The sequence below is a fragment of the Rattus norvegicus genome, chromosome 5 (assembly GCF_036323735.1).
Source record: "Rattus norvegicus strain BN/NHsdMcwi chromosome 5, GRCr8, whole genome shotgun sequence".
Taxonomy (NCBI): domain Eukaryota; kingdom Metazoa; phylum Chordata; class Mammalia; order Rodentia; family Muridae; genus Rattus; species Rattus norvegicus.
In genome coordinates this window covers 164,318,300-164,457,660 of record NC_086023.1, presented here as the reverse complement: position 1 = coordinate 164,457,660, position 139,361 = coordinate 164,318,300, and the positions used below count along the sequence as shown (strand labels likewise).

The 139,361-nt window shown below is 49.5% G+C and overlaps 3 protein-coding genes, 1 non-coding gene and 1 pseudogene across 31 annotated transcripts; 3 read left to right on the top strand and 2 right to left on the bottom strand.

The window, feature by feature from the left end:
- Positions 1-63,902: 63,902 nt before the first annotated feature.
- On the bottom strand, positions 63,903-99,328 carry C5h1orf127 (similar to human chromosome 1 open reading frame 127). Its single transcript, XM_039111358.2, is given in 13 exon segments — positions 63,903-64,828; positions 64,831-65,797; positions 66,270-66,457; positions 72,044-72,167; positions 72,398-72,594; positions 73,649-73,733; positions 74,229-74,366; positions 75,867-75,905; positions 81,580-81,723; positions 82,943-83,067; positions 86,260-86,358; positions 88,771-88,871; positions 99,172-99,328. Coding segments are annotated over 13 exon segments (2,367 nt in total). The 5' UTR covers positions 99,198-99,328; the 3' UTR covers positions 63,903-64,694.
- Positions 90,371-91,159, top strand: Rpl14-ps2 (ribosomal protein L14, pseudogene 2; annotated as a pseudogene).
- Positions 99,329-109,225: 9,897 nt separating the features above from the next.
- On the top strand, positions 109,226-127,209 carry Tardbp (TAR DNA binding protein). 25 transcript variants are annotated; one of them, XR_354412.5, is made up of 8 exons: positions 109,226-112,569; positions 113,732-113,983; positions 117,224-117,387; positions 118,466-118,606; positions 120,088-120,258; positions 120,667-120,793; positions 121,752-121,891; positions 122,618-122,736. XR_354412.5 is itself a non-coding variant. In XM_008764236.4 (7 exons), the coding sequence occupies exons 2-7, from the start codon at positions 113,746-113,748 to the stop codon at positions 121,655-121,657; spliced, it is 867 nt and encodes a 288-aa protein (XP_008762458.1). In that variant the 5' UTR covers positions 109,226-112,569; positions 113,732-113,745; the 3' UTR covers positions 121,658-122,597. The 25 variants fall into 25 exon arrangements, 11 of the variants coding, with proteins under 11 accessions (XP_008762458.1, XP_006239447.1, XP_006239446.1 ...); XR_010066366.1 differs by lacking the exon at positions 122,618-122,736 and adding an exon at positions 123,638-127,209 and having other exon boundaries at positions 112,300-112,569; positions 120,667-120,811; XR_354413.5 differs by having other exon boundaries at positions 112,300-112,569; positions 120,667-120,784.
- On the top strand, positions 115,847-115,982 carry Snora21 (small nucleolar RNA, H/ACA box 21). The gene has a single exon (XR_005505358.1). It is a non-coding gene; the product is annotated as a small nucleolar RNA SNORA21 (small nucleolar RNA).
- Positions 124,975-138,644, bottom strand: Masp2 (MBL associated serine protease 2). Of its 4 annotated transcripts, NM_172043.1 has the most exons (11): positions 138,581-138,622; positions 138,275-138,503; positions 137,989-138,166; positions 137,302-137,433; positions 135,498-135,694; positions 135,099-135,246; positions 132,608-132,726; positions 129,413-129,491; positions 127,430-127,561; positions 126,872-126,946; positions 124,975-125,738 (listed from the first exon to the last, which is right to left on the bottom strand). In NM_172043.1, the coding sequence occupies exons 1-11, from the start codon at positions 138,583-138,585 to the stop codon at positions 124,975-124,977; spliced, it is 2,058 nt and encodes a 685-aa protein (NP_742040.1). In that variant the 5' UTR covers positions 138,586-138,622. The 4 variants fall into 4 exon arrangements, with proteins under 4 accessions (NP_742040.1, XP_063144421.1, XP_006239462.1 ...); XM_063288351.1 differs by lacking the exon at positions 124,975-125,738 and having other exon boundaries at positions 126,069-126,946; positions 138,581-138,644; XM_006239400.5 differs by lacking the exons at positions 124,975-125,738; positions 126,872-126,946; positions 127,430-127,561; positions 129,413-129,491; positions 132,608-132,726 and adding an exon at positions 132,738-134,177 and having other exon boundaries at positions 138,581-138,644.
- Positions 138,645-139,361: the final 717 nt, after the last annotated feature.

The window sequence follows — 139,361 nt, the reverse complement described above, 5'->3', positions numbered from 1 at the left end:
TTCCTAGGTAGGTGCTCCTATCAAGTGAGCTACATCCTTAACCCTCCCACCACCAGCTTCCGGATTTTTTAAAACAAGTACCTGAGCCTCCCTCCTCATTCAGCCAGTGCCTAGGATCCCTCCCCTGTGCTAAGCTAGTGGCCAGGTGGTCATGAGGTCACGCTAAAGACATTCTGCGGCTCTAAGCGCCGCCGGAGGCAACTCTGCCATTGAGCTTCCCTGCAGGGTCCCTCCTTAAATCTTCCCTCCCACCTGAATCCCAGGGAGCAAGAGCGAGGGAAGGGGAGACTGGCTCTCCCGGGGACCAAGCTCCAGGAGCTGCACTCTGAGATCCTGAGAGGAAGAGCATGAGGGTTCCCCCGAGTGCCAACCCGATCTGTGACCTCCCATTCATTCATATGCATGGATCAAATTTGGGAAGTGCAATTAATTACCTGTTGTTGTGTCTGCTTTAATTATTATCATGTTTCCTATGCACTTTACACAACAGAATAAACAGTTGGGGAAGCAAGTTCATGGTGGGAACCAGGGCTCAGAAGAAACTGTCCTGTGGCTAGCCCCTTGTCCTTGGCATTCATACTCACACCCATTCATTCTTTCCCTTCTTTGTTCATTCATTCATTTGTCCAGTCAGTCATTGATTCATTCATTTGCCCCCCCCCACATTCATCCTGATATCCATTCATTCATTCACTCTCTCAACCGGGGAATGTCTATTAGCATACGAATGTGACAGTCTCCAGGACAGGTGCCAGGAAGCTGCAGTAAACAAAACAACAGGTCTCTATCCATGAAGAGCTGATAGTCTGGTAGGGTGGGGAACAAACAGTATGAGGAACAGGTTACAAACAAAGCCGGGATAGTCAGGGCGGGCTGCTTGTAGGAGGTGGCATATAAGCCTACTCCCTGATTTCTTTGTTTAGCCGGGCAGAACAGGATTTGTTCCTTGAACACACAGGAAATTAAAGGCTCTGTCTTAAGAAGCTAAGAGGCAGAGGCAGAGACGCCCAAGAGCCAAAGGAGGGAAGACACAGAGGCTAGGGAATCAGCCAGGCAGGATCTTCCAGGATATAAAAAAACTGAGAAATCTGAGTCTCGGTGGGACAGGGTCAGGACCCTCTGACAGTTTCTTTGAAGAGTCCAAGAAGTACCTGAGCAATGGTAGTGTTGGGACAAGGAGAGTTAGAGCTGGTGACAAAGATCTCACAGTCCCCACCTCCCACCCCACCCCACATCCCATAGCTGACTCTAATTCTTACTTGGAGTCACAGGGGACTTGGTAAGGCTAGGCCTTGGGGAAGAAGCAGAAGTTTATCAACCAAAACCGACACTCCAAGATGAGCTATACATTCGCAAGGGCCTCGAGGCGGAGGGGCGCTGACATGCTAGGGAGCCTTGAGAAGCCTGGTGGGAGAAGAGAGGTAACACCAGAGGTGGTCATAGGAGCAGAGTCGAGGAGGAGCCAAGTGGGATCTTTTTACCGCTGTTACCGCTTCATTTATTTATTGAGGGTATGTGTGTGCACACACATGCACAAGAGCCACGGCACAACGTGTAGAGGTCAGAGGGCAGCCTGTGGGACTCCTCCTGCCGTGTGGATCCCAGGGACTGAAATCAGGTCACCAAGCTTGGGAGAAAGAGAATGCGTTTATCCGCTTAGCCATCTCCATGGCCCTTAGAGCGATTGGGAGCCGTGGGTGGTTGGTGAGGCGGAGAGACAGCTGCGGGTACCACACATCCTGTGTTTGCCCGAATGTGCGTGAGGGACATAGCAATAAAACCATCCATGGCTGCTGCCATGCCAAGCCAGGAACCCCAAGCGAGAAGCAGAACGTGGCAGGAACCAAATTAGGTCATCAGTTTGACCGCCCTGGGTGACTACTCCAGGGTGATCAATCCGGGAACCTAGGATAGCAAGGTAGGCCAGGGAAAGACTTGAAAGACAATCGCACCCAGAGTTCATCGGACCCTTCCTCCTCGTCAGGTGAGCCCCATTCGCTACCCCATTAATAACAGCTGACGTAGGAGTGGCGGCCTAATAAGGAACACTTGTTTTGTGCCAGCTTCTTTCTGCCCCGAGTGCTTTTAGACTCATTAATCCCTCGAATCTCGGCTACGGCCCTATGAGAGGAGGGTGTTATTATCATTGTCCCGACTTGACAGGGAAGGACGTGGGGCACCAAAGCTAAGTGGTTTCTTCACAGAGGAATTGGCCAAAGCAGGACGTGAATCCAGACCCTGTGGACTCCATAGCGGATGGTGGCTTCCTTCCACTTTGCACACAACGTGAATAGGTGCTCGAGGGGCAGGAGATGGGAGGACATGGGACACCTGTGATGGCCATGACTGGGCACAGCCCACCCTCCCCACACTCCCCTCTCAAACAGCCCGAGCTGCGGCTTTCTCCTTCTGCTAACCGAGACTGGTGTTTTATGAACCCCGAACCGCAGCAAGATTCTCCTATTAATTTATTGGTATTGCTAATTAAACATCATATTCGCAAATGTAAATTTCCTAATGGCCTCCCTTCCATTTCCGAAGTTTCCTAGAAGAGCCTGCTTGTAATGCTGTCAGTTACGTCTCAGCGGTCATGGGCAGGCAGAGGCTGGCACCAGGCTTACTGGGTGTGGAGGGGGTCGGAGGCCTCGCACACAGGAGAAGGGGGACCATTGCTATATTGGGGAGATGGTACAGCCCCAAGATCCTGAGGCAGCTGTCTGTCTCTCGTCAGAGGGGCATTGTCCTCTTGCCCTTGAGGTGGCTGCTAGGAATGTCTGAGCTGATGGCAGAGCTGTGTCATAGAAGTCAGCACTGGGAGGAGGAGGAGAAAGAGGAGGGAGAGGAAGAGGAGGAAGAGAAGACCTGAAAGCGGATGGCTGCCAGTGTTCAGTCGTCCATTCTCTACCCTCACTTGAAAATGGAGAAACTAACCCCACGGCCTTTAACCCCAGTCGTTGGAAGGCAGAGGCAGGCAGATCTCTGAGTTCAAGGCTGGCCTGGTCTACAAAGCTAGTTCCAAGATAGCAAAGGCCACACAGAGAAACCCTGTCCCGAAAAAGAAGAGGAGGAGAAGGAGGAAGAGGAGGAAGAAGGAAAAAAATGAAGAGAAAGAAGGGAAGGAAGAAAATGGGGGAAGGTGCTTGCCACCAACCTTGAGGAGCTGATTTGATGCCAGGACCAACGATGGAAGAAGACACCCCAAGAGATGTCCTCTGACCTTCCTACGTGTGCCATGGTGGGTGTGCATGCACAGAGAGACAGACAGACAGACAGACAGACACACACACACACACACACACACACACTAAAAGCACTTTTAATTAAATAAGCTAAAAACGAAAATGGAGAAAGTGAGTCACAGGGTGTAGGCAGTGACTGGCTGGAGACCCAAAGCAGAGGTCTGCTGCTGAGAACTGAGAAAGGCACATGGGTCCTGTTGCCTCAGCCCAAAGAAATCATTGCAAAGACCCTGCCATGGGTTCCGGAACCATCCTGACCCCTTAGTTCACCCCTTTCAGAGTGTTGAGAAGCAACAGCTCTACAACCAGAAAGTGAACGGCTGCTGAGGGGTCTGTCAGATCAAGCATGATGCCAGGGAGGCCCGGGTGGGCAGAGCCAAGCCTACTTCTAACTTGGAAGACCCAGGGAGGTCACACGGCCTGCACCCTTGTCCTGTCAGCCTCTGCTTCACTGACCTGAGGTGTCTGCCACATCTCCATAGACCTCTCCAACCTCAAGGTACCTCTCACGGCCTCCTTTGCAGGGGAAACTGAGGCCTCCCTCATCTTGAGGCTAGTGACTTTTTGGCTTGACCTTCTCCAGGGGACAGTCTCCGAAGGGACAGGGTTTGAGTTGGTGACTGCCCAGCCTTCGTCAGGCATCACACAAGATGAAAGAAAAGAGAGACAGAGTGGCTTTGAGGGATTCAAGTTCCCGATGGCCACGCCTCTACTTGGAACTCTTGAGTCTTCCTCCATTGCAATCTCGGCCCCTCTGAGACATGTCAGCATGGATTGAAGACTTCTGCTGGCTTATCCACGACACTAGGATGACTCCAACTAGTGTCCCTTCCTGTGTCCCTGAGTATAGGGGTTGGAGTGAGGAGAAACTGAGTCAAGGGGCTGAAGTATTGGCAAGAACCCTCCCTGTCTCTTGTTCCCGGTGCCTTTGGGCTGAGGAATGGAGTTAGAGGCGGAAGGCAGTGAGCATCCACCCGCCCTGTGGCCCATCCTGCTTTTGCGTCAGTATCTTTAGGGGACCAGTGGGCAATCTAAGTACTTTGTTACTGCTTGGGAATCTCTCTTAGGAAAGTTTTAAAAATACCCTACATTGTTTATTATTCATGGTAATGACACAGAGTGAGCTGCCTCACAGCTCCCAGGTCCCGGGCTTCCGAGCTCCTGTGGTGAGCAGAGCATCCCACCAGAGCTGTAGCTATGCTCTCAGCGAGCCCCTGAGCCCCAAGGTGTTCCAACTCTTAAAACATCGCTTCTATTGTGGCAAAATGCACTTGCGTGGCCAAACCGAGGAGCTGAGAGGCGCTAAGCATGTGGTGGGGTTGTACGGACCTCTTCCAGAAGTTTTTCATGGCCTCAGAAGGAAATCGTGGACCCATTAGGCAACCACTCCTCATCCCCACGCCCCGCCCACAGTCCCAGTACCTGGCAGCCTTCCATCCCTGCAGAGCTTTGTCTGCGCGGGTCCGTGGGTCGCTTGAAGTGTTTCCTCCATCCAGCCTCTTTAACCAAGCATTTCCCAGTCCCTGAAGCCCATGTAGCCGTGGCACGTGTCCACACTCCAGTCCTTTTCACGGCTGAAGAGTTCTTTTGTTTCATCTGTGAGTGGATGTCTGTGTTGCTCCGGTCTCTGGACTCTAGTGCACAGTGCTGCTACCACGGGGCAGGGCGGGGCGGGGGCCCACGTTTTGAACCCAGGAAGGGATGGAACTGAATTCTGGTGAAAAGCTGCCACGCAGCATGTAATGAAGATGTCTCTACGTGCTGGGCAGACGTCACCCAGCTCAGAGGCCCAGAAGACCCCTGAGTGCTCTCCTCAGGCAGATGGGCTCCTCTAGGCTCTTCTTGGGGGATCCGATCTCCAGCCCAGGAGCTGCAGGTCCTCGAGCTTGGAGAGAAGAGAATACAGATCGTGCTTAGACATACAGCCCTACCCTGAGGTTCGGACTAGGCCCACTTCTCACCTCCGGCATGTGTAGAACCTCTACTCTGTACGCCACCAGAGGGCATGTGGCCTTGCCGTTGTCCTGTGTTAAGTGTCCCACCCAGGAGCGTTCTAGAGATAGGGAAACTGAGGCCAGAGAAGAGAAGCGACGGTAAGTGTCACTACCACCAGCACCTCCACGGCTGTCCCTGAGTCACTCCGCACATGACCGGACGGGTGCTCGGCATTAACTCCTGACGTTGTATTACTGAGGGTAATCTTGTCATTCCCACGTCACCAATAGAAACATGAAGACTCAGAAGAGAACCCCCCGTGGGTGGTTAGGAGACGGGGGTGAAATTTATTAGGTGTCCCCACAAGGAACCAGAAGTTTGTCAGATCTTCTAAAGATTTATTTTATTATTTACTTGCGTGTATAACCCAAGTGTCTGGATTATCTTTTACGTAATGGTAGGAAGATCTTGGTCCCAGTAAGGGCCCTGTCTCAAAAAAGGAAGTGGAGGCTTGGGGCTGGTGAGGCGGCACAGTAGGCTTAAAGTGCGTGTTGCTCTTACAGAGGGCCCTGTTGGGTTTCCAGGCCCAATGGGGCAACTTAGTCACTTGCCACTCCAGCCCTAGGAGATCCGATAGTCTCTACTGGCATCTACGGGCACACATGTGACATGCACCCACACGAGTGCACACATGTACATAAACAAAAATTAAAAAATAAAGTGAAGGGGTTGGGGATTTAGCTCAGTGGTAGAGCGCTTGCCTAGCAAGCACAAGGCCCTGGGTTCGGTCCCCAGCTCCAAAAAAAAAAATAAAAAAAAATAAAAAAAAATAAAGTGAAGGGGTTGGGGATTTAGCTCAGTGGTAGAGCGCTTGCCTAGCAAGCACAAGGCCCTGGGTTCGGTCCCCAGCTCCAAAAAAATAAATAAATAAAAATAAAAAAAAATAAAGTGAAGGGGGCTGGAGAGACAGCTCAGCAGCAAAGAACACTGGCTGCTCTTCCAGGGGACCGGGGTTCAGTTCCCAGCAACCACGTGTCCGTAACTTCCAGTTCCAGGGCTTCTGACACCCTTACACAGGCACACAGGCAGGCCGAACACCAATGAACGGAAAATGAAATTGATTGATTAATTAATTAATTAAAAACTAAAGGTGAAGAAAACCTGAACAACAACTACGAGGTTGACCTCTGAGGCACAAACATGCACACATCTGTGCATCTGCACACACACACACACACACACACACACCAATAAGAAAAAAAAGAGGGGCCCCATCCACACGCTGATGTGCACTACAGGGGACTGTGTGGAGAGAGAATGACTTGATGCAGGTCGACTGCTAGGCTGAGACAGAGTTGGAAGCCGGGCAGATGCTCCAGAAACACAGTGCAGACACTTCCACACCCCCAAACCCACACACATGTTCCTGTCAGATGAGCTGGGTCACCCTCTGGCCAGGAGAACAGCATTCCTGGGTCACCCCTCGGCCGGGTGACAGGCACACGGGGCACTGCCCCGTTCTGTAGATGAGATGGTTCTGCAGACACCACATCCCTGGTTAATGGGAGGCGACACCACCTTAATTCCACCTCCGTCAGACCTCCGCCAGAAGACACGACCCTTTCACCTCATCAATATTCAAGAGCTTAACAAAAAAAGCTATAACTGGGGAAGTCAGAAATAATGGAATGTGGTATTGATTATTTTATGGCGCGATTAGGGGTAATTACATCTCTCAAATTTTATTTTAATGTTACTTTCTACTACTTTTAGCCTTTTAAAATTATCCCAAACATCCCCGTTTAATGGAACACACATGCCTTCAATTTCAATGTGAAATACTTTTTTTCTGTTAAAGTGTGACCTCGATATATTTGAAAACATAAATTACACTATGTATAAACCATAAAAAGTGAATGATGAATTTAATTCTAGTGAAGCATGAGGAGATGAGGAGGCAGGCGGGCGGAGGTGCTGTTTATCCAGGGCGGAGGGGATAGCAGGGGCCAGGAAGTGTGCCCACGCTTCAGGGACACAGAGAGCAGAACTCAGAGCTCTGGAGGACGCAGGGCAAGGGGTCCTGTGGCTGTCCCTGCCCCTGGTAACCTCCCTCTCCCCAGGGGAGCCACATCTAGTATCCTTGCACACTCTCCCTACACAGCCTGTATAGCCCAAGCTCCAGCAGACACACTGCTAAACTCTATCTGGTGGCTTATACACCTTGGTCACTAATTGTACAGTGGTTGCCATTTTGTTGGTTCCATTTAACAGAGGAGCAAACTGAGGCTGAAGAGGACACCTGCAGCTCAGCCTCTGGGTGCTTGCTATACTGGGTGGAACACGGTCTCTGGGGCCCAACAGCTTCCATCCATCGAAAAGAGGAGCCCGGTGTACCTACCCTCTTCCTCACAGGCATAGAGCAGGGAGCTGGGTAGGAAGTACAAACTCCAGGGCTGGAAAGATACCTGTGCTACTGCTTAGGGGCCCAAGCTCAGATCCCCAAAGCCCTCAATTTTAAAAATTATTATTTTATTTTATGTGCCCTGTGTGCATAGCTTCGTATCGCGTGCATGCAGTGCCTGTGGAGGCCAGAAGAAAGCATCAGATTCCTCTGGAGGCTAGAGTTACAGGTGTTGGTGAGCGGTCCTTGGGTGCCAGGAATCAAACCGCAGTCCTCCGCAAGAGCAGCCAGAGCTCTCCAACCTCATAACCCACATTAAAAGAAAAGAAAGAAAAACAAAATGAAGCACCTGGCATGGAGGCTCCTGTCTACAGTCCCAGGACACTGGAGTGTAGGGATGGGGGATGAGGGTGAGGGGTGGGGACAGCGGACGGGGGGGGGGGGATGGGGGATGGGGGGGAACACAGGCAGATCCCTCAACCTCATTAACCAATCCCAGCCTCAATGAGTTGATGCGCTTCAAATCCTGTAAGAGACCCTGTCTCCAAAAATAAAAGTATAGAGGCTGGAGAAATGGTTCAGTGGTTCAGACTGCTGCCTGCTCCTCCAGACATTGCTCAGTTCCCAGCATCCATGGCTCACTGTAACTCCAGTTCCAGGGGACCTGACGCCCTCTTCTGACCCCGCAGGTACCAACTATGTACATGGTGCACTTAAATACATGCAGGCAGAACACCAGTACACATAAAGAAAAGTAGGGAAAGAGATGGGGGAAAGATATCCATTGTCTCTCTGTCTCTCTGTCTCTCTCTCTGTCTCTGTCTGTCTGTCTGTCTGTCTCTCTCTCTCTCTCTCTCTCTCTGGCCCACATTACACACACATACACCCCTACATTAACAAGTGCAAACACAGCAGACACACACTAGCAAGTGGATATACTACACACACACACTCAACACACACACACACACTTACATTAACAAGTGCAAACAGAACAGACACACATGCCCACCACTAGCAAATGGATATACTACACGCACACACACACACACACACACACACACACACACACACACACACACACACACTGATTCATTGATTAAATGAAAGAACAGACTCCAGAAGAACCCATTCTCTCTTCCTCCCTCTCTCCTTTCCCTCCCTGAGCTGGGAGTTGAACTTGTTCACTGGCAGACAACTGTCTACCAGTGCACCTTGCTCTCGCCACTCAAAGCCTTCCTGACTCTGTTCTTTCTGCTTCTCCCCTGCCTGCTGCCTGAGGGTGGACTAGGGGTAGGGTCTAGGGACATGGGTTTCTTTTATTTTTTTGGTTCTTTTTTTCGGAGCTGGGGACCGAACCCAGGGCCTTGCGCTTCCTAGGCAAGTGCTCTACCACTGAGCTAAATCCCCAGCCCCGGGACATGGGTTTCTAATGGGAGCAGGGCTACTCATGAGCCCTCAGAGCCGGGCTCCAACCTGGAGTACATCTAAGTTCCCATGCTTCCTGCTGTCCTCTGCCCCACCCCACCCTGTGATTGGACTCGGCTTCCCATCGCATCGTGAGGTACGTAGGAGGTCACGTCTCTATGGCGTTGTTATATATTTAATGTAGGAACTCCGGGATGTCCCCTATATACAGCCCCCTCTTCAGCTGTGACTCAGACATGATAATTTAACCTCTTTTTTTTCTTTTTTTTTTTTTTTTTTGCTTCATTTAGGAGTTTGTTCTATTTTGGTTGTGTTTTCTGTTTGTTGGCTGATTGGCTAGTTTCTTACGATACGAGGTCTTAGATGACCCAAGATGGCTTCTAACTCACTCTGTAGCCAAGGTTGACCCTAAACTCTTGATCCTCCTGCCTCCGCCTTCCAAGTGCTGAGATTATAGGGGTGTGCCACAGCCGCAGAACTGCTCATTTCAACAGCCAACTTCTAACCCCCCAACCCCACCAGCCTTTCACGGGGTGGCCACACCCCCTCCCCAAAGCCCTCTCTACCCGGGCTTCCTGGACAACTAGATTCTCCTCTGCCCTCCCCTCATCCTGTGATTCCTTCTCCCCTCCTCTACTGAGAGGGTTGGCCCTGGGGTCTCTCCTCAGCTCATTTCCAGGGTGATTTCATTGACTTACAGCTTGAGTAACCATTTACAAACCTGCTGTCCAAAACAGAAAATGACTCAGGCAGCCGAGTCTAACACTCGATATTTCTATGCGTCTATATGATGTGTATGACGTGTGCGTACATACGTATCTGGGTGTGCTTATTCACGCATGCGTAAGTAGATATATGTGGGCACAGATGGTCACACGCTATAGCAGATGTGGTGGTCGGAGGACCGTGCAGGTGCTGGTGTTTGCCCTCCACCTTGTTTGAGGCAGGGGTCTCTTGTCTCCTGAAGCACGTGCCTGACTAGCTGGCCCACAGGATTCCGGGATCCTCCTGTCTCTTCTTCCGCTCTCACCACGGGTATGCCGTGGTGCCAAGAGCCATCTCCCCGGCCCCAGTTAAAATGTTCCTGATCGTCGTATTTTGAACGTGAAATGACTTGAATACTCTCTAAACAAATGCACCCAACATTTTATCACCCCAACTTAATGACCGGCACGGAAACTGTTAACGAGCTAGCATGTCATCCCCCAGTCCCCATCTTATACCTTTGGAACCCAAAGCGTTTTATCTTATGCTCGACAACCCATCCGGTCCCCTCAGTTACATTGCCAGTACTCAGAAGCCACATGTGACTTGAGGCTGCTGAGTCGGGGAATGAGCCACGTATGTAACTCTAACTGTCCCCGAAACACGCCTCCCATCTGTCTCTGCCTCCCCCCACCTCCTGTGGAAGTCGGTCTGCACCTCAAACCCCTCCCTGCCCAGCCAAGTTTCTGCCTGGTCCTCACCACATTGCACATCCAGGCTCTGTCACTGATCCGTCCTCAGATCACATCTGAGGTCTGCCCCGCCTGCCCGAGCCACTCACACTTGGCCCCTGGCCCCACGGTGAGAGCCTTCCTCCCTGACTGACTCCTGGCTCCCTTCTTGCTCTTGACCCTCCCCCTGTTTGCCCTACACTCTAAGGTCCAAAGAAGAACCAACTGTTGTCTTGTCTATCCCTGAGTGTCCTACGGCCCTGTCACAGCTCAAGTTTGTTCTTCTTGTCTCTTTGTGCTCAAACCACTTCCATATCCCAAGCTCTCAGAAGAATCAGTTGACTCTACATTTTAGTCAGTCAGTGGGAAAGGTAACAAGTTCTTTAACTGGGTCCGAGTTATGCCAAAATCAGCAGAGGGCCTGATACTCTGTGGCTGAACAGAGAAGCCTTGGCCTCAACACCCGGGACCTGGTCATCAGGGAAACTGCCTACGCCGGGCCTCTATACCCATCAACCACTCAGCACAGAAGCCTAAGGCTGCCAGCACCCTACAACTTCTGAAGAATGGCCCTCTAGCTTGGTAAACAGTAGCCCGTTCACAGCCCAGAGTGCCGATGTGCACGGTGCCTGGTATATGTTAGACAATCATAAATACTTGGAGGGGCTGAAGATGTAGCCCAGTGTGTAAGACTGCTTATCTTAGCATGCTTTAAGCCCTGAGTTTATCCCTAGCACCCCATAAAACTAGATACAGTGTTGTACATTTGTAACACCAGCACCCAACCATGGAAGCAAGAGGTCAGACGTTCAAGATCAGCTTCATCTATATGGTGAGGTCAAAGCCATCCTGTGGTGGTTTGTATATACTTGGCCCAGGGAGTGGCACTTTGAGAAGGTGTGGCCCTGTTGGAATAGGTGTGGCCTTGGAGTAGGTGTGTCACTGTAGATGTGGGCTTTAAGATCCTCATCCTAGCTGCCTGGAAGCCAGTATTCTGCTAGCAGCCTTCAGATGAAGATGCAGAACTCTCAGCTCCTCCTGCACCATGTCTGCCTGGATGCTGCCATGTTCCCACCTTGATGATAATGGACTGAACCTCTGAACCTGTAAGCCAGCCCCAACTAAATGTTATCCTTTATAAGAGTTGCCTTGATCATGGTGTCCGTTCACAGCAGTAAAACCCTAACTAAGACACAGCCGGAGACATTTGGCATCTTGTCTAAATAAAGTGTGACAGCACATATCTGTACTCCAGCAATTGAAAGAGGGTGACTGCTGAGAGCTGAAGCCAGCCTGGGACACATAGTGAGATGCTGATCACAAGAGGGACAAAGAGGAGAATGGACCAAGGGGTTCGATTTTCAGATTCTTGTGTCTAGAAAGGCTCATTTAAAGAGTGAGTTCATTGCGGGCACGTGCGTGCGGGCGCGTGCGTGCGCGCACACACACACACACACACACACACACACACACACACACACACAATTGAGAGCCTATAGACAGATATCCAAAGCACCGTGTCCAGTGCAGAGAAGCCAATCAGAGCAGTACATGTGGTTAGGATGTCACCTTATAAAAGAAGGTAATACAGGTATGTGGAGGATGGGCCAAGCATTTAAACGAACAGGGCACAAGGAACAACCCAAATACCCATCAGATGAGGAACGGCTGAGGAAATGAGGGATAGCCACACAACGAACCATGATTTAAGGTGTGAAACATGCAATCCTGGAGCTGAGAGATGGCTCAGAGGTAAGAGTGCTTACACGCAGGAATGAACACCTCAGTTCAAGTTCCCAGCATTCATGTGAAAAGTCAGCTGGGTCCCCATGCTGCCTGTAACCCCAATCCCATGGGGAGTAGAGACAAGAGGATCACTGTAGCTTGCTGGCCACCAGCCAAGGCCCGTGTTCATTTAGACCTTGTTTCAAGAGAATAAGATAAAGGCTGGCGAGGCTGGAGAGGTGGCTCAGTGGTTAGAGCACCGACTGCTCTTCCAGAGGTCCTGAGTTCAAATCCCAGCAACCACATGGTGGCTCACAACCATCTGTAATGAGATCTGATGCCCTCTTCTGGTGTATCTGAAGACAGCAACAGTGTACTCATATGTATAAAATAAATGAATCTTTGAAAGAAAGAAAGAAAGAAAGAAAGAGAGAAAAGAGAGGAAGAAAGAAAGAAAGAAAGAAAGAGAGAAAGAGAGGAAGAAAGAAAGAAAGAAAGAAAGAAAGAAAGAAAGAAAGAAAGAGAGAGAGAGAGAGAGACAGAGAAGGAAAGATGAAGGCTGGTAGGGTAGAACAGAAGGTATCCTCCCCCTGGCCTCCTCACCCGTGATACCAGCCATGTGCACCAATACACACAGCTCCCATACACTGCACACACATGCACACATGAAGAAAAAAAAGTGGAATACTGACCTAAGCTATAATATCCATGAACCCTTAGATGCAAGAGACCATGCAAGTGTACATCTCCAGACCAGATAATGCCATGGAGATGGAAATAATATGGTTGCCAAGGTCTGGGGACCCCAGAGAGAATAAGTGTTTGCTTGTGGTTGCAGGGCTTCCGGGAAGGGTAGAGCAAAACACAAAAGCCCATTGGTGATGCCTGCAGGGCTCTGAAGAACATGGACATCACAGGACAGAAAGCCTTCAAAAGGTGACTCATAAGGTTAGCAAATTGTGGCATAAATTGTAAATTGTCACAGGGTTTGTTTGTTTTTTTTTTTTATAAAAAGGAAATTCCGTGGTGCTACAAACTGTTGAGACTGAGACTGGGGATGCTGAGACAGGAGGATGGAGGGCTCCGGGTCAGTGTGAATGATGCCATGTCAAACAAAATAAAACAAAAAATCTGACTCATAAGTTGATGCACAGAGAATGGTGGCCAATGCCTGTAAATCCAGAACTCGGGCTCGGGAGACAGGAGGCATAGCAAGAGTTCAGAGCAAGACCCCACTACACAGCAAGTTCGAGGCCAGCCTGGGCTACTGTAAGGCCCTGTTGTAACAACCACAATTTTAAAAGAGGGAGGGGGCATTGAGGATACAGCGCATGCTAGCACACAGGCGGCCCTGGATTTAACCCTCCCCCTAACAATGTTTTTAAGGTAATTAAGGTGTTGGCATTTCTTCTATTGTCATTACTAGTCCCCAAAGTGAGTCTCAGTGACAACCGGTCCCCCAGTGAGCAATCTGTGATGAACAAAGAATTCAACATTCAAACGAAACAGGATCCAGATTCTCGATATTTTTTTTCCTTTGCCCCAGGCTCCAATATGGCTCTGCTCAACCATTACTGATCTTAGCCTCATTTAAAATTTTGATTCATTTTTGATCGCAGAGGATTTTTTTGCATTAATTTTTCCCTTATTTTTTTTTAAAAGCTTAGTTATCGCATGTGTGTGTGTGTGTGTGTGTGCGCGCGCGTGTGGTGTATGTGCCTGAACGCATGCCTGTGGGCATGTGTGCGGGTGCACGCGCTTGCGTGTGTGCTCCTGTAAGGACTGAGGTGTCTGGTGGTGTCCTCCATCGCGCCCTACCTTTTTTTGTTAATCTTTAAAATTTTTACTTAGTATCATGGCGTGAGATTGGGGGGGGGGGCGGCAAATCTGAACAGACGCCACGGCGCATGTGTAGAAGTCAGGTCTCTCCTCTGGGCGTCCTGTGGGTTCCCTGGATCTACCTCAGGTCCCCAGATTTCCTCTGGTGAGTGACTTCACCCACTGTGCCTCCATGCGGACCCCACACTCCAATTTATTTACCGACACGGGGTGTCTTGGTGAGCCCGGGGCTCCCCCACCCGATCCTGTCTTCCTGGTCTAGCTTGCTCTGAGGATCATCGGTGCCCACCTTGACTAGCAGTGTGCCAGCGTACCTGCCAGCTTCTATGAGGGCTCTGGGGATCCGAACTCTGGAGTTTGTGTTGCAAAGCAAGCATTTGAGCCTTTGAGTTATCTTCTACCAGGCCTTTCCATTTTAACTTGAGGCATGATCTCCCTTATCCTGGGTTGGCCTCAAATTCACTTTGTAGTCTCTGAAAACTGACCTTGAGTTCCGGATCCTCCTGCCTCCACTCCAGAGTGAGCGCTGGGATTACAGGTGTGCAGCACCACATCCAATTTATGTGCTGTTGAGGATCAAGCCCGGGACTTCTGCATGCTAAGTAAGATGTGTCTTGGAGCCACATTCCCAGGCCTTAATTTTACTTATCTTGATTTCTCCTATGCACGGACCACTATCACCCCTGTCGTCTTGCATCGGAGTGTTTCATTTCATCCCCTCCTCGGGGCCCTGCTTTGGGGAACGACTGAGCACGCTTTGGCCCTAAGCCCCCTATCCACTCACCCGGGGATTCCCAGGCTCCAAGGAAGCCAGAGGGCGGAGGCAGATCCGGGGGATCCAACAGGGAGGAAGGGAGCTTGGAGAGAGGGGTGGGGACGGGGCAGCCCGCCGCCTGATGCGTATCGATCTGCGCTCGGGGTCGGCGCGGGGGCACCACTGCTGGCGGGCGGGGCGACCGCACATTAGCGCGGCGGGGACCGCTCCCCGGAACGGCTGCGGGCACATTAGACTCCCCGGCCTGGGACGGGCGACCCCCGCGGGCCGGACGAGCTGGCTCCTGCAAGGCGGGCGCTGTGCTGTGGGGACCCACCCAACTGACCCTGCACAGCCTCACCTCCGGCTCTCCTGCCTCCAGGCCTCTGAGTCCTCTGTCAGGACTGCTCCATTAAGCCAGGCCAGGTCTGGAAATAGACCCCCTCCTACCCCACTACCTCCACCACCAGGGCTGTCCGTTTCTTTTTGCTTCTGTGAGACAGAGGTCAGGCACCCTGAAGCCCAGTCTGGCCTGGAACTTGCAGCAGTCTTCCTGCCTCAGCCTTCTGAGTGCTGGGATGACAAACGTGAGCTACCATATCTGGCCCTGGTTTCCCCCACCCCTACCCCACCTCCACCCTCAAGGCTTCTCTAACCCCTAGCACTTCTCTGACCTCTGATCCCAGGTACTTGGGGTTGCATTTCCACAATCAACCCTTGAACAGCTCTCTTAATGGCATTTTTGCATTCCTGAGAACTACAGTGAGCCAGCCCTTTGGGGAATCATGCCTAACTGGCATCTCATTGGGGGGATTCACGCATTCCCAATGATGGAATGCATACTCTGGCCGACCCAGAGGCCAAATCGACAAGGCCCATCGTCCCTTGGACAGGGAAATCTTGGTCACCTGGGTAGCAGGGCAGTGGGGCAACATCAAGGTTGAATTCTAGTTCTGCTACTTAAAAGCTGTGTGGTTGGGGCTGGGGATTTAGCTCAGTGGTAGAGCGCTTACCTAGGAAGCGCAAGGCCCTGGGTTCGGTCCCCAGCTCCGAAAAAAAGAACCAAAAAAAAAAAAAAAAAAAAAAAAAAAAAAAGCTGTGTGGTCTTGGTCAAGTGAATGAATCTCTCTGGAGGTCTGGGGATGTAGCTCAGTGGTTCAGCATCTGCCCAGCACAATCATAATTTCTGCCCGGCAGGAATCCTGGGAGCCTAATCCTCGGAAAAGGGTCTTACTGCAAAGGACCTGAACTCCCCAAGGTGGCTGGTGGTACACAGCAAGCAGTATATCGTTTGAGGACTACTGTGCTGGTTGGTACTGTGGCCGGATGTTTTCTGCTCTCAGGCTAGCCCCTCCCTCTGGGCTCCACCCCAACTCACCTCCCAGAAAGTAGGAGGCGTCACTTCCGGTATCCTAAAGCTTCCTATCTGCTGGCTCTTGTGCCAGGACCTTGTTTTCCTCAGGCAGGTCCCTTTCTCCTCTATCCACTTCCGCTCCAGCTCCCACCTGCTGCTCCTTGACAGGTAGATGCCTGGGAAGCAGCTTAGCTGGTAGCCTCCTGGTCCCTCTTTTCTTAGCCTCCTATCAGCTCTGTCCACGCCCGCTTCATCCTCGGCACCTATGACAGGCAGCCGCTGCAGGTCTCAGGCTGTTGGAAGTCACTGTCTTCCCTTCTTTCCTCCTCCTTGAAGCAGGGTCTCACTGTGTAGTCCAGGCTAGCCTAGAGCGTTTATTATTCTGCCTCAGCCTCCTGGATACCAAGATCAGGCCTCTTCCACCACTTCTGACACACGTTGGGGCCTTCTGAATCTCCCTGGCGGTCTTCTTCGTCTCCTCTGCCTTCTCATTCTCCACTGTTTGTCTCTTGCAAGACCCGACTCTAGAGCAAAGGCGAGTCTTCCTTGTCGCCACAGGCAAACCCTTAGAGAACCCTCCATTCTTCTCCACATCCCCATCTTCTCTCGACCCCACCCCCAACCCCGAGGACCTCACTTTAACCACCCAGCACAGGCGAGCAATTCCCAGATTTAAATCTGTTGTCCCAACCTCTCTGTGAGCCACACTGTCCATCTGTGTGCCCCACACCTACTCAGCCTCTAGCTCAGAAAGCCCCCTGAAGATTAGGAAGAAGTCGCTTCAGTAAGCCACATGCAGGTGGTGTTGGGAAGTTACGGGGTCTGGGGGGCCGGATGGTTCAGTGGGTAAAATGTCTGCCGCACAAGAGCGGAAGACCTAAGTTCAGATCCCGAGCAAGGCTGTGGTAACTATGATCTGTAATCCCAGCAAGGAAGTGAGGCCAGCCAGCTAGGCCTAATTAGCAACGTTCCAGACTCAATGGGGGGGGGGGGGGCTGTCTACAAAATAAGGTGGCTGTCTGTCAATTCCCGCCCCTCCCCCTACACACATACAGTGTAAAAGAACACATATAAACCTTGAGAGGTACATATTAGCTTTCTAAACTGTTGGCATGCTGGCCAGGAAGAAATGAACGTCAGGCAGTGATGGGAGACGCCAGAACGGCCCTTCTATAAATGGTGTGGCTAATCAGTAGAAGCCACCCCAAATTCATATGTCTTCTTCCTGGGTCTGTGCCTGGAGCCTGTGCGTCCCTCAGAACACACAGAAGTCTGCTGGAGGGTGACTGAGCCCCGGTGTCCACCCCTCAGTGTGGCCTGGCCTAACCTAAGAGCCTACCACTGAGCTAAATCCCCAACCCCCGTTTTTATTTTTAACCTGTTTGTTATTTGTTTTGTTTGAGGCAACGTCTGAATAGTCCAGGCTGGCCTCAAACTCTCTGTGTAGCCAAGGCTGGCTCTTTAACTTCTTGAATTTCTTGCCTCCACCTCCCAAGTGCCAAGAACACAGCCCTGCTCCACCGTGCCTGGTTAGTCACGCCATGCTGGGAATCGAACCCAGGGCCTTGTGCATTGGAGGGTGGGGCTCTACAACTGAAGTGCCTGTGCACCCTTCCTCCCTGCTTCTGTTATCCGGCAGGGAATTGATAGCCCTGGGGACTCTTCCTCAACACAGTAGGAGAGTAAACATCTTTCTCCTCCACACACCCAGCCTCACCCACCCTCATCTCTGCCTCAGTCCACAGTGGCTGTTGTCCGTATGCTAGGTCACATCGTTTCTCTATTGAAAACAGGCATGGCCACCTCCTGCCTCAGCCAAAGACATCAGTAGCCCCGAACCCAGGGACTTGCGCCTCCTTCTCTTGCTGTCTGACCTCCCCGCCCCCATCTCTTCCGGTCCTACTAGCCTCTTTGATCCCTGAGACCGTAACCCCCCTCCTCCCTAGGGCAGGGGAGATGGGGGCTTTGCACTGGCAGATCCCACTGCCTGGAAGTGCTCTACCCTCAGCTCAGGAGAGCATCCTCCCTCACCTCCTTCCTGGCTTGCTTGTCAGTCCGCGTTTCAGCTGGCCTCCCTCCCACCCACTCCCCATCCTGCTCGCCCCGGCTCTGTTTCCTAAGGCGACTCTTTTTGCTGGAGGGCTAACCACCTTCCAACAGCCTAAAGAAGGCTTCCTTCTGCTGTCTAGCGCCTCCGCTGACAGTTTAGCTCCATGCTACAGACCCACCATCTGTAATGGTGCCCGGGCTAGAGCCGGAAACGTTGCGGAATGAATGAACACACCAAAGTGTGGATAAACCCACGCTCTGGGGCCAGACTGCGCGGCTCAGCGTCCAGCTTTGCCCTCCGCCCTCAGCTTGCTCACCTGTGGAGCAGAACTGAGAGCAATGGCTGCTGGCTGCGCCTGGCAAGGAAACTCGCGGTGAGCTGCAGTTACCATAAAGTTTCGACACGGGCCAGCGAGGTGGCTCAGTGGCTAAAGGTGATTGCCCTATGCCTGTCGACCTGAGTCTGATCCCTGGGGTCCACAAGGTAGTGTCTGAGAACCAATTCGCACAAGTTGTTCTTTGACCTCTGTGTGTGTGCTGCGGCACCCGCGTGACCCCCTTTCACCTGAGGAAAATAAATAAATGCAATTTTTTTAAAAAAAAATTGACGTGTGTGTGTGTGTGTGTGTGTGTGTGTGTGCATAGAAGCCTGAGGTAGACTTCAATTATTTCCATTTATCACCCTTCTAAAAAAAAATGAAAACACTTTATTTTAAGTGACTGGCAAACAAAAAACATCACACATAGCTAAAGAAGTCGTTAAACCGCTCGCCTAGTGCAAACTCTATACATTTTGGCAAACTTCTGTACAGTTGTGGGGGTTTTTGGTTTTTCTAGGTTGTTTTTTGTTTTTGTTTTTTGTTTTGTTTGTTTGTTTTGTTTTTTGAGGCAGAGTCTCTCATGGGCCTGAAGCTCATTGCTTGAGCTATACTGACTAGCAAGGCCCTCATGGTATCCAGCTGTCTCTGACCCCAGAGCAGGGGTAACACACACAAACCACTGCACCTGGCTTCACACCTTGTTAGAGATCTGAACTGAGGTCTGCATAGTTGCACAGGAAACAAACACTTCACCCCCTGAACGATCTCCTACACCCAGAACTCCAGCTTGACTTCAATTCTATCTCTGTCTACCTTCTTGTTTTAAAACGTTTGTGTGGGCTGGAGAGGTGGTTAAGAGCACTGGCTGCTCATCCAGAGGTCCTGAGTTCAATTCCCAGAAACCACATGGTAGCTCACAACCATCTGTAATGGGATCTGATGCCCTGTTTTGGCTTGTAGGTACATACAGATAGAGCACTCCCATACAGAAAATAAATACTTAAAAGAAAATAAGGTTTACATTTATTTCATATGTATTAATGTTTCCCTGCATGTTTACATATGACAACATGGGTGGGTGGCACTGGAGGAGGCCTGAGGAGGGCCTCAGATACCCTGAAACAGAAGCTGGAGTTACAGACGAGCGTGAGCCGTTCCCTGGGTGCTGAAATCCAAATTCAGATCCTCTGCTAGAACAGCCAATACTTGTAACCACCGTTCTGTCTCTCTAGCCCCTCTATCTACTTCCAATAAAGAAATCCTGACTGTCCCGATCATGGGCAAAATTTATATTTAATAGTGTTTTTCACCACATCCTTCTAATAGCAAAAAGTTGGGATCAATCTAAATTTCCAAGAAGGTGGGATTTGTTAAATAAAATATAGTCCACTCTTTAAAGGACTACCAGTTACTCAAAGAATTCTTAATAGCATAAGGAAACATCACAGCATAATACTAAATGAAATAGGATACAATTGAGGAAATCAGTGGTGGATACCTGTTTGATTATTACTCTTTAAGTAGTATATATGTTCTTTTATTAGCTATTAACTCATTAGCATGAAGAGAAAGACAGAATGTGAAACTGTGTTCCCAGTTCAGACTTCTAGGTCTGCATTCCCTTTGCTCCGAGTGGGTCAAAGCTAAAAAGACAAAGGTTGTAGCAAGAAGGTCATGACACGTGGCAAGGCCTTGTCTAGAACCTACAGGTGAAGGGTTGGGGTGTGGCTTCTCAAGGGAGCACATGCTGGGCTGGACTGAGAGGCCCTTCATTTGAACCCAGAACAAAGCAGAGAAAAGCAAAATAAATAAACAAAAGGAAGAAAATCTCGAAGTAGACTGAAATGTTAATAGGAGTTCCTTCTGGGCTGAGACACTGAAAGATTAATCTATCACATTTTCTGTATTTTGTACAAGGGATGTAAAACAGCAAGGCTTAGTAAACAGGAAAGTTCAGTGCATGCCCCTGTGTGTGTGTGTGTGTGTGTGTGTGTGTGTGTGTGTGTGTTTGTGTATGTGTGTGTGAGAGAGAAAGAGAGAGCATGCATTCTTTTGTGTGTGTGTATGTGAGTGTGAATATGAGAGAGAGAGCATGCATTCCTGTATGTGTGCTTGTGTGTGTGTGTGTGTGTGTGTGTGTGTCTGTGTGAGAGAGAGAGAGATAGACAGAGAGAGAGAGAGAGAGAGAGAGAGAGAGAGAGAGAGAGAGGAGTATTCCTGTATGCGTGTGAGTAAAAACATGGGTGATAGAGCTGAGGAGATGGCTCAGCAGTTAAGAGTGTTTGCTGCTGACACAAAGAGAGTTTGGTCTGCTGACACCCACATAAAGTGGCTCACAACTACATGTAGCTCCAACTTGAGAGTCTTCTGGTCCGTAGGTCCCTGCACTTGTGTGAACGTACCTACGCATGGACACACACAACTATACACATTTATTTTTAATAAAATTAAAGCAAATTTAATGCATACACATGTATGTGGAGGTCAGAGGCTAACACCGGGGCTACTCCTCAACTTCTGTTTTAAGATAGTGTCTCTTCCTTGACATGTGTATGCCAGGCAAGCTGGCCTACAGGCTTCTGGGGAATGTCCTGTCTGTGCTTTCTGTCTTTCCATACAGGCTCCATAATTACCAACGTGAGTGCTTCTGAACCTGACTTTTCATGGGTTCTGGGTATTTGAACTCACATCCTCAAGCTTGTACAAGTATGTTACCCATTAAAGCATCTCCCCAGCCCAGGAAGGGGTAGCATTTTTCTTTTTAAGGACAAGTGTTTTCCAAATCTTCCTTCCACAGCATGACCGTTGGTGATGAAGCCTTAATTTCAAGAGACTAGGTGGGTCTGATAGTAAACAGGCAGGCACTCACAAGATAATTTTTTTTTTCCTTTTCTTTTTTTCGGAGCTGGGGACCGAACCCAGGGCCTTGCGCTTGCTAGACAAGCGCTCTACCACTGAGCTAAATCCCCAACCCCAATTTTTTAAAATGTAATAAAAAATGTTTAAATCAGGCTGGAGAGATGGCTCAGCGGTTAAGAGCACTGACTGCTCTTCCAGAGGTCCTGAGTTCAAACCCCAGCAACCACATGGTGGCTCACAACCATCTGTCATGGGATCTGATGCCCTCTTCTGGTGCGTCTGAAGACAGCCACAGTGTACTCATATATAATAAATAAATCTTTTTTTAAAAAAATGTTTAAATCAGCGTTGAAATGGAACCATGGGGAGCCGCCCACACCACTGACATCCTAAGTGTTTTAGTGTGCACCATGGCCCAGTCATAGAAGCCAACTACACATAGGTTATACAGGGTGAGAAGGGGAAGCAATTTGCTCCAAACATTTACTGTGGCACCCACAATGCTCCCAAGCAAGCAGGCCCCTTGCTGTTCATTCAAGGAAAAGTCTGGGTGTTATGTAGCACTGGGGTTACCTAGGTCACTTCAGACATCTACACACAGGTTTGGGAGCCTGGATCTGCCTTGTCTTTGGGGTCCCATCTGCTCATCTGAGATGCCTTCCCTATGCACTGCACCCCTTCAGTGCCGGTCCACCCACTCCTGCATGGCCAGGACTTCCTACACATCAGGTAGGGCTGTAGGGTGCTGCCCCCATCTGGCCACAGGCTCTGGTTGAACTTAGATGCTTCTGTGGGAGGTGATTGGTCCTCCCTGCTGCCCTGATACAAGGCCTGCTATAGGGACTTCCTCAGGTCTCAGACAAGGCCTGTAAAATCGCCCTTAGAAAGCCAGCCCCTAACCTTCCGTCCCCCTGAGTCCTGAATAATTCTGGCTGCCCTCTATTCCCAGAAATCACTTCCCTCCCTTCATCCATCCAGGTGCCTTCTCCCTCAAATGCTTTCAGTGCTTCATCACAAATTTCTTTTCTCCCTCTCCTCTCTTCTGATTCTTCTCCCCCTTCACCCCTCCCCTTCCTCTTCCTCTTCCTCCTTCTCTTCCTTCTCCTCCCCCTTCTTCTCACCCTCTTCCTCTCCTCTTTTCTCTTTCGCTCTGAAGACATCCTGCAGGTCAATGGAGTTCCCCCCATCTCCTGCTGTGCATTGCTAGAGAGAGTGGCAGTTCCTCACCTACATCTGTGCTAAGCCCAACAGCTCAGGGACAGGTGTGACAGGTGGGACGACATCCCTGCCTGCTTTCCTGGAGGCCTGCATCCAGGGAGCTTCCCAAGCCAGGTTAGGCAGACTATTGACTCACGGGCCCTGAGTCATGCCCTGCCCTGGGTTTCGGTCTGTCCCATCTCCCAAGGGACCAGGAGTCAAACCCATTTCCGGTCCCTATTGAAGCTACGGGTGTGTGGGAGCCCTCAGATCGGCTGTCACATGTGGAGGCAGTCTCCTGGCCTTCACCCACATGTGACTCATTCACGCCACACGTGATTCTTTATACCTTTTCTTGTATGTGAAGACCTAACTGTAGGTAGATTGTCACTCAAGTGTGTAAGTGCGCGCTCGTGTGTGTGTGTGTGAGTGTGTGAGTGTGAGTGTGTGATTGAGTGTGTGAGTGTGTGAGTGTGGGTGTGTGTGAGTGAGTGTGAGTGTGTGAGTGTGAGTGTATGAGTATGTGTGAGTGTGTGAGTGTGTGAGTGTGTGAGTGTGAGTGAGTGTGAGTGTGTGTGAGTGTGAGTGTGTGAGTATGTGTGAGTGTGTGAGTGAGTGTGAGTGTGTGATTGAGTGTGTGAGTGTGTGAGTGTGGGTGTGTGTGAGTGTGTGAGTATGTGTGAGTGTGTGTGAGTGTGTGAGTGTGGGTGTGTGAGTGTGAGTGTGTGAGTGTGAGTGTGAGTGTGTATGTGTGAGTGTGTGAGTGTGTATGTGTGAGTGTGTGAGTGTGAGTGTGAGTGTGAGTGAGTGTGTGAGTGTGTGTGAGTGTGAGTGAGTGTGTGAGTGTGTGTGAGTGTGTGAGTGTGAGTGGGTGATTGTATGTGTGATTATATGTGTGTGAGTGTGTGTGTATGTGTTTTGAACAACACATGTGTGTGTTTTGAACACACACACCGTGGCTGTTACATAGCTCTGCACTCCCCTTTGTGCCCACATTAGCTCTGAAGACCCCCTAACATAGACAAAGAGGAGGGGACCCAGCCAGACTGGTGGCTGCACATCTTCCCATGACTCCATCCTGACCTGCAACGTTTATACCAATATAGACAGGGCTGGGGCAACCACCTTTACCCCACAACTTTATTCCCTAAAGGAGCTCTTGGCAACAACATATAAGGAAGGGATCTCGAGGGAGGCCAACGGCACAGCAAGGCCAAGCCCCTCCATGCTGCCAGGTACCCTGTGGCTTTGGACTCCCTGTCAGAGACCCAGGAGAACTCCTATATACCTCTCCCCACTCTGGGCAAAATGGAGTGACAGGGAACACCTCACAGGGTGCCCGGCGGGACCCAGCTTTGACTCACAGCCACAAGCAAATGGAGAGAGGATCCCCTGGCGCTCAGGCTCCCCACCCCCACCCTCAGAACTGCGTTTCCCGCAAAATCAATCATCCTGCCACTGGCTTTTCGGGAAGTGGGGGTGGGGGGCGAACAGGAGACTTGTGGGGGCTCATGCTCCCTTTTAGGGTGGCAAGCACATGTGGCTGGTGTGGGTAGACACCAGTCAGAGAGGGCCTGAAGGGCCTCCAGTCAAGCCCTAGGCCTCTCCAGCTGGCCAAGTCAGGCCCAGAGATAAAAGGTGGAATTCCTAGAGTTGGGGAGACTGGATAGTATGGGGGGCTGACTGAAGATGCCTTGGGGAGAGGTGGGCAGAGGCAAGGAGGAAGGGAGCTTGCGACCAGCCTACGTTTTATTAAGTGTCTCCAGGATTAATGTGACACAGGAGTCTGCACTTGTGGTACGTGACCCACTGGTAAGGTGTCAAGGAACAGCCCCTTAGACTTCCTCCCTCTGTTGGCCTTGGCTGCCTGGGTACTGCCATCGGAGAGCGAGAATGTGCTCCGAGGAGGGGACCATCCTCCCCCATTACCTGGAAGAACCCCCATGGTTGGCAGCTGGAAACTCTCAGAGACAACACTCTCCATCCATTGCTGTCAAGAAAGATGTGTGGGCTCGGGGCCAGTTTCACTGTTATAATATTTTCACTTTCCTTTACAAATGAGGAACCAAAGGTCACAGAAAGGGGCAGCGCTGAGCATGTGGCTGGCTGGGAGAGGTATGGCCTGCCCACTGTGCCCCCATGGCAAGAGCGCTAGGCCAGGAATCCCGTCTCCTGCTACAGCCACGGTTTGCTCATGTATCGTCCATTCAGCTGTGTCTCCTCCCTGGGTCTCTACTTCCCCTTCTGTAAAATGGAGTCGCTGATCCCTGCCCTGCCCCCAGGGGATAGTCAGGGAGCAACCGGTGCTACCAGATAGGAGAGGCCTTTAGAAACCTCGCTTGCCTGCTGCCAGGGTGTAGCTGTCAGCGCCAACCTGCTTCCAGCATCACCTCATCTCTCTGTGCCTAAGGGCAGCGACCAGACTGGACAAGGCCTTCTAGATCCATGGTCTGTGATACTAGGAGTCTCCAAGCTAATCATCTCTCCTCCACAGGTAACTGTCCCTAGGTACCTCACTGCTCTCCTCTCTGCCACGAGCTGGTGGGACCTCGGCAGGACTCTGCATGCTGGAGATGACCACCCCCCCCCCCCCGCCAATCCCTGGTCATTGGTAAGGGGGGGGGGCAGGTTGCCAATGTGAATATTAGCTGGTGTGAACTAATTTGATGGTGCTGATAAATGCTGCGGGTGCCTGGGGCCACGGCCCCACCCAGCACCCCCACACACCACACACTCCACCCCCGCTGATAACATCAAGATTGAGCTGTCCTGGCTCCTACTTCTCGGTGATGAAATCCCGGCTCCATCAAGCTGGCTAGCTCGGCTCTTACCAAATCGTTGTAATTGAGATTAATTTGGGGGCGAATTGGGTCAGCCCTCGCAGGCACCCATTAATTAGCAGAGGAGGCTTAGTGCACCAACAGCTGGGCCTTGCACCCAGCGGGGCTGGAACCATCGGATAGGGAGCCCTGAGCGAGAGATGCCCTGTGACATGGTGTGTCCCAGGCACGGGGCAAGCTGGACAAAGGCTCTCCAACTCTCGGCCAGGCCACTCCCCCGCTCCCCTCCGCCCCGGAACCTTTCCCACCGGAGCGCTTTCCTCCCACACTGGGGAGGGAAGGGGGCATCGCGCCTCTGACTCTGGTCTAAAGACCGCTCTAGGTCTCCACGAGTTAAAGGGCTCATTACAAGGGGGGGTGGGGGTGGGGAGGGGTGCTCCGAGGCTCCTTGGACATCAAACAGCTCTTGCAAAACTTTTAGATGAGTTAAGTGCAAATGAATTTGAAACAGACAATGAGGTTCCCTTCAGAGACACCTGGGCAGAGGAAAAAAAAAATGAAGGGAAAAGCGCCCCGAGGAGAAGCTCATTTGGAGATTTTTTTTTCTCCCCCTGAACCCAAAACATACAAGGAAAACAAACCCACCCGTCTACACTGGGTGCCAGAGGCAGACAGACACGCCCTGACTCAGTGCTAGGCTGGCAGGGAGCTGGGCACATCCACGTGAGGCCTGGGCGCACACGTGGGAGTGGAGAGCAGCGAGGGTGTGCAGGGACCGAATCGTGGGGCACACGCATGCGCAGAAGTGGCAGCAGCCCTGGGATGGGGCAGAGCTAGGAGCCAGGAGAATGCAGGCCCTGTAGACACCCCCAGGGGCCTGGAGGTGTGGGAGGCGGGGTCTGTGTCCTGGCAGTGAGAGATACAGTCCAGGCCCCTGGCACCTTCTGGTCATACTCATTCCTGGGCAAGGCCCGGGTAATAGGCAAGCAGGTGAAATGTCAAAGCTGGAGCCAGGAACCTTCCTGCCCTACCCTACTGGTCCAACTTGCTTCACCCTATTGCTCCGGTTTCTTATTTTTCCCTTGTGAATCTCAGAGATACAAATGTGGATTGAGTCACTAGCCACCAGCCATACTTCTGCCCACTCCAAAGCCCTATCCTACCCCAAGGACCCAAAAGGAGGCGGCTGCTGGGGCCTGGCCAAGGATGACATTTGAGGAAGTCTTGCACCCTGGTAAGTCCTTGCGGAGTCTCCATGAATGGCCAGACCCAGGCTGGGCCCTCTCAGAAGACTACAACGGAGCAACCTTCTGGCTGGGTGCATTTGCAATTCATGGCTCTAACAGAGATTGCATTAGGCCCTCCCTGTCACTTATGATGAATACCACTTGTTTTCTAGAAAAAAAATGGCCCTGGATACATGGTGACAGGATAGGGCCTGGGGACCAGGGCACAGCTAGTGTCCTCTGTAACCTAAAACTTGACTCCTCAGAGGCTCTCAGGGCCACATGGTATGAGCTATGAGCACTCCCTCCTGCAGGTTCCATCTAACTAAACCTTCCACAGTCCCTACCCCTGGGGTCCTCCCAAAAAGTCCAACTCAGCGGCCCTCAACCTGTCCCAATCCCTTTGGGGAAGCAACCACCCTTTCACAGGGGTCATGTATCAGATATCCTGGCTATCAGATATTCACACTATAACTCACAGCAGTAGCAACATTACAGTTATGGAGTAGTAATGAAAAGAACTTTATAGTTGGGGGTCATCACAGCTGGAGGAACTGTATCAAAGGGTCGCAGCTTTAGGATGGCTGAGGACCACTGGTCCGGAGGAAGAGAGTCTGCTCACTTCACAGACAAGAAAACACGGGTCTGAGGGAAGACAGAGGCCAGGAGGGGCAGAGCTCCTGAGGGGAAGGCCTGTGAGATTCCTGGAGAGGTAGAGGGAGCCCTTATTGAATACAGTCTCCCTGCTATCCTGGTCTGAGACCTAGGTCTGCTCACACCCTGCCCAGGCTCCCTGGAAACCTCCTCCTCCTTCTCATCACACAGGCCTGAGACTTGGGCTTCGGATGGAGTGTTGGGAGGAGGTCCCTCTCGCCCATGACCCTGCCAGTGGAGCAGAGGATGGGACAGGAATTGGTTGGTGGTTTTAACCAGGACCCTCCCACGTGCCATAGCCCCTCTGCTTCACGTCCCAGATCCTTTGGAAGGAGAAACTGGGAGAGACCTCTTTGGTGACCTTTGAGCAACCTAAGAGCTCCAAGAGGTGCCCATCCTTGTCCCCAACCTCAGACCTTCCAGAAGTATAACCAATGGACCAGCGCAACAGACACAAAAGAATTCTTCCATTTGTGTGTGGCTTGTTGGCCCAATTGTTGGAAAAAACTGTAGCTTGTACACGATGGCTCCTCCTCCTCTTCCTCCTCCTCTTCCTCCTTCTCTTCCTCCTTCCTCCTCCTCTTCCTCCTCCTCTTCCTCTTCCTCCTCCTCTTCCTCCTCCTCTTCCTCCTCCTCTTCCTCCTCCTCTTCCTCCTCCTCTTCCTCCTCCTCTTCCTCTTCCTCCTCCTCTTCCTCCTCCTCTTCCTCCTCCTCTTCCTCCTCCTCTTCCTCCTCCTCTTCCTCTTCCTCCTCTTCCTCCTTCTCTTCCTCCTCTTCATTCTTTTCTTCTTCCTCCTTCTCTTCCTCCTCTTCATTCTTTTCTTCTTCCTCCTACTCTTCCTCCTTCTCTTCCTCCTTCCCTTCCCCCTTCCTCCTCCTCTTCCTCCTCTTCCTCCTCATCTTCCTCTTTCTTCTCCTCTTCCTCCTCCTCTTCCTCCTCCTCTTCCTCTTCCTCCTCCTCTTCCTCCTCCTCTTCCTCCTCCTCTTCCTCCTCCTCTTCCTCCTACTCTTCCTCCTTCTTCCTTTTCCTCCTCCTCCTCTTTTTCCTCTTCCTCTTCCTCCTCATCTTCCTCCTTCTCCTCCTCCTTCTTCCTTTTCCTCCTCCTCCTCTTTTTCCTCTTCCTCTTCCTCCTCATCTTCCTCCTCCTTCTCCTCCTCCTTCTTCCTTCTCTTCCTCCTCTTCCTCCTTCTTTTTCCTTGTGCTTTTCCATCTCTATGACTTCCCACGAAGGGGGCAGAAGTAGATAAAGTAGACAAGGCTATCCCCTCCAATCTCTCCACTCGGAGTAGGCGGAGGACACAGCAGGAGGCAAAGGCTCTGTCCTCCAGCTGAGAGCAGGCCCTGCACTCAGCGCAGGTGTTTTCAGGATGAGCAAATGGGTGAATGAATGAATCCTAATGAACAAGTGAGAGAGGGCGCGGTCTCCAAAGGAGCCCACACAATCTACGGGTTTCAGGAAAGACACACTGATGGTCCCACTTCTGAACACCCGCTTGCCAGGGTCCTGTGTCTGGGCTGTTGCTGGCTATGCCTTGCGGGTCTGCCTTCTGCTTAGCCATGTCGAAGAAGGAGCCTGGCTTCTGCCCAGCCAGAGTCAGCTTCCATAGCACCCACAGAAGGGACAGCGACAGAACAGAGAAAATACCCTGCCCAGGTGTAGACTGGAGCCTGGCCATTCTAAAATCAGTTGTTCTGGGTGTCAGGGGTCATGCAAAGCAGGGACAATAAAGTGACAGGTGCAGGCTTTGTCATCTGCTCACAGGTGGGGATGTGGGGCTCAGGGATGAACAGTGAACTGTCCTGGAACCATTGGTGTACCTAGAGCCTCACGTGGGCTTAGCATTTCCTGTGCTGAGATAGCCTTTCAGGGCCCATCAAACATTACAGGGCCAGTCCTAGTGTGGCCTCCACTTTCCAGATGGAGTTCTTATCCTGCTATTTTTGGTCAGTTTGGTAAGTCTTGCCCAGAAAGCCAGATGTGTATTCCTTACAGCTGCCAACCCCATTTGTTCCCAGGTGGCCTGGGCACTCCTCGGTGTCAGTCCAGCAGATGGGTTTCCCCTGGCAACAAGGCCAGAGCCCAGACCCAGGTCCGTGCCAATGAACCATCATCTCCACAAACAGGCTCCCTGTCCACAGTCCAGATGAGCAGAAAGAAGCCCATTTGCCTCCTAGGATATGAAGAGCTAAGCCACATTCTGGCTAAGTCAGGGGCTAAGGTTCAGCCCCTCACCCCCCAGTCATACCTCTCCAGGAGAAGCCTAGAGCCAGGAGCAAAACACATTGGATCTGAAGCGAGCTGGGTTCATGTCTCTAGTCTCTCATAAGCTGTGTGACCATGGACTTATAGCTTCCCCTCTCCGAGCTTTAACGTCCTCATCTATAAAATGGGCTTGATTATGCTTTGTGTCAGCTCTGAGCTCCAAGCCAAGGAGCATTTCCCACCCCCACCCCCGCCCTCTATCAACTCCCGAGGCGGCCAGCTACCACTGGGGCATCATTTAAATCCTCAGATATCTGCCATGCCCTGTCCTTCCCACAGATACCCCAGGGACTGCCTCCTCCTTGCAGATGCCAAAGTCGTCCTTCAGATCCTCAGAGGAGGGGGCCTCACAGCTCCCCTATCCCCCACCCCACAATACCCCCACCTTCTCCAGGGACTCCTCAGGAAGCTGTAGGGCTCAGGAACCAAGCTGAAAGTCCCTCCACCCCCACTGAATGTGTCGTCCAGCCCCTGCCACCCTCCTTGGGGATCGAGATCCCCACCTCACTCTGCCACAGGCCCGAGACTATTTCATCAGGGCCAAGGATTGCTTTTTAAATAAATCTAAAAACTCCACTTCCTCCTTGGCAAGTTCATTTTAAGTCATTTTATCTCTTTCCCCCCTATATTTTTCCTAAATAATGAGATTAAGTGACTCAGCGCAGGCTGCCTCTGGCAGGCCTGGCTTCTAATTCAGTTTGAGGACGGTCACCTTTGACCCCACTCCACTCTAGCTAAGAGGACACTTAAGCCATATTCTGCTGCTTCCTTCGGAGAGAGAGGCGGGAGGCGGGGGGTGGGGGCAGTGAGGGGTTGGGGGGAGCCGGGGGGTGGATGGGGGGAAGCGAAACAAACTTTCACATAAAATTATGGTATATGGATAATTGAGAAGTTTAAAAACATGAATCTAATTGTACGGTCCCGAGAGAAAGCCATATCGAGCCACCCTATAAGAGGCCTGGAATCTCCCCATGGTGATTTATTGCTAAATCCTAGTATTTTTCAATACATTATAGTTTTTAAATTGTGTTTAAATTGAGTGTAGAGGAGCAGAGGCCATTAGGAGATGCAGAAATGATGATTATATTTAAATATTCATGCACGCAGTACCTTATTATTGAATCTGAACACTAACAAAATCAATATTAAGTGCGGTTTGACATGAATTTATTTATGAATTTCGACTTTCTAAGTACTGTATTTTTTCACTCAAAAATTGTGAGTATAATGTAGTAATGATATCAAAACACAGTGTCAGGGAGCATTAGCTGGGGTGGTTAGAAACCTCTGGATTAGGGGGCCCCAGATTGCCCTCAAAAGTGCTTACTATACAAAACCTTTTCCTTTCTCTCTCTCTCGCTTTTTTTTTTTTCTCCTCTCTCTTGCTGTTTCTGAATCACAGTCCACACACACTCAGGGCGGGTGGTGGTGGGGAGGAAGCTAGCTCAAGAGAGCAGCGGGCGGGCGGGCCGAGGCTGCAGGGCTGAGGGCTTTCAGCTCCTAGGAGGCTGTGGGGGGGGGGCAGCGGATGTGGGGTTCTCTGTTGGATTCTCCCCTCACCCCATGTCCAGCCCTCCCCTAGAGGATCCAAGGTTTAGACGCCCCAGAGGTAAATGCTCACTGGTGGGGAGAATCTGAGGTGTTTTTACTTCCTTAGACGTTCGATTCTGGGGGGGCAGAGTGAATGCTCGAGTTAAAAAAAAGACATGGCAGAAGGACCTAGAAAGAGCCCTGTCTCTCAGAAGGCAGGGCCACTGCCTCACTGTCGCTGGCAACCCTTGCTGCTTAGCCCATCAGGCCCTCCTGCCCATACCCTGGCCCTACAGAGCAGGTCCCCAGGTCCTTGGAGACCGATCCCTTTCTTCTATCTGCAGCTTTTCCTGAATAGGACCGGGATGCTAGGACATGTCCCCAGCCTGCTGTCCTATGTAGCCCTCCCAGGAGGTCCTCTAAAGCTGAAGAGTCACCCAAGAGACCTGATGTCTGCGGCAGCCTGATAGTCTCGAAAGGAAGAACCTCTCCGTGTCCCATTCAGTCAGGCGTGAGACAGACTCACTCACAAAACCCTACTTTTTCATGGAGAAAACTCTGACACTGTAGGCTTGGGACACTCCCCGTGTCCCCACTTCGGAGAAGCAAGCCCCAGAAACCCTGTCTCAGCTAGGCCGTTCCTCGTGGCTCCCACAACCATAAACCCACAAACACCTACTGCCTGGCCCTGGGGCCCCTCGACAGAGTCACGTCCAGGCATAGACTTCAACCCATAGGCGATGGGCACCCAGATGGGTGTGGCCAGGCCAGATGGCAGTGCACCTCCACACCCCAGCAGATACAGATATCCTGGTACAGACAGACACCCCAACTTGGAATGGATACCCCGATGCACAGGCACACCTGAAACACAGATGCAGAAACAAACGCACTCAACACAGAGATGACCCCACTTCACCCACCAAGCCTGACTTCTTGGTCCCAGAAGCAGCAGCAGGCAGGCAGGCAGGCAGGTAGATGCCACCTGGGGTTAAGGGTCAAGTGGCACTTTAGAAGCTTGATTCAAAATACACATCCGCTTTTGACAGGGGAAAGCAGCAACCGCTCCAGGGGAGGGGGAGAAATGCCCTACCCGACCCTCAACTCTTTTCCAGTAAATCGATGTATTTTGCTATAATTTTATTAGGAATATAAAAGGAGCTTTTCAAAAGTGCTTAGGACGCAAAAAAAAAAAGAGGCGGGCGATGGGAACATTAGTCTGTCTGTGTTAGCAATCTCATAGTCACATTTTATTGTTACTGTCAGGATGCAAAGGCTGCGCTTAAAACAAAATAATACATAATGTATTACTGAGGCATAAACATCGGCGAGCCTCGAGCGGCCGGCGTTTTTATTCTAAAAAGAAGATGGGGGAAAAAAGATGAAGGAAGGGACACTAGGGGCGGGGGGTGCGGCCTCTGAGAAAGACGGCAGAGTTGGGACCCTCAGATCTAGAGAGCTGGGGCACCCAGAGCTTCAGACACAATACTGTCCCATTGCTGGCTCCTCCTGGGTGGGGGATCTGTTCTCTGAGGTAATCTTGGGTCCCCGATGTCCAGTCTCCCTTTAGCTCAGGTTTGCTGTCACTTCAAACCTCACGTACGGAGGGAGGGAAGGAACCAGACAACCTTTGACAGGTCGGGTTCAGAGAATGATGGTTAACTTAGTCTGGGTCACACAGAAGTGAGCAGTGTGGCCTGGGCCAGGATCTAGTGCAGAGTCCCAGAGCCCTAGTTTGGTGACACTGAGCTAGCTAGGGACTTGAAGGTCTTCAGGCAGGGACCCTGGGCACTTGGATCCCTTGTTAGTCTCTCTGCTCCATCCCCGGCAACTTCAACTCCTTCTTCCTCACGTGTCATCTTCCAAAATGAGTTTTTCTTCCCCTTTACGCCAACCTCCTAAAGCTGCCCAGTCCTCTCGGAGACAAGCTGTGTTAGCAGGGCTCTCCTCAGCCCGGCCTTGCCCTCACACACTTGGTAGCAGTTCCCGTGACCTTCCGTGTCAGTCCACTGAGTCCGCTCCCGCCTGACAGCTGGAGAGACTCCCCCGTTCCTCTACTGGAAAGTCATGTCGCGCAAAATCTGCTTCCTCCAGGAAGGCTTCCTTGGTCACCTGTCTATACCTGTTTACACCTGTCTTTATTTACTCATTTATTACTTATTTGCCCTAAATAAAGGCGAAAGAAGACAGGGGGCCAGTTGGTCCTGGACACTGTGGTGTCCCCAGCTCCTGGCCCCTGCACAGTCTGTCCACGTGTTCTGTGTGGAGAAGGATTGATGGGCCACATGGCTCCTTGGCTGTCACTACAAGTAGCAGATGGGAGGTATGTGACCCTCGGGAACTTCTGGGTCTGTGGCATACCCTGGCTCCCCAAGGAACCCAGGGCCAGCCCCTCTCCCCATGTTGGGACACTCTACCTCCTCTCTAGAGACCCCATCTCCCTGTATGGGACCAACCCACGAGAGACTGTGTGTGTGTGTGTGAAGGCAGGGCCTCCGCAGCCCTGCGCCATCTGCCCGGCATGGCTTGTAGCATCTGGCGACTTGTTTCTCTCAAGCAGCAGCTCCCAGATGTTTGGTGCCGGGAATTCTCCCCTTCCCTACTCTATTCTGCTCTTCTTGGGCCTCACCTCAGAGGAGGGCCTAGAGGCTTCCACCACACCTCCCACCAGCTTACAGCCCTGGATTCCCCTCCTCTTATGCCACTGAAACCCTCCAATTCAATCTCTCTCCTGAAGGACTTCTCCCAGCACTGTGGACCAGCTTTAGGATTCAAACCCTGGCCTCTGACCCTTTGGAGAGAGCATTCAGGAAACAGAAAGCTTAACATGGAACCCAGGGTCTGAAGCTCTGTGGTTTTCAGATCTACTGTGATACCTGCCTGAACCTCAGTTTCCTGATCTGTAAAATGGGGACAAGGACAACACCTACCTCAAGGTCTGCAAATGTAACAGAGACAGCCTACAGTACTGTACTCTCTATGTCACTCAAGGAAGGTGATATTGGAACAGAGCCACCAGAGAGGGTGCTGGGACCACCCCCTACCCTACCCTAGCCCTCTGGGGCAGCTTACCCTGCAGTTTAAGGGCACTTGGTGCCACCTAGTGGTGGGTGTAGATATGGACTGGCCTGACCAGGTAGGTGGGAACCAGGTCTGGGTCAGGACAGACACTGGAGAAGTAAGGAAGGGCCAAGAGCCTGGCTTTGTCTGAGGCTAGCATGCACCTACGAATTCCTTCCACCCATCTAGAAGCCATCTTGGATATGAAACAGGGCGTGACCGCCTCCAGGATGCTCTGTGCTCAACTCAGAAGCCACCATGTCCTCCCCAGCTTGGACACCAGCAGTCCACTAGAAAGGGAGACCCAGCATGGAGGCCTGAAGGAGAGCTAAGCTTTCCCCACAGCACCCCAGCACCTCTGACAGTTACAACTGTCCCCTCCCTCCTCAGACCGAAGACAGCAGGAGGCTCCATGACCTGTTCCTGGTGTCTCTCCTGGTCCCTCATGTGTGACAGACATGCTATGTACATATGTGCTGCGTGTGTGCTTGTATGCAACTGTGTGTATCTGTACATGTCTTTGTGTATGCGTATATGTGCATGTGTGTGTCCGTGTGTGTTTATGTGTGCATGTGTATATATGTGTGTGTTTATGTGTGTGTGCATGTATGTCTGTGTCTGTGTGTATCTGTATGTGTCTTTGTGTGTGTGTAGGTATGTATGAATGTGTGTGCATCTGTGTGTGTATCTGTGTCTTTGTGTGTATGTGTGCTTGTGTATGTGTTTATAAGTATCTGTCTTTGTGTGTGTGTAGGTGTGTATGAATGTGTGTGCATCTGTGTGTGTATCTGTGTCTTTATGTGTATGTGTGCTTGTGTATGTGTTTATATGTATCTGTCGGTGTATATAAGGATTTGTGTGCATCTGTCTCTGTTTATGTGTGTTTGTGTGTATATGGATGTGTGTGTATCTGTGTCTTTGTGTGTGTGTCTTTCTGTGTGTGTGTCTGTGTGTTTATGTGTGTCTGTGTTTGTGTGTGTATGGATATGTGTACATCTGTCTGTGTGTCTGTGTCTTTATGTGTGTGTGTATGTCTGTGTGTTTATGTGTGTCTGTGTGTCTGTGTGTTTATGTGTTTGTGTGTGTGTGTGTGTATGTGCATGGATGTGTGTGTCAATGGCAAATGGTGGGAGGCAGGTGAGAGAGGAGAGAGCAGAGAAACAACAGGAACGTCAGCGTGTTTAGAGGAGGCCCATGAGAAGGTGCTGAGAGAAGGGGTATGAGGCAGACTGGAAGAGGAGGTTGTGACAGACAGGGTGGAGTGAGCCTGCCCCACAGACGAAGTAAAGTCTAGTGGTACGGCCTCGGGCTGCAAGCTTCTGCCAGCTGCACTTGCCCATTGTGTGACTCTGGTGGGGCAACTAAACCTCTCAGAGCCTGTGTTTTGCCATGGCTAAAATAAAAAGAGCTACTCTCTCCCAGGCTTGTCCCTGGGACTGAGTGAGAACCCAGGGAAGACAGGAGAGGCTTGTTAATAACATCAGCTCCCGGGAGACTCAGTTCCACCGAGGAAGAGAGGGGGCTCCAGACCCCACCAAGCCTTCCTCATTACACACACACAAACACAGAGGGGCCTGTCTCAGGAGCTCGGGATTGGGAAGGGGTACAGTGTCTGGCTCTATAAAGCCATGTGTCTGAGGGTGCTCAACATGACAAGTTGCATTGACACATGTACCTCTGAGCATGGCTCTGTCTTCAGGGCTGGGGGCACGGGATGCCAGGAGTAGGGCGGTGCTCCCATGCCTTCGTGTGGGTGTGCAGGGCCCCAACAAGGGCTGTCACTGCCACCAACAGCTAGGGCTGTCATTTCAGGGGGAAATGTCAGTCACCTACTCCTCTGAGCCCACCCCCCGCCTGGCAGGGTTACTGATTTTCTGCCTGTCAGAGCTGGGGTGAGAGAGCTTTGAGCCTGTGCACAGGGTAGGATCAGGAGTCTTCTGGAGTCACTGAGCACTTTGTGGGTCCACCTCTGAGGCCTGGGGGTCTTTCTGACGTGAAGTATCGAACAGGATGTAGGGACTCTCTCTCTCCTCTCTCTCTCTCTCTCTCTCTCTCTCTCTCTCTCTCTCTCTCTTTGTCTGTCTCTCTGAAAGACTCTTGTCTCCAAAAACAAAATGGACACCTCCTGGAGAATGTACCAGAAGGCGATCTCTGGCATCTATGCACACACACACACACACACCACCACCAACAACAACAACAACAGAAACCACAGTGGACAGCCTGTGACTAGCTCTCTGTCCAAAGCTGTCTGCCGTTGCAGCCCTGGCCCAGGCCTGTGTGTGCCTGCATCTACTGGGTAGGAAGAGGACCTTGGATCAGGCAGACCAGTATTCTGGTCTCCAGCACCATGGCTTCATGGCTATGTAGTCATAAACAAGTCAAATAACTTTTCTGAGTCTCGGCCCTTCCCTGACCAGCAGCCACAGCGCTGATCACTTCTGCAGGGTCCTTGGCCTGTCTCACTTGGCATCTGTGTTGGAGGCCATATTCAGGGAGCATGTTCCGTGCGTCAGGTGTCTGTCCCACGGTGGCTTCTTGATTGCTGTGTCCATTCTTCATGTGAGGGAGGAAGCCATGGAGATGGATTTTGTTGGATGTCACCAACCTCCAGGCAGAGGCACCTGGGAGAAAGGTGGAGTTTCCTTCCATACATGTGTGGTCAGTCTGGGTCGGAAGGTGTCTCACTCCCTCAGATGACCCCTGAACAGATGAGCTGTAGGCTCCCCGGTCACCTCATCATCAGCACTCCCATGGGGAAAAACAGAGTCCAGATCAGGCCGGGAAGTCACAGAAGCCCCTACATTAACAGCAGGAAGATGGCCCCACCCACACTCCAGGTGTGGCTTCTGAGCCCCCAGGCTAGAAGCAAAGAACCTTGGGAGGTCCCCTCAGGGGCTCACCTCCTGGTAGGGAAAGATAACAGGCAAGTTAATAGAATTCAGAGACGGGGTGGGGGCTTTAAAGATGATGGGACGAGAGAGGAAAAAGATCTAAAGCAGACACAGGAGGTCCGGACAGTGTCCTGGGAAAAGGAGAGGTACCTTGCTATTTCCACGGCCTTGAGCTAACTCAGCCTAGGGAATGAAGGACAGGCACTCCCGGCAGGGGACTGTGTGGCCGAAGCAGGAATGTGGGGTTTGTAATAGAATCCTGTACCAGCTAAACTCCACAGGAGGGACAAGTAGGGAAGGAAATCCAGAGGGAATTGTCCCAGTAAGATACTATACCGAGAGCCAGGCCTGGGACCAGGCTTGGCGGAAGAGCCTGTGTGCTCTACCATCCCTGGACCTGGCTGAGGTGGCTCTGGCAGTACAGGAATGGAGCCATCAGGCTGTCCCTTGCAGGTCTGGCCCCACCTAGACTTCTGGCTGAGAACCCAAGCATGCATGGCCTCCCACTGTGGTCGGCCCACAGAGCTGCCTCTGAGGTGAGGCACAGGCTCATGGAGACACAAGTGTGGAAGAATAAGGCAGGAGGGTACGGGCTCAACCATCCAGGCACTGAACTCACGTTACTGTTATTTGCTGGAGCAACCCAGAAAACTCTGTCCGGAAGCTGGGAGAGGAGACACAAGACCACCACCACCACCACCACCACCACCACCACCACCACCACCACCACCACCACCACCTCCACCACCACCACCACCACCCCACACACACACACATACTGGAAAGTGGATAGGCAGAGGTGGAGAGGTTATCTCCGTGGTACCTTGGGACAGAGCAACTGTCTGCCCAGGTCACAAATGACTGAAACACAGACCTGGTGACACTGACCTCCGACCTCTCTTGTAGGTGAGGGAAGAGAACAGAAAGGAAATAGGATCAGAAGACTTGGGACCCAGTCACCAGACTAAGGGGCAGGGGCTGAGGTGAGGATGAGGGCCCTTGACAACCAAATAATGCTCCAAACTCCACCCCTCCCAGCACAAAAACAACTTCCTGAGGCCCAGGGCAAGCCCCGCCCCCCCTGAAGACCCTTTCCTGTGGTTTCCCTTTCTGTGTCTGGCTGTCTCAGTCCTGGTTTTCTCTGGACTAGGCCAGTCCCAGGTGTAGACCAGAAGGGGCAGCCTCAGGCTTGCCCACTGTTAACTGTTTTCTTAGCTTCCATAGTAGGCCTCGTGCCTCCCAGTACATAGCAACACTCACCAAAGGGCCAGCGCTCCCCTCTGGAGCCAAGCACAGGGCTCAGTGTTCAGGAAGGGGAAGGGAAGTGAGACATCCCACCTGGACCCCACCCCCACACTGAGCCTCTCTCCTCTACCGAGGCTGCTTCCGGGCCTTGCTTCCGCCTCTAACTTCACAAGTCCAATACCCAGGAGCCAATGGGCTTCCCTTTCTGCTGCAGACACAGACGCCATCAGCAAAGGGGCAACTAAGACAGAGTTTTGGCCTCCCAGATTCACAGACCCTGTCACTCAGTGTTTGCCGCGGAGCCTGACTCCCCACATCACTGAGAGCGACGGAGACTGTGCCGGAACAGAGCCCAGCACACAGCCGCTAGAATGAACAGATGAAGGAACGTTCTACGTTTTTATTTGACCTGTGACAAGAAATCGATAAGCATTTGGTGAGCGAGTGAATGGATGAATGCCTTGGGTTTTTACTTAGGTTGTTTGTTTGTTTTTATTATTATACAGGGGCTCACCGTGTAGCCTTAGCTGCCCTGGAACTTGCTGCGTAGACCAGGCTAGCCCCGAACTAGAGATCTACCTGCTTCTGTTTCCTTAGTGCTAGGATTAAAGCACTACACAGGCCCACACGTTTTATTTCTTGTGTGTGTGTGTCTGTGCGTAAGAAGATGGTGCTATGTGTACTTGTAGTGTGGGTTTGTAAACACGAGTGCACAGGAGGCCCCTCTTTGACACAGGATCTTTTCCCAGTGCTCCCCATCTTTGTTTCTTGAATCAGGTCTCCCCTCACGCTGACCGGAAGTTCATCAAGTCAGCCAATGAGCTTCTTCAGGGCTCGGCCTGCCTCCACCCTCCTAACGTCATCTCCCCAGCCCACGACCTTGAACTTCTGACTCTCCCACCTCCACCTCCAGAGTGCTGGGATTACAGAAGTGCACCGCCACATCCAGTTTTGGGGTGCGGAGATCAGATTCCGGGCTTCCGCACACTGGCGTTCTCTTTCGCACTTTGCTCCAGATCCCCAGTGTCCCTTAGGCTGGCAAGCAGTCACATTTAAGATTTGTGGAAATAAGGGGTTGGGGATTTAGCTCAGCGGTAGAGCGCTTGCCTAGCGAGCGCAAGGCCCTGGGTTCGGTCCCCAGCTCCGAAAAAAAGAAAAAAAAAAGATTTGTGGAAATAAAACTGCAAAGCGAACCCCTGGAGGGCCTGCTGGGGAGCTCACTTCTTCAACAGAGATTCAGCCATGGATTCCCCCCAAGCCCTGAGGTCCCAGGAAAACCTGGGGTCCCGGTGCACAGGCCGTGCCTTACCCTTCACCATGGTCCAGAGAAGGTGGAATCTCCTTTGCTTTGGCATAGAAAGGGGAAGGATGGAGGCGAGAGGGATGAGGAGGGGCAGATAGCCCGACACAGCGGCCACCAAGCTTCTCCCCTACCCATCAAGCCACTCGGATCCCTGTGACTGTCTCCATGCACGGGACCCTGCCTTCTACCCTCAGAGCCCTCCTAACACTGTGGGGGCAAACAGAGGGGGGAGACCAGATTCTCCCCGGCAGTTTGAAGAGTTTTGGCATTTCCAGGAGGGCGCATGTAATATTTAAATGACTTCCCCCAGCACGCCCGCACGCCTGCCTCGGCTTCCCAGGTGAATTTATAGGCACTGAAATGGTCTAATTTCCCACACAAGCCATGTCAAATATAATTTGGGTGCAAAGTTGGTAATTACACGTAACATCAGTCTGATGTTAAAAACACTGAAAAATTTAGCAAGAAGAGACGGCAGAGGAGACGTGAGTCTGAGGCCCAGCCAGAAAGAGGCAGGCCCAGGCCCCACCGAAGCCAGAGTCTTTAATTAATAATAGCATGTTTTCAGGGACTCAAGGGTGCAGGTCCCCAACTGTCTGAAACTCCTTTGTCTACCAATTACCAGCCTCTGGGGTGAGGGGGAGCCAGGGAAGAAAGGGAGTGCTGATCTTGTTTAAGAAGTGAGCTTTGAGCCAAAGCTGCAACTCACCTGTGGGGCAGACTCCTGCTGGCCAAGTGACCCCACTCTGTTCTTGTGTCCCCCAAGTACCTGTCCTGGGCCAGGGGAAAAAGGCTTCTACCTCCTCTACTCAGGACGAACTGTGAGAGGTGGGGAGGCTTGGCCACGCAGTTCAGAAGGTTTGGTGAGTCCAGAAACTGCTTGGGTAGGGCACAGTCTCCTGACAGCCTCAGTCTTAACTGCTATTTCCTTAGTCCTCATGGAAGGCCTGTCCCTCCTTCCACCATCCCTGTAAACATCTAACGGTTGTCTGTAAAGCTGCACTTCCCTCAGTCCCCGAGAGCCACCTGTCAGAACTGCCGGAAGCCTCGGCCTCACCGCTCAATGGCTGGGACCTCCACTGATGCCCTAAGAAATCTTCAGGACAGACCGAGGACAGTTTAGTAGGGAGAGGGCCTGCCTGGCGCGCACAGTGCCCACATTCACTTACTAGAACTACATAACCGGACATGGTGGCCAATGCCTGTAGGCCCAGCACCTGGGTGATCAGAAGTTCAAGGCCACATTCACGACGTAAAAAGTTCAAGACTAGCCTGGGCTACTGTGAGATCTTGTCTGAAAAAAAAGAGGAGAGAAAGAGGAAGGGAAAGAAGGAGAGACGGGGTGAGTGGGGGAGGGAGGGAGAAGAGAAAGAGAAGACAGAAAGAAAGGGGGAGGCTCATTTCTATTTCCCAGATGAGGAAGCTGCACTCAAAGGAGTGTGTGTACAACATAGGAAGGAAATGCAGGTTTGAGCCCATGCCTTCACGTACTCACCCGTGAAGAGACCAATCCCACCAAATGGCACATTGGCTCCAACGTCAGTGCCAGCTGTGCCCTCTACATAGTGGCCCTCATGCCTCACACTGGATGTACCCAGGAACCTTTATTTAGAACCACACATGCCCAGGTGAGACCGTCTGGGTGCTGCCTGGGTGGAGGGAGCATTTTAAACTTCTAGGTGGCCCTAATGCTGGCTGCTGGGATCAATAAACTTAACCTACTGAAGCTCAGCCCTCTTAAGTGTGATCCACTGGAGAACCACATCCAAGTCACCTGAGGTACACATCAGAGTCACCTGAGGTACACATTCTAGTCACCTGAGGTACACATCCTAGTCACCTGAGGTACACATCCTAGTCACCTGAGGTACACATCCTAATCACCTGAGGTACACACCCTAGTCACCTGAGGTACACACCCTAGTCACCTGAGGTACACATCCTAGTCACCTGAGGTACACATCCTAGTCACCTGAAGTACACACCTAGTCACCTGAAGTACACACCTAGTCACCTGAGGTACACATCCTAATCACCTGAGGCACACACCCTAGTCACCTGAGGTACACATCCTAGTCACCTGAGGTACACATCCTAGTCACCTGAGGTACACATCCTAGTCATCTGAGGTACACATCCTAGTCACCTGAGGTATACATCCTAGTCACCTGAGGTACACATCCTAGTCACCTGAGGTACACACCCTAGTCACCTGAGGTACACATCCTAGTCACCTGAGGTACACATCCTAGTCACCTGAGGTACACACCCTAGTCACCTGAGGTACACATCCTAGTCACCTGAGGTACACATCCTAATCACCTGAGGTACACACCCTAGTCACCTGAGGTACACATCCTAGTCACCTGAGGTACACATCCTAGTCACCTGAGGTTCACACCCTAGTCACCTGAGGTACACACCCTAGTCACCTGAGGTACACATCCTAGTCACCTGAGGTACACACCCTAGTCACCTGAGGTACACACCCTAGTCACCTGAGGTACACACCCTAGTCACCTGAGGTACACATCCTAGTCACCTGAGGTACACACCCTAGTCACCTGAGGCACACACCTAGTCACCTGAAGTACACACCTAGTCACCTGAGGTACACACCTAGTCACCTGAGGTACACATCCTAATCACCTGAGGCACACATCCTAGTCACCTGAGGTACACACCCTAGTCACCTGAGGCACACACCCTAGTCACCTGAGGTACACATCCTTTTTACTTTATTTTTTAATTTGTTTTTTATGTATATATGTGCCTGTGTGAGTTTATTTGTGCAGGTATCCATGAAGGTCAGTGTTCCATCTGATCCCCAGAACCAAAAGTAACAAGCTGTTGTGGACCACCTGATGTGGTTGCTAGGGACCAAACCCAGGTCCTCTATAAGAATGGTAAGCACTCTTACCCATCGAGCCATATCTCTAGCCCTCCCTAAGGATCACAAGACCTAGATTCTGGGCACGAAGCCCTAGGTTCCATCCCCAACACCACATGGTAGTGTTGTAACGCATGCCCGTAGCCTTGGCCTTGGGAAGTAAAGCCGGGAGGATCAGAAGCTCGAGGTTTCAAGTTTGAGCCCATTCTGAAACACATGAGACTGCGCTTCAAAAACAGAAAGGAAAAAGGGAAGGAAGGAAGCAGGCAAGGAAAGAAGGTGGACATCACAGTACATACCTTTAATCCTGGCATTCAGGAGGAAGAGGCAAACATGTCTCTATGAGTTCAAGACCATTCTAGTTTCTAGATCAAGTTCCAGACCAGCCGAGGCCTCAAAGATCTTGTCTCAAAAAAGCAGAGGGGTGGGAGAAAGCTGGAGAGATGGGAAGCACTTTAGAGCACAGGCTGCTCTCTCAGACGAACCAGGTTCGATTCCCAGAGTCCACTCGGTGGCTCACAACCATCTCTAACCCCAGTTTCAGGGGTTCTAACACCCTCTGTGGCTTCCTCAGAAACAAGGCATACATGTAGTACACACAGACATGCAGGCAAAACAAACACATAAAAACAAGTAAATATCATAAAGAATATTTTTAAAAAAGACAGAGAAGAAAGTGCAGGCCCTGACTCTGTGGGTCTGCCTCACACTGTGAGTGTGCACGGGGATCTGTAATCCTAGCTCCATGTCAACTCTGATGTTGTGGTCACAGGATGCCAGGTTTGTCTGAACGTTCCAGACATCAGAGGCATTTGCAAGTGACAAGGTTCCTAGCCCTGAGATGCTGATGGACTTTCAGTTGGAGACCAGTAGTCTTCAGACCTGGGTACCAGAACACTAAAAGTCATGGCAAAATGGCTCAGCAGATAAAGCTGCTTTCTGCCCAAACCTGGCCATCTGAGTCCAATCCCTGGGACTCACGGGAAGGTTAAAGGATAGATCCGACTCTCCAAAATGTTCTCTGACCTCTACATGTGTGCCCTAGCATGGGTGTGCACACACACACTAATAACAACAATAATAATGGTGATGGTGGTGGTAGCGGTGGTGGTGGTGATGGTGGTGGTGATGATGATGGTGATGATGTGAAAGTTAAGTGATGGATTCAACTCTACAAAATGTTCTCTGACCTCCATATGTGTGCCTTAGCATGAGTGTGTGCACGCGTGCGTGCACAGACACACACACACACACTAATAACAATAATAATAATGGTATGATTATGACTATGATGATGGTGGTGGTGATGATGATGGTGGTGGTGATGATGATGGTGGTGGTGGTGATGATGGTGGTGATGATGATGATGGTGGTGATGATGATGATGATGGTGATGATGGTGGTGGTGATGATGATGGTGGTGGTGATGATGGTGGTGATGATGGTGGTGGTGGTGGTGGTGGTGGTGGTGGTGGTGGTGGTGGTGGTGGTTGAATCTGCCAGAATGCTTTGAAAGAATATCAACACTACCGAAACTAAGATACATACATCCCTGGTCAGGTTCTTTTGGGGAGGCCTATGTTTTAAGTACCCAGCTGATTCTAAAAGAAAGAACTGAGAAACCGCTTCCTGTGCCCCCTAAAACCCAGGTTTCATTCCCTTCACCAAGAGATTCAGACACAGCAGATTTGGGGTAGAATCTGATAATTGGCATTCTTTTATTTTTTTAAAAAAAGTATATGAATGTTAAGGGGGGGGGGTTTGAGGGTGGGAGTGCAATCTTTAATCCCAGCAAGCGGGAGGCACAGGCAAGTTGATCTTTGTGAGTTCAAAGCCAGCCTGGTCCACAGAGCTACTAGTTCCAGGGCAGGTAGGACTACATGGAGAAACCCCACTTTGAGAAACCAAAAATAAATACATGAACAGATGAATAGAAGAAAAATTAATGTGTGTATGAGGAGTGTTCACCTGCATGTGTTGATGCACACCACATGTGTGCCTGGCGCCCATGGACACCAGAAGAGGGTGTCAGATCCCCTAGCCCTGGAATTACAGTTGGTTGTGAGCCACCTCATAGAGCTATACCCAGTCCTCTAGAAGGCCAGCCAGCACCTGTAACCATTGAGCCATCTGGCCAGACCCTAGAAGTCAGCATCCTTAAGTTCTGCGGGGGAGGTTGTAGCAGCTGGATCTCATCCTCTGGCTTTCTGGTCCAGAACCTGCATCAGCTCCACCCACCACCCACCCTCCAGCCTGTGGGAAAATAGTCACTGGCTTTGGGGAGCTCCACAAGGGAAAATCACACACCAGAGGCAAAGCTGATGAGGCCCAGACCACAACCTCCAGCTACCTCCTCTGTGTGCAGGCTGAGGGCCACCTGACTAGGGGGACGAGCATGAAAATAGGAGCCCTGGCTTCTGAATAGGGCAGGGTGGAGCAAAGCCTCGGAAACCAGGCAGGAGACTTCCACACAGCCAGTTCCCTCTCTGTGGCTCCCTGGGCTACCCACCTGGGCAAGTCGAGACAGCCCTGGCCCTCTGTGGCTCCATATCCCGATCTCTAAAGCAAAGAAAACCAGCTCACCACACCTCACCTTGTGTGTGTGCGTGTGTGATTGTGTGTGGTTTTTATTTTTAGATTAAAGTCACTGCTCAAGGCAAAGAACTCCAGCAGATCAGAGGCACCCGGGGCGGAAAGTCTCTTTTGGAAATAACTCCATTCATCGTTCTGCGTGTGTGGTTCCAGACATTCGCTTTGCATGTGCAAACAAACGTCTGTGTACATTTTTATAAATGGGCTTGCGTGTCTTGTTGCAAGTTGCTTTTAACATATCACCATGCATCACGCTGTTCTCCCTGGGCCAGCCATAAATGTCCGACTCGTTCTTTTTGAAGTCTGCATAGTATTTCATGATGTGGACACGCCGCCGTTCATCTCGTCATTCTCCTAATGATGAACATTCAGGACATCGATCACCCTTCTCCCCCAACGACAGATGATATAGCAACGAACACCCTTATATGGGATCCTTTAAATACACCTTTGCATGTGCGTGTGTGTGTACACGTGCGTGCATGCGTGTGTGTGCATGTGCGTGTGCGTGTTCCTGCGGATGTGTGCCCATGCGTCTGGTTACTTGTGCCCTTATATGCAGGCAAAAGTCAGAGGTCAGAGGTTGACAACAGATATCTTCTTCAATCGCTCTCCTCCTAACTCCCCCCCACCCCGACCCCCGCCACCGAGGTCTGCTTGAAAGCCTATTAAATTTCTTTTTCTGGGTATTGAACTCAGAGCATCAGGCATGCTAAACACATGCTTCGCTGGGCTACCCCTCTCCTGCCAGGCCACTGGAATTTTGATAGGTGCTGAATTGAATCAATAGATTTGGGGGCGGGGCAGTATTGCTTTCATATGTTTTTGTATGTGCACATGTGCAGGCCAGCGGTCGACATTGGGTGCTGTTCATCTCCATCTTTGCTTTTAACTTCATTCATTCATTCATTCATTCATTCATTCATTCATGTAAGTGTGCACATGACTGTGTCAAGGCACACATGTGGAGGTCAGAGGATAACTGATCAGTTCTCTCCTCCCATCATGTGGGTCCTGGGATTGGACTGGGATCCTCAGGCGTGGTAGCATGGAACCCTACCCGTGAGCCATTTCCATAGGCCTCCATCTTAAATGGATATGACGTCGTCCTCATCCTCATAGACGACCACAGGCTTGACAAGAGAAGAAGAAAACAACGAAGACATCTGTCAGAGCTTCATCCACTCATCTCGGGTGTGAGTGACACTTTGCTGAGACAGATGAGGGTTCTAAGAGCCTGAAAGAGTAGTTCCTCGGTGTGTGTGTGTGTGTGTGTGTGTGTGTGTGTGTGTGTGCTGTGCATGCTCACACACACAGTGAACGGCTGCAGGGGGACACACTTTAAACCTCATCAGCACTGTCCACTGGGTTCTCACATCTAGACAATCAGAAAAGCAATCAATCAAACCCGGTTTTGTGGCACTGCCAGTTTCTTTGGTGTAAATACTTCTACCGTGGCCAGCATCAGCCCTGCCAACACGCAGTCTGAGCCACACTGGAGAAAAGCTGCCTTCCAACACAACTTTCCATGGGGTTCCTGTAGTTACACGTCCAGACCAGTGTGCGAGAATAACATAAATAGGGAAACGTCTCAAAAGAACTCAGACGTGGGGTTGGGGATTTAGCTCAGTGGTAGAGCGCTTGCCTAGCAAACGCAAGGCCCTGGGTTCCTTCCCCAGCCCCGAAAAAAAAAAGAAAAGAAAAGAAAAAAAAAAAAAAACTCAGACATGAGGGACCTGTTGGCTTAACATCCTTCTCACAAAGTTTCCAGAAGCCTTTATTATTGACCCTCGTGCGCTGACGTCGGCTGGCTGGCTCCAGGATAATTCGGGGTGACTGAAAAGTCCTGGAGACTTTGGGGTGCGATGGAATGTTTTACATAGTGATTGTCATAGAGGTTACATGATTGGGTGAGCCTGTCTAGACATATAGAATGTATCTATAAATCTGGTGGTGGTGGTGGTGGTGGTGGTGGTTCTGTAGAGACAAGGTTTCCCTGGGTAGCTCTGACTCTGATGAAACTCATTTTGTAGACCAGCCTTCCCTTAAGCCCACAGAGATGGGTCTGCCTCTGCCTCCCTAGTGCTAGGGTTAAAGCCGTGAGCCACCACGCCCAGCTTTACAAACCTTACTCTACGTAAATATTAACTGAGTAACCCTACAGGAAAAAAAAAGCATAGTGGATGAGGTGATGAGAATAAGTTCCTAACACTCATGTTGGACTGCTAGACTGCTCGTACCTGTCCATAATTCCAGCTCTAGAGGATCTGGAGACCTCTAATAGGCTCCTGAAAACACTCACACCTATGTAGCATACACGCAGAGAAGCATACGTAAATAAAAATAAAATATTTTTAAAAAATTTTCCCAGGCTGGGGATTTAGCTCAGTGGTCGAGCGCTTACCTAGGAAGCGCAAGGCCCTGGGTTCGGTCCCCAGCTCCGAAAAAAAGAACCAAAAAAAAAAAAAGATTATATATTTTCGGGGTTGGGGATTTAGCTCAGTGGTAGAGCGCTTGCCTAGCAAGCACAAGGCCCTGGGTTCGGTCCCCAGCTCCGAAAAAAAGAAAAGAAAAAAAAAAAGATTACATATTTTCAATAACACGGGAATGATGGCAGTCTTGATGTCTCAAAGCCCATCCCTGATGACAGATCTCTCCAACAAGGCCACACACCTCCTAATCCTTCCCAAACAGTTCTGCTAACTGGGGACCAAGTATTCTCATTCAAACTACCACACTCTCCTGACTCGTATGTGGAAGATGGTCAAGCACCCAGGGTTGCTTTGGTGAAGAGACTTCTATTGCTGTAAAATTATTAAAAAGGCTGTCTTTTACCCCCACTAGGTCTGGCACTATAGTGCCCCAAGATATCTGGTAGATATCTTCATCTCAGTCAGCAAAGCCTCTCACCCACTTTTCTCCATCCCATATCACACTGCCGATGGCCTCTCTCTGAGCCTGGCAGCAATCTCTCTACCCATCTAGTTCCCAAGGCAGGTTGTTGCCACCATGCCAGAAATATACATCCCAATTCCATAGCGGCTTAGTGTCTCTGGCTGCCACATACTCTTAAACTTAAGTTGCCACATGAAAGAACACACAACACAATAATCTCTGATTCAATTGATAAGATATAATTGCCCACCTAAACATACAAAGTCCTGTACACATCCATCCCTTAAGAATATTCGTAATAGGGGTTGGGGATTTAGCTCAGTGGTAGAGCGCTTGCCTAGCAAGCACAAGGCCCTGTGTTCGGTCCCCAGCTCCGAAAAAAAGAAAAAAGAAGAAAAAAAAGAATATTCATAATAACCTGTAAATACACAGAGTGGAATCTTAACATCAGCCTCCATGTTCTCTCCACGGCTTCCTCTGCCTTCCCGTTCCAGTCTCCTCCTCTTCTCTCAAACTTTTCTCCCGCCCACCCTTCCTTCTCGTCCAATGACAGGCCTCGTTCTATCTTGTACCTTCCTTCACCTTCGTAATGACATCATCCCACAGACTTCTGCTGCTATCTCTGAGCACAGAAAAAGACAATTTAGTCTACAACAGATGTCGGGGATGCCCCTACCATGACCTCTTCAGCACTGCCTCTGCTGTCTGGTTGTGTCTCTACCATGTTCCTACAGGAGCTCATCAGCACCAAACCAACCCAATGTCTCATGCAAGTAAGATCCTAGGGAGTATCTGATTAATAGAGGTCAGGTCACATGGATCAATCCTAGCTGCAAGGGAAGCTGGAAAGTGAACTTCTGATTTCTGCTTGGAAGAGCATAATTATGTTATGTAAAAGGGACCTCAAATCTAAAAGTATCAGGTGCCACATGATTATGAGACTGTGATTGATGACCACCGGTTTCTATCACTAGCATATCACCGCCAACACTAGGACCAGCGCTACCTCCACAGCATTCAGCAAGCTTGACCTTTGCCCTCCTGTAGGCAAGTGCACCATTATATATACCCTCTCACTCCCACGGGACAGGTTTCAGGGTGGGGTGAACTGGCTCTCAGAGTTGCTTACTGCAAGGACAGGAGGACTGATCACCCTCCCTATGAGGAGTGTGAGGACTCAGCCCCTATCAGAGAGGATCTAGGGTATAAAATGCTGAAGAAACAAAGAAGTGAGAGGTCCCTGGCGTCTGCAGAACAAAGGGGGCCTCTCGGATCATTTGAACAGAGCAGAGAGAGAGAGAGAGAGAGAGAGAGAGAGAGAGAGAGGGAGGGAGGGAGGGAGGGAGGGAGGGAGGGAGAGAGGGGTAGGGAGGGGAGGGGAGAGGAGGGATTGCATGTATGCATACCATGAGAACAGAACTCTTGTATTGGTCGCCACTTTACTGCCTTGGAGTCAAGATCTCTCGCTGAACCGGAATTTACGGCTTCAGCTAGGCCAGCTCGTCAACCAGCTCTCAGGATTCACCTGTCTCTACCACTCGGTGCTGGGCTACAGACCTACGGAGCCATAGTCAGCTTTTTATCGGGAAGCTAGGGATTTGAACTCGGGTCTTTGCACTTGCAGAACAAGTGCTCTTACCCACAGAGCCACCCCTTTACCTCCCCACTTCCAGAGATTTGAAAATTGGAGAAAGATTTAGACAAAGGCAGCAGGTGCACTTTGACAGACAGACGGACCCATGTGGGTCAGGGCTTAGAGACAGAGTGTCATGTCAGGGAACTGAGCTGATGGCAAAATGTAGATGGTGCTTTTCAAAGGTCTTGGGGAAAGGCTCGGAGCCCACAAAGTGCTTGCCTTATAAGCCTGAGGACCCATGAAAAAGTGGTAGCCCTGGTGGTATACATGGCACTAAGGAGTCAGAGACAGGAGCATCCTTGGGGCTCTCTGGCTAGCTAGGCTAGTGCTGTCAGAGAGCTCCAGGTCAACAGGAGAACCTGTCAAAGGAGGTAGACCACAGTCCTGAGCGTGTCACCTGATTTGTCCTCTGGCCTCCACATGCTTATGCATTCACACGTACACACATACCCAGCACATGCATGAACATACACATAAATGTGCACACGAACATCTATGTGCACATATGCACATAATCAAAAAGAGAAATAAGCATTATGTTTGAACAACATACATTCTGTACACGCCTATATAGACATACCAGGATACATACTAAAGACAGCACCGTAGGCACGAGTGACCACACCCAGTCTGTGCAGGGCCAGAATGGAATCCATGGTTTTGTGCGTGTTTGCCGAACACCCTAACAACGAACTGAACTACATTTCCAGTGACTTTTTTTTTCTTTTCTTTTTTTTTTTTCCGGAGCTGGGGACCAAACCCAGGGCCTGCGCTTGCTAGGCAAGTGCTCTACCACTGAGCTAAATCCCCAACCCGACTTTTTTTTTTTTAAGATTTAGAAAGACTTCCTGACACCTGCTACAACACAGGGAGTCTTGGGGATAGTTTCCTAGGTGACATGTTTCAAACACAGAAGCTAGAGAGTGACTCTGTTGTCTTGAAGTGCCCAGGTGGTCAGGTTTCACAAAGACAGAAAGTAAAGCAGGGGCTGGAAGGGGTGACAGGGAGCAAGTTCCGTCCTGAGCAATAAGAGATAAAAACTGTCTGGAGAAGCACCTCGGTGATGAACATCCTTGGTGCCATTGGGCTGTGTTCATAACAGCAATAAAGGGGCAGGTTTACTGTTGGGATTCGACACAGGTGCACTCAGGATTTGAAAAGCCTGCACCAAGCCAAACAGTGGTCGCCATGGTTGGGGAGAGCCTGGGGCAGGGGGGTCAGCGCAGGCAAGGGACCTTTCACATTTGTGTTCCGTGATTCTGTGTTGGTTTTGTTTTTTGAGACAGGGTTTCTCTGTGTAGCCCTGGATGTCCTGGAACTTAACTCTGTAAACCAGGCTGGCCTCAAACTCAGAGATCCTCCTGCCTCTGCCTCCTGGGTGCTGGAAGCAACCACAGGCTGGCAGGTTTGCCTTTTGGTGGTGGTGGGGGGGGGGGAGTCATAAGCATTAACTGGTGAAGGGTTCTGCCTGTCTCTCTGTATGTGTGTGTGTGTGTTTGTGCGTGTGTGTGTGCGTGTGTGTGTATGTGTGTCTGTGTGTTTTAAAGTGACCCCAGAATTAGAGAGAGTTGGAAAGTGGGCATGAGGGAAGACTCGGAGTGTGACTATGGTTTCCGCACATTCAGCCTCAGTGCTGAGAGCAGTGGATGAGGAGGATAGGGATTCTAAGCAGCTCACGGGAAGGAGTTAAAATCCTATACCATAAACTCCCTTGAGGGCTGATGAATCAGGTGTGCTGGTGCATGCCTGGGATCCCAGCATATAGACTGTGGTTCTCAACCTTCCTAACACTGTGACCCTTTAACACAGTTCCTCGGGCTGCAGTGACCATAAAATTACTTCTGCTGTTACTTCGTAACTGTGATTTTGCTACTGTTGTGCACTGTAATGTATACATCTGATATGTAAGATATCTGATATGTGACCTCCAAAGGGGTTGCAACCCGCAGGTTGAGAACCACTGACTTATAAGAAGTAGGAGGTTTGGGGGTTCAAGGCCATCCTCAACTACATAGCAAGCAGGTCAATCGGGGCTACAGATCTGTCTCAGTCAACCAATAAACACAATATAGAAGGAAGCTAGGCGTGGTAGTATACATCCTTAATCCAAGCCCTCAGAAAGTAGAGACAGAGGATTGCTTCAAGTTCAAGGCCAACCGATATGCAGTGAGTTTCAGGCTAGCCACAAGACCCTGTCTCAGAACAAAACAAACAAATAAAAAACACTAAGGGTGCTGGGAATACAGATCAGGCACTTGATCTAACCTAAGGATCCAAGAGGACCTCCTGAAATCAGTGTCTAGAACCAGGCAGAGATTCTAAGGCCAGCAAAGAACCTGAAACACCAGCAGCTAGGGTTAGGTGATCCGTACCCCGAGAGCCTTGATCCCCAAGAACCTCTCCATAGCTACAGGCAGTCGCTCGGGCAGGAAGTTCCTGCCCTGCCCCCCTCCTAGAGACTGTAGGGGCATCTTAGGAACTGTGCAAACTCCTTCCCAGCCATGGTTTTCCTTACCTGTTGGGGACTAGGGGTTTAACTTAAGCTCCTGATGCCTCACTGGACCAGAGGTGGAGACCTAGTGGGGGTGGGGCTGAGAAAAGCACACCAGGCTGTACCCTCTCCCCTTCCCCCAGCAACAGCTTGGAAGGAAAGAGAAAACATCTCTCCCTGCAAGAGCCCCCAACCCTAATCACATCTGGTTCCCATTGGCCCTGTTTGGTTCCAATTGACTCACTTCCTGCTACCACCTCTGGGAACCCCTATTCTCCAGCTGTGGGAGCAGCCCCCCTCTTCAGCCTTTAGCAAGTTCTGCCCACTGGGGTCCCCAGTGACCTGACCTTGCTTCTTGGCCTCCACCATGAACATATTTCATCTTGTTGCCCTCAGATCTTTATGGTGGCTGCCCTCCCCTGTTCTTGGGGTGCCCTGGGATTTCACGGTACCCACTACAGCCTTCCAAATCCCATCCAGGCGTTCAGGAGCCCAATTATCCTGGTCCCTCTACTCCTTCACCAGAGTTTCCACGGACCCTCCCCGCTTGGTGTGCTGAGCCCTTCTGTCCTCTTCCAGATCCTGCATTAGAGCAGCTGTCTACCTGGGGACGGTCCAATTCAAAGTCCCAAAGTCACCCTCAGCTGCCTCAGAAACAGAGCTGGGAAGGTGTGTGGGTGGGGCTGCAGAGGGTCAGGGAGGAAATGACAGGTCCAGAAAACAGGAGAGAATCAGTCTTGGGAGAAGAGACCCAGTAGTCAGGTTGACCCAGAGACATGGTGGAGAGGAAGTTAGCGTTTCCCCTCTGTTCCTATCACTGGGTGTGGTGACAGTTCCCTGAAGGTGGCTCTTTTCAGTGCAAGTTGATGCCCTCGGCCTAGTCCCATGGCGTGTGGGTTATAGTGATTGACTCCGGCTCTCTGGGGTACCTCAGATTTCTGAGCACCATGGATAAGGGTGCTAATGGGCTCCTGGGCCCAGACCCTGGCTTTGCTACTTATCAGTTGTGTGACCTTGGGTGATACACGTCCCACAGGACAAATGGTGTCACCTCATGCCTACCATGGTACACTTTCTGCTGAAGCTCTGTTCTGTGTGACTGGAGTAGAGGTGTCCTGCATTCCCTGCTTCTCAGGGAAAGAGTGGAGGTAAAAAGCACTGTTTTATTATTATTGATGATGATGATGATGATGATGATGATACCATCACCCTGTTTTATTATTAATAATAATGATAATAATAATAACAATAACAATACCATTACCCCCACCTTACAGAGCCAATGGCTAAGTCTCGACTCAGATGTGGCTTGGTTAGTAGGGATTTGCCCAGCCTGCAGTAAGCCTCTGTTCTCTCCCCAGCTCCAGGTCAAGTAGGCAGAAGGACATATAACCCCCTCTATAATCTCAGCACTCAGGAGGCAGAGGCGGGGGTCAAAGTTCAGGGTCACTTTCATCTACTCGGGGAGCTTAAGGCCAGCCCGGGCTACACAAGACCCTGTCTCAAAGCTAACAGACAAACAGATAGATAAATACGCCCTGCTCCAAGGTCATGCATCAGGTGAAGCAGCAAAAACCAGCACTGTCTGAAGCCCAGAGCCTCTTGAGACCTCTCTCTCTCTCTCTCTCTCTCTCTCTCTCTCTCTCTCTCTCTCTCTCTCTCTCTCTCCCCACCCCCCGTGCTGTTCAGAGGCCAGAAGCGTCCTCGAGACTTGGGAGCCGATTCCACGGTCACGCCCACCAAGGTCTGGACCAGAGTCTGCTCCTGACCAGGGTTCGTCTGCGTCTCCCCTGAAGCCAGCGTGAGACACCTCGTACCAGGTGCCAGCCTGTCCCACAGGTTTTGGCTGAGCATCGTCTCGGAGCCACATGTCAAAGCCCCCTGAGCTTCAGAGCCTTCAGACGGGAATGCAACCGGGAGCTGAATGCTGCCAGAGGAGTAAAGCGAATCCCGGGGCCATTTTCAACATCCTTGTCACACATTTAAAGGAGGAAGGGTGACCTGGTGGTTAATTTTAGTAACATTTTTTACCCTAATAACACCCATCGTTTTTACTTCAGTGGGGCCTGGTGGGACAGGGACCCTTGAACTGTGCCACACCCTTCTGTGCTCCCAGGGGTCACGTCCATCTGTCTAGCCCCGCCCCAGGTGCTCAGGAGCCTTGAATGACCAGCGTCTTGAGCAGTGTGGCTCCTGACTGGAAGGTTCTATCCAGAGTGTGTGAATCCCAGATCCCAGGCTGGCCCACAATGGGAAAGTGTGAGAAGAAGGGTTTCAGTCTCTTGGCCCCCTGCCCGACAGACCTGCCTTTTTTCTGCACCGTGGCCCCTGCCCAATACCGCTTGCTCTGCCAGCCGTCTGGGCCCTCTGGGTGTCCAGGGACCAGGATTTGGGCCCTGTCTTCTTTCTGGGAAGGAAGAGAGGATGGGGAAGGACAGGCTGGGGCTGTAAGCAGCGAGCTGCTGCAGCTCCTGGCATGGGGACAGGGTTTGTTTGCACCTCTTTGAAGCTAGGAGATGAAAGCAGGGACCCACATGGCCTGCCTTTGATTCTCTCCTCCCTGGGCCCCAAGCAGCTGTAGCAGGGCCAACGCCCAGCCCTTCACTGCCCTGGGGGGACAGAAGGGGCCCTGTGGCCCAGGGTAGTTCTCCCCTGGGTGGCTGGAGGGTAAGTGGACAGACTCACCCAAAAGGAAGGCAGCAGGTGTGGCGCCTAGAATTGTGCCATAATATAGCTGGTAACAGCTCTTCAGGTGGTGACCCAACGCCCACTGTTACCAACCATTCCTGCAGAGGAAATACAAGAGGAGGGCGGTGATTGGCGACCCCCACGCCCACGCCCCCACGCCCACGCCCACTCCCCGCCCCAAGCCTCTGAATGACAGCAAATTATATGAGTATGTGCGCATGCCCACAGAGGCCCCATGTCGCCATAACTCTCCAGCTTACTTTTTGAGCCACGATCTCTCACTGAACGCGGACTTCTGTTTTGGCCAGAATGACAAGCCCCAGGTGTCCCGCTCTCTCCACCTCCCCACTTCTGGGATTCCAGTCACTGTGCCAAACCCAGCTTTTTCCAAGACCCATATGGATCTTGGGGGCGGGGGCGGGGTGGCATTGAACTCAGGTCCCCATGCGTGTTCGACTGCCAGAACCATCGCTCCAGTCCTAGTAAATCTTCTTGAGGGCTTACCCTGTGCCAGGCAACTGTTCTAGATCCCCTCCGTGTGAGTGACACAAGGCAGACAGGAAACGTGTCAAGGGCTCGGCTCTGCTGGTCACATCGGAAGGGTTTAGCCATACCATCCACCACCGCCATCATTACTTCAGAATCTACTGACCACTGCGGCCTCTGAGGAGAGGGAGCCAGCTCCAGTAACAGCACCCGCCCCCAATACCTCATCAGGAAGGTGAGGAGCAGTGGCCAGCCTCTGGCTGCTGAGGGTGGTAACTCCCAGCAGACATCGTGCCTAGGGCTCTTGGGTATAAGCAGCAGGAGGACATCATGGTATGCCCGTAGAGCTTTGGGGCCAGCACCGGTGAAAGCCTTGATAGGAGTGCAGCGTCTGCAGACCACGACCCCTGTCACCTCCGATAGGCCAATCACCCAGGGCCAGAACAGAGTTATGTCCTCACATTGGACATGGGGAACCAGGCCTTCTGCCCAGCAACTCTATGCCAGCTCTTCCAAATCGAAGACTGGGGTCCCACTGTCTCCACGCTAACGCTGCTGTTCCCATGTCACAAACGGGAAGACTCAGGCTCAAAGCCCCAAGACGCTGTCACTCACCCATGCCAACGCTCCTAGGAGGAAGCGCAGCCAGGGTGTAAGCCAGGACTCACAGACTCCAAAGTCTGTTCTTTCCACCCAACTCACTGCCGGGAAGTCCGGTCCTTCTCCCCTCTGTACTCAGGGTAAGCCCAGGCAACGGGAGACCACGCCTACAGGCAGAGAGTGGAGGTCTTGCCGATGGACCCATCAGGAAGGGAACACACCAACTCCTTGACATCCCCCCAAGACACTCGCCTCTCCCAGATGTGGCAAACACACAGGGTTTCATAAACCCCAGGGTTACATCAGATGGAACCCCAACCCAAAATCGTATCACACAGTCCTCAAGTGCCACAGTGTCAAAGGCTAGACTGCACTGGCTCCTTCAGGCTGGAAGCGTGGTTCAGAGGGTACAGGACTCGCCACCAAGTCTACTATTATGACTCCCTGGGTCCCACCTGATGGAAAGAGAGACCTGATGCCTGCAAGTTGTCCTCGGACTTCTATGCGATAGCACACGCATGTTCCCCCTCACCCCGCAACAGATAAATAAATGAATACAATTCTTTAAGGCTTGAGTTTAAGCCAGGCAGTGGTGGGCACACCTTTTCTCCTAGCACTCGGGAGCCAGAGGCAGGCGTATTGCTAGGAGTTCGAGGCCAGCCTGCCCTACATGGTGAGTTCCAGAACAGCCAGGCCTACACAGAAAGCCTGTTTTGAAAAACAAAAACAAAACAAAACAAAAAAAAAAATCGAATTAAAAAAATGTCTTTTCCGGAAAAGGGGACGTGTTTGTACTGACTTCCCCAGAACGCGCATGGCGATGGTGTAATTTTACACTTTTCGTTTAAAAGTTATGTAGATATTTGTGCCAGGTGTGGTGTCTCACACCTTGAGTCCCGGCGTTTGAGAGGCAGAGGCAGGCGGATCTATGTGAAGTTGGAGGCCAGCCTGGTCTACAAAGTGAGCTCCAGGACAGCCAGGGAAACCCTTTCCCAAAAATTAAAAAAAGAAAAAGAAGTTATATATTTGGGTTTTTTTGTTTGTTTGTTTGTTTGTTTGTGTGTGTGTATGAGACCATTCAGATATAACTGACATATCAAACAGACCATTTCCTGGCGATTTCTGCTTAGATTGTGTCTATGTAAGGGGAAGACACTAAGGAAATAACCACCCAGGAGGCCCAAGGTGTGGAAGCAAAGACCAGCATCCCCTTACCCAGATGGGAAGGGAGGTGGGATTCTGGCACTACTGACCATGGTGAGGACCAGGCTTAGGTAAGCATGAACTTGAGAGAGGCGTCCATCCAGGTCTTGTGTTGGGAGCCTGGAGGCCACATTGCTGTCTCCCCTCCCTGGGCTGCACGGCCCCGCAGCTGTCTGGTGTAGAGCACACATGTTTTGACTGAAGCCCTCTCCCCCCACCTCTTGAACACGCTAACATTAAAGGGAGCGTAGCTTTGTAAAACTGAAACTATAAAACGCTTCTGAAACCCAGCCCGGGGGATTAAAGAAACCACATGAAAAGGCACTCGGGCCGACCTGGACGCTGACTTCCTGTTCAGAAGTTCGCTCAACATGTGCCTCCCACCCGGGCTGGTGGTGTGGATAAGGAGGAGGAGGCAGGAGGATGGCCACGGCCAGTAGAGGCATCCAGGAACCTCCACTAGTCCAAAGAATAGCTAAGAGGCTTGGCCTAGTGACCTCGGCAGGGTCCTTCCAGGCCTCTGACCTCCAGACTTTGGTCTGAGGAGCCTGTCCTGTAGTAACAGACAGCTCAGGGGTCATCCTGTGGCCAGGTCAGCTCCCTGGCTTCTGCCAGTCTCCTGTCTCACTCTGGTGTCACAGGCCTGGATACTTGGCTGTACAGGAAGTCCCTGGAATCCCTGCTCATCCTATCCAGACAGGATGAACCTCTCTGCTGGGGGCTGGGGAGATGGCTCGGGTCAGTAAAGCGCTTACATCACAAATGTGAGAACCTGGGCTAGACTACCAGAGCCAGGTTGGAAAAAGAAGAGGAGGAGAAGGAGGAAGAGAAGGAGAAAGAGGAGGAGGAAGAAGAGAAGGAGGAAGAGGAAGAGGAGGAGGAATAGAAGGAGGAAGGGGAGGAGGAGAGGAAGAGGAGGAGGAAGAGGAGGAGAAGAGGAAGAGGAAGAGGAAGAAGGAGAAGGAGAAGGAGAAGGAGAAGGAGGAGGAGGAGGAGGAGAAGGAGAAGGAGAAGGAGAAGGAGAAGGAGAAGGAGAAGGAGAAGGAGAAGGAGAAGAAGAAGAAGAAGAAGAAGAAGAAGAAGAAGAAGAAGAAGAAGAAGAAGAAGAAGAAGAAGAAGAAGAAGAAGAAGAAGAAGAAGGGGAGGGGGAACCTAAAGAGATGATGGTGCAGTGGTTAAGAGCCCACTGGTTTTTCTCTCAAAGGACCCAGGTTCAATCCCTAGTGTCCACAGCAGGTACCTTATAGCTAACTGCTTCAACTCCAGATCCAGCTTATCTGATGCCTCTGGCCTCCACAGACACCTGCATTCATGCACATATGTTTGCCTGTGCACACGTGCGTGTACACACACACACACACACACATGTGCGTGCACAGAGAGTCTCCACTATCCACAGGAGCCGACTGTAGATTCAAACACCATCTCTGCTATTTCTCAGCTCTGAATCCATTCCAAGACCCTAAAAACAGTTTGGGGCTCGCACATACTGCTGGTCTTGAGGATGCGTGCCCTGGATGCAGTCTGAGCGGACACACACTCACGCCCTCGATATTCCCCACACACATAAGTGCACATACCCTCATGTGACAACACACCACGGGCCACTTGGCAGTCACTCCCAGCCCCCCCAGCTTCTCTAGAGCCCTCCCTCTGTTACATAAACTCCCCGTGCCCTCCAGTGTCCCCCGCAATCACTCACCTAATATTAGGATATTAAAAAATATGGCAAGATTTTAAGAGACTTATTAAAATGCAATTAGCAGCATGTACGACCTAAGCAGGGAGATTATTTTTAAAAATGACTTGATTGTGCGGAATACCACGCACCTTCCTGAGGCCGTAAACCTGCCAATCACACACACTCAGATGAGGAGTTTTCCTTGCTTTCTTTGCCCTTCAGGATTTTCTGGAGCCCCCAGGACTACGAAGATGCTGTCCCCCCAACACACACACACACACACACAAAGCCACGAACTCTGCCCATTTGCACATAGTTACACTAAGACCAGCTGAAAGACCCCACTGGGAGGAAGCCAACCAGTTAGTTAAGTCCAAAGAGAAACCTGTAGAAGCTTAAGAAGACAGCCAGAGGGTGGGCAAGACAGGGAAACCCTACCTCAACTACTGCTTAGATGAGGGAACCTTCTCCTGGTTATGGGAAACTGTTCTTTGATATGGAAAGATTGAAGAGAAAGGCTGGAATAAGGAAGAAGACATCCTGGGGAGAGAGTTACTGCTGACCTCTTCTGAGGGTTGCACCCCAGAGGCTCCCCCCACCCCCAAGCCCCCAACCCTTGTAGCAGCCACAGGTCAAGCTGGAACAGTGTGTAATGCTGTCCCCTGCTGACTGATCTCCACATTGCAGCTCCACTGTCAACCTGAGACCCCGCTTGCAGGCTTTGGGTCCAGTGTCAGCCATTCTCCCGGCAGAAGGGCCACGAAGTCCGACGCCCCCCACCCCTCACCTTCAACCAAGATCTCTCCCAGGACTCAAATCTACAGAGAAGTATGCACTGGAGTCGTGGGGACCTCTTGCCACGAGTTTCCATGCAGCCCCACCCTGGCTGGAGGAGTTTATCAAATGCGTTTACTACTTCCTGGCATTAGGCTCCCCGGGCACTTTTATTCCAGCCATAAAAAGGCTATTTCATTGAGAAATAAAGTCCCATCTCCCTGACGTGTAACTCCTTTCAGAGCTCTTACTCAACTGCCAGGCAAAAATTATGCTTCCTGGATGCTCTCTCTTGTGATTGCAACTGGAAATTGGGCCGAAAAGCTGGAAGGCAGATCTCCTTTCTGGCCAATGGACTCGTGTTTGTTCCTTTGGTCTAAAGGGATTCTGAACATTCAAGGTGTGTTGGAAGGATTCCTTGCCTAAGAATAAGAAGTCCACGGTCAATGACCTTGAGTTACTCTTTTTCCGGCTATGTGACCTTGGACCAGACTGTGAGCCTCAGTCTCCTCATCCATAAAATGGGAATAATCATCTCTTTCTTCCTCAAAGGGGTGGTTCTGCCTACAGTGGGCAAATGGAGGTAGCAAGACTTTGGAAACAGAATGTCACCTTTATTTTAGAGGCAGGGGAGTTCTTTGATTTAGGGGGTACCCAACACTCACTCTCTCTCTCTCTCTCTCTCTCTCTCTCTCTCTCTCTCTCTCTCTCTCTCTCAATTGTTTTCTTGCCTGAATCCTCTGAAAGTCTTGTAGAATGCAAACTATCAGGCCTTGCTGACTGATTTTCTCCATCTGTCATCTGGAGTGTGGTCCAATCCGTTCCCTGCTGCAGTGGCTGGGCTACACAGGGGTAGCTGAGTTACATTTCAACTTTCTGAATTTGTGTGTCTAAACTGAGCATGGTGGAACACAGCTGCAATCTCATCAACTGGGAGAGGGAAACAGGAGGATCGGAAATTCCAGGGCAGCCTCAGCTACACAGTGGGTTCCAGAGCAGCCTGGGCCACATGATACCCTGTCTCAAAACAAAAACAAACAAACAAACAAACAAAATGTCCTAGCAATTTGTGTTTCTAGCAAACACCTAGGAAATGCAGACATTGCTGGCTGGCGACCTCCCGGTGAGAACTAGAGTTCTGAGAGGCACAGCGCTGGGCTGTGGAATGGCTCACTCCGGGTCTTCAAAGAGGAAAGAGGAGGGCTGAGGTGAGGAGATAGGGCCAGCATGCATGATGCCTCCAGTTCCACGTCAAGCCTTACATGAATGGCATGTGGCAGAATGGCTCATGCCTGTAATCCCAGCACTCAGGAGGCGCAGGATCAGGAGTTCAAGGTCATCCTAAACGCAGTAAGTTTTAAGACTGTCCTTGAGTGTTTGTGAAAGATTGGGTGGGGGAGTGAAGGAGAGTGACTGTGACCCCTGGCTGGGCACGTGAGAACAACCTTCTGTCCCTATTGTCACCCTGCCTGGCTTGCCTTGACATCTCTAGGAGCCCACAGTACCCCCACAACCACCAAACTCAGTCCTGAAAGGAGATACATGGGGAGACGGCAAGGCCTGGGCTGAGCTGGGGCTCAGGGACCCTGCTCAGTGGCTTCATTTCTACCAAGACACTTGCCTTAGCCTAGGTCAGAGGTTCCAACCACGTTACTTCCATACTGAGTCCAGGCTCAGCAAGTGAGCTGAGGTCTCAGCAGTCCCAAGCAGTCTGGTCCCCGCACAGCCAGAAGAAAGCCCTCCCAACCACACGGCCTCTCTGGTTACTCAGTAATTTGGAGAATTACTGAGTTGATAACTGCAGTTCCAGTTTAAGTAAGATTCAAATACCCAACAGAGACTTGCAGCTGACGCTAAAAGGCTATGCCGCCACAGGAAGCCTCGAACATCTGAGAGCGCAGGGCCACAGGCTTGGTACACAGGGTTTTCCTGGCTGTGTTGACTGCCACACAGAACAGGCAAAGGGAGATGTACAACATTTGACTGCATCCCGGCTGAGACACTGCATAGTCGCTGAGGAAAAGAGTCGAACCCAAGGGACCCAGTGATGTCCAATCACATTGAATAGCTGGACTGGCTAAGACCCTCTCACCCCCACCCCCAACTCCACAGAACCCCTCTTCCGAGATGTCACGGCATACAGATGTGTCAGGCATAAACAGATGCCTGAAAGTCCTGGGAGGTCTCGGCAAGAAAATTAGATGTCCCCAAGGCAGGGACGATGTTCTCGAATGTGCCTGCCGTGGCCCCAGAATTGGTCATGGGTGCCACTCTGGTCCTGGTACATCAAGAGGTGGGGGGTGGGGGTCACAGAGCCAATGTTGTTATGTCTTAAAAGAGAACAGGAGTCCTGCATAGAACCCCCAAGCGCTTTTTAATTAAAGAAGACTTCCCACTTTGGGGAGGAGAGTGAGCTGAGGGGGGAAAAATAGTGGCCTATTGTCTGCTCTGGCTGGAAAAAGCACCCACAGGCCAGGCCAGGCTAGGCCTGGGCTCTTCCTGCCTTGCTGGACCATTCATAGCGATTAATTTTATTTTATTTTATTTAGATATAGTCCTTTTTAAATCTATCACAGGCTGGTCTCAAAGTACCATGTAGCTTAGAATGAGCTTCCCACCTCTGGTATGCTGGGGTTCCAGATGTGTACCACCATCTCCACGTATGCAGTGATGGGAAGCGAAACCCTGAGCCTCATGCTAGGCAAGTTCTCTGCCTACTGAACTACATTATCACTCCAGGCCTGGTGACTTCGTTAACTCCATTCCCTTTGTCTGGTGTCGAAGGATGCGGGTCGGTACAGCACACAGAAGACTCAGGGAAGAACCCAAGAACTTCTGGGTGTGCTCATGCCCTGGGCTGTGATGTTCCAAAGCTAAGTGGCTTTAGAGAAATGGGGATGAGGAGGGGTGAGTGGTGGCAGAGACAGCGAAGGCACAAAATGACTCCCTGAGGCAGCACGGTACCGTGGTGAAGACGGAGGACGGACGGCATACGTCGTTTCCTGCAAGCCACATCTCACACCTCACAACACAGGAACTGCACGGCAATGCAGAAGGGACCTGGGGAGTCGTTTTCCTTTCAGGAGAGCAGGCAAGTGAGTCCTGAACCAGCCAGCCCCTGTTCTCCAGGCTCTCCAGGCTCCTGCACTTGTCCCTCTGACCAACCGTTTAGCCATGACCACTTTTGTAAAGCACTCACGTAAGGCCACTTGTCTCCTAAATGTCATACCTTATAAGATGCCCCCTGAGGTCAGTCTCCTTCAAGGTGTTCAAACCCTACAGACAACCTCCTGCTTAAATACCTTCTCCAGTGACCTTTCTGTCCCCCTGCACCCTTGTAGTTTCTGTCCCTTGGCCTAGATGACCTCACCTGAATATTTCTTTCCTTTTCACAGTGGGAGGGATTTCTTGTACTTGGCTTTTTGTTTTGTTTTGTTGTTTTGAGACAGGATCTCATTTTACAGCTCCCGATGACCTCAAGCACCCTCTGCCTCAGAATCCAGAGAGCTGGGTTCACAGGCCTCTGACACCATACCCTGCACCTAACTCCCGAGGGCTCTTTCTGAGTTCACCTCTGACCTTTCTAGTTCACCTCTGACCTTTCTCCTTGGTGCCGTCTGACATTCTCAGTCAAAGCAACCCTTGACCGAGATACTTGGTTTGGTTCTCTTCAGAGCACTGGGAAACATCTGGAAAACACACACACACACACACACACACACACACACACACACACAAAGAATAAAGGACTTTCTCTGTCTAGAGGGCCTTCTGGAGGTGGAATGGTACCTAGTACAGAGAAGCAACTCCAGAGATCTGTCAAGAGATGGAGTCCTGAACACACATGGTGGAAGGCAATGTGGGGGTGGGCCCTGCAGAATAATCATGAGCCCAGAGCATCAAGCTGGGCTCTGACCGCTGGGCTCTGTCCACTGGTCTCACTATCTTGTAAAGGTGTGTCAGAGTGGGCTCCCTGGACTCCTGTGAGTTTACCGACCCAGGGGAAGCTGAGACCACCGAGCTACATGGCCAGGATGTGGGACCTGGACGGCCATCTGTTGGCTTCCCCCTCTAGGTGTCAGGCTTGCCTTAGTATGAGGGCCACCATCCCTGGGCATCGGCGATCCACAGGGGACGCGCCTTGGAGGGGGGGTGCAGACCAGGGGGGGCCAGGAGAGAGGGCTGGCCTTGGAGTCACGGTTCGGATTCAAGAAGGGAAATCATCTGAGCTTTTAAAAAATTAAATGGAGTCAGTAATTTGATTTCAGAGAGAAGCTGAAAACCTTGTAATGGCAGAAGCAGCTCAATTCCGTGGTGAAAAGGAAAAGCCTTAAATGGGGCTATTAAGCCTTTGCCTAGGATGGATCTGCCCAGAGGAGGAGGAAGAAGGGGGGCACACGCGGGGGAGTGTGGGACGGGGGGGGGGCGGGGAGTCATCTTCGAGGTAGGGACCGTTTATCAGCCGAGACAACCCTGATTATTTATTTATTTATTTAGTTCGCATTCTGGGCTGGCATGGCTGCTGGCCTCCTCGAGTCTTGGCTGCATTTCAAATCCCACTTCCAGGTCGGCCAGCCTAGGGTTGGGGGTTGGGGTGGGCAAGGCACTGCCCTCTCAAGGAGGCACAGAGTGGGGTTCCGGTCCCGGTCACTGTGCCTGGCCACAGCTGGGCTTCTGGGCCACAGAGTTTGGGAGCTCTGGGTCACTGCAGGTCAATGGGTCTAGCCAAGCCCAGAAGGGAACCAGCTGCTACCATAGAAACCACGGCATGGGACGAACAAAAGCCAAAGTACTGACTCTCCATCCTCCATCCTCCTCCCCCCCTGGGGTTCCCAGCTTGGGCAGGGCTCTACACTCTGTGTGATCCTGTTCACGCACCCCACACACACGCACCATCCATAAACCCACTGTGTTTCCTTGATGGGGAAACTAAGGCTCAGAAAGGCTAGTGCCTTGCTAAGGTTATAGAGCTGGAGTGGAGACCAGAGCCCTAGTCGTGGGTGGGCCCAGCTATAGGGCAGCATCTGCCCAGATGCCTTCCCAGATTTAACAGGGAAGGAAGATGTAAAACACAGTTGGACCAGCTCAAGGAAGCCAAGGGCTCTGGTCCTGTCCTAGCCGGCTTCCTGAAGGGAAGCGTGAACATATCAAACCATGTCCTCCCTTTCCTCTGGGCCTCCCCTCCCTGGATACTCCTATGACTCATCCCTGAACTCTCCAGAAAGGCTCAGCCATAGGGTCCTCTCGAAGCACCCCTCCACACGCACTAGGGTTCAGGAGGCTGATGGCTGTCAGCAGTGGGGGCCAACCTGGACTCCATTGACTCCTGACCACTAGGGAGTATGTTTCCAGGCTCACCGGAGGGAAGAAATAGGACTTCTGCAGGAGCTAAAGGTTTTGGGTGGGTGAAGGCAGGGGATTGGCTGTGTGTGCAGCCCCCAGATCATGCCAGCCCTCAGACCTCAGAGGTACTGACTCTAGTTGTAGGGTTCTATCTGCACCTCCTTCAGAAGGGGCTGCAGGCTTCTCAGAAGCGGAAGCCAGAAGGCCCTTGGGAAGCGCTGTCTGGAGAGCTGCTGGACCCACTCTGTGCCTCCCAGTGGGCTCTGGACTCGAGGTCTCCAGATAGGCCCTGGCATCTGGCTGCCTCCTTCCTGAGGCTGTGAATGTGGCATCTGTCGCCAGCCCTTTCATTTCCTGACTTGGCTCTGATGTTGGCAGGTCCAGGTACCCTCTGGTCTCCTCTCCAGAGGGATCATGATCATTCTGCAGAGGTTCCTCAGCCTTGATTATGGGTCTCTCCTGAGGTCTCTCGGGGTCATGGTGGAAAATCAGACCCTCTTTAGCCAGGCTGCTCATGAAGAGCCTTGTCAATGGCAGAAACTCCTCACTGACGTGGTCAGGTTCCCTCGGGATAAGTTCCATGGACTCTGTTGAATTCGCAGTCTCACTTGACAAACCTCCTGGAGGGAAGGGACTTCCTGATGGCTGAACAGAGTCCCGCTCAGCTCTCATAGCTCTGGGATCTTCGGTTAGCGTAACCGATGGTTCAGAACACGGGAGCATTTGGGGACCATCAGATGGCCAGGAAGGCCACGGAGAAGAGGGGATTCCTGAAGACAAATGTGTGCTCGGGGAATTGGGAGTCAGGGAAACCAAGTGTGAAGGGCCAGGGCCAGTCTGGGAAACTTCAGTGTGTTCTGAGGAGAGTGTAGCTGGAGTCTGGGGATGTGGACTTAAGTCTGCTTTCTCTGGAGGGGTCTGAGGACCTTGGCGTTCCTGCCCTGCACTGGAGGAGGGGAAAGTCATCAACACCCGGCTTCCTCCTGCAGGTCTAGTTAGTTGCATAAATGGCACTGTCAGTTCCTGCTGCAGAGAGAGAAAAAGCATCAGAAATAAAAGCATATGGCCTTCCCTGGCCACCTGCAGAAATGGATTCGGGGGCCACTGGCCTCAGGCTGGGCTTCTAGCCCTGCCTCCAGGACTCCTGCTACCACACTGTGGGGGGCATCCCTCAGTCTGTGACCCCCGTTTGTGAATACAGCTGCTATCTGTACTGTTGCTTCTTCAGATCACACCTCAAAGCACGGAAAGGCTGAGAGCCAGAGAAGGTGGGTGAAAGGCTGTGCTCTGGATCCCCACCTTCCCCAGGGAAACATTCTGAATCTGAGGGAGAGATGTGACTAATGGGGAGTGACTGGAGAGGGCGTCAGAGTGTGACTGTCCCTGAATGACTGGTCTCATAAGAAAGGGCGTAAGCCCAGTTGAGGCCATCACTGCCTCATGGGGACCAGACTCCTGGCTGGGGAACATTGCACAGAGGACACAACTATGGATTTGCCTTGGTGGATTCTTTAGTAGGCTGGTGCACAAAATGTTGAGGGAGCTCCTCCGGGGCAGCCATTGGTGGGGTCTGGAGCTGGGAAGAGGTGGCAGATGGTGTTTCTACCGGTGTAGTTCCCCATCCAGGGGACAGGGCCGGAAGAGCAGTCGGTGTGGTTGTTAGGACCAGTGACTCTTCTCTTGATCCTTTTAAAACGGAAAACAGAGGTCAGCCTTCCCCCTAAGGAGGTGAAAGTCTTCCTGATGCCAGCCATGAAAGCCGTGAGTATCCATCCCCTTTCCCACAGAAGAGAAGCTTAGTGGTCAGTGCCCAGCGCTGAGATAGGAGCTGTCTTCACAGCTGACTCTCACAGGCCTTTAGAAACCTTACAGGCCTAGAAGTGCAGCTAAGTTGGTGCAATGCTTGCCCAGTATGCACAAGACTTCACGGCATCAGCCAAGTATAGTACTACGTACCTGTGGTCCCAGCAACTCAGAAAGTGTGGACCAAGCATCAAGAGTTCAAGGTCAACCTTGAAGAGCAAGTTCAAGGCCAGTCTTTTAACATTCTTGGTTCAGGCTCTAGGGTGGTTAAAACTGAGACATTTGGGGGTTGGGGATTTAGCTCAGTGGTAGAGCACTTGCCTAGCAAGCTCAAGGCCCTGGGTTCGGTCCCCAGCTCCGAAAAATAGAATAGAAAAGAAAAAAAAAAAAACAAAAACAAAAAACTGAGACATTTGTAGGGATTTTGTTGTGTTGTTGTTTGTGACAGGATTTCTATAGGTAGCCCAGGCTGTTCTTGAACTCACTACCCTTCCTCCTGTCATGGACCCCAAAGCTAAAATCACAGGCATGTGATACCACATCCTGCTCTTAGAGAACACCTTTTACAACCAGCTTCACAAGGAAAATGAACAGACAGAGCCATCGTGGTCCAGCTCCTTACAAGAAATCTCTCGGGTGCATCTCCAGAGGAGTCAGCCTGTCTCTCCTGGGGAAGCTCCTGCTGACTCCAATACCGTATCACCCATGCCCGGGGCCCTGGGAGTCCAGACCCTCGCTGGTTTATACGCCTTACCTGACCCCTATGAACACTCCCCTCCAGGTGCTCTCAGTTACATATTTAAAAGTCTCACTCGAGGGAAGCACACGTGCTGCACTTTGTACGTACGTCTGTCTCACGTGCGATCAGAGGTCAAACAGCTTGCCTGAGTCACTTCTTTTCTGCCACGTGGGTGTGGGTCTGGGGATTCGAACTCAGGCCATCAGGCTGTGCAGCAGGCTCCTTTACCTGCTGAGCCATTTCCCTAGCACTCACCTCAACTGCAGCCACACACCCCACTACCATCGACTTTCTTTTCTGGGGTTGGGCACCCCACTTACTCCATTGCTCTCAAGAGCTGCCTCTGAAACGGTTAGATTGCTCTTAAACACTGGTTTGTTTTTGTTGTTGGTTTTGTGGCGGGGTAAGGGTGACTTAAAACAAAATCCATAACCAGGGCCTGAAGAGACAGCCTGGTAGTTAAGACCACTCGCTGTTCTTTCAGAGGACCTGGGTTCGGTTCCCAGTACCCACGTGGTATGTCACAACCACCTGTAATTTGTACGTCCCAGGGGATCTGGTGTGACCTCTTCTAACTTTGAGGGTACCAGGCACAAACATGGTACATGGACACGCATGCAGGCAAAGCAAGCATTTGCACAAAAGAAGAGGAGGAGGAGGAGGAGGAAGAGGAGGAGGAAGAAGAAGAAGAGGGGGAGGAAGAGGAGGAGGAAGAGGGGGAGGAAGAAGAGGAGGAAGAGGAGAAGAGGAGGAGGAGGAAGAGGAGGAGGAGGAAGAGGAGGAGGAGGAAGAGGAGGAGGAAGAAGAGGAGGAAGGGGAGGAGGAGGAAGAGAAGAGGGAGGAAGAGGAGGAGGAGGGGGGAGGAGGAGGAAGAGAAGGAGGAGGAAGAGAAGAGGGAGGAAGAGGAGGAGGAGGGGGGAGGAGGAGGAGGAAGAGAAGGAGGAAGAGGAAGAAGAGGAGGAGGAGGAAGAGGAAGAGGAGGAGGAAGGGGAGGAGGAGGAGGAGGAGGAGGAAGAGGAAGAGGAAGAGGAGGAGGAGGAGGAGGAAGAGAAGAGGGAGGAAGAGGAGGAGGAGGGGGGAGGAGGAGGAAGAGGAGGAGGAGGATGAAGAGGAGGAGGAAGGGGAGGAGGAGGATGAAGAGGAGGAGGAGGAGGGGGAGAAGAAGAAGAAGAAGAAGAAGAAGAAGAAGAAGAAGAAGAAGAAGAAGAAGAAGAGGAGGAGGAGGAGGAGGAGGAGGAGGAGGAGGAGGAGGAGGAGGAGGAGGAGGAAGATTTATTCCAAAAGGAAATTTCCACCGACATAGACGCTTAGACAATCCATTCGCATCCTAACTCACGAGTCACATACTGACAAAAGAAAATCGCCCTGTGAAAATTTCTGGTGAAAACTGGGTCTTAGCAAGCGCTCACTAAGTGGTTACTAAAGGCAAGATGGAGAAAGCTGGAGAAGAGAAACGACAGGAGACACTGCAGCTCCTGATCTCTAGGCTTCCAGACTGCAGGGAAAGTGGGGAGCTCAGCACGGAGACTATAAAAAGAACAGAAAGCTCCAGAAACTGCAGGGAGGTACAGAGGAGGTGCGCTGGGGACCGGGGAGGAGAGGGATCCATTCCGGCTGCTGATACGAAATTAATAAAACCAGGAAGGGAACATTCTTTCCCCGTGTAAATCTTCCCAGGGAGGGGAAAAAAATCTTCCAAAAATGTTTTTATAGCTGTTGCTATTTTGGCATTGTGTTCATTATCTCCCTGTGAAGAACCTACCTACCCTTTGGGGGCCAGGACAGAGTCCATCTCACGCTCGGCATCTCCCACTGAGTCCACCTGCCCTCCCAGAGAGTCCCCAGAAGTCTCTTATCTCCCCTCACAGGCTGCTGGAGAGACCCCCATCTGGCGGGCCTCCGAGCATTTACCGCATAGTGGCCGGGTCGAGTTCCGACCCTCCCTTTCAAAATCAATATCAGTGCCACAGGAACCGGTTAAAACAAAAGCAGCCGAAAACATGTTAAAAAAAAAAAAACTTTTGAGAAATATTTCCATTTTTAGCAGGCGGGTTAGAATGAGACCCGTCCTGACGCCCCCTCCCTCCCCCCACGCCCCCCAAACCCATTCTGGCTTTGTCTTTGTTTCTAATTCCGAGTTTGGGGCTAGATGTGGTAGGCAGTCCCCCTTTTAATCTTTAAATATAGTTCTGAATATAATTACATTTTTATGCAGCACCGAGACATCATATCCTGGTAACGGGGCATTCCTGCACCATTAACATCTGAGTTCAATCTCCTTCCCGTCTGTCTTCTATTGAGGACAGTTAGGAAGTCTGAGATGAAAGTGGTTGACATCATTTGTGAATTATGTGTATTTCCTCGTGCTGGATTCGAACGGGGTTTGCTCCTGGTGGTTTTGCACGTGTGAATACCAGGTTTTCTGGTAGCCCGGCTTTCACCAAACCCCCCTCCACCCCCCCCCACCCCACTTCAAGACAGGGTCACAGCATCCTGTGGGGAGTTTGCACATACAGTGTTCACCTAGCATCCCCGTGGATGCAGGGTGCAGTGCAAAGGAGACTGAGGCACCGGCTGACCTGAGGAACTGGAGCCCACACAGAGAGAGCAGGACACACCAAAATGGAAATGTCACATCCTGTACCAGGTGTTAGCCTGAGCCGTCGCTTTCTAGTGCAGTGTTTGTGACACTCTGGGATCCTTATGCTCCAGATTGAGGGAGCTGGGGAGACCTGAAGTAGAGACTAGGTATGGATGTACCTCAGCAGGGAGAACGGTTGCCTAACATATATGAATCTCTGAGTTTCTGGGCCAGCTTGGGCTACAGAATGAGTTCCAGGATGGCCAGGGCTACACCAAGAAACCCTGTCTCGGGGCTGGAGAGGTGGCTCAGTGGTTAAGAGCACTAACTGCTCTTCCAGAGGACCTGAGTTCAAATCCCAGCAACCACATGGTGGCTCACAACCATCTGTAATGGGATCTGGTGACCTCTTCTGGTATATAGGTGTACATGCAGGCAGAATGCTGTATACATAATAAATCTTTTAAAAAAAAAAGAAAGAAAAAGAAACCCTGTCTCAAAACAAACAAACAAACAAACAAGTAATTTATACAGTACTGAAAAACTGGATGTGGTGGTATACGCCTGTAATCCCAGCACTTGTGGGCTAGAGGCAGAAGGACCAGAAATTCAATGTGACCTTTGACTATGTAGTGAGTTCAAAACCACCCTGGACCAAGTGAGGCTCTGACTATCTCACAAAACAAAACAAAATCAAAACCTCTGATCCCATTCAGAGAAGTGGCAGGCACATACCTGCCCACCTAGTACCAGGGTGGCAGAGGACGTTTAAGGCCAACCAAAGCTACACACTAAGACCCTGAATCAGAATAGAAGAAAGGCCAGTGGGTAAAGTGGTTGCCACACAGAGTACAAGGACCCGAGTTCAGATCTCTAGATCCCTTGTCGCAAAGAAAAAAAGCTGTGGCGTGAAGAGACCGCTCTAGCACCCCCATGGTAGCTCGAAACTGTCTGGAACTCCAGTTCCAGGGGGTCAGAAATCCCCTTCTGGTTTTTGTGCGCACCAGGTACACATATGGTGCATAGACATATATGCAAGCAAAACACCTATACAGATAAATGTTTTTAAAAAGCTGGGCTGTGGTGGCACAGCCTTTTATCCCAGTGCTCCCGAGGCAGAGGCAGGACAATCTCTGAGTTCCAGGCCACCCTGGTCTACAGAATGAGATCCACGATGGCCAGGGCTACACCGAGAGACCCTGTCTCAAAAAAAGAAAGAAAGAAAAAAGAAAGAAAAGAAAAGAAAAGAAACAAACAAACAAAAACCCACACAAAAATGTTTTTGAAAGCTCCACACTGCAGCATGTTCCCATAGTCCCCAGCACTCAGCTCAGCAGGCAGAGGCAGGAGGAGGCTTAAAGTTTGCGAACTGACCAGACTTGCTGAATATGTAAACTCCAGGTTCAGTGAGAGACTTTGTCTCAAAGGAAAAAACCAAGTTGAGTGAGCAAGGTAGACAATGGATGCTAACCTTTGGCTTCCATATACGTGCACACACACACACACACGCGCGCGCGTGCACGCAGACACACACGCACATGCACACATGAACATGCACACACACGCGTACACACATGAACATGCACACACACATGAACATGCACACACACATACACACATGCACATGCACACATGAACATGCACATACATGCACACACACATGCACATGAACATGTACACACATACACACATGCACATGCACACATGAACATGCACATACACGCACACACACATGCACATGAACATGCACACACACATACACATACACACACGCACACACACATGCACATGAACATGCACACACACACGCACACACACACGCGCGCGCATGCACATGAACACGCGCACACATCTGCACAGGCGCGTGAACGCACGCACTCTAACCCAAGGCTAAGCTGGACAGTTGCTACACTCCCACCTCTGTCTCTACCCACAGCCAGGCACCTTTTCCCTACTCGGTACCCAGGCCTCTCGGTATCTCAGCCAGCAGCCAGCAGCCTAACAGCATCACTGAGTTGCCTGGACGTGGCAGCTCTCCCATCCAGAGAATGAAAATCTGTCACAGGAGAATGAACCCAGGCCAGGAAGTGCGACCTTGTGTGGCATGTGCTTGTCATTGGCAGCCATGCTTTCAGGGTTCCTCACTTACCCGCACACTGGAAAAAGTTCTCTACGGTCCAGTGCACTGGAGAGTCCATCTCTGCGAAGTCCAGGCTCAGGTCCACCCTGTAGAAAGCTTGTGTCCCTGGGGATTCTCTGACCTCTTGGCACGGCTGTAGGGCAACAGGACATTGGTTACATATGACAAGAGGTACCCATGCCCTATGGCTGTCCCCGCTGGGGCCACCTTCAAAACCAAGCTGAACCTCCAGGATCTGAACGGAGAGGCACCTCCCAGTCATTCCCAAAGACCTGCTCTCTGATTTCTGACTTCTGGCTCTAACTGTAGCCCGAGCAGGAGGCCTCGGAGGGAATAGCATGGTGGTACCCTCAGGACACTGACCTGGTCCCGAAGCAGCAGTGTTGCTGGCATGCTGACAACCACAAAGTCCCTGTCCTCGGCCACCGTGAAGGTGTCAGACTGCTGCACCTGAAGGAATCTGGGACTCAGAGACTCTTCAACGAGGGAGCCTCTTTTGACCAGACCCAGTCTCTGCTTGGGGATGTGAACTGAGATCTCTGACCCTGGCTGGAAAGACACTGGAAGGACATGAGACCCAGAAAATGAGTTACAGGCACACAGAGACCTTAGCATGGCCATGACCAGCCCCACACATTACTCAGTTGACTTCAACACTGGGACTTAGTCCCAAGACCATGCCTGTGTGGACAGAAAGGAGAGGGGACAGAAAGGTCACCCTGCCCAGCTCCCCGAGGATGCTGTCATTTGGGAAGGTCGGTGGAAAAGCAGGTGCCAGGGGCAGGATGGCTTCCTCTGCCAACACCATGTCCCATGAGCCTGCCTGGTGCTCCTTCCATTACAAGTCGCTGTTAGGAAGCCCAGCTCATCAGTTGTTTACACTTTAGCGAGAGTTTTGTTGTGTCAGCCCTCTCACGGGGACATTCTGAGCCAGCTCTGCAGTTGCTAAATGAAAGCATTTGTCTCCAAATAAAGATATTTCAAATAATACCAACAGGGCGGGAGATGTATAGGGATTTGGCAAAGGACACCCCCCAAGGCCCCCAAACTCCCCAGAGTTCTCATTCTGAATCTTATTTCATGATGAAATTCTAATCAAACCTGCAGGGTTCCTCATCTCTCATCTACCCACCCAGGACAAAGCCTTTGGTGCGTCTAACTTTGCACAGCGAGATCTTTAGAATTTAAATCCCCTGGAGGCCAGCAGAGTACGTCCAGAGTCCTGGCCTCCTGGCAATGCAGAAGCGTGGGTATCTCAATGCACGGGAAGGGAGGGTACCACCTCTAAGCCTTGCAGACTAAGACTACAGACCCTTTCCCATCTTTGCCCTCAACATCCTTAGAGCCTGCCAGGAGTCCCCAGACGTTCCCAGATCCCAAGTCGGCAGCCCTCAGTAGATAGAACGGTCCACGGTCACAGTCACAATCCACACACCACTCAGACATCCCTCCAAACTCCTCCCAGCCCAGCAGTTGGGGATAAGAAAAGGGGAGGCAGACTGGGGTGGCGGGGTTGGGGGGCAAAGTGGTTAGCAGAGGAGAGAAAACAGAAGTGACAGACGGTGCGGTGCTTAGGCCAGAGAGGTGGGCATTCGGGACACCCCTGGGTCTTACCCAGTGGGCACGCGGCCTCGAAGGAGTAGGCATAGGAACCGCTCACCAGCCACAATGGCAGGAGCTCCAGGGAGGTGTTCCACACCTGGGGAAGCAGGAAGGTCCCCCCTGTGGCCACTGTTCCTTCCAGAGGCTCATTCCCTCCATAAGTGCCCCTCCTACCCACCCCACCTTCCACCTCATCCCTGAACAAAGACCCAAGAGTCAGACTCCAGGCCAGGGCCTGTTGCTCCGGTGCAACCAGGAAATATTATTTAGCCAGGATATTTTTAGCAGGAAGCAAGCTCGGAGCAAATGTCATGTGAGCCGTCTTCTCTTACACGGCAACTTTGGGCTATTTAAAGAGATGGTAATTATGCTCCTGCCACCATGATCAGGACTCGCTGAATACATGATTGCCGGAGCCCCTCATCTGCCTAGCGGTGCACTTTACGCTAATGGGGCCCAATTTTCGAAGCCGCCTGCCTAAATCTGTCCAGTCTCACAGGTGGACATGTGAATTGGCACTTCAGGGTAACAAAGTGTTCCCTGGGGTGCCAGGCTGCAGAGCCCTCCCTCAAGCCTCCCGTCCACCACTGACCTCCAGCCTCTGAAGAAATTCTTGTCTTGGGCTTCGGATGGTGACCATGGTGGCGCCAATATCCACCTCTAATCCTATCAAGCTAGCGTCCTCCAGAGAAGCCACCAGCTCCCCTCGAAGGGACAGCAGCCACGGCGTCTGAAGAGATAAGGCAAAGTCACAATGCAGCTGACCAGAGAGACGTGGTCACTCGGGGCCAAGGAGAATGGGTACTTGGAGGACACTCAGGAGGATAATAGAGTCACGGAGAGATCAGGATGGCAGCTACTTAGAAACACTGATACCCTTATGTTTCAGGGGAGCAGACCTCTTACAGGGATGCTCAGAGCACGAAGAAACAATGTTTCAAAGAGCAGGGCCAGCCTCTCAGCTTATGTTCTGTCCAGGCCAACGTGTTGGGCACCCTATTGTCCTGGGCCCTCGCTGCCACCCTGCAGTGGGAGGCTGGCACTTGGTGTTTTGAATAAAGATGGGTGCCTGGTGATGAAAGAGGTGCAAGGAGGAACCGCACTGCAGGCCAGGGCTGTCGGGGAAGACTTCAGAATGAAGGCATGCAGAGACTCAGAGGGGTTCGAGGGGAAGAGGGGCTGGCCCACCCCACGTGGCTGTGGGAATGCCTAAGACTGGGAGGAAGAGCCTGTGCCTGGTGTCACGGTGACTCGTGCCTATATTCCCAACGCTTGGGAGAGTAAGGAGAGAGGCTTTCCATGAGTGAAGTAACAGTTTGGGCTGTATAGTAAAACCTTGTCTCAGAACAACAGAAACTGGATGGGTTTGGGGGACCGAGCATAGCTTAAATGGTAGAATGGTTGTCTAGCACTCCCTGGGTTTGATTCCTCTGATCTGGTAAAGAAAAAAAACCAGTCGTGGTGGTACACACGCATTCAGTGGGTGGGGGGACAGCAAGATGCTTCAGTGGGTAAAAACACTTGCTGCCAAGTTCTAATGTCCTGAGTTCAGCCACCTAGACACATGCAGGAGAGACTCAATTCCCTCTTGGGCACTCAGCAGAAGAGATAGGAAGACTGAAACTTAAAGTCGTCCTCAGCTACTTAGTGAATTCAAGGCCAGACTGGGCTACTTGAGACCATATCTTGAAAGGAAAAAAGAAAAGAAAAGAAGAGAAAAGAAAAGAAAGAGGAAGGTCTGAGCATTGTAGCATGTACCTCTGATGCGAGTATTCAGGAAGCAGAGGCAGGTAGATCTCTGTAAGATCAAGGCCAGCCTGGTCTACAGAGAAAATTTCAGGCCAGTCACTAGGTAGGTACCTAGTGAAAATTCTAGCTCAAAAAGGGGGGGGGGGTAAGAGGAGGGGAGTGAGAGAGAGAGGGAAATAGAGACTGTGTACCACAGGAATGGGTAGCTTTGCAAAGGAGCCAGCTCCTGCCACTGGGGACCTTTCAGAGAGAATCTAGGCACAGCAAAACCCAGAGGCTTCCTACCCCAGCAGAATCCCACCAGGTATTTTCCAAACAGCTTCAGACTTCCGCACGGAGGGTACCAGGAGGGGGGCCAAGACCCAGACCCACGAAGGTCACACTGTCCACGAACACTCTCCACAAAAGGATCATGGAAGTGACAGCCTCCTGCCTCAGAGCCTAGCAGAAACCTCCAGAACAATGCCCTCACCACACCTACCTGTCCACCATCGCTCCTCGGAGGCCAGGGCCTAGAGACCTGCAGAACACAGAGGAAGGAACATCTGCAAGCGGTGGGCAACGGTGAGTGAGACTTTGCCTGGGCAATTACCTCAGCAGGAGTCCAGCGGGAGAGCAGCCGGGCTGCCCCATTGTTTACTCATTAAGACAAGAAAATCGTTTATGTTCTGGGACTCAAGTGTCAACAGATCCAGGGAAATGTCACCTCAGCTGCTGCCCTGGGCCAGGCAGGCCATCAGGGCAGCTGGAGCACAGAGCACAGCTGGCAAGGTAGAGGCTGTGTGTGTGTGTGTGTGTGTGTGTGTGTGTGTGTGTGTGTGTGTGTATACATAGCATGGCCCCGCTGTTCAAGACATCGGGTGGATCCCAAACCTCTTTCAGGTCCTCCTGCCTCATCTTACCCCCAAGGCCCCCATTTCTTCCTCACTCTTCTTTTCCTGCGGACTCCGAGAAGGAGCAAAGATAGAAGGGTGTGCTCGCCCTTGGCACGACGCTCTGAATGCCCAGTCATCTCTGGTTTCCCCCAACGAAGAACTTTCAATGCTAAAATAAGGCAATCCTGGACAGCTGGTCTCTCTCTGCACCTGAGCCTCGAGGTGTGGCCAAGGGACCTGCCTGAGCCCAGCTGTCCTCTTATCCACACAGCCTTCACTACATTATTTATGTATTGATCATGTCAGTGTGGGGGCGGGGCACGCACCTGCCTGCCTCGGTGTGCATGGAGGGGGTCCGTGAACCACTTAGGGGAGTCAGCTGTTTTCTTTCCACCTCGTGGGTCCTGGACAGGGAACTCAGGTTGTCAGGCTGAGGTGGGAGTGCCTTTAGCCCCTGAGCGTCTCACAGCTCTCCTCTTCCCCACTCTCCACTCCCTTTATCTTTGCTGTAAGCATGTGTGGGGGAGCTTGTGGCACAGGACAGGACCAAAGCTAACAGAGAGTGACTCCCTCCTCCTCTCCTCCTGTAAAAGTTAAGGACACTGAGTCCAAAAAGACTAAAGGGCCATCACGACTCTCCCACCTAAGGCTGCATCCCTTTCCACCTCACGTACAGAATCCATTCTTCCAGGCCCGGAGACAGGTGGACAGGGTTGGGGATACCCCCCATCCTCTCAGCCTTGTCAGTGCCTGAGTTGTGCTGCCCCTGACCTCAGAGGTACCCGCCGGCCCCGCACCCACCATTGCCCACGGGCTCAGCAAGCCCACGAGGAACCTGTAATTTCTGCACCTTGGGAGTATACTGACTTCAGTCGGAGCGGAAAGGGAGGAATGGGGAAGACATCTGAGGTTTGGCGAGACGGCAAAGGGATTCCACATTTCCCAGGTCAGCCACCAAAGCCTTCCTCCTGTCTCTACACCCGGGTACTACTGCAACGGGGCGGCCCTGGGGGCTGGGCTTTTCCACGGAGGGAGCAGTTTTGTGTAAAGAAACAAAAGAGAGTGGGATCGAGCGCACAGTCCAAACCCACCACGTCCTTTAAGTGGCCAGGAGCAGACTATATTTAGGGCCGGCGGACATTCAGCAGGACCTCGGGTAGTCTTCCCTGGGAGCAATCGCTAATCACCGCGTGGAGTTTACAGGTGCCCCTGGGTACACTTAACCCAGGGCAATGAATAGTTATTGCGCAGCCTCCCGCTCGGGGCTTGTGGGCACACTTAAGCAAGCTCGCAGATCGCTGTGTGCAGGGCATAGCTCGGGTACACCCTTGGGCACCCTGTGCCATCAGCAGGGAGAGGCAGAGTATTAAATATCTATGTGCCCTGTGCCCACGGCTGCATTTAGCCAAGGGCAAGGCTGGTGTAACGGCTTTAATTAAAACTTAATGCAAGTTCAAGGTGCAGCCATGGAAGCGGCTGCAGGAGTCACCAGGAATGAATCAGTCAATTCGATGAGGTGGTGAGGCTCTACGACGGGGGAGGGGAAACGGAGGAGCCCGAGGCACCAGAGACCCATTGGTCCGGTGCAGCGGGTTCTCCGCGACTCTACCCAAGGGGGGATGAGAGTCCTGTAGGCTCCAACGTCTACACTGGGGAAGGACGCTGAGGATCTGGGCAGGTCAAAAGGGACAAAGGGGGTGTTTGGCTGGCTGCTAGCTCTGCCTTCCTTAGGTTTCTGTCCACTGTTGCACGACACGGGCAACCTTGTCCCCCTGGTGGCCGCTCCTAGAATTCCAGGCCAGTGTAAAAAGAAACGACCAGCCCCGGACTATGCTGAGGGATCTTTAAGATAAGGCCTGTGACTTTTTTTTTTTTTTAATCTTTTTTTTTTTTTCTTCCGGAACTGAGGACTGAACCCAGGGCCTTGCTCTTTCTAGGCAAGTGCTCTACCACTGAGCTAAATCCCCAACCCCTAGGCCTGTGACTTTTAAGAACAGCAACGCCCTGAGTGACATGACCACAGTGGGACCTAAACACCCCTCTGCTTCAGGCACTGCCTCTTAAAGGTGAGCAGCCGAGATGTCCAGAGACAAGATTGCAGGGAGCAGGGACAGATTCGGGGTGCCAGCCTCTGCTCAGCTCTTTTTTTTTTTTTTTTTTTTTTTGGTTGTTTTTTTGGTTCTTTTTTCCTGGGGACCGAACCCAGGGCCTTGCGCTTCCTAGGCAAGCGCTCTACCACTGAGCTAAATCCCCAGCCCCTCTGCTCAGCTCTTACTGCCTCTCAGCACTCTCACCTCAAAGCCCAGAGCAGATGAGAGTGGAACGGTACACCCCCTCTGCAGACAAGGTTAACGTCCATTCAGATCTGCTCATTTGGCACCAGCGGAGAGCCTGGCATTTGGCACGTGTATCCGGATGCTTCTTAAATGGAGGTAGTTGTCATTAGCAGGACTTTCCCTCTGACCTCCCCTCCTCTCCTCTTTCCTCGTGTCATCAGGCAAAATTGGGCATCTGGGGTTTTGGATGTTTGGGTTATTATTTATTTATTTATTTATTTATTTATTTATTTATTTATTGAGCGTGTCGTGGTGTGGTGGTTGGTCAGAGGACATCTCTCAGGAGTCATGTCTCTCCTTCCACTATTCATTCAGGTTCCAAGAACCAAGCTCGGGTTTACCCACTTTCGGGAAGGCTCTTTCCCTGTACCCCATACTGAGTTCAAAAGTACAATCCTCTTGCCTTAGCCTCCCGAGTGTGGTGTTCCAGAAGTGCGCCATCAAACCCTGATCTAAATCCACCATCCTGTTTGGCCGTGCGGTATTTACAAAATGTAAGTTAAGACTCTTGGATGCTGAATGTGGTTCAGTGGGTCGTGTTCTCTCAGGACGCGTGGGGCCGAAAATTAATCCCTACCACCGCATAAGCCAGGTCCGGGGTCACACCGGCGATTCTGGCACTCGGGAGAGGGAGTCAAGAGAATCGAAGTTCAATCTTCTGCTGCGTAGTGAGTTTGAGGCCAGCCTGAGAGACATGAGACCCTGGTAGCAAACTAAGTGAGCAACTGCTCACCGCTCAGCGACTAGCGTGAACAGTCTTCCCTTGCTGAGGAGTCCAGGGCCTACACAAGCCAGGCAAGCACTGGGCTACGTTCCCGGTCAGCTTTTTATGATGTAATTTTGTAGGGAGCCATATTGGATTTGGGCCTGGCCACCTTGTGACTGTATAGCTCAAGGTGGCTACGTGACTCTGGGCTGTATGGCCACAGATGTTCACCCCTAAGATGGCTGCTGTAAGATTATGAGATTGTTGGACAAAAGCCTCTCCGAGGAAGATTCAGGGAACGATCACAGGATGTTTCAGCCTGAGCGAAGCTAGTGCCCTGCCCTGAGCAGATTCCTGAGAAGGGCTCGACCTTTTCAAAGAACTTGTCCCCGGAAGACTGTTGCCTCAGAGTGTAAGGAGAATATCTTGCAGTTTAATGATTTACCTTATGTCCTTGGGCACTTCCCAGTACTCCCCCGCCCTAAGCTTCAGTTCCTGCTTCAATTCCTGCTTCAGAGCTTTAAATGCTGTACATTCCTCTCAATAAACAAGATCTTGACAACAGAACCTTGCTTGGTCTCCTTTTCTCCCTCCCTTGACCCTCAGGTAGCGCCTCTTTGGGACCCTGAATAACTGGACCTGCTGGACGGGTCACAATTTTACAGACAATTAGAGGTTTCCTGTTTCTCTCTAAAAGCTGAAAATTCTAGCTAGCTTGAGCAGCTGCTCATTGAAAAGCTGGTTCTAGTTCTTGCCAAGGGCCATCATGTTTCAGGCTCAGAGCCCCGTTCTGCCACTACCTGCTATGGGACCTCAGCCACTCTCACTTCTTTGCCTACTTGTCCACTCTGTAAAATGGGGCTGTAGACAGCACCTCCTGTCTACTGTGAGCTGGGTCACAGTGTTAGCAAAGCAGGGGCAAGGGCATGATTGATTGGTGGAGCATTTGCCTAGCAGATGCCAAGTCCTGAGCTCCGTCCTTAGCGCCAAAATAATAAACCAGAAAGCAGCAACGTTCACACCTCACACAGCAGGGTGGGTGGGAAGAGAAGCTGCTCTGAGGAAATGAAAGCTTGAGTTCAATTCCTTCCTCCTCTCTCTGTCTGGCACACTCGTTTCTGCTGTGGGTTTGCAACCTTCCCCATCCCCCCCCCCCAGCCTAGTCTTTCTCTGTTCCAAAGCTGTAGAGAACCTGGAGCTCAAAGATGCTACCAGGCAATGACAGCAGACAGCTGGAATATGCCATAGGCCTGTGTTCCCTCCAACTGGGATGTTACATCTGAAATCCATTGCTCCTCACTGCTGGGGATGGAACCTGAGACCGTCCGTGCATACCGCCATCCCGATGTCTACAAATCTTTAACGTGACCTAGGTTAACAAAGAGGACCCAAAGCCGGGGAAACTGTTCTGTGCATAAGGCACTTGCCTTAAAAAAATGTAAAGATCTTGGGGCTGGAGAGATGGCTCAGTGGTTAAGAGCACTGACTGCTCTTCCAGAGGTCCTGAGTTCAATTCCCAGCAACCACATGGTGACTCACAACCCTCTGTAACGGGATCTGATGCCCTCCTCTGGTGTGCATGAAGACAGCATGCACATATGTATGAACTCAATAAATAAGTCTTTTTTTTTTTTTTTAAATGTAAGGACCTGAATTGAATCGCCAGAACCCACATAGAGCCAGACGCAGTAGCTGGGATCTGTAATCTCAACATTCCTCCAGCAAGGTAGGATGTAGAGCCCAGAGACTCCCCAGAAGTTTGAAGGCCTGACACACGGAGTTACTACAAGTGAGAGGCCCTGTCTCCGACCAAGTGAAGGGTGAGACCTGATACCTGAGGTTGGCCTCTGACTCCCACAGTCCTTGGGAAACCCATACATATGAACACACACTTGTACACACATGGGGGTGGGGGCTGGGGGCTGGGGGACGGGAGGGGGAGGACCGAGTCAGCAACATTCCTTAATCCAAGGAGAGAAACACAAATACTGGTTTGATGCTGGCATGAAGAACACAGCCTCAGAGACTTGATCACTCACCCCGCCCCTTATCCTGACACAGGCCTCACTGCTCAAAAGACTGGGGGAAGGTGGCTCCCAGTCAACATTACAAGGACGCACAAAGAACGGTCCTATCCCATGCCTCTAGTTGTCTGCTTTGCTGGGCTACGTCCCAAGGCTCAGGAACCACAACCTGGGCCTTTGAAGGGAAGCCAGAGTCCTGAATGCCCCACCGCCACCTCAGGGGGGCCCTCCCAGGCCTTCCCAGGGCTGTTACCTGGATGAATGAGGGATGGCAGGAGACGCTCTGCTCACCCAACCTTGCCACGATCATGGGACACTTCATTACGAAGCGATTGCTCTCCTTCAACCTTTCCGCCCCTCTTCCAAACATTCTGATTTCCAACCTGTAATCTGCTTTCTGGGAGCCAGGCAAAAATTCACACGCGCAAATAAAAGAAGAAAATGCCTGGGTTCGGTCCCCAGCTCCGAAAAAAAGAAGAAGAAGAAAATAAGCCACAATTATAGGTCGGCCTTTATTCAGCAGTGGGCGTGATTAATGCAGGCCTCCTGGAAGCCTGTCTCCTGGAAGAGCGAAGAAGCAGTGGAAGGATCTCAGGGACTGGGAACCAACCTTGGGAGATTCTGGCCTGTGACAGTTCATCCCCCACAAGGGAAGCCCCTGGGGCTGGGGACTGCTATACCTTTCAGGAAGATTGCCCGTAAAGAGGCTTGTATGCCATCATCTCTGACAACATACAAGTATCTGTGGCCTGTTTCCTTTGACTCCGGTAAAAAAATCCCTTGGTCCCAATTTATAGCTGAGCAGTTGAGGCACAGCAAACAACCTAGGGCCATTTCTACAGTAGAGTTTCAACATGTCAGGCCAGCTTGGTCTATAGATTGAGTTCTAAAACATTCTTCCTTTCTTTCTTTTTTTTTTTTTAATTTTTTTTTTTTAAGATTTTATTTTATTCTATGAGTACACTGTAGCTGCCTTCAGACACACCAGAAGAGGGCATCAGATCTCATTACAGATGGCTGTGAGCCACCATGTGGTTGCTGGGATTTGAACTCAGGACCTCAGGAAGAGCAGTCGGTGCTCTTAACCACTGAGCCATCTCTCCAGCCCCCTTCCTTTCTTTCTTAAGATTTATTTATTCTATGTATCCAGATACACCAGAAGAGGACATCAGATCCCACTACAGAGGGTTGCGAGCCACCATGTGGTTGCTGGGAATTGAACTCGGGACCTCTAGGAAGAGCAGTCATTGCTCCTGACCACTGAGCCATCTCTCCAGCCCTATATATTGAGTTCTAAGACAGCCAGGTCTCTGTTACACAGAAAAACCTGGGGGTGGGGGTCGGGGGACAGAACTAGAGGCAGTGGTATATACCTTTAGTCCCAGCACTTGAGAGGCAGGGGCAGGCAGATCTCTGTGAGTTTGAGGCCAGCCTCATGTGTCCAGCTAATAAACCCAGGCCAGCTCTGGGTTTATAGGGAGACTCTGTGTCAAAACAACAACAGAGGGAGCTGGCTAAGTAACTAAGTGGATGTATACTTTTGCCCGACATCCTAGCATCGGTGAGGCCCTGACTTCTGACCCCAGCACAGCAAATAAGTTGCTTTTCAAACCCACCTCTTTCTGTACAAAGCAGCCAGAGTACAGTGCACGGAAGATGTAGCCTCCCTCATGAGCAGGATGCAAAAGGTAACCACATTTGGGAAGAAGAGAATCCAGGTGTTTGGGGGACCTCTTGGTGCCTATGACAGAAACAGACAGAACCATGGGACAAAAGTGGAGGCGAGGTAAGGAGTGTCCAACACCCAGACAAAGGCCCAAGGCTGCTCTGCCCTGGAGCGCCAGAAAACGATAAAGACAGAGTTGCGGAAGGCGGACACCAACAGAAGCCTGTTGGTTCTGCCAGACATACTACAGACTGCTCCCCTCCCGGCCACTTGTCAGCTCTGGACCAGCCTGGGTTGCAGAAGCTGTCTCTTACTTCCTTCCGTCCACTGTAGTGTACTTCCCTGCCCCGACCCCCGACCCCCGACCCCAGCCACTCATGGAGTCCCACTCACGCCTGTGCCAGATCGCTCCACTCTCCACTCAGAGAGAGTCATGGAGGTGCGCATAACCTCTGACTGCCCTCCCTCTGCCTTAGCCACACAGGCCTTCCTGCTACTTCTAACACGTCGTGGGTGCACTCGAGGCCTTTCCACTGGCTGAGTCTTCTCTCAGAGCTCTTTCTAGATACCTGCTTGGCTAGGTCCACCGCTCTTAAGTCTTTAAAAGTAAAGCCCCCTTGTCAACGAGGTCTGTGCCAGCAGAGCCTCCTCCATCATGGCTCTCCAAACCCCGCCCCTCTCCCATGGTGCCTTTCCGCATCAGGCAATACGACCTCGCCTGCTGAAAAAAACACGACAGTGACTCTAACAATGGTCTTGTTGCCCTCCACTCAAATGCGGGCCTGGTGGCGCCAAGAGTATTTATCTGTTTTGTTCTTTGCCATATTCCTAGCGCCTTGAGTAAGCTGGGTCTGGCACATCTAGCAGGCTCTCAAGAAGTAAACATTCATTGGGTGAGAAATATCACCGAGCAGAGGGATTACGGGTAGTTTTCATTATCGTCTTTAGATTCCTTCTGTTTCCATAATTATCTCTCGTCGCTTTTGAGGTAATTTTTCTTTTTTTAAGTCTCAGCTGACGGGAGCCGAACATGCCCTTGCAGGAGACAGCTTTCGAAGCCTGGATGTGGGGGGACTCTCTCTGGTGACATGCTTTCCTTCTAAGAGTACGCAGCCTTCGCGGCTATCTTTAGCCGGAGATCAAGGCCGAGCCTGTGGCTCTGAAAGGCAGATCGCTGGGGAAATAAAGTGTCTAAGCGTGGATGTGCAAATTGACCCGCTTTAGTCTCCCATTCACGTCGGCACTTTGTAAATATTTGCCCGCATCCCGCTGCTCACACCTGCTTGCTGTCCCTTCAACTTTATGGAAGGCAGCAGGCAGCGTCGTTTTCTGCATCCCCACCTGGCGCTGCGGAGCAAAAGACACAGTCTCCCTCCGAAGCCACAGGTGTCTCTGACAGCGCCTAAAACTAATGGCCTGTGGCTGGCTGCTGTGACTAATTCCCTGATTATTGACTTTATGATTTTACACTTAAAACTTCTTTATAATAACACACGGAAATGTTTAATGGGCTCTATCCAGAGCCATAAAAATTACTTATTGAACAAGCGTTTTAAAACTATTAATCTATTGTTTTCCATTAATAATGACTTTCCAAAGAACAGGCGACAGCTTAATGTATCCTCCGCGTTTTCTCCTGGAAAAGTGGCCTTTTAATACACGAATGCTGCTCCAGCTCGCGAGAGGCATCGCTGGCTGGCTGACCATCCCAGGGCCAGTCCAGGATTCAGGACACACCAGTCCCAGGCAGCACTTTAGAATCCCCAGACCAAGCCAGGCGTGGTGGCTCACACCTGTAATTCCGGCGCTGGGAGGCTGAGGCAGGGGGACTGCCATGAGCTTAGGGTCAGCCTGGACTGCACAGAGATCTAGGGTAGCCTGGGCCACAGCATATTTTTGACCCTTCCTTCAAAAATAAGGGAAGGGAAAGGAAAAAAAAAAAAACACTCAGAGATGGGAAGCCTCCCCCAAACCCCCAATTTCTTCATTCTTGTACAAAAGAGGAAAATTGGGTGTCTTACTCATGGCCTCTGTGATTGAAGCTACAACAGGAGGCGAGCTCGAGCTGCAGGCACATTATCTCTGTTCTGGTTCCTTCTAGAAGTTTCTGAGGGTCTCCCACTCTGCAATGGGTAAGCTCATGGCTCAAAACTTTCTTCAGGTGATCGCCGCCCCTCTTTTTTATTTTTTAATTAATTAATTGATATATTTTATGTATATGAGTACACTGTGGCTGTCTTCAGACACACCAGAAGAGGGCATTGGATCCCATTACAGATGGTTGTGAGCCACCATGTGGTTGCTGGGAATTGAACTCAGGATCTCTGGAAGAGCAGTCAGTGCTCTTAACCTCTAAGTCATCCCTCCAGCCCTCTTTTTGGCTGTTTTAGGCCCACCAAGCGTGAGATGGTAGTTCCTGTGGGTAAGACGTGTGGGCCAGGGACTGGAGAGATGACTCAGTGGTTAAGAGCACTGGCTGCTGTTCTTCCAGAGAACCTGGATTTGCTTTCCAGCACACACATGGCGGGTGGCTCAGAAACATCTGTAATCCCAGTTCCAGAAGATGGGCACCCTCTTCTGGCCCCCACTAGGAATGCATGTACACTGTGTACAAACTCACCTGCAGGCAAAACACCCATACACATGCCATAAAGGTTTAAACCCCCCCCCCAAAAAAAAAAGGAATTGTGAATGAGCAAAATGGCTCGATGGGCTAACAGCACTTGGCACCAAGCCTCATGACTTGAGTTCAAATTCATACCCGTTTAGTTGAAGGAAAGATTGCCTCCTGCAAGTTATCCTCTGACCTCCACATGAACACTGCAGCACAGTTTTGTGGACCCGTGCTCTTAAGTGAGCGTGAGCGCATGCACGCGTTTAGGGGCAAAGTAGCACCTGATGGACACTTCGACCCAGGTAAGCAAATATCTGTTAAAAGTTTCCTAGACATGAAACCGAGAGTCCTTAGTCCTGGAGACACACAGCAGCTATCGCCAGAGCCATGGGCTGTACCTGCTCCCAACTACCTGCAGGTGGCGCTGGTGACAAGCGTGTGAACAAGGGTAGAAGGCTATTTTAAGTAGGGACCAGAAGAGGAAAAGGGATGAGAGCACAAGCAGGAGGGAGGTCAGAGGGTCCCTGGGAAGGAACCAGCATGAAGCCTTCAGGGAACGCCGCACTTGTGCCCTGGTGTGAGGGAAGCATTGGGGATCTCCGACCAGTCAAGGGCAGAACATCCGAAAACCCGGATCTGAGAAGATGGCTTACCCCGCAGGCGAAGGACCCCAGCCAGCCACTGCCTCAAACCCAGCACGTGGCTCCTCGAGATCTGCAGGGTCATGTAGTCTGAGAAGCACTCGACCTTCTCTGTAAGACGAAAAGATACTTCTGAGGAGACAGAGAGGACACAAAAGAGAGAGAGGAAGGGAAGGAGGAAGGGTAAGCAGGCTTCCTTTCAACCCTGCAGCGGTGGACCAGCTACGAAACGGGTCGCCATTGCATCTAACCAGTGTTTTATGAGGAGACGGAGAACGATGTGATTTACTTCCCTTCCTGCAGTCTGAGAGTTCCTCTGGCAAACCTGAGGGTCCCACCCCTGATAGCTAGTTATTTGTTTGTTTATTATGTATACAGTGTTCTGCCTGAATATATGCCTGTACGCCAGAAGAGGGCGCCAAGATCACATTACAAGTGGTTGTAAGCCATCACGTGGTTGCTGGGAATGAATTCAAGACCTCTGAGAGAGCAGTCCGCTGAGCCATCTCTCCAGCCCTCCTCACCCCTGCTCTTATGCCCCGGCCACATCTTCTCTCTCAAAGACGAGTGAGTAATGGAAAACCCAGGGGCCAGGGATATGGCTCAGTGGGGATGAGCTCCCGCTGAGCAAGCCTGAGGATCTGAGTTCAAGTCCCAGCACCCATGGAAAGAGCCACGAGTGGCTATATATACACTTTCTCCCCTGTGCTGATGGGTATAGAGACAGGGGGCCTGCCAAGATTCAGTGAGCGAGCCTGTCTCAAGCGATAGGGTGGAAAAGGAGGGAGCAGGGCAATTGACACCCTCCTCTGGCCCCGACATGTATGAAGAGGCACATATACCCAGAGAGGTGCGTATATCATCCACATACACACACAATAAATTAATTTGTAAAACGTGGGAGCCAGTGAGATGGCTCAGCAAATAATGGCCCTTGCCACCCAAACATATTAACCTGTCAACCTGAGTTAGATTCCCAGAACCCATATGCCTTAGGTTTCCATTGCCGTGATAAATGACCTGACCAAAAGAAGGGTTTATTCCAGCTTCCAGTTGTAGTCCACCGTAAAGAGAAGTCAGAGCAGGGGCCTGCATGCAGGAGCCGGAGCAGGGGCCACGTAGGGGTGACGCTTACTGGCTTGTTCCCCATAGCTTGCTCAGCCTGCTTTCTTATAGAACCCAGGGCCACAGCCCAGGGGTGGCACTGCCCACACTAGACTGTGCCCTCCTACATCAACCGTGAGTCAAGAAAATCACTCAGGAGGCAGAGCAGGTGAATCTCTGTGAGTTCCAGGCCAGCCAGGACCTCATAGTGAAACCCTGTCTCGAAAAACAAACAACAACAACACAAATAAAAACCCTAGACCACTTTGTGTCCAGAGAGGTAGCTCAGTGGAATAGCACAGGCTGCCCTTCCAGTGGTCCTGAGTTCAATTCCCAGCACCCACAGGGTGGCTCACAACCATCTGTAATGGGATCTGATGCCCTCTTCTGGTGTGTCTGAAGACAGCTACAGTGTACTCACATACATTAAATAAATAAATAAACAAATAAATAAATCTTTTTTTTTTAAGGCAGGGAGTTGGGTAGAGGATGACAACATAGGGCTTGGCCCAGAATAAATGCTGGGCACACACGTTACTCTTTTTTTTTTTTTTTTTTTTTTTTTTTTGGTTCTTTTTTTCGGAGCTGGGGACCGAACCCAGGGCCTTGCGCTTCCTAGGTAAGCGCTCTACCACTGAGCTAAATCCCCAGCCCCCACATGTTACTCTTGTAGTTATCTTTTGTGTGGCCAGTGACTGACAGCAGAGACCCCAGGCTCTATGAAGTCTGGGTTCTATTAGTCTTTGCCAGGAGATCGAAGACAAGTCTCTCACTCCTCTGGACTCTCGTGTAAAACCAAGTTAGTGATCCCGGTGCAGTGGTGCACACCTTTAATCCCAGCACTTGGGAGACAGAGACAGGCAGATCTCTGCGAGTTCAAAGCCAGCCTGGTCTATGCAATGAGTTCCAGACCAGCCAGAGCTGTATACTGAGACCCCTGTGCCACAAAACAAAACAAGCCAGGCGGTGGCACACATCTTTCATCCCAGTACTCAGAAGACAGAGGCAGGCAGATCTCTGAGTCAGCCTGGTCTACAGAGTGAGTTCTGGGACAGCCAGGGCTACAAAGAAACCTTGTCTTGAAAAAGTAAAAATCAAATAAACAACAAAGGTGAAAAGAACAAACAAATTAGTGGCCTCCAAGACTCCCTGCCAAGCCTGGTGCATGAGCCTGCACCAGATATTTCAAAACAAGTGCCGACCTGAAAGGAAACCTGGTCCAGCCTCTGGCACCAGCCGTCCCTGGGAAGCCCAGCACTTGGCCTCAAAGTTGAAAGGAGGGACGGCCATCCATCCAGGCTGGTGTGCCGGCTATGAATGCTTTCTGGCTTCCATGTAACCACAGCAAGTAGTTATCAGTCTGAGGAGATGGGGACCGCCCAGAGCCTGTAGCGAACCAGAAAAGCGTGATTGATTTACCTGTCAGAGCTCCACGTGCTGGGTGAGGCCTGTCCTTGTTTGACCTGAAGGGGAGGATCCATGGGAACACCGCAGGCTGAATGCACGCCAGACAGACGGTCCTGCACGGAAGAGTGAAGGGCGTGGAGTGGGTGCCTAGCCCCGGAGGGCTGCCTCATCCGCCTCAGTTCAGCCAGACAATTACATCTCACTTCTGGGTTTGTTTTCTTTCAGAAAAAATTTTTTTGCTATTATTATTGTTTTGTTGTGTTTTAAGCCAAGGTCCCAATCTTAACCTCGCTATACAGCCCAGGCCGGCCTGTGACTTGGAATCCATCCTGCCTTTGCCTACCAAATGCTCAGATTACAGGTGTGCAACATCGCAATTACAACTCATCCAGTCGATTATATTTATGTGTATATGGATTTTATTTTATTTTATTTTATTTTTGCTCCGCCATGGGGTCAAACCCGGGGCACCAGAATGCTAAGCAAGCATTCTGCCGCTGAATGACACCCTAGCCCCAGGGATACATCGTTTGCATTCTACCGTGGGCAGTAGCCAGGACAGCGACCAAGCAGCAAAGGCGAAGAAAGAGATGAATATTGGGATCTTCCATAGCAAGCGTGAACTAAAGAAGAAACCGGGATGAGGCCCAGAGACTGGAGCTGGGGATGCTGAGGGAGGCTATTTCCCAGAGCATCAATGGAAAAAGATAGTTTCCCAAAAGGCAACATTGTGACCCAGATTTTACAATGAGTCCACCTTTAAGGATTAAGTCATTGTTAATGAGGGAGCTCTGCAGATTACAGCCAGTTTAAAGGAGAGAGAAGAAAAGAAGAGGAGGAGGGGGAGGGGGAGGGGAAGAGGAAGGGGGAGGGGGAAGGAGGAGGAGGGAGAGGCAGGGGTGGGGCGAGTAGGAGGGGGAGATAGGGAAGGAGGAGGAGGAAGAGGGGAAGGAGAGGGGGAGGGGGAGGTAGGGTTGGGGCAAGGAGGACAGGGTAGGTAGGGAAGAAGCGAAGAAGCGGGAGAAGGAGGAGGAGGGGGGACGACGTAGGGAGGAGTGGGAGGAGGTACATTTTTTTCTAGATTCCAGGATGTTGGGATGAGTGTGCAAACAGCTTAGTGCACAGAGGGAGGCAGAAGTCCTGAATGAACACCTCTCTCTCTCTCTCTCTCTCTCTCTCTCTCTCTCTCTCTCTCTCTCACACACACACACACACACACACACATACACACACACACACACCACACACCTTGATGAGAATCCTTCACACTTCACACGCCCTAGGAATCTCCAGTTTAAAGTACCACACAGTGCTAGACAGACGGCTCCCTCATTAAGTACCTGACATGGGAGCAAGCCAGCCTAGGTGATGTGCACCTGTAATCTCGGCACCCGGGAAACACAGTCACGTGGTTCCTAGGGGCTCCCTGGCCAGCTAGTCTATCTGGATTGGTGAGCTCCAGGTTCAGTGAGAGATCCTGTCTTAAAAAAAGTAAGATAGAGGGTTGGGGATTTAGCTCAGTGGTAGAGTGCTTGCCTAACAAGCGCAAGGCCCTGGGTTCGGTCCCCAGCTCCAAAAAAAAAAAAAAAAAAAAAAAGTAAGATAGGACACATGCGCACGGCAGGGCGGGCCCTCTCCCTTCTCTGTGAGCGCCGCCAACATGGTGTTCAGGCGTTTCGTGGTGGTTGGCCGAGTGGCCTACATCTCCTTTGGGCCCCATGCTGGAAAGCTGGTCGCAATTGTAGATGTTATTGATCAAAACAGGACTTTAGTGGATGGCCCCTGCACTCGGATGAGGAGGCAGGCCATGCCTTTCAAATGCATGCAGCTCACTGACTTCATCCTCAAGTTCCCACGAAGTGCGCGCCAGAAGTATGTACGGGAAGCTTGAGAAAAGGCAGACATCAATACAAAGTGGGCCGCTACACGATGGGCCAAGAAAATTGATGCCAGAGAAAGGAAAACCAAGATGACAGATTTTGATCGGTTCAAAGTCATGAAGGCAAAGAAAATGAGGAACAGAATAATCAAGACTGAAGTGAAGAAACTCCAGAGAGCTGCTCTCCTGAAAGCTTCTCCTAAAAAAGCCGCTGTTGCTAAGGCTGCCATTGCGGCTGCAGCAGCTGCTAAAGCCAAGGTCCCAGCCAAGAAGGCAACAGGACCAGGCCAGAAGGCCGCAGGCCAGAAAGCTCCTGCACAGAAGGCTGCAGGCCAGAAGGCAGCGACCCCTGCTAAAGGTCAGAAGGCAACGCCCCTGCTAAAGGTCAGAAGGGTCAGAAGACCCCGGCCCAGAAGGCACCTGCTCCAAAGGCAGCCGTCAAGAAAGCATGAGGAGGCTACACAAAGAATAAAGGTTCTTTTTGACTGACCAAAAAAAAAAAAAAAAAAAAAAAAAAGAAAAGTAAGCTAGAGCCACCATGGTGTGGTAGTCACACATCTTTAATCTCATAACTGGGAGTCAGAAGCAGTCGGACCTCTGAGTTCAAGAGCAGCCTGGTCTACATAGTGAGTTTCAGGACAACCAGGGCTACATAGTGAGACCCTATCTCAAAACGCCAGCAATAATAATAATTATGATAATAATAATAACGCGAAGGCATTAAGGAGATTAATCAAAAAATACAAAAATTAAGGTGGAGAGGGATGGAGAGATAGCTCAGAAGTTAAGAGCACGAGCTGCTCTTTCAGAGGTCCTGAGTACAATTCCCAGCAACCTCATGGCGGCTAACAGTCATCTGTAATGAGATCTGGCGCCCTCTTCTGGCCTACACACAACCATGCAAGCAGGATGCTGTATACATAATAAATAAGTCTTTAAAAAATGATAAGGTGGGGGGCTGGAGAGATGGCTCAGTGGTTAAGAGCACTGACTGCTTGCTCTTCTAGAGGTCCTGAGTTCAATTCCCAGCAACCACATGGTGGCTCACAACCATCTGTAAATGGGATCCAATGCCCTCTTCTCGTGTGCATGAAGACAGCGACAGTGTACTTGTATAAATAAAATAAATAAATCTTAAAAAAAAAAAATGATAAGGTGGAGATCAATGAAGGATGGCACTTTTGTCTACCTCTAGCCTGTACACACACACACAAGAGCATGCATGCCCCCCACTGCACATTCTTGTACATGTGTGCCCTCCTTGACAAAGAGCATACACACAAACGTGTACACACATAACACAGTAAATAAAAACAATAAGTATCACAAACTAAGGTAAGGAAGGTTGAGTCAGAGAGAAAATGTCTACACCAAGCAAGCCATTTCCGCTGGACATAGCCTGTAACCGTCAAAATCTGAGGGGCTGTAAAGTGGCTTACTGGGGAAACGTGCTTGCCACCAAGTCTGGCAACCAGAGTTGGATCCCTGGAACCCACATGGTGGAAGGAGAAAAACTGACTCTGCAAAATTGCCCTCTGGCCCTCATGTGTGTAGTAACCCGTGGGTATGTGAGTATGCACACCAAAATAAATAAATGTTAAAAATAAATAAATAACTCTCTTTGCCCGTTGCAGAGTTCCCGTGTCAGATTGAAACGTCGCAGAGCTGTGGTATTTGAGCAGAGGTGAAATAGCAAAGAATTCTGAGCTCCGATCCAGGGAGGTGCATTCCAGCCAGAGGGAACGGCAGGTGTGAGACTGCAGGCAGGCGTGTGGAATGAGTTTGACGCATTTAAAGAATTAAATGAAAAGGTCAGTGCAGAGGGACAGAGGGACAAACAGCGGGCAGATGGTTGGGTAGGTTACTCTAGAGCCAGAGGGACTGGGGTCTGGCCATAAAGTAGACCAGAAGTTCTGGAGAACCCTAAATGGGGAAAGCAGATAATCCCTCATGTTTCAGGGTTTCTCTGTGTAGCCCCAGCTGTTCTGAAACTCACTCTGTAGACCAGGCTGGCCTCAAACTCAGAGATCCATCTGCCTCTGCCTCCCGAGTGCTGGAATCAATGGCAGGTTCCACCACATTCACAGGACTTTTAGGCAGCTCAACAGTTGCAAGCACTTGTAGCGCTTGCAGAAAACCTAGGTTCGATTCCTAGAACCCATGTGTGTTGGCTCACAACCATCTGTAGCTCCAGTTCCAGGGACCTGACTCCCACTTCTGTCCCCCGTGGGCACAGCACACATGTGATATGCTTCTATATGCATGCTGGCAAAACACATAAAACAAATAAATCTAAAAAGTACTCTTAGATTTAATAAATCAGCTACAGCTCTAGATGTGGTGACTCACACTTATAATCCTAGCACTGAAGAGGCTGAGGCAAGAGAATTCCTATGACTTCCCGACCACAGTGGACTATAGACTAAGACTTTGTCTCACAGACAAAATCAATTCTCAACCTTTTGACTAAGATCAAGTGCATGCATACATGCAAACTTACACACATACATGTATACATGCCTACACACATACATGTATACATACATACACATATTCGTGCATACATACAAATATACATGCATACATACCTACCACATACATGTATACATACCTACACATACATGTATACATGTCTACATGCATACATGCATACATATCTACACACATCCATGTATACATACCTACACACATCCATGCATATGTACTGACACACATCCATGTACACATACCTACACACGTACATACATGCATACAATGGTAAGCTAGGCCTGGCTTACATAGTAAGTACCAGACCAATTAGGGTTTCATAGCAAGACTCCACCTTACAATAAACAAACAGCAACAGAACAACCTACAAGGTTAGGGGTGTACTTAAGGGTAGAGAATTGCTTAGCATTCAAAAGGTCCCAGGTTTTAGGGGTCCAGTGCTCTTGCAGAGGACCTCAGTTCCTAGCACCCACCTTGGGAGCCTTACAAACATCTACAACTCCAGCTCCAGAGAACCTGAAACTTTCTTTTGGCCTCTGTGGAGTCCTGTGTTTACATGTACATACTCTACATGGATACACGCACACGCACGGTGGTGCATACCTGTATTCCCAGCACTTGGGAGGCGGAAGCAGGCAGATCTCTGTGAGTTCTGCAGTGCTGGGGACAGCTCTCAGGACTCTGTACATTCTGGATAAGCACTCTAGCAAACAAAGCTAACACCCTGGTCTCCAGCGTGAGCTTCAGGCCAGCCAGAGCTACACAGTGAGACCTGTCTTTAAAAGTAAATCTTGGGCTGGGGATTTAGCTCAGTGGTAGAGCGCTTACCTAGGAAGCGCAAGGCCCTGGGTTCGGTCCCCAGCTCCGAAAAAATGAACCAAAAAAAAAAAAAAAAAAAAAAAGTAAATCTTAGGGGTTGGGGATTTAGCTCAGTGGTAGAGCGCTTGCCTAGGAAGCGCAAGGCCCTGGGTTCGGTCCCCAGCTCCGAAAAAAAGAACCAAAAAAAAAAAAAAAAATGTGGCTTGAAAAAGTAAATCTTTGGGGCTAGAGAGATGGCTCAGTGGTTAAGAGCACTGACTGCTCTTCCCGAGGTCCTGAGTTCAATTCCCAGCAACCACACGGTGGCTCACAACCATCTGTAATGGGATCTGATGCCCTCTTCTGGTGTGTCTGAAGACAGCTACAGTGTACTTATATATAATAAATAAATATATCTTTAAAAGTAAATCTTTGAGAGGGGAGGGTTTAAGACAGGCTTATTCTGTGTAGACATGGCTATCCTGGAACTAACTCTGTAGTCCAGGCTGGCCTCTAACTCAGAGATCACCACCGGGTTAAATACAATTTTTTTTAAAGTCTGGTTTTGAAGGACTACACGAAGAGTCTAAACTCTGTAGAAAGGCAATCTCTGGGGCTGGAGAGATGGCTCAGTAGTTAAGAGCACTGACTGCTCTTCTAGAGGTCCTGAGTTCAAATCCCAGCAACCACATGGTGACTCACAACCATCTGTAATAGGATCTGATGCCCTCTTCTGGTGTCTGAAGACAGTGACAGTGTAGTCCTGTACATAAACTAAATAAATAATTTTTTTTAGAGGAAACTTTTTTAAAGATTTATTTATTTATTATTTCTATGAATACACTGTCACTGTCTGCAGACACACTAGAAGAGGGCATCAGATCCTATTACAGATGGTTGTGAGCCACCCTGTGGTTGCTGGGAATTGAACTCGAGACCTCTGGAAGAACAGTCAGTGCTCTTAACCGCTGAGCCATCTCTCCAGCCCCATAAATAATTCTTTAAAAAAAAAAAAGAAAGAAAGAGGGGTTGGGGATTTGGCTCAGTGGTAGAGCACTTGCCTAGCAAGCGCAAGGCCCTGGGTTCGATCCCCAGCTCCGAAAAAAAGAATAGAAAAAAAGAAAGAAAGAAAGAAAGAAAGAAAGAAAGAAAGAAAGAGAGAGAGAGAGAAAGAAAGAAAGGCAACCTCTTTAAGTGACAGTTGGGAAATAGCTCTGGGTTCAGAAGCTCCGGTGACTGCCAACACCTGGGAAACCCAGCAGGAGGCAGGCCACTGAGAAACTCCCAGCTCCCAGAAGCTGGGAGCTGAGTGACCCCACTACTTTCAGAAGCCAGCACCACCTAAGGCCGATGCCTCTGCAACCTCATTCCAGCAGGCACAGCGCCTAAAAAGGTATGCATGAGGCTGTCCACAGAGCAGGGCTGTTTCCTCAGACTGGAAACCACCCAAACACGCATCAGCACAGCAATGGACCGCCACACTGGATCTGTTCCCCGTAGCAGATGGTAGAACACGTAAAAAGCAACGTACCACTTGATGGACGTTTTGCTGAGTGAAGGAAGTGAGACATGACGGAGCATCCTTTCTGTGACTGTATTTATAGACAGGTCAAAAATAGACATAGGTGGGGGCTGGAGATGCTCAGTGGTTAAGAGCACTGACTGCTCTTCCAGAGGTCCTGAGTTCAAATCCCAGCAGTCACATGGTGGCTCACAATCATCTGTAATCGGATCGGATGCCCTCTACAAGACAGCTACAGTGTACTCACATACATAAAATAAATAAATCTTAAAAAAATAAAAACAAAATGGACATAGTCATTGCATTTGGAGGTGCAGGTAGCCGCTCCTTTGGGGAGGAAAGTGGAAGTCATTGGGGTGGGCCGGAGCATGGCAGGGGCGGGGGTGGGGAGGGAGCAAGGGAATTGCTTTAGAATGTAAAGTTGGACCCACAAATGTACTAAATTTCTTCAGGGAAAACAAAAACAAAAAGAATCAAACGAACCCAGGATGTTCTCTAATGCACTCAGAATGGAGTCTGTGCCTGTATCTGTGAGCCAGTACTGGGAGCTTCAGAACTCAGCGCCATGAGAATTGTTCTTATGCAGAAAAATGTGAATTGGGTAAACAGCATGAAGTGTGGCCCTGATGCCTAGCGCTCCGGAACACCAGGCACGCTCATGAATGCGCAGGCGCACTCATGAATGCCCATAATTTCAGCTCTTGGGAGGTGGTGGCAACGTGAGAAAATATCCTTTTAAGAAAAAAAGCAAGTCTTGCCCAGCTAGAGTGTGGCTGCTTGCTGACCTGTGGCTGTGGTTTTAATTTTGCATCCATTAAGGGAACTCGTTTCAGCATTCTGCACCGACCGTATATGGGTCTGCTCTGGGGATTTCTCTTTTGAACTCAAGACAACATTTAATAAAATGTCTCTAAAATGTGTTCACATTTCAATTTAGTTCTTTCAGTGTTGGACAATAAATCGTAGGACCTCGGGACTCGGGGCCGGCACATTCCTACTTTACGTTCCCGGACAAAGACTTAGGTTCTTTTTTAAAGAAGAGGGCTTCAGATGTAGTGCAGTGTGTAGCTCTATGGTCCACGACGGAAAATGTACATAAATCCCTATTTAAATATGTGTGGAAATATACACATCTGTGTATGCCAATGTTTGAAGTTATTTTCTTTTAGATTTTCTAAATTTATGTGGATACACTGTCACTATATTCACACACACCAGAAGAGGGCATCAGATCCCATTACAGATGGTTGTGAGCCACCATGTGGTTGCTGGGAATTGAACTCAGGACCTCTGGAAGAGCAGTCAGTGCTCTTAACCACTGAGCCATCTCTCCAGTCTTGAAGTATGGCTGCATATACCTCTAATCCCAGCACTTCAGAGGCTAAGGCAGGAAGAATCCGATCCTTAGACCACTCAGGACTACATGGAGAAACTCTGTATCAAAAACAAGAGACTGAAGAGCCCGCCCAGTGGTTAAGAGAATGTGCTGCCCTTGCAGAGGACCAGCGTTCAGTTCCCAGCCACCCACGTGGCGGCAATTCCAGGAAATCTGTTGGCCTGTGGGTACTGCATTCAATTGGTGCTCTTACAGGCATGCAGGCAAAACACTCAGAAACATGAAAAACAAATGAATACTTAAGGGGAACAAAAGATAAGAAAGGACACTGGGCTGGAGAGTTGGCTCAATGGTTAGGAGCACTGACTGCTCTTCCAGAGGTCCTGAGTTCAAATCCCAGCAACCACATGGTGGCTCACAACCATCTGTAATGGGATCTGATGCCCTCTTCTGGTGTCTGAAGACAGTTACAGTGTATTCACATACATAAGATAAATAAATAAATCTTTAAAGAAAGGACACTAGGTTTCCATCTAAGGTTACTTTCACTGGGTCCTTCAGTTCTTGGATATCAAATGAGTTGAGAGCCAAGACTAAGGCAGATCAATTGCCAAGGTCCTCAGTCCTCCAGAATAAGTTGGCAAAAAAGTACCTAGACCAGTGGGTACTTCCTAACATGTCAGTCCTTTAATACAGTTCCTCATGTTGTGGTGACCCTCCAACCATAAAATTATTTTTGTTGATACTTCGTAACTGTAATGTTGGTAATGCTATGAATTGTAAATACCCGTTTTCCAATGATCTTAGGCAACTCCTGTGAAAGAGCCATTCAGTCCCCAACCACAGGTTGAGACCCGCTGGCCTAGACACTTTCCCTAGCCTGTAATCTGAGCTGGGCCTGCAGCTCTGCCAGATTCAACTGCCTACACTTCACCTACCCACTGCATACAAAATGCAGAATAAAGCCAGGCATGGCGGCACAGACCTGCAATATCAGCACTCTGGAAACAGAGGCAAGGGTATCTGGAGCTTGAGGCCAGCCTGAGCTACATAAGGAGACCCTATCTCAAACTTCAAGTGGGACCCTGAGACGATCTGGTGACATCGTCCCTGGAGCGAACCTAACTGGAGGTCGCACCCCCCCCCGCCCCGGCTTCCAGCAGGGGGCAGCACTATCGCCACTGGTAAGTTTGCGAAGCATTTGAAGTTAAAGATTCCCCTAGGGCAGGTGAATCTGCTGCTAGAGGCTGAGAAGAGACCTGGGAAAGGAGAAGCACGCTGCTGTGGCTGCGTGGTGTCATCCTCGTCCCCATCCGTGCTGTTACACAGAAAAGTGCATTACACCCGCTTTGCTAGAGCCCGGGCAGCTTGCCGACCTGCTTATGGTCTCTTCCCTCACTTCCTCGGATCTCTTCCTCCTCCTCCTCCTCCTCCTCCACCTCCTCCTCCTCCTCCTCCTCCTCCACCTCCTCCTCCTCCTCCTCCTCCACCTCCTCCTCCTCCCTCCCCACTAGGAGTGAGATTCCAGCTTGGCTTTTACAGCTCCAGAACTTTCCCTTCGCAGCCTGGGTATAGACCTGACCCTTCGTGTCCCAAAGCTGAGCCCCACACTGAGCAGTTATGAGAAGTGGGTGGTTCTTGGCATGGGACCCAGACCTCCTCCTGCTTGCCCCCCGCCCCCACCCAGCTTCTCCATCGCCCTCATTGTCCACAGATCTACAAATGTCACACAGCACACAGAAGGCCTGCAGTAAGGAAGCCAGAGCCAACCGCCAGCTACTGACCTTCAAGCCTCAGAGACCCCACTCCTCCCAGAGTGGGTTTGTTCTGTTTTCCAGTGTAGGCTGAGACCTGGTCGTGAGCATGCTAGACAAACCATGAAAAGGGATAACTGGGGTTGGGGATTTAGCTCAGCGGTAGAGCACTTGCCTAGCAAGTGCAAGGCCCTGGGTTCTGTCCCCAGCTCCGGAAAAAAAAAAGAAAGAAAGAAAGAAAGAAAGAAAGAAAGAAAGAAAGAAAGAAAGAGCTCTCCTCTTCAAGATGTAATAAACGCTTTGCTCCAGAAGGAAAAAAAAAAAAAAAAAGAAAGAAAGAAAGAAAAGGGATAACCAAGGAGCCTGGGCAAGGTGGGAGTGACTCTGCCAGGACCTCCCCTGAGAAGACTGGATCATCTGGTGCCTTCTTTTCATATCTGTCAACCAAGCAGCCACAGATCTGAGCAGGCTTCACCTACCACCTCCTCCTTTCTAGACGCAAAGCTTCTGGATTCTAAAAGGAAATATTTGGTTTCTGCTCCAAAGGGTACAAGGGAAGCTCAGGATTCCCCTGGTGTCTCAGTTCCCATGAAGACCAAATAAGACCTTCTTGGAAGGCCTGGGTAAGGCCACTTACCAGACAACTGCCACAGACCCCCACATCCTCAGCCCACTGGCTCCCTCCTCCCCTGGAGGAGTTTATCTAGTGGCACTCCCAGCTCAGAAGTAAAGGGCCAGCCTGTCCCCTTCCCTTGGTTGCCAAGAGTCACCCAGGTGCCAGCCAGGTGCCAGAATGCACAGATGTGTGTTAACACCTCTCCCTGCTTTGTGCCCCCTGGGGTGACATTAATTGCTTTATGCCCTTGAGACCTCACAAAAGGGGGTGCTGTTGTTTGTTGCTGTAACAAATACCATGACCAAAAGCAAAATTGCATCTTGCATTAGAGTCCATCACTGAAGGAGCACAGAGTAGAAACCTGGGGGCAGGAACCTAGAGGCAGGAACTGACGCAGGACTACACAGAAACCCTGTCTTCAAAACAAAACGATATATAAAACATAACTGCATCTACTTAGTGTCCATGTGCATTCATGAGTGTGTGTGTGTGTGTGTGTGTGTGTGTGTGTGTGTGCGCGCGCGCGCACACGTGCGCACACCACAGTGCTCTTTCAGGAGTCAGTTCTCTCTTCGTGCCATGTGTGTCCCAGCGATTTAAGAGTCATCAGGCTTGGTGGCAAGTGCTTTTTTATGTGCTGAGCCATTTAACCAGCCCCCTTCCCCCATTTTGTTACAAAAATTTTTCAAAACACACCAAGCTGGGTACCCATCTTCTAGAATCTTCTTTGTTAGTGTTTAGCACCCTTCTTTTAGACCATATCCTGAGCTCAACTCTGCACTGACAGCTTACTCTTTAAACCCAGGTTTATTCTGAGGCACCTGAGGAGACATGGACGGAACCTTGCCCTCAGTGTAATTCTTGAAAACGTGTCATGTAGGCCCTGTTTACACACTGATGGGAGGTTCTTGTCACACCAAACAGAAGCAACCCAGATTGGGACATGCAGCTGGGTAGCCCTTCACGGGGACCCTTGAAGCACTCACTTCAAACAGCCTCACATAAGAACGCCACGGCCTTCCCTTTCTGACAACACAAACCTCATCCCTCCTACATCTCTCCACCCACCCCTACAGAAATAGCCACATGCCTTAACCTGTCTTTGTCTTTTTTTATTAGTTTTTTGTTGTTGTTGTTCTGTTTTGTTGCATTGTCTTTCAAGACAGGGTTTCCCTGTGTAGCTCTGACTGTCCTGGAACTCACTTTCTAGACTAGGCTGGCCTTGAACTCAGAGATCCACCTGCCTTTATCTGCTGACATTAAAGGCACACATCTTTTTTTTTTTTTTAAGATTTATTTATTTCACATATTTGAGTACACTGTAGCTGTCTTCAGACACACCAGAAGAGGGCATCAGATCCCATTACAGATGGTTGTGAGCCACCATGTGGTTGCTGGGAATTGAACTCAGGACCTCTGGAAGAACAGTCAGTGCTCTTAACTGCTGAGCCATCTCTCCAGCCCCAAAGGCACACATTTTTAAACACACATCTACACACACACACACACACACACACACACACACAGAGAGAGAGAGAGAGACAGAGACAGAGACAGAGACAGAGAGACAGAGAGAGAGAGACTGACTGACTTCTGGAATATTCTTTGAGAAGGCAGTTTCATTGGAATCTTACACAAATGAGCTCGAATTTCATTTTTCCATTTGGGAAACATCACATTTTCAAAATTGCTTCTCCTCAATAACAGTTAAGAACTGGCTAAGTCACAGCTCCCGGGTGGCTTTCACCACGGTTTTATTTATGAACAGCTTCCTCTCTTGCAAATGAGAAATTGCATCTAAGCTAAGGGCTCAACTACCCACAAAGCTGGTTTTCCAAAAGCACAACCACCCACACGCTCATGGGTCTCCTTCAACACTTGGAGGTCAAAGAGTAATAAGAAAATATTAACTCCAATTGCCTCACTCCCGGGGCATTCTCAAGTTCACTCATCTCTGTGAAAAAATCACTGTTGCCACTAGGCTTGCCAAATGTGTACCTGGTTAATCAGTTACAAAATATACAAAGTATCTCATTGCATCTCAATGTAACAGGGCTCCAGACCTTAGCAGGACTGACCCCATGATGGGAGTACCATTCAGGCAGTAAAACACAGCACATAGACAGTACCACTAAACAAAGGCCTAAACCATCAAAGCCCACATAGTCCTGGGAAAGTCTCAAAATGCACCAACCTTGCCTTTTCGCTTCTGGCTAACTGTTCTTGTTAACTGAAGTATGGTTCTTGTGCTTAAAAGCGTGCCCTATGTTGTCACCGGCTGGATCATAAAGACTTTCTGTTGGCTTACATCCATATCCGAGCAGCCTTCTCTGACGGATACCCACACCACCAGCCTGGGAGCCAGGAAATGGGCGTTTGGACTCGTGATATGGAAATGTAATATTTTCCCACCCTATTGTCGATACTGGGGATTAAACTCATGGTAATGCTAGGCAAGCACTCTACCAACTGAGATACATGCCCACCCTGAGCCAGGTTTTGCTTTGCCTCCATTCATCCAGAAGTTTCTCTGAGCTAGACAGGTTCTGAGACGTTAACGCAGAGCCATCTAACCTGGAGTCCACCCTCAAAGGCACACATCTGTGTAAGGTCAAGAGTTCTTGATCTTGAATGGGCGAAGACACGTTCTTTTTTTTAATTTCTAATTTATTTATTTTATGAATATGAGTACACTGTAGCTGTCTTCACACACTTAGAGGAGGGCATCAGATCCCATTACAGATGATTGTGAGCCACCATGTGGTTGCTGGGAATTGAACTCGGGACCTCTGGAAGAGCAGTCAGTGCTCTTAACTGCTGAGCCATCTCTCCAGCCCCGAGAAGACACATTCTTACCTTCACTTGCATCGAGTTGAAAGTTAGCATTTGATTCCAATATGAACAACAATATGAACAACGTTATGAGCAAGTCAAACAAGCCACTATATTATTTTGCTCCCAAGAGAAGTCCCAGGTAACTTCTTTCATTTTTCCACTTATTTAGTGTGGAGTGTGTGTGTGTGTGTGTGTGTGTGTGTGTGTCACTACACATATGTGGCGATCGGAGAAGAATTTGTGGAGTCGGTTCTCTCCCACCATGTGAGTCCCAGGGATTGAACTCTGGCTGTCAGACTTGGCTGCAGGCCTCCTTACCTGAGGAACCATCTTACTGGTCCTAATCCATGTGTTTTCACGACCCGAGGTGACCGTTACAGAATCTCAGACAGCTTTTACAGTTAGCACTGGTTTTGTCTGCTTTTTGCTGGTACTGGGGCTTGAACCTGGGTGTTCTACACAGGAGGCAAAGTCCTCTGCCACTGAGCTACAGCCCCAGTTCTTCATCAGGGCTCTTCGGGTAACGCAGTGACCCACGGTGGCTGTCAAGCCTTCACCCAGAAGTACTGATGCTATGACGCTGTGAATCTGATAATTCGCTCTTTTTTTTTTTTTTTTTTTTTGGTTCATTTTTTCGGAGCTGGGGACCGAACCCAGGGCCTTGCGCTTCCTAGGTAAGCGCTCTACCACTGAGCTAAATCCCCAGCCCCCTGATAATTCGCTCTTGCTATCAACTGAGGTATTTTGGGCGGAGGGACATTTGTATTTCTAATTATTTCATTATATGTGGCAAAAGACACACATCAGGAGCCCGCCTCAGGCTCCCAAGAGCTGGGATCACAGACATCAAACTGCCGGCTTAGTCATCTTCAGACTTTTATTGTATCTATGCCTCTGAGTTGTGGGATTGAAGGTGTGTGCCACCACCACCTCCCGCTGTCCCTCTCTTCATCCCTTCATGTGCATGGGTGTGTAGGTCAAAGGGCAATTTCAAAAGCAGTTCTCTCTCAGGGTTGGGGATTTAGCTCAGTGGTAGAGCGCTTGCCTAGGAAGCGCAAGGCCCTGGGTTCGGTCCCCAGCTCCGGAAAAAAAAAGAACCAAAAAAAAAAAAAAAAGGAGTTCTCACTCCACCTTGGTGAGGCAGAGCATCCTAGCTGTTGAGCCTCCAGGAGCTCCTGTCTCTGCCTCCCATTTCACTGTAGGAGTGTGGGGGTACAGAGATACAGACAGCTTTTTTATGTGGATGGGCAGTGGCAGCCTTTAATCCCAGCACTCAGGAGGCAGAGGCAGGCGAGTTTCTGAGTCTGAAGCCATCCTGGTTTACAGACTGAGTTCCAGAACAGCCAGGACTACACAGAGAAATCCTGTCTTGAAAAACTAAAACCAAACCACAAACCAACCTACCTTCCTTCTTTCCTTCCTTTCTTTTTTTTTTTTTTTTTTCAAATTCGGGTTCCAGAATCAGAATCTGATGTTTCCCACTGGAGCTGTCTCCTAGCCTCCATCAGAGTCTCTATCAAACTCTTTCCCCCTCTCCCCCTCTTTTTCTTTTTAAATCCAGTGTGGTGGTGACTCATGCCTTTAATCCCAGCACTCCAGAGGCAGAGGCAGGTGGATCTCTGAGTTTGAAGCCAGCCTGGTCTAGAGTGAGTTCCAGGGTAGCCAGGGATACACAGAGAAGCCCTGTCTCAAAACACCAAAAAAAAAAAAAAAAAAAAAAAAAAAAAAAGATAAAAAGAAAGAAAGAAAGAAAAAAAAAAACCCTTTTTCCACCTCGTTTAGAAAATATATACTAGTTTGATTTCAAGAAGCAAATTAACAGTTAAGAACCCAGATTCTGGAAATACTCCGCCTCTGTAGATTTCAGAGAGATGCAAATCAAAGTGACATTATGAGAGAGCATTTTACATTCATCAAAATGGCAAAAATTAGGGAGATGGAAACGAGCGAGGAGGAGTGCTGGGGAACTGGAGAGGGGGCAGGGAAAGCAGCAGCCTCAAGCACTCAGGTGCCTCAGGTCTGGGGGGCACAGGACCACAGCCTGTGCTCGCTCTGGTTTCTTTTCTGGACCATCCGGATGGTAGTAAGCTTCTCCACAGAGGTAAAGAGTCAAGCAACTCTGGACGTTAATTGCTGAGATTGTTCCTGTGCCAAAGAAGGGTTCTGTGAACACAGCCTTGTAGCTCCCGGATGGCCAAGGAGCCTTGCTCCTCTGTGGCAGTCTTGGAACTCTAGGGACCAGCAGAGGATGCATGGGCCACAGGAATGCTGTGAGCAGTTAGAAGTAAAGGACTGGGGCTGGGGATTTAGCTCAGTGGTAGAGCGCTTACCTAGGAAGCGTTTTACCCAAGGCCCTGGGTTCGGTCCCCAGCTCCGAAAAAAAAGAACCAAAAAAAAAAAAAAAAGTAAAGGACTACAGGTTGGTAAGCTTTGCTGTAAAGAACACACAGTAAACACTTGGGCTTTGAAGATGATACTATGAATATGAATGTTAAATGTAACAAATGGAGGACAGACAAATGGGCGAGCCTGCCTTGTTCTGATAGAACTGTTATCTGTAGGGTTGGAGAGATGGCTCAGTGGTTAAATGCACATCTCTTCCAGTGGACCTGAGTTCAGTTCCCAGCACTCACACCTGGCAGCTCATAATTGCCTCTAATCTCTGTGAACACATACCCACATTCAGATATACACATAAAAAAATAATAATAATAAAAACCGGGGGGCTGGGGATTTAGCTCAGTGGTAGAGCGCTTGCCTAGCAAGCACAAGGCCCTGGGTTCGGTCCCCAGCTCTGAAAAAAAGAAAAAAATAATAATAATAAAAACCGGGCTGGAGAGATGACTCAGCAGTTAAGAGCACTGACTGCTCTTCCAGAGGTCCTGAGTTCAAATCCCAGAAACCGTATGGTGGCTCACAACCATAGAATCTGACGCCCTCTTCTGGCATGTCTTAAGACAAGACCGTGAATTTACATAAAATAAATCTTAAAAAAACTGGGACTGGAGAGATGACCTATTGGTTAAGAACACTGACTACTCGGGGCTGGGGATTTAGCTCAGTGGTAGAGCGCTTACCTAGGAAGCGCAAGGCCCTGGGTTTGGCCCCCAGCTCCGAAAAAAAAGAACCAAAAAAAAAAAAAAAAAAAAAAAAAGAACACTGACTACTCTTCCAGAGGACCCGGGTTCAATTCCCAGCACCTATGTGGTGGCTCATAACTGTCTGTAATCCAGCTCCAAGTGACCTGATACCCTCACACACACAATACATACAGGCAAAACACCAATGCGTGTTACAATTAGAATTAATAAATGAATAAAACTTGAAGGCTTTATTTATGAATCAAGCACGGGGCCTCAGACAGTGCTAAGCATGTGCTGTACCACTTAGCTGCATCTTCAGTCCCCATTTCTAACCTGACACATAATAACTGCAGATGGCTATGGACACAGTGTGACAATCTGACGCATCAGTATAGTCAGTATAGTTAGCATTTCTGTCTCTTTAAAGCTTTGTCATTCCCTGAGCTGGGAACATCTAAATGTCTCTCCTTTGGCTCTTTTTAAAATATGTGCTAGGTCCAGGCATAGTGGCGCACGCCTTTAATCCCAGCAATCAGGAGGCAGAGGCAGGCGGATCTCTGTGAGTTCAAGGCCAGCTTCGTCTACAGAGCTAGTTCCAGGACAGCCAAAGCTACACAAAGAAACCCTGTCTCAACAAGCAAATTCACGTGTGTGCATGAGTGTGTGTGTGTGTGTGTGCAGTCAGGCATTGCAGTCCATATCTGTACTCCCAGCACTTGGGAGGTGGAGGGAAGAGGGTTAGAAGTTCAAGATCATCTTCAGCTACATAAGGAGCTCAGGGCTACTCCAGACTACATCAGACCCATCTCTAAATCAATAACAACAAATGGATTTGAAATTACTTAGACCTGTAATTTCAAGACTACAGAAACTACCCAGGAAGGTTGGAGTGTGTTTGACATCTGAGCTACCAACATAGTGAATAGTGAGTGTAAGGCCAGCTTGGGCTAAAGTAGCAAGATTTTGTCTTAAAACAGAAGAAGAAAAGGGTGGAGGTAGAGAAATGGCTCAGCAGTTAGGAGCACTTGCTGTGTAATGTGGGGAAACAGTATGGAATCCAACACCCACCTCGGAGTGGGGCCTTACAGTGCATGCCTGTAACCCCAGCTCTGAGAGGGGCAGAAATTGAAGGCTATGGCTTTCTGGCTGCTAGGCTAGAAAAGAACATCCCAGATTCCAGGGGGGATCAGGTAGAGAGTGATTGGAGGAAAGCATGCGATGTAGTCTTCTGGCTTGTGTGTGTACACACATGCCTCTCCCATGCACACATACTCACTCACACTTAGACATGCACACACAGAAGTAAATAAATCTGTTTTTTAAAAGTAGGGGAAAAATCATGTATTAAATATGTACATAAATTTTCCTTGTCATCATTCCCTAAATAACTCAATACAACAACTATTTACATAGCATTTACATTTTATTAGTATTGTAAGGAATGCAGAGACGATTTAAAGTATATGGGGACATTCGCATAGGTTATATGTAAATACAGTATCACCTTAAAAAAGGAATTTTTAAGAGGGGCATATTCCTATAATGCCAACACCTGGGAGGATGAGGCAGGGGGATCATTGCAAATTGAGGCACGCCTAGTTTGATTCAGGATTTTGATATTGGTGTTTGCATGAATTGCTTTTCTTGCAAAAATTATGTATGTATATGAATTATCTATTTTTCCTTCTGGTTTTTTGAGGCAGGGATTCTCTATGTAACCCTGGCTGTCCTGGAACTCTCTCTGTAGACCAGGCTGGCTTCAAAGATCCACCTGCCTCTGCCTTCTGAGAGCTGGGATTAAAGGTGTGCATGCACCTCCACTGCCTGGCTCAGGTTATGTTTTTAGATTCATTTTATTTTTTATATATGTGTAATGTCAGAGTTGGAGTTACAGGTGGCTATGAGCCACCATCCTTAAGTGGGTGCTGCGAACCAAACTTCTGTTTTCCAGAAGAGTAGCAGGTGCTTTTCCGCTGAGCCATCTCTCCAGCCCCTACAAAAATGACTTTAAAAATCTACAAGGCTGGGGTTGGGGATTTAGCTCAGCGGTAGAGCGCTTGCCTAAGAAGCGCAAGGCCCTGGGTTCGGTCCCCAGCTCCGGAAAAAAAGAACCAAAAAAAAAAAAAAAAAAAAAAAAAAGATCTACAAGGCTGGGGTTGGGGATTTAGCTCAGTGGTAGAGTGCTTGCCTAGCAAGCGCAAGGCCCTGGGTTCGGTCCCCAGCTCCGAAAAAAAGAAAAAAAAAAAAGAAAAAAACAAATAAAAATCTACAAGTTTACATGGAGGAACTCTGTCTCCAAAAACAAACAAACAAAAAACAATGGGGAGGAATGGAAGGAAAAGGGGGTCTGGATGTAAGAAATGAGAGAATAAATTTTAAAATAAAACAGACAAGTAAGAAAACCAGAGGAGGAGGAGAAGAAAAGCGCAAACGCAGGAGTCATCAGTGCACTGGGACTGGATAACTCCCAAAACAGCCTCATTTTGTATTCTAAAACCACAAGGTGGGGCGAGCAAGCTAGCCAAACAGAAACATACTTGCAGTTAGCTCACAGAGCCCCCCCCCCCCCCCAGCTGGGGACCGAACCCAGGGTCTTGCGCTTCCTAGGCAAGCGCTCTACCACTGAGCTAAATCCCCAACCCCGAGCTTTTGGTTTTTAAAGGCAAGCGCTACAGTTGACAGATTGTAAATTGACAATTTGTGGTCAGGTTGCTAAGGGCCATGAGGTATTGTTTCAGCTATTTCTCCTGGTCCTTCCGTTCCAGGTGCTCTAAGTGGGTCTGGAAATCAGTAAAATGGTAACTAATAACTTCTCTTTCCTACCTTCTCCACTTCCCTGCCTCAGCCTCAGCCTCCTGAGTAGTTCTGATTACAGCCTGTACCACCAAGCCCATCTCCTGCATAAAGTTATTTAAGCCCGTCTCCTACATATGGTTACTGAAGTCATGTAGGAAAATGTCCTTGCTTGGAGGAAGGGGGCTGAATGTTGCAATATGGACATCTTACTTCCAAGTATCTGACCTGGGTTGGGGGAGGGAGAGTGACACAAGTTGGCTATACACATTCCTAAGCCGATAGGAAGATATTGAAAAATATTAGCCAGTTACTGCAGGGTTCTCTGCACTCTCCGCAGGCAACAGAGATGACCAGAGGGAGATAAGGCAGCTTGGTTCAACAGGGCTCAGTAGACAGTTATTGGTTCAAACTTAGGAGAGTCTGACCCCGAGTGGTTTATTTAGGCATATTTATCCACATCACAATTTGGTCAAAACTTTTCTGGTGACAATGAATACTGTCTCAAGCATCTAAGAAAGCATACACAAATCTCTTTGAGGAACAAAGTTAAGCTAAAGATCAGATGGAATACATAAGGCTCTTTGAAAAGTACTCATGACACCTTCCCCATAATAGGTTTTATAGATCAACTGAGAGAAACAAGCTCTCGGGGGTGTAGGGGGTTGGTCTGATGTGGTCTCACAGGTAGTGCAAAGGTTACCATGTCCACTCCAAGCTTTCCGGGCAGGTAACAGTTTACCCATTCTTCCCTTGTGTGCTCCAGACCTCCCTAGTGTTTATCCATGAGCACCAACACCTTCATGCCCCCTACATGTTACATATGAGCGGCAGCTATGCTAGTATGCATTGGATTGTCACTTCCAGTGTTCTTTTTGTCTGGATTTCTTTTGTTTATAGGGTTTTCTTTTGTTATATGTGTATGTTTGAGTGCGGGTTTGTATATGAAAGTGCAGATACCCAGGGTGGTCAGAAAAGGGCTTCAGATCACCTGGAATTGAGAGTTACCAGCAGCTGGGAGAAGCCAGATTTGGATTTCAGGAACCCAGGGTCCACGGCAAGAGCTGTAGACAATTCATTCTCCTGACAGTAAAGCCATCTCTCCAGCCCCGCAGTTTTTAGTGCTTTTTGAGACAGGGTCTTACTATGTAGCTTTGGCTGGCCTAGATCGAGTTATGAAGACCAGGCTGGTTTCCAGATCTGGGACTAAAGTGTGTATCACTAAGTCAGGCTCTGAAGTTTCCAAAGTAAAAAGTTATAATCTCCCCTATCTCTAACTCCAGGAGTTCTAATGCTTCTGGTCTCCTCGGGCACCCAACTATATATGCTAGACAGAGAGACACATACACATAGGGTAAAAACAAAAAGATTTTTAATTATTTAAAAGTTATAAACTTTGTTGTGGGCCTGGGGCATAGTGCTGTGGCAAAAGCACTTGGCTGGTCTTGGGCTTGACGCATGGCATCTCGGAAATAAGTAATGGAAGCCCAGCACTCAGGAGGCAGAGGCAGGGAGATCTCTGAGTTTGAGATCAGCCTGCTCTGCAGAACAAGTTTCAGGACAGCCAGGGATACTTTGTCTTGAAATTACACACACACACACACACACACACACACACACACACACACACACACACACAGTCTAGAAGTCAGTAACAAGGCAAGACTTGTCAGTAGACCTAAAGCTCTTAAGTCAGGAAATTTTTTCCAAAAAAGCCAAAATGGCGGCTGTATAGTGGGAGATGGCTCTGAGACACAGTCAACATATCGACAGACACACAGACACATGTCCTAAGTCATCTTCTTGACAAGGATGTATAATCGTACATTCTGAGAAACTTAGACCAGCCCCAGGTGTGGGTCTCGCCACAAAACTGAGATCTCAAAGCAGCAGCCGGCTGGGCACGCCTATAACCCAAAACATGAGAAGTTTTGGTAAGAGGACTGGCATGAGTCCAGGGATAGCCTAGGCTACATAGGGAGTATCAGGCCAGACAGGGTTACCTGGCGAGAGCTTGTCTCAAACAAAAAGTAAAGTGATCTGGGCACAGACATCCGACCTGCTGAAATTCTGCAGGGTGAGGCAGTTAACCAGGAGTTTAAGCTGTGCACAGGTTCTGCTTTTTCGAAAGCTCGGTACGGTAGTTGTAACAGCAATTGTCAGGTGAGGCCAGTAGACCAGAAGGCCAATGCCCTGTCTCAACAAACAGATTGGTTAGGTGTGACCCAAGTGTTTCAAAGGCAGAGAAATGAGGGTTGCCAAATGTTCCAGACCAATGAAGACTAAGTAACGAAGACCCTTTTTCAAAAAGCAAATCGGTATCAAGAGCACTTGCTACCCTTCCAGAGGACCTGGGTTCAATTCCCAGCATTCATGTGGCAGTTTACAACCATCTGTGGGCTCTGTTAGCACCATGCACGCTCACAGTGCACAGACACTCATGAGGCAAAACTCCACACATGGTAAGACAAAACCGTAAAACTTATAGCCATAATCCCCCGCAGGCATAGCGCTTCCTGCCTCTAATACCCGTACGCAAGGGTGGAAACAACCAAGACCAGCAAGGGCTATATCGTAAGCTGGCAGCCCTCGGGAGCCTCCTGAGGCTCTGTCTCGGAACGAAAAAAATACTAGTTAAGTAAAAAAATGAGGTCTAGCCAGACATGGAGCCACAGATAGGCCTTTGATCCCAGAACTGGGAAGCAGCGGCAGGCAGAGCACTGAGTTCAAGGTCAGCTGTGATGATACATGTCTATGCTCTCAGCGCTCTGGAGGCCTGCCCAGGGGAAAGCTTGTGATTCAAGCCAACATGGAATATAAGTGAGACTCTGTCTAAAAAAATTATAGCTGGTGCCAGGTAGATAGCTCAGCAGGCACACTTGCACAGAGCAGCTGTTCATGCACAGAGGCACGGACACAAACGAAATAAAAAGGTAACCATTGTTCTAAGTTGTTAAAGTTCTTGAATTTGCCAGGCATGGTAGCACAGGCTGTAATCCCAGTACCTGGGAGGTGGAACGGGATGGTCAGAAGGTCAGGCCCAGCCTCTGCTCTATGAAACCCTGTCTTAGAAGACAAACAAAAAACCATTTGGGTGACTCACACCCGCAATCCCAGCACTGGAGGGGCAGATGCAGGACAGGCATTGCAAATTTGAGGCCAGCCTCATCTACACATTAAGTTCCAGGCCAGCCAAAGACTACTTAGAGATGCTGTTTTTAAAAAGTCCAAAACCAAAACATAAATAATACTGGGTGGAAGGACTTGTGCTTATAATCCCAGCACTCAGATGGTTGAGGCAGGACTGTTTGTCCAGGAATTCCTGGCCAGCCTGGACTATAACGGGAGTTCCAGGCCAGACATTAATACCTGTTCTCGCAATGCCATCTTCTTGCAAGGTACCGGTGAGGAGGAAATGAGTTCATTTATAAATTTAAAGTGGGAAGACTCAGCTTGGCACGATGATGATCTGTAATTCCCGCCCCGCCCCGGAAAGGAGGCAGAGACAGGAGAATCACTGCAAGCTCAAGGCCAGTCTGTTCTGTACAGCAAGACCCAGTTTCAGTAAACAAAGCAACTGTGTAAACCTTTGCGGCTAAGCTTTGAATCTGATACACCAGTTAGTTTCAATCCTGGCTAAAGAGTCTACAGCTGGGGCTTGGTGGTAGAGCTAGCCCTCAGAGTTACACAGGACTTACAGAGTTAAACTAGGACTCGTCTACTGGAACCGAAATAAGGAAACCTCCCAATATTTTCTGCTGTAGGATTCATCCTAGTGGGACCTCTTTCTCACGGATATTTCATGCAAGATACTTAATTCTGTGCCTCAGTTTCTTCCCTTGTTGAAAGAGGAGAGTATCAAGAATATCACACAGTCTGCCAGGGCAACATCAACACTCCGGAGCCTGACGATGGGGGAGGAGGAGCCGTGACGAGTTAAAGGGTTACACAGTGACTTTGAGGTCCTTGTCTCTAAAACAGCATTTGGTGGCTAAGCCCAAGGTCAATGGTAGAACACTCGTTTGCCATTCACAAGATTCTGGGTTTTTTCCCCCTAGAGCCGGAGCGTGCTAAAGGGTACTTGGCACAAAGTAGTACCTAGGACAGGGACCATTTTGTAGACCAAAGTTAATGCTTCTATGTCGGAAATTAACAAGCAAAGGCAGGAGACATCGAAGGCTAACCTTTAGACCTAAAACCCAGGGTACTCAGGGAGCCCCACTAGCCCTTCGGCATCCAGCCGGCCCCTGGCTCCGCCCCTTCCCTCCTAGCCCCGCCCATACGCTCCAGTCCCGGCCTACGCTAGTCTCGCGTATTTTCAGCGCGCGCGAGCTCTTCAACTGGGGCCGGCGGTTGGTCGGGCGAAGCCATCTTCCACGTGACGTAGGGGGAACGTAAAGCCTACGAGACCACACTGTTCTTCATTTTTCAGCATTTCGGATCTAGACCCTCTCACTCCTGTATTATTTTCCTCTGTTCTGCACGCCGAAGGGCCTGCTAGTATCCGAGCCGCGTCGAGGATAGAGCGTCTCTGGCGACTCTCGGAGAGCTCCCCTCCTGACAGGAAGCAATTGGGAGAGGCCGAAGGCGGGCGAGGGCGGGAGGCGGCCCTAGCGCCATTTTGTGGGCACGAAGCGGTAGCTCGGCTGTTGTTGGGTTCCTTTCCGTCTTCGATCCTTCGTTGTGCTTCCTAGCAGCGGCCCAGTGGGTGAGTTGCTCGCCGAGGACGGCTTGCGTGCTTCGGGCGCTGCTTTGGGGAGACCTGAGACGACCTGCACCGCTGGAAGGGAGCTATGGAGCGGGGCCTAGTTGGCCTCGCGCCACCGCGTCGTTAGGGCCTAGCGCGGGCGGCAGCCGGAGCGGGGCGCCGGGCCTGCTGGGCTGTGAAGCCGCGGGCGGAAGTCTGTCGCGGCCCCGGCGCCCCAGCAGTGCTAGTCCTTAAAGGTTCTCGCATTTGAGAATTAACCGTTTTCACTATGGGACTTGGACCCACGCGGCCCCACCCGGGGCCTAGTTGAAAGGGCGGGGGTGGGGGAGAAATCAACGTTGTCTGTCGCGCATGGCCTTCTGGGAAGTGGCGGCCTACCTCAAGGAGTATCAGTCGTTGCTCCCTTGACGCCCAAGTTTAGCCAGACCTTTCCGAAAATGAGGAATAGAACTGCGGGGTCTCTGTTCTGAACGTCGGTTTTCGTGCTCCACCGGCACGGTCAAGATTTAGCCAATTGAATGCATTGCTAATTTCTTACACTTAAAGCACGTGCTAAGCCCGATTTAGGCTCTCAGGCTTTAGAATTAATGAAATGAGTTCAGAATAGTCGAAAAATACTGTAGACTGTAATCTGTGCACTCCAGGTAAGAACAGTGTTTGCCAGTGGGGAAAAAATGGGGACAGATACTTAGTTCTTAACACCTTGTTTTTGTCTGGCTTTGTAACCAACAGGCCACATGGTAACACTGTTGCAACTTTAGCACCGGAAGCATATAGTAAGGCCTGAGAAAATGGGTGAACTGTGGCGGGGGTGGGGGGATGGGGGCAGCATCACACCACCACTGGCTTTCTCTGTGTAGTCCTGACCGCCCCGGAACTCTGTAAACCAGGCTGGCTTCGAACTCAAAAATATGTTCCTGCCTCTGCTTCAAAAGTGCTGAGGTTAAAGGTGTGGGTTACTATGCTCGGCAAAAATCACATTTTTTTGTTTTAGAAAACATTTTTTCCTCGATCACCTCACCCCCCCCCCCCCAGGGATGACGAAACATTTTTTGGTGGTGCTCTTTTCAGGAAATGGGAAAAAAATAAAGTGGTGTGATAGTAACTAAGTATAAAAAAGATAATTGCTCTGATATTCTTGATCATTTCTTTTTCCTTTAAGAGATTTAAGCAAAGATGTCTGAATATATTCGGGTAACAGAAGATGAGAATGATGAGCCCATTGAAATACCATCAGAAGACGATGGGACAGTGTTGCTGTCCACAGTTACAGCCCAGTTTCCAGGGGCGTGTGGCCTGCGCTACCGGAATCCAGTGTCTCAGTGTATGAGAGGTGTCCGACTGGTGGAAGGAATTCTGCATGCCCCAGATGCTGGCTGGGGCAATCTGGTCTATGTTGTCAACTATCCCAAAGGTTGGTTAATCACTTTGGTTTTGCCATATTACTGGCTATGGTTAGATATGTATGCCATCCTAAGTGAGGCTATAATACCTGGGCATCCATGTTTGCTGGAGAATCCCTGAGGGTTTGGCCTTCCTTGGAAGAATGTCCCCTAGGATCCTGCCCTTTTCACAAACTTTGCTTAGACTAGTCTGGCAGGTCAGCAGTCTAAATAAGTGAAAATTGAAAAGCAGGATTCTTTTTTGAGGAGCATCTATTTAAATGTTAAGCCATCAGAACATAGTCATTGCCAATTTTAGGTGGTTAAAACTAAATGCCTTAAAGATCTGTTTTGTAAAAGAATTTGGCTTAGCCAGTTTTCCTCGAGGCTTTTTTCTTTTTAAGACATATGTGAGCACAGTCTCTGTCTTCACACACCAGAAGAGGGCATGGGAGCCTATTACAGATGGTTTGAGCCACCATGTGGTTGCTAGGAATTAAACTCAAGACCTCTAAAAGAGCAGTCAATGTTAACAGCTGAGCTATCCCTCCAGTTCCTCTCCCCCCCCCCCCCCCCCGACCCAGGGGGACCAAACCCAGGGCCTTGTGCTTCCTAGGCAAGCGCTCTATCACTGAGCTAAATCCCCAACCCCTCTTTTTTGGTTTCTTAAAACAGGATTTCTCCATGGTTAAACTTGATAGCTAAGGTTGACCTTGAACTCAGATCTGCCAAGTGCTGGGTTTAAAGATGTCACCACTGCCTGGCTTTTTCTTGCAGCTGTCTCATCTTTGTCTCATCATTTTAAGATTTATGTTTATTAACATTGTGTTGTATGTGCACCTTGGCACTCTGTACCTGATACAGAATGACATCCGACCTTCTGAAGCTAAAGCTGTATGGTTGTGAGCTACTGTGTGGGTGCTGACATCCAAACCCTGATCCTCAGAAGAGCAACAGCACCAGTGTTCTTTTTTTTTTTTTTTTTCTTTTCTTTTTTTCCCGGAGCGGGGGACCGAACCGAACCCAGGGCCTTGCGGTTACTAGGCAAGCGCTCTACCACTGAGCTAAATCCCCAACCCCAGCATCAGTGTTCTTAATCTCTTTTTTTCCCTCCTCAAAAAATATCAGTTGCACTAGCCCAAATTTTGAGTTCCTACAGAACTAAAGATTTTCTCTGTTTCTTACTACTGATATTCTTGAAAGTATGAGAAAACTGGGTCTGGTGGTGTACATCTTTGATTCCAGCATTCAAGGGGGCAGAGAGACAAGTGGATCTCAGAAATTGAGGACAGCCAGGACTACAAAAGAGACCCTGTGTTGGGGTTGGGATATGAATGCATGTGAGTTAGTAAATGGTTATTTTTACTATGGTGGTACTGTAACAGTCCTTCCTGTACCTGTAATCCCAACATTTGGGGCTAAAACAAGGATTGTGGATTTGAGGCCAGGCTGGGGTATGGAATGAGTTCAAGACCCGACTGATTTGTATATAGCGGGGAACCAAGGCAGCCCACCAAGTTTGGCCAATATGCAAAGACTGATGTATTTCTAAGAAATTCGGGAACATTTAAAGATGGGATCTTGTTTAGGCTGGGAAAAACTTGGATTTTGCAATGTGCAAATTAAGTCATTGGTTGTGTAGCTCAGTGTTTACCCTGAATTAAAAGGGTACTGGTGTAGGTTGGGAGTGTTGGCACATACTTGAAATTAAAAATCAGAAAGCTCAGGTAAGAGGACTATGGTGGCTATAAAGTTGAGGTACTATGTTGAAATGAACAGGGGCTGAAGGTTAGAGCTCAGTGGTAGATTGCTTTGTAGAGAATCTTGTGTATTGTATGGATGCAGCGCCCATCAATTAAAGCTGATTGGCCTGTAGCTAAGACAGGAAACAGAGTCCCCTTTTAAAAGCACTCCGTGGGCCTTTTGCTAATGACCTGCTGAGCCGTCAAGAAGGGGCAGAGTTAAAACACCACTTTTGGGTGAAGTGGCAACTTGTTGTGTTGTTTAACTTCAATCAGTGATGTGACAAGATACAAAAAAAAAAAGGACAGGAAATAGAAAGTGCAGCATCCAATAGGGAAAAGGATTGGGGGCAGGGGTGGTAGAGAAGGCATGAGAGGGTTGGGCGCCCACAAACAGGAAGGAAAAGACTGAGCATGGCGCATGAGCAGAGGTGACCTGCCATGTGTGGCAGAATTTAGAACAAACAGTATTGTTAAGTTATAAACCAATCAGGGAACAGCCAAAGCTTATGGCCAAGGCATTTGTAATAATATTTTAAGTCTGAAGATAGTCCAGGAACTCAACTTCTACAGTGCTTCCCTGGCATGTAGTTTGAGATAACATACTCCTGTAATAATCAGGGGGATGAAGAGGGGATTCTTTGACCAGTTTTGTTGGTGTAATGAGACCCCCATCTCCATTAAAAAAGCAAATGTCATTTAATTCTTTAACCTGAGATCTAGGCCTGGGATCTCATTTTGTTATTTTTACTACAAAATTTCTATTGCTGAAAGATTGGAGAGCACAGAAAACAGTTTACATGTAGAAAGACATGTTTCCTTTTTTAATTTAAAGATTTATATGAGTATACACATGTGCATCAGAAGAGGGTTGTGATCCCTTAGTTATATATTTTAATACCACAAAATTAAATGTTCTTATTTTGATACAGCTTTTGAGAAAGATACCATGCATGATTACAGTCTTGCATAATTTCAAAACCTGATTTAGTAAAAACACTTGCAGAGCAAACCTGGCAACCTTATTAGCTCTGAAACCCACATAAAAGACAGTCACGGTGCTATTAGAGGCTCACGAGCCAGCCAGCCAAGGGAAGGGTGCGAGGTACCAGGAACAACAGCAGGCCCTGCTTCACCAGACAGAAGGCGAGAATCTGCTTACAGATGTCCTCTCCTACACTGACACATTCCACTATGTATGCAGAATCAGTTCTCGGTAAAAGATGCAAAATTCGATTGGGAGTACCGCCCATTTGTGCCAGAAAATCACTCTGCCATTTGAGCTACATTCAGTCCTTAGAGGCTTACTGAAGTTTCCAGTGTCTTCACTGCTCATAGGTTGAAGTGGAAGTACTCTTTTGTTGTTGAGATGGAAGACAGGGTTTCTTTGTGTTGCTTTGGCTGTCCTGCAACTTATTCCATAAGCATAGGGCTGAGCTTGAACTCTCAGATCCACCTGCCTCTGCCTCCTGAGCACTGGGATTAAAGTCCTGCTAAACACAATTTGTGTTTATGTTTTGCTTTGTTTAGATAACAAAAGGAAAATGGATGAGGCGGATGCTTCCTCTGCAGTGAAAGTGAAAAGAGCAGTCCAGAAGACATCTGACCTCATAGTGTTGGGTCTCCCCTGGAAAACAACAGAGCAGGACCTAAAAGACTACTTCAGTACTTTTGGAGAGGTTCTTATGGTTCAGGTAAACTTTGTCCTGCTTTATAGGGTTTTGTTCTATGTATGTTTTGCTTGATTGTGAGTCTTGTGTTTAGAACTTGCTCTCTTGGAGGCCAAGAGAGCTTCAAGTTTCAGAACTGAATTGCAAAAGGTTTTGTGCCAGCATGTGGGTGCTGGGAATCAAAAACACTGGTCAGAATCACTGAGCCATCTCTCCCACCCTCATAAACAACTGTTCTTTATCCAGGAGTGAGCACTGCTGTGTATGTCTGCCATCTTTTTATCAATCTGGTTTTCCAGACAGGTTTGTGGGTTTTTTGTTTTGTTATCTTTCCCTGTGTGGCCCTGGCTGATCAAAAACTGTCTCTGCCTCCTTAGTGCTGGGATTAAAGGGATGCCCCCCACTGCCTGGCTTTGTGCAGCCTAAATGTGCATTGGTGTTTCACCTGCGTATATGTCTGTGGGTGAGGGTGTCAGATCTTGGAATTACAGGTAGTTGTGAGCTGCCATGTGGGTGCTGGGAATTGAACATGAGTCCTGGAAAGCATAATTTAGTGCTCTTAACCACTGAGCCATCTCTAGCACCATGAGTTCGGACAGTTTAATGTTTTTTTTGTACAGTGTTGATAGGGTGCTGAAAGTAAGTAAAATTTGGTTTTGTGTGTATACTGTATATTGTCAGGAACTGTTGTATGAAGGTTTAAAGCAGTGGTTTGCAAACAACTTTCATGGGTCGAATATCATGTTCACATCACAGTGTCAAAATTACAGTTATAAAGTAACAGTGAAAACTTGGTGGTGGAGATCACAAAGGATTGCAGCATTATGTATGGAATGTCTAGAACTACTGCATTAAATGGAAATAGGTTATATTAAAGGAAAATTTTTTTCTTTCCCCATGTTAAATTGTAACCAGATTTGCACTCATTTTAAACCTTTGTCGTGCAGTGGTTTGGTATGTAAAGGAGTCCTTCTCTGCTGTGGTTTGCCTTGACCTAACTTACGTTTGCCAAGTACCTACTACCTTCAGTTGAGCCATTCAGACGTTTTGTGGGGGTGGGGAGACAACTCTGATTGGCTGTGTGTGTGGTGTTTCTTCCTAGGTCAAGAAAGATCTTAAAACTGGTCACTCAAAAGGGTTTGGCTTTGTTCGATTTACGGAATATGAAACTCAAGTGAAAGTAATGTCACAGCGACATATGATAGATGGGCGATGGTGTGACTGTAAACTTCCAAATTCTAAGGTATTTTGTTCTGTGTTTTGGTTGGGTGGTTGGTTTGGTTTTTGAGATGGTTTCTCTGTAGCCCTGGCTGTCCTGGAGCTCACTTTATAGACCATGCTAGCCTCAAACTCAGTTCTCAAACTCAGTTTTGCCTGCCTGTGTCTCCCGAGTGCTCAGATTAAAGGTGCCACCCTGCTTACTTAATGTTGGCTTTTTTTTTTTTTTTTTTAAGATTTATTCATTTATTATATAGAAGTACACTGTAGCTGTCTTCAGATACACCAGAAGAGGGCATCAGATCTCTTTACAGATGGTTGTGAGCCACCATGTGGTTGCTGGAAATTGAACTCAGGACCTCTGGAAGAGCAGTCGGTGCTCTTAACCGCTGAGCCATCTCTCCAGCCCCTTAATGTTGGTTTTAATGTTCTGGGAAACTTAGCATCCAGTGCTTTGCTGGGCAAGCACTTGACCACTTAGCTACATCCCCAGCCCAAACTTACCCCAAGCAAGCAAATAGGACTTACTTGGAACATTGTGTTTTGGATCAAAAGTATACGTTCATAAAACTGCATTTGGATTGAGGAGACAGTTTTATTTGGTCAGTTAGTAAAGGGTTTGATCCCAGAACACTTTTTTATTTATATTGAGACAGGGTTTCTCTCTGTAGCCCTGGTTGTCCTGAAACTCACTGTGTAGACCAGACTGACCTCAACTCAAGAGTTCACCTCCCTCTAACTTCCAAGAATTGGGATTTAAGGCATGAACTATTGCACCTAGCCAGATCCAAGTTTGGGGGTTTCTTTTGTTTGTTTTTCTCTAAGAGCTGGATGTGATAGCATGTACTTGTAATCCCACCCCTGGAGAGAGAAGGGGAGGCAGGTGAATCCTTGTAGCTTGCTGGCCACTGGTCTAGCCAAATTACAAGGTTCAGTGAAAAGTCCAGGATGGTGAGGGGTGACTGACAGCATTGATTTCTATCCTGTGTGTAAAACAAGTTAAATTTAAAATGGCCTGGTGCTACATCCCTGTAATTCTCAAACATGGGAAATAGAAACAGGAATGGGTTCAAGATTGGTCTTACATATCCAGTTTAAGGGCATTCTAGGGTACATGAGAACCTGTCTGAAATTCTGAGGAATGAGGATAGGGAAGGTGGCTGGGCGACAAATAGTATTTGTTGCTCTTGGAGAGGATTGATTTCATTTTCAACACCCACGTGCCAGCACACAACTAACTACAGTTTGAGGGGCGATCTTTGCTGACCTTAAAAGGCAGCACATACGCACTTGGTACAGGTAGGTAGGTACATGAAAGCAAAACACTTTTTTTAATTCCAAGAGACCAGTCTTGTCAGTATACACCTTTAATCTCAGCACCAGGAGGCGTGTATAGGCCAGGCAGTGGTGCACAGTGAGACCTTGTCTTTAGAGACAAAAACACCCAAGGTGGGGGGACTTACGCACTGATTACTTATATATCTCCTATTCCCTTCTTTTGACCAGCAAAGCCCAGACGAGCCTTTGAGAAGCAGAAAGGTGTTTGTTGGACGTTGTACAGAGGACATGACTGCTGAAGAGCTTCAGCAGTTCTTCTGTCAGTATGGAGAAGTGGTAGATGTCTTCATTCCCAAACCATTCAGAGCTTTTGCCTTTGTTACCTTTGCAGATGATAAGGTATTTTTCTTGTTGATTTATTTGTTCCAGGGCTGGGAATATATCAGTTTGGTGCTACTATATGTGTCCAGTGTGCTGAGCTCCGTCTCCAGCACTAAATGATAAGTGGCTTGTTCCAGCTGATTGCCACCCTCCCTTCCATGGGATAGAGTAGCTTTAGATAGTGCAAGATGCCCTTCAGATATTTTTCATTATTTGGACTTTGGGGCTGTTACATGTCTTTTAAATTACAAATAACTACCATTAACATTACTATAGCTAAAGGTTGCTGATTGGGTTTAAGTGGAGTTAGCGTTAATCGCCTATTTTTCCTCTTACTTAGTTGGGTTATTCTAAGCTTTGGTTTTATTGCTCTGTTGGTGTCCGAGTCGGTGGTCTAATCGTCAGTTACATTCTTGTATCTTATAGGTTGCCCAGTCTCTTTGTGGAGAGGACTTGATCATTAAAGGAATCAGCGTGCATATATCCAATGCTGAACCTAAGCATAATAGCAATAGACAGTTAGAAAGAAGTGGAAGATTTGGTGGTAATCCAGGTGGCTTTGGGAATCAGGGTGGGTTTGGTAACAGTAGAGGGGGTGGAGCTGGCTTGGGAAATAACCAGGGTGGTAATATGGGTGGAGGGATGAATTTTGGTGCTTTTAGCATTAATCCAGCGATGATGGCTGCAGCTCAGGCAGCGTTACAGAGCAGTTGGGGTATGATGGGCATGTTAGCCAGCCAGCAGAACCAGTCAGGCCCATCTGGGAATAACCAAAGCCAGGGCAGCATGCAGAGGGAACCAAATCAGGCTTTTGGTTCTGGAAATAACTCTTACAGTGGTTCTAATTCTGGTGCCCCCCTTGGTTGGGGGTCAGCATCAAATGCAGGATCAGGCAGTGGTTTTAATGGAGGCTTTGGCTCAAGCATGGATTCTAAATCCTCTGGCTGGGGAATGTAGGTGGGTGGGGGTGGTTAGTAGGTTGGTTGGTAGGTTAGGTAGGTTTAGAATGGTGGGATTCAAATTTTTCTAAACTCATGGTAAGTATATTGTAAAATACATATGTACTAAAATTTTCAGATTGGTTTGTTCAGTGTGGAGTATATTCAGCAGTATTTTTGACATTTTTCTTTAGAAAAAAGAGGGAAAAACTAAATGAATTTTATAAGTTTTGTTATATAAAGGGTTAAAATACTGAGTGGGTGAAAGTGAACTGCTGTTTGCCTAATTGGTAAACCAACACTACAATTGATCTCAGAAGGTTTCTCTGTAATATTCTATCATTGGAATTGTTAATGAATTCTTTGCATGTTCAGAGTAGAAACCATTGGTTAGAACTACATTCTTTTCTCCTTATTTTAATTTGAATCCCACCCTATGAATTTCTTCCTTAGGAAAATCTCCATTTGGGAGATCATGATGTCATGGTGTTTGGTTCTTTTGGTTTTGTTTTTAACACTTGTCTTCCTTCATATACGAAAGTACAATATGAAGCCTTCATTTAATCTCTGCAGTTCATCTCATTTCAAATGTTTATGGAAGAAGCACTTCATTGAAAGTAGTGCTGTAAATATTCTGCCATAGGAATACTTCTGTCTACATGCTTTCTCATCCAAGAATTCGTCATCACGCTGCACAGGCTGCGTCTTTGACGGTGGGTGTTCCATTTTTATCCGCTACTCTTTATTTCATGGAATCGTATCAACGCTATGAACGCAAGGCTGTGATATGGAACCAGAAGGCTGTTTGAACTTTTGAAACCTTGTGTGGGATTGATGGTGGTGCCGAGGCATGAAAGGCTAGTATGAGCGAGAAAAGGAGAGAGCGCGTGCAGAGACTTGGTGGTGGAAAATGGATATTTTTTAACTTGGAGAGATGTGTCCCTCAATCCTGTGGCTTTGGTGCGAGAGTGTGCAGAGAGCAATGATAGCAGATAACTAACGTACGAGTGTTTCTGCATCAGAGGACATCCACGTCTGTTGGAAGACTTTGAGTTTTGTTCTTAGGAAACCCACAGTAGCTGAATGTGTTAAGTGAAATACTTGTACTTCCCTCCCCTCTGTCAACTGCTGTGAATGCTGTATGGTGTGTGTTCTCCTCTGTTACTGATCTGGAAGTGTGGGAACGTGAACTGAAGCTGATGGGCTGCGAACATGGACTGAGCTTGTGGTGTGCTTTGCAGGAGAACTTGGAAGCAGAGTTCACCAGTGAGCTCAGGTGTCTCAAAGAAGGGTGGAAGTTCTCATGTCTGTTAGCTATTCATAAGAATGCTGTTTGCTGCAGTTCTGTGTCCTGTGCTTGGATGCTTTTTATAAGAGTTGTCATTGTTGGAAATTCTTAAATAAAACTGATTTAAATAATATGTGTCTTTGTTTTGCAGCCCTGAATGCAAAGAATTCATAGCAGTTAATTCCCCTTTTTGACCCTTTTGAGATGGAACTTTCATAAAGTTTCTTGGCAGTAGTTTATTTTGCTTCAAATAAACTTATTTGAAAAGTTGTCTCAAGTCAAATGGATTCATCACCTGTCATGCATTGACACCTGATACCCAGACTTAATTGCTATTTGTTCTTGCATTGTCCAAAGTGAAAGTTTTTCTTTGGGTTATTCTGTTTTTAATCTAGTTTTTCTTAAGTCTGGGTGACCGCACCTAAAATGGTAAGCAGTTACCCTCCTGCTTGTTCTGAGTGCCTCTGTGCATTTACGTGGCTGTGGGAGTCCCCGCTGGGGAGTCACCTTTTAAAATAACTATTTGGGAGAGAGGGCAAAACAGTTGACTGTTTTCAAATGCTGTGCAGTAGAGCATATTGATGGAAAAGAAGGGGGTGATAAGCACCTTTCTGTTTGGGATTTGAAAAGTGGAATTAATTGCAATAGGGATGAAGTAGAAGAAACCAAGAAACCATGTGCCTGAAATCCATTAAGAAGCCTGATAGCTTTAAGAACTAGTAGGGTGGGTTGTCTTATCTGTGGCAGTCTTAAGTGAGGTAGGCTCCTACCCTCCTGAATGTGGGGGTTGTAGTGATGAATAAATATGCTCACAAAACCAGATTAGACTGTCAATGCATTGTTAAGAATGTAAAAGCAATAATACATTGATTATTGTACTTTTCCTGTAACTACTGAGAACTGAGGGGCTCCTTTTCTAACTGGAAGAATGTGACAGTTTTGTGTTGGTAGTTTCCCTAACGCCCTTACCTAAATAGACTATGATAAATAGGTTTGTCATTTTGCAAGTTGCGTGTTTGAAAATTTTATATCCTTTAGAGACTTGTTATGAACACATTGTTTCATTATACAGTATCCTCTGTAAAAGGATCGTGAGTTATTGTAAATTTTTTTCTCTGCATCTAAACCTGCATGATTTCCAAACCCTGTACATCTGAATTTTGCATTTTAGCACTTGCACTATTACTCAGCAGCAGTAACATGGTAACATTAAAATGGTTTTCGGGGACCTCCAAAGACTAAAACTGGCAAGCCGTCCAGGAGTCCTGGGGTAAGTTACTTGTCAATGGCATGGTTTTGATCCCTTTTTTGCACTTGTTAAAGACTTACTGGTCATAGAAGGCTTTCAGTGTTGAGTAGCCTTTTGTTTAACATGTTTATGGTATGACATAGCTGTAGATAGTTACTTGCCATAAATGAAGTTTTAGAAATAAACTACTTGGCAAAGATTTGTTTTCGAAAGTCTGGTCATCAAAACGCGTTCATTCCTTAAAAATAATGAAAGAGAACTCTTTGAACCTCGGTTGAATAAAAGGTTTTCTTGCCACCAACAGTTAGTGTCTGAAGTCTTACTGGAAAAAAAACATTTCTATATCATGACAATGCTAGGGAGTTAAAGTGACTGCTATGGGAAGATGCAGTGGGGCATTTTCATCTTTTAAAATGTGAGTCTCCAGCTGGGCGTGATGGCCCATGCTTTTCATCCCAGAATTTGAGGCAGGTAGGAGTGAGCTGTAGGCCCGCTATTGCTCCATCATGAGGGAGGGATGGAGGGAGGCCCTGTCTTAAAAACTGTTGCAAGAGGCAAGTAAAATTAATCATGACATTTAAGGTTAAGTCAGCATCTTAGCAGAAGAGCAGTTTATTTCATGATGAATTACTAGTTTTGTTACCACATAAGAGGATGACTATACTGTGTAGTTAGGTTTTGCTTCCCTGTGCCCAAATAGTTCGTGCTCACCTAGGAAAAGTGGGCTGGGTCTAGTGAAATACCTGTTCCAGCTTTTGAAATGGATTCCTAAATTGCCCTTCTGAAGGGTAAAATAGTGACTGTTTTTGTTTCCCACTCTTTTATGGTGTGGGTTTTATAATAGCTTGTCTAATGATGTGAAAGCCATACCTGCTTTCAGTTTACCTTCCAAAAGGAGTTTCTCAGGTATTCTAGAACCAGTACTGGTACACTCTGTAAAAGCACTTTCTGAGCTCATTAAGACCAAATGTACACTGGGAAAATGCACAACAAGCCCTTTGTCAGCCAGGTGTGGGGACGGCCAGTATGAAATAAGTAGGTTGTAGGGCGTCAAGTACAAATTGACTTAGTGAGCCTGTGTGATTGGTAAAGCACTGTTGTGTTGAACACAAGTCAGAGCTGACACATTGGCAAGTGTTCTTGAACCTGTAATGACCTCATCTGCTTCAGTTTGGTGTTAGGTTGTCCATTCTCAGGTTTGTAGGCTTCCTGGGTACTTAACAGATACAAGAAACAATTTACTAATTGGAGGATGCAAATTAGAAATTATTTATTATGTTCTCAATCCAGGGAATATAGTTCGTGACTTTCGTGTAGACCCCATACTGTTCTGACCCCCCACAGTTAATAGAACCCCAGGAAACTATTCCTCCCACAAACCATCTCTGTGTTTCATTGTCTAGAAACACTAATGCCCCTCCGCTGTCACCTCTGCAGCTGTCCTTGCCACCGGCGTCTAGGCCAGCACAGAGCATGTTAACAGTCACTTTTGCTCCTGGGTAGGGCTGCTTTGTATACGCAGTAGCACATTTTTGGTGGTCAACAATTGGTATGTCCACAAACATTAGGTTTCTAGCAAGAAACCCCTTCTGGGTTAACCCCCAGCCAGCCACAGTTCCAACGAAGTCTGTTTTCATTAAGGATGCAGCTTCTTTTCTTGGTAGACAAATCGGCATGATGTTTCTGTTGATTGTGACTTTGTTCTTGAGTTTAATCAGTGCTATATCATTGTCAAAACCAGCTCCGTGAGTGTAGCCTTCATGGATAAAGACAGCCTCTGGCCAGGCTTGAGTGTAATGAGGGGAGAGCCTTTTGAGGATGCCCATGCGGATGTCCAGGGAGGACATCGCCTCTGTTTTCCCATATACAGCATGAGCCGCTGTTAGGACCCAGTCGTCATGTATAAGAGCACCTGCTGCTGTAGTTTCACCCAGTAACAAGACTTGCCAAGGAAAGTCACCAGGCTTTGCAGGCTGTCCTCCAATTATACGGCCTCCTGAAGTGTGTGTGGACAGTCCACAGACTGAGGAAAAAAAATTTGGTGTCAGCCTAAACGTACACCCCACAAATTGATAGGAATGAGGTCATTCTATCCCCCCCCTTTTTTTTCTTTGGAGGTGGGGACCGAACCCAGGGCCTTGAGCTTGCTAGGCAAGCACTCTACCACTGAGCCAAATCCCCAACCCCTGAGGCCACTCTAAATAGTATATAAAGAACTGAGATGTCCTTGTTTGACCTGGTTATCTCCTTGTAAAGATCAGTAACAGACCTCACAGGTTATGTTTTGCTAAAAGAAAAAGGGAGTCTAGACAGGAATTATTTGCAGGAAGACATGACACTGCAAAGAGGCAAAGGGCAGGATCCCTCACCATACTGTGTGCTGCTTTTTTAGCTTACTAGGAATTCTGAGGAACTATGATTTACAAAATGACTTTTGCCTTTGAATGTAAAAGTTTAGATTACAGTGTTGCAGCAATAGCCAAGGTGCTTCTGGTTCAAAAATTGGTTGAGCCATCCAAACCCTTTTACCATGCATTGCAAGCTGAGTGCTCAGAAATGCAACGTCTGTTCCTTATTGTGGTTGTGCACTTTGATTAAAACTGAGAAGCAGCATGTCAGCCAAATCCAGGGCTAGAAAACTAATTTAAACCAGCTAACATGGGGGTAATGAGTGTATTATTACCTTTCAATTAAAAAAAGCATTCTCAAGTATTGTTGGAGCCAATTCTGGTAAAGAAATTTAAGTACTATTAAAAGGCAAATTGCATTAATGTTTAAAAATCTAGATGTCGTTGAAAACAATTGCTTAGGGAAATAATGAAGTTATTAGCTTTGGGGTTTAATAGCATTTTTACAGAGAAGAAAAGTAACAAGAGTTCGTGGTTATAAATGTGTAAATGGTTTGAGATAATTTAAGAAATCATTTAATTTTTTTATGCTTGCCTAGTTACGAGGTCAAAAGCAATCCGGTGCATGATGCAGCCCACACCTAACTTCCATGTGGGAAGGGGTGATGTGAGCCAGCACACTGTTGGGGAGCACTAAGCCAGCCTAAGCCAGCGGCTGGGCTTCCTTCTTGCCTCCCCACCTAGGCCCTGCCTATTGTCTGCAGCTACTCTGTCAGTTATGAATCTCTTTTATAAATGCGTCCATTACCAGGCTTGCAAACCGGGAGGGATTTTTCTCCTTTGGAGCTCGTCCAGAATCCATCAGCCTCACACACATATTTACCTGCAAGTCATTGGAAAAGCAAAAATGTTTAGCTCTAGTTGTCATTTGCTTGAACAACCCCTTGAAAAATGTTGATTCTTGAGCATCCGTGGTGGGGAGAGGTGTGTGAATAACCATTTTACATGATTTCATAAATAGGATCTGCATTACCATGTTTGCTTGCAAAGTGGAAACCTTTTAGATGTGTAACTTGAATATGTATCAAGATCTCAAGTGCTTAATGATAAGGTTTTGACTTGTTAAATTAAACCGTTTGGAATATATTGTGTGTTTGTAGTAGTCATTTACTAGATAGGATCTGTTTTCAGATTCCTGTAAATTGACATTAAAGTCACTTTAACTGTAATATTTCACTTAGCACATGGGAGAAAGGCCTTTTAATTCTTTGTCTCCTTTAGCCTAAAAGGCTGGTTCAAGTTTAGATTCTACCTTAAGGGCTCAAGTTCCATATACCACCCATCCCTCCTTGAGGAAGGTACTTACCATTGCTGCTCATTGTGTAGAAAGTCTCTTCACAGCTGTACTGAATCACAGCTTTGTAGGTGGTCACTTCAGGGCCTGTGATATAGTCCACGTGGCCATTGGGTAGGTCATCGGGAGGGCCACAGTCAATAACTAGTAAAGAGATTGGAGGGGATCCCTTTGTACCTGGAGCTGATAGTAGGAAGGTCTGTGCAGTGGAGATAGTGACCTTGTGGGGACTTGGCTAGCACAGATGAACACCACCACCTCGTGTGTCTCTGGGACCAGTAAGCCTGGAAAGCCAGGTGGGCCTTACACTGCTACGTAATCCATGGTACTAACGCCACCCACCCTAAAAATAACTTGGCTTGTGAATAACTCAGCTTGGTGAAGGAGCATCACACCTGCAGAGCAGGGAATTCAGAAGCACTCAAACCGCATGCAGGAGACCATGGGACAAAAGCCAGTGGCAGACTTGTTTCTATGATCCTTTAAACAACTTGCTCTGTAGGGGTTGGGGATTTAGCTCAGTGGTAGAGCGCTTGCTCAAGGCCCTGGGTTCAGTCCCCAGCTCCGACAAAAAGAAAAGAAAAAAAAAAAAAACTTGCTCTGTAGAAACTCTGAGGGTGTTGATTGTTTTGGGGTTTGTGCTTTTCATCTGCAGTTTGTGTTTGAGACAGGATCTCTCTGTAACTGGCTATTCTAGAACTCTAGATCTACCTGCCTCCACCATCTCACTCAGGTGCGGTTTGTGTTGTGGCTGCCCAGCACCTGTACAGCAAGCAGTGGCAGACTCTGGTCCAGGCCACTGAGTGCCCACATACGTCAGACCCAGCTCCCTCTGCATTTTTACCCCAAAAGAACTAGTAAATCATTGATGAGGAAGTAGATTTGTAAAAATATTTAAGTTCCTCATGGGATTGTTTTACAGAAGTACTATAGTGTATAACCTATGTGCACAGTCAAAGGTATGTGCTAGCACCCAGTGGAAGAGGTGCTTCATGAGTGCCAGGCAGACGAGGCCACCAAGCAGCACTCCAGACTCTTAGTGGTAGTCGGTGCAGCTGGGTAGAAGGCTTTCATTGTCTGGTTCCGAAGTTCGTTCATATTCTCTCTCTCTCTCTCTCTCTCTCTCTCTCTCTCTCTCTCTCTCTCTCTGGTTCCAAAGTTTGTTCATATTCTCTCTCTCTCTCTCTCTCTCTCTCTCTCTCTCTCTCTGGTTCCAAAGTTCGTTCATATTCTCTCTCTCTCTCTCTCTCTCTCTCTCTCTCTCTCTCTCTCACACACACACACACACACACACTTGTAGTTGATGGAGTACTAGGTGTTTCTTGAGAAATTCCTATTAGTTTTCAAAGTGCGCCATTATCCTTGTACATGTGCTAGACAGGTGTATACACTGCGCAGGGCTCTCTTCCCATCCTGGTGGCCTGTGTGTGCATGCTCACTGGAGGGTTATAGCTGGAGAAAGCCTACACAGCAGCATATTTTCCTGTGGGGTGATTAGAATTAAAATGCTCAAACTTCTTTTCTCCCCTACATTTTTGGAACTCAAGCCCTAGTAAGTGAGTTCATTTGGCAGGGGAAGTGGAAATGACTAAAGAAGCCTCAGCAGTGTTAGTAGGGGGACTGGGGACATAACCCAGTGGGAAAGTGCTTTGTGAGTATAGGTACCTGAGTTCAGGTCTCCAGCCCTCCAGACTTGGCAATGATCTTTTAACTAAGATCCTTGGGACTGGTAGAACAGAATGTCAGGTTCCTGCTAACCCACTGGTTCTCAACCTGTGCTGCCACCCCTTGGGGGTTGCCTGTGACCCTCAAAACAAATTTTCCATAAAATAGCAACTAAAGTTGTCTGATTGGAGTCACTACAATGCGAGCTATGTTGAAGGGTCATAGCTTAGGAAGGTTGAGAACCACTGCTCTAAACCTCTGTGCACATGAAGGGACAACACATGGTACGGGCAGCAGTAAGGAAAGGGGATTGTCACCATATGACCATACTGCTGCACTCTGGTATCGGCCGGTCCCAAGATCCATCTTTCTGACAGACAGCAGTGAATGACTTCAGGGGGACAGAACCCTAAAGAGGAAATTCAGAAAATGAACTGTGATAACATCAGGACACTCCCCCAGAACAGCGCTCCCAAGTCAGGGCAGCAACAGGGGAAGGCCTGCGCTTAGACCTATGACCCAGCTGCCTTGCTTAGTGCTTTGCAGCAAACTGCCCTGCTGGTTTATGTTACCTGTACCATTTACTTCTGCTTTGATTGTGGTGGCCTTTTCTACATAAATAACTGTACTGCAATCCTGCTGTCCAGAACACACAGTGTTGGGCTGGAAGTCCTTGTTGGTGTTTTCTTCTCATTTGTCTCCTGAGAGTAAGGGGTTAGCTCTAGACCCTTCCACCGTTCATTCTTAGGAAGCTCTGCTGCCCTGGAACTCTGTAGACTAGGCTGGCCGGACTAGTACTTACCCACCTCTGCCTCCTGAGTGCTGGGATTAAAGGCCTGTATTATCTCACCCCTCACCCTCCTTAAAAGATTTGTTTTGTGGGTTTGATGTTTAGCTTGTGTGGGTTTCTGTGTACCATGCGTATGCCTGGTGTCAGAGGTGGTCTTAAATCTCAAAACCAGAGTTGGGGAGTTGTGAGCTGCCATGTGAGCTCTGGGAACTGAACTCCAGTACCTGCAAAAATGGCAAGTGTGTTTGAGCACTCAGTCACCTCTCCAACCCTTTCCCATCTCTATATGAAAATGGAAAATAGGCCTTTGAAGTAGCTTTGTAGAAAAGTAAGTTGACTGCCAAGTCTGACAACCTGAGTTTGATAGACCTGGAACCTACGTGATAAAGAGAAGCCAGAAGCTGTCCTCTGACCCCCACACACCGGTGTGGGTGCAGCTTCTCAACTGTACCCACCCCATCCCAGACCCCGCCCCAACAGGAAAAGTGCCAGTGTTTGAGAAAAACTGGAAGATTAGTCAAACATTAGCCAAGTGTGGTGGCATACACCTTTAATCCAAGGCCTGTGGATCTCTGAGTTTGAGGTCAGCTTGGTCTGCATAGTCCCAAGAGAGAAAGCAAGCATTAATGGAAGAGGGAGCCATTTGCAAAATCAAGGGATATAAACAATGAATGAAGGGGTTGGGGATTTAGCTCAGGGGTTGGGGATTTAGCTCAGTGGTAGAGTGCTTGCCTAGCAAGCACAAGGCCCTGGGTTCGTTCCCCAAGTCCGGAAAAAAAAAAAAAAAGAAAGAAAAAAACAATGAATGAACGTTCACAATGAAGGAACGCACCACTAGCAGGCTGGAGAGGTGGCTCAGAGGTTAAGAGCACCAGCTGCTCTTTCAAAGGTCCTGAGTTCAATTCCCAGCAACCACATGGTGGCTCACAACTCATCTGTAATGAGATCTGATTCCCTCTTCTGGTGTACAAGTGTACATGCAGGCAGAGCTCTATACATAAAAAATCTTTAAAAAAAAAAAAAAGTGCCACTAAAACTGAGCTGATGACACATGCATCGTACATTAATACCTGTAGTTGGAATCAGGAAAAGGTCGTGCCCAGCTATAATAGCAAGTCCAAGGCTTGTACTATCTTTTTAAAGACTTATTTTATGAAGCTGTTTCAAAACAATGAGTTTGTGATCTTGCAATCCAAGGAACAGTTGAAAAGAGTCTGAACAGAGTTTTTCGAGGTAGGACTCCCTCATTCACCCAACATGGGCTGGACTCCATTTTGTCATTCTGGGGCTATTGCTTTCTACTACTGGGATTCAGTGACAGTTTTGAAGAACACAAGATGAGTTAATCTCTTACCTGTGCTCGTGAAGCAGCACGCTAAGCAGTTTTTAAAATTATATTCCTTCTCCCTTACCAGTGAGCACTATTTATAACTCTGCAAGATGTACTGTTTCCAGGGCTGTCTCACTTTGTGGGCTCAGGGCCTGCTCCTTGGGAAGGTTGTCAGCTGACCAGGGAAGACTTAATGTAACAGGAAGAGCTATGCAGAGCTCATGGGGGCAAGCTGAGCACGCTCCTTTCTGTTGTTTCAGCCACTTTACAGAGAGCTGCTGCTGCCGTGTGCAGATGATCAGAAGTCCTTTTAATGACTAGCCCTCTAAAAGAGTGGTTACACCAGACAGTGTGGGGTGTGCTGGCTGAGTGAGAGAGAGCTCACTTAGCACATGTGAGTAGTTAGCACCGAAAAGGACTTTCAGCTGAGTGTGACCATGCACCACTACAGTCCCAGCACTGAAGAGACTGAAGAAGGAAGTCATGAGTTCAAGGTCACCCTGGGCTACATCTTAAATTACTGTCTTTAAAAAGTAACAGCTGGGGCTGGAGAGATGGCTCAGCGGTTAAGAGCACTGACTGCTCTTCCAGAGGTCCTGAGTTCAATTCCCAGCAACCACATGGTGGCTCACACCCATCTGTAATGGGATCCAATGCCCTCTTCTGGGGTGTCTGAAGATAGCTACAGTGTACTCACATATATGAAAATAAACGGGGCTGGGGATTTAGCTCAGTGGTAGAGTGCTTGACTAGCAAGTGCAAGGCCCTGTGTTCGGGCCCCAGCTCTGAAAAAAAAGAAAATTAAAAAAAGAAAGAAAATAAACCTTTTCAAAAAGATGTGGGTTTAAGACAGGATTGGGCTGGAGAGATGGCTCAGTGGTTAAGAGCACCCTACTGCTCTTCCAGAGGTCATGATTTCAATTCCCAGCAACCACATGGTGGCTCACAACCATCTGTAATGGGATCTGATGCCCTCTTCTGGTGTATCTGAAGACAGCTACAGTGTACTCATATTTAATAAGTAAAATAAATCTTTAAAAAAAGGGGGGGGGGGGCTGGAGAGATGGCTCAGCGGTTAAGAGCACCCGATTACTCTTCCAGAGGTCCTGAGTTCAATTCCCAGCAACCACATGGTGGCTCACAACCATCTGTAAAGAGATCCGATGCCCTCTTCTGGTGTATCTGAAGGCAGCTACAGTGTACTTATATATAATAAATAAATAAATCTTAAAAAAAAAAAAAAAAAAGACAGGATCCTCCCACCCCACACGCACAATTCCCTATAGTCATTTTTCTTTGTTTTTTGTAAACTTACTACTTTGTTTTTCTGCATAGGTACTTCCTGTTTTCAATTCTCCTCTCAAAACCATCCTGGTCATAGGCACTTAGTTTTTTAGTAACTCACTTGCAGAAGCTCGAAGCCAGTCTTGCAGAAGACAGAAAAGCTGTCCTTCAGGACATACGTGGCTTGCACAGGTGAAATGTGACCATTAGGTGGCGCCGTTGGATCAGGGCAGGGCTGTGCTGTGCAGGGGAAACAGGCTTATTGTTTCTGTCTGTAACAGCCGAATCTGAAGTTAGTAACCTGCATTTTTAGTTTATAAATGAAACAAGGCAGAGAGCGCCTGTCTCAAAGATGGTGGCCATCCAAGCATTTAACACCAAAGGCAAAACTAAGCTAAATCATCTGCACAAATCGACTTGTGTCTTGCTGGGTGTGGTGGTGCACACCTTTATTCCCAGCACCTAGGAGGCAGAGACAGGCGGATCTCTGTGAGTTCAAGTCCAGCCTGGTCGACAAAGTGAGTCCAGAACAGCAAGACTCCTTTCTTTGTCCATGACTCAGCTACAGGTAGGTGAGAAAGCTGGATTCAGAGCTGGAGAGATGCTACAACAGTTATGAATACTGCTTTCCAGAGGACTCCAGTTTGGATCCCAGTACCCACATCAGGTAGCTTACAACCACATGTAACCCCAGCTCCAAGAGATCTGACCTTTCTGTCCTCAGCATTTGTACACACGAGGCAGACAGACATCTTTTGGTTTTCTGCTGTGTCCTTGTCTGCCCTGGAACTTGAACTGTAGATCAGGCTGTCCTTGAACTCACAGAGTTCCACATGCCTTTGCCTCTTGAGTGCTGGAATTAAAAGCATTTGCCAGTTCTGTCCTGCTAACACGCTTTGTTAAGAAAACTAGGAACCAGGTACGGTGGCACACACCTTTGATCCCAGTACTTGGGAGGCAAAAGCAGGTAAATGCTTTTTTTTATATAATTTTTTTTAAGATTTATTAATTTTTTGGGGCTGGGGATTTAGCTCAGTGGTAGAGCGCTTACCTAGGAAGCGCAAGGCCCTGGGTTCGGTCCCCAGCTCCGACAAAAAGAACCGGAAAAAAAAATTTATTAATTTTTTATTTATACAAGTACACTGTCACTGTCTTCAGACACACCAGAAGAGGGCACCAGCTCTCATTACAGATGGTTGTGAGCCACCATGTGGTTGCTGGGATTTGAACTCAGGACCTCTGGAAGAGCAGTCAGTGCTCTTAACCGCTGAGCCATCTCTCCAGCCCAAAAGCCGGTAAATTCTGTGAGTTTGGGACAAGCATGGCCTACAAAGTGAGTTCAAGGACAGCCAGTGCTATTATGCAGAGAAACCCTGTCCTGAGACACCACTGCTTTGTGTCCTCCCACCTCCTCCCCCCCAAAAAATCAGATATCCCAGAATGATGGAATGTCTATGCCAGGAAGATTATACATGTGGTTTGAAGCCAAGAGTGTCACTTCTAGGAAAAGAGCAAGACAGATGAGTAACAATGTTGATGTCCCACTCTGAGCTCCCACCCCCATTTTACTCTACTACATGCTTGACTCAAAGGCCGTGCCACAGCGACTTCATTTCCCCTCTGGACTGAGAGCAGATGCTGTTCGGACCCTGTCCTCCGCACTTAGTATTTTTGACAATTTTCTTCTTAATCTGAAGGTTGAGCACAGAGCCATGCAGGCTGGTCAGGCTCAGTGCCACTGAGCTGCACCTTTGCCTGTCTTAGTACATATCTGAAGAGTAAAGATGATTGGGTGCTGAGCGGTGACGCAGAAGGGAGCATGGACCTGCTATCCAAGGACTTGGGCTGAGGCAGGAAGATCACAATTTAAGGCCCACTAGAGCTATGAAACAAGTTCGGGCCCACCTGACCTATAGACTTGGACCCTAATTCAAAATACCAGAATTGAGGAAAGAGGGAGGTTGCCTAGGTAAATGGCTGACTGGGTAAAGGGGGGGAAGGAGGAAGGGAAAATGGTTGCTATTTCCTGGTCAATGTGTTAGCATTTTGTCCAAGGTCCACCCCCACGGTTACCTGGCAAGAGCCAGGTAAGTCTGACACTATAAAAGGGGCTGATTGCCCCATCCCTACTTTCTTACTCTTGCTCTCTCTTTCTTACCCTCTTCCCTCTTTGTCCCTTCTCTCCCCATTTCTCCCCCCCCCCTTCTTTCCATGTGCTCATGGCTGGCCTCCTCTCCTACTCCCCCCCCTGCCCCTTCTACTCTCTTAACTCCCCTCCCCATGCCCTGAATAAACTCTATTTTACCATTGTGTGGCAGGTCCCTCAGGGGAAGGGATGTCTCAGCATGGGCCTGCTGAGGCACCCCCTTTCCTCAGACCTCCATAGAACATAATCCCCCCTCTCCTTATCTTTTATTAATAAAACATGGGTGCCAGGACATGATGTGTTTATCTTTCTATAAACACATCACAAGGACCATCACTAAACAGACAACCCTACTCAATCTGGGCTCCCTTCCAGGCCCGCTAGGAGTCCAGTGCTATGTAGTTTGCTGATACTGCCTGAGGGACGGGAACTGTTTCTCTGCCTGGATGGAGGGCCATTTGCTCACCTGTGCTTGTGTAGTGTATCTTCCAGCCTGTGTGGTTCCCTGACTCGTCGGTGGTAAAGGTAATGGTCACCTTGTTGCTGTCAGTTTCAATCCTGGGGGGCAGCGTCTTCCCACAAAACGGGCCGTATTCCCTCTTGTCTGTTTGAATCTGAATAAAGAGACTCTGAACCCCCGGGCCTGCTGCAGGGTTCTAGCCCGAGATAGATGGAAGCAAAGTAGCTCAAACTGGCTTGGGCACGCTGGGGACAAAAGGTGGGGTACCCTCATGCTGAAGCCACAGCCTGGCTTAGACCTCCCTCTCCAGAACAAGGCTGAGTGAGGTTCACTAGAGGACAGACATAGGGGGCAGTTGTTGAGGGGAAAGAGCTGTGTGGCAAGGCAAGAATGCAAGAACCAGACCTTGAGGGAGTCGTAGGGGCACTGGGCTTCAGGGTGCATCTCCACATCAAAGGACTCCACGAAGTCCAGGGTGATACTGAAGCCTTCCTCCAGGCGGATGTTGTAGGCGCAGCTGGAGAGTTTGGGGTATGGCTGTGGGTACTCAGGGCTACTGAGAAAGCCAGACCTCCCAGTGAACACCTGGCCTGAACAAAGGGCTGGGAAGAAAGAGGGTGGGATAGCGTGGCTTGGCTCCCGGCAGGGCAACACTGGGGCATTAGGACCGCCTGGGACATCTGTATCCTGGACTTGGTCAAGACTTGGCAATCTGCAGAGGCAGTCGAGGACCCCAGCTCCTACCCCAATGATGCTGCAAGGCAGCGCCCCAGACCTTAGCTGAAGTGATCGCCGTATTGGGTAGTTTGCTGGGTCAGAGCCACAAAACGGTTGAGAGCAAAGGAAGGGGGGCCAGAGGGAGGCAGGCCACCTCCCCACTGTCCTTAGGTCCCTAGGAATCCAGGGAATGGAGGAGGAGTTCCCTTGAACTGAGTGAGGATTTCTTCTGCTCTCAGATCACTCCAGTGGCCAGCTCAGCAGTTCCCAAGTGAATCCACAAGAGGGCTTTCACCTATATCTGGCAGGGACCAGCTCAGAGCCCTGGATCCTGACCAGGCCTTTCCCACGCCTTCCCTGTCCTTAGAAGTGGCCCTTCCTGGAGAAGGTTTAGGGCAGTTTATGTCACCAGTATGCACACAGTCGCCCTCCTTTTTGAGCTGCCAAGCTGTCTTGTTGGCAGAGATCCGACTTCATTTCTGCTCCCTGCCTGTCTGCCTGCTCAGGGAGGGACAGGCTAGGAGGAGGGCTTATGGAACTGAAGGCTCTCCATACCAGCAGAGAGTACACCCCGGATGCAGGGCGACTAGCCTGATCCCTCAGTAACACCCCCTTTGCTCTCTGTGCTGAATCAAGCTCCCCAGGGTTAGAGAACAAAGACCTGCGGTGACCTATGAACAAGAACTGGCTACCGAGTCCTGAGATCAGCCTCAGGGGACCGGGGGGGGGGGGGGGGGGACGGGGGGACGGGGGGCGGGGGCGCATCTCCCTGTGTGAGCTCAGGGAGTTCCTGCATCCGGGCTGTGAGATGAGGATTAAATGAGGGGACACCCAGGATGCTCTAGTGCCCTCCAAGCCCATCACCCCAACCCTGGCAAGAGACACAGAGCCACAGTGGAAGTGGAGGCAGGTTTATTGTCTGGGAAAGGTGAATGGGTGCTGGCAGCCACTCCAGCCTGACAGAGCTGAGTCGTGTGGGCATGTATTGACTGGTGTCTGACTCACTGGGGTGGGCAGGCTGGAGCGAGGGAGGTTAGAGGCTCTGCTCTGGAAGAGAGATGGGGTGGGGGATGCATCAGGAAGACTGAGGAGAGAAGGACCAGGGCAAAGGAGCAGGAGACAGGTTAGAGGAGCCGAAGGGTTCAGCTGCTGGGGTCAGGAAGCATGGTCTGAGCCCATCCACACTCCTCTACCTTGAGGCTCTGTGGTAGACTGGAAGCTTAAGGCGTGCCTGGCTCAGCCAGAGATACCAGTCTACCTAGGAACCACCCAGAAGGAAGAGGCAATTGGCTGGTGGAACCAGAGGTTCCAAGAGTAGGGACAGGGGATCAAAGTACACCATCGGAGGGAGGGTGGGGGGGCAGGGAGAGGAGGAATTAGACATGCTAATAGCGTTGGAAGGAACAGAAGAGCCGGGGCCTCCTGGGCAGAACAGCTCCTGCTTTGGTAGCTGGAGTAACCTGGTACAGATGGGATGCCCCTCCCGCCTCACCTGAGCAGGTATGCTTGTTCTGGTGCAGAATGTAGCCCACTCGGCAGGAGCAGTAGTAGCCGCCCAGGTAGTTGTGGCAATAATGGTCACAAGGGACTGAGTCTCCCAGGGATGTTCTGCATTCATCCACATCTAGGGGACAGGGGACAGGCAGGCGGGAAGGAAAGAGATGGAACAGAGAGCTTGGATTTTGGTGGCCCACTACAGGAGGCCTGTGGCTTGACAATTCACAGGCCCGGGGCCAGAGCTGCAAGCAGTGCCCTTGCTAAACTTAGCATCCTACTCAAGCCAGCCAGGCAGAGGAGGGAATGGCCCCATCGGTCCAGTGGCAACCAGGTAGAAGATTGTGCTCGAGCAGAAAGGTTAAGCCACTTGCCTGAGGCCACACCGACAGTCTCCTTCAGGGACCAGAGTGTACAGTTAAGCGGAACGCCACGTACCGACAGGCTGAGGCCTGTGCAAGCTCTGGTAACCTGATGGGTGCTCTGTGGTATCACTGCATCCTTAGCAGTGACCAGGTACACCCATGACGGCAGGCCGTGGCAGGACCCACCCACCTTTCCTGTTGGTTTAACCTGAATCCAGAACCCCAGGAGAGGTGGGAAGCAAGAGACCCAAAGATGGGGACAGGACAGACAAGACAGCCAACCAGCTGCATCTGGGCTGCCTGAGCCCAGCCCTGCTCACCCTCCGCTGCATAGAAGGCCTCAAATCCTGTGAATGGCTTCTCATTGGAGTAGTCGGAGTGGAAGGTGACCTTTAGGCTGGGACCCAGTGAGTAGAAGGTGTCATTGCCAGGTGCCCGCTCAGTATCTGTACTCTCCTGCCCACACAGCGTGGCTAGCACCTTGGTCCCTGAGGTCAACTGTAGGGTTGGGGGTGAAGGGAGGGAAGGTTAGAACCAGGCTGCCCTCCCCACTGGCCAGCCTTTGCCATGCCTCACAAGACCCCAGCCGAGCACCCTGCCAGGTACCTTGACAAAGTCATACTCGCAGCGGTAAGAGAGTTCCAGGTTGAAGTGGGTGAAGTAGAGGCGCAGGCGGAAGCCAGGGGGTGCAGTCAGCGTCCAGGATCGATCCTGATGGTTGCCATACTTCTCTGGGAAGCCAGGGGACACCAGGCGCCCGAATACAGGCTCAGGCCACTTGGAGCCCAAAAGTGTGGCCACCAAACTCCAAAGCAGACCCAGGACGATCAGTAGCCTGTGGGCAGAGGAGTGACGTGAGGGCCCAAGCTAAACTTGTTCTGCTCCCCCAGAAGCTATGGCTCGCCCACCCACCTCATGGTGTGCCACCCAGCTCTGCAGGTCCAGCGCCTGTCACCTTTGACCTGTTTGTCCAGCACCAGGCCCCACCCCCAGCCCCACCCCCAGCCTCCAAACCCAAGGATTCTGGGAACCTACCCATGGCTCATGTCTGCTTCCCTTCCAGGCAGGAATATTTGGTGACTTTGAAAGCCAGAAGCTTGGCCCAGACCACAGCCTGGTAGTAAAACTTAACTGTACCCTCACCCACCCTCAGCACTTCCTTCCTGGTGGGACCAGGAAGGCCTGGTGGGCCAGAGTCTCAACGACGAAGTGGACAGCCTAAGATCCCCACCCCCAGCCCCAACTCAGGGAGAGGCAGAAGAACTAATCTAAGAAAACTCCTGAACAAGAGGAAATGGAACACCCACGGGGTAGAAGACAAGCCACGGCTACATTGGGAACATGGGGGGTGGGCACAGGTGGGAGAAGCATCTTGCAGGGGACTTCTAAGCCCAAAGCTCCTGGCACTGGTGCGCATTGCCCATTCAGAGGTAAAAGTATTCATTTCAGGATCCTTCTATTTGGCCCTGACAGGCTTTGAACTGTGTAGACCAGCCTCAAACTTGTCTAATCCTCCTGCCTCTGGCTCTGGAGTGCTGTGGGGAGGGAACTTTCATCCCAGCAATCACATAAATCAAAATTGAGAAATGGTGAGGCTTCGCTTGGCCTACAAAGAAAAGAACTGGCCTTGGATTGGACTGTGGAGGGGCCATTACTCACAAGGGGGGCAGTTTTTTAGGTGTGTGTGTGTCTG

What these genes read in the sequence shown, in the direction of transcription:
- Tardbp (XM_039109697.2), top strand. Translation starts at nt 113,746, where the DNA reads ATGTCTGAATATATTCGGGTAACAGAAGATGAGAATGATGAGCCCATT. An exon ending in GAGAGGTTCTTATGGTTCAG is followed by an intron (nt 117,388 to 118,465) that starts GTAAACTTTGTC and finishes GTTTCTTCCTAG; the next exon opens with GTCAAGAAAGATCTTAAAAC. An exon ending in GTAAACTTCCAAATTCTAAG is followed by an intron (nt 118,607 to 120,087) that starts GTATTTTGTTCT and finishes TCTTTTGACCAG; the next exon opens with CAAAGCCCAGACGAGCCTTT.
- Masp2 (NM_172043.1), bottom strand. An exon ending in GCGAGTATGACTTTGTCAAG is followed by an intron (nt 138,167 to 138,274) that starts GTACCTGGCAGG and finishes CCAACCCTACAG; the next exon opens with TTGACCTCAGGGACCAAGGT. An exon ending in CTACACAATGAGCAGCAATG is followed by an intron (nt 126,947 to 127,429) that starts GTAAGTACCTTC and finishes AATGACTTGCAG; the next exon opens with GTAAATATGTGTGTGAGGCT.